At 40.6% G+C, this 118,688-nt stretch overlaps 2 protein-coding genes and 2 non-coding genes across 14 annotated transcripts; 2 read left to right on the top strand and 2 right to left on the bottom strand.

Annotated features, from left to right (window-relative positions):
- Positions 1-497: 497 nt before the first annotated feature.
- Positions 498-44,510, bottom strand: ERN1 (endoplasmic reticulum to nucleus signaling 1). 6 transcript variants are annotated; one of them, XM_068913381.1, is made up of 22 exons: positions 44,016-44,510; positions 31,124-31,235; positions 20,221-20,254; positions 19,164-19,236; positions 17,408-17,480; positions 16,260-16,382; positions 15,234-15,335; positions 12,826-13,087; positions 12,140-12,218; positions 10,876-11,038; positions 9,304-9,422; positions 8,783-8,974; positions 7,898-8,153; positions 6,880-6,970; positions 6,353-6,542; positions 5,697-5,796; positions 4,884-5,083; positions 4,376-4,523; positions 3,742-3,869; positions 3,014-3,137; positions 2,675-2,742; positions 498-2,373 (listed from the first exon to the last, which is right to left on the bottom strand). In XM_068913381.1, the coding sequence occupies exons 5-22, from the start codon at positions 17,409-17,411 to the stop codon at positions 2,167-2,169; spliced, it is 2,556 nt and encodes an 851-aa protein (XP_068769482.1). In that variant the 5' UTR covers positions 17,412-17,480; positions 19,164-19,236; positions 20,221-20,254; positions 31,124-31,235; positions 44,016-44,510; the 3' UTR covers positions 498-2,166. The 6 variants fall into 6 exon arrangements, with proteins under 6 accessions (XP_068769482.1, XP_068769481.1, XP_009677244.2 ...); XM_068913380.1 differs by lacking the exon at positions 44,016-44,510 and adding an exon at positions 42,473-42,624; XM_009678949.2 differs by lacking the exon at positions 44,016-44,510 and adding an exon at positions 37,216-37,233.
- Positions 44,511-44,725: 215 nt separating this feature from the next.
- On the top strand, positions 44,726-44,788 carry LOC138061661 (small nucleolar RNA SNORD104). Its single transcript, XR_011135600.1, has one exon. It is a non-coding gene; the product is annotated as a small nucleolar RNA SNORD104 (small nucleolar RNA).
- Positions 44,789-44,973: 185 nt separating this feature from the next.
- LOC138061662 (small nucleolar RNA SNORA50) lies at positions 44,974-45,110 on the top strand. Its single transcript, XR_011135601.1, has one exon. It is a non-coding gene; the product is annotated as a small nucleolar RNA SNORA50 (small nucleolar RNA).
- Positions 45,111-46,247: 1,137 nt separating this feature from the next.
- On the bottom strand, positions 46,248-117,863 carry TEX2 (testis expressed 2). Of its 6 annotated transcripts, none has more exons than XR_011135427.1 (13): positions 117,798-117,863; positions 111,271-111,430; positions 79,181-80,835; positions 71,023-71,223; positions 69,019-69,355; positions 67,346-67,593; positions 64,659-64,808; positions 63,144-63,243; positions 57,350-57,482; positions 51,362-51,455; positions 49,120-49,329; positions 48,766-48,886; positions 46,248-48,375 (listed from the first exon to the last, which is right to left on the bottom strand). XR_011135427.1 is itself a non-coding variant. In XM_068913349.1 (13 exons), exons 1-13 carry the CDS (start codon positions 117,846-117,848, stop codon positions 48,253-48,255), a joined length of 3,612 nt encoding a protein of 1,203 aa, XP_068769450.1. In that variant the 5' UTR covers positions 117,849-117,863; the 3' UTR covers positions 46,248-48,252. The 6 variants fall into 6 exon arrangements, 5 of the variants coding, with proteins under 5 accessions (XP_068769450.1, XP_068769452.1, XP_068769451.1 ...); XM_068913349.1 differs by having other exon boundaries at positions 51,362-51,484; XM_068913351.1 differs by lacking the exons at positions 111,271-111,430; positions 117,798-117,863 and adding an exon at positions 109,044-109,138 and having other exon boundaries at positions 51,362-51,484.
- Positions 117,864-118,688: the final 825 nt, after the last annotated feature.

Raw genomic sequence — 118,688 nt, 5'->3', positions numbered from 1 at the left:
TTGGGAAGTCGCCCTGCTGTTCTCTAGTACAGTAGGTCAGTGCGGCACAAACAGTAAAATTTTTTTGCCGTGTGCAATGACTGAAGCCCTGTTTGTCGTGCCTGTTCACCTAGCCTCAGCCACCAAGAAGTAGGAACTGTGTTAAGGCTAACAAAGTGAGGCTCCAGGGTCTCCAGCAAGGCTCTGTGTTTGCTTTACTGCTCTGCCTCCCTCCCTCCGCAGCAAGTGAGAGAAGTGCTGCATGAGCTCCGAGTTGGCTTTCTCCTCGCTGCTTGGCTGTCAGTTGCGGGCCAGCAAACACCCACACCGCACTGTTGCTTTACTAGTACAGACTACCTTTCAATAGCAGGAAGACAGGAGGCCCAACTTCAGCCTCTGCCACTTAGCTTCTGGAACCAGGACTGGAAAAGGAATGTTATTCCAGGCATGAAGGCAGTCAGGCTCGTTTCCTCAGGCACACATATTCACTTAAAGTAGACCTGGAGTCTAAGTCTGTGTTACTTGAGTACAAGTCTTTATTTAGTAGAATTATAAAAGAACTTTACATGAGAAGTATAAAAATATGAAATAGGCTTTGAATCTTTTTTCTTTTTTTTTAGGTAAAACTACCCTTTCTCTCCCCCCCCCTCCCCCCAAGCTTTAGAAACATGTAACTTGCGCAGTTTGGCATCTTATGTAAATATTTGCTCTCATACATTGTAAAACTAGGAAAAACATCCAGTAAAGTAGCTCCAGAAAAGTGGCCGTATGTACCCAATCATACATATAACTGTCAATAATTTACTAGTTTAAGACACAATGGCACAATCAGACAGCGTAACTCTCCCCACTTTGTAATCTCCCCGTTAACTGGCGTAGACAAATGTGTTCCATTGAAAGATGCAGTATCACTTTTCCAGTTGTTTGTTATAATATGATTAAATACAAACACAAAAGTGATTCAGAAACGTTTGCCATGCTTTATACTTGTACCATGTGGATTTAATACCACTTTGTAGTTAAAAATTAAATAAATATAAATATGTTAAATAAATATATTTTAAAAGAACACCTCCCACTTGTATCATATTAGAATTCAGCATTTTTTTAATGCCTCACACACTCTTAATGCTTTGTCACAGCTTTAGGGCCAATGAAAAGAAATACTGCATCTTTAAAAACATAAGCTTCCCTTGGACATAATTATCAACCCATACAAAACAGAAAATGAGGTTCTTTACAGCTTTAGCTCACCTGTTAAAAACACTGCCTATAATGTTACTGCTCTGTACATCTTTCATTATTTTCTGTTATTTAGTTTCTCTTTCCCATGACTCACCTTACCTTTAGATGTGCAACTGATAACCCTTCTTTAGTAGAAAGTAAGGAACACTTGCAGTAGATAAATCATTAGCCTCTCACAAGCAGCTAATAGCTGACATCAATGTATAAAAAGTTTCTTCTGTAGATCCAGTCTGTGATCTAATTCAAGTACTGTTCAAGCTCTTCTGTGAACACGAGTCAATAAGCCTTATTTTAAAAGTAAAGCTTTTAACTGATTTGATTTTTCTAGTCCATATTTTTTTTTAAGACCTTCATTGTATCTGCTCAAGTATGAGGGACTAATTTTCCAGGGTAGTTGTGATTAAAAAGAAATTATGTTCTCCTTACTAGTTTTTGATACTTAAAAATGATTCCCTTTACAATCACTGCAGTGTGCCTAATGCAGACTGTGGCAGGCAGTAGTGCAATGGCAGGGTCTGATTTGCTACAACCAAAAGGCTTCTTTTTTGCAGATCCCGGTCCCTAATAATTATATGACTTCAATCACTGTATTTTGATTCTGTGCAGTAAAATACATGAGTGAGTTATAAAAGCAACTACAGTATAGGGATACTGAATGATGGTTATATCCAGCTTTTGCACTCCGTTTTTCACTGTCTTAAAAACTCCCTTGGGATAACTCCATCTCTAGGGTTCATTGCTTTTCTGAAGTTGCCACTTGCTCCTTGGGCTCCTACCAGAGCCTGATCCAGCGCAGAGTACAAGGCACTTTTTTGGAAGCTTGGTTTCCTCAAAGAGAATTCAGCTCTTCGATGATCCCACGTCTCCCTGCTAAAGGTAGGCCTGTTTCACAGCCCTGTGCTTGGAATGTCAGTCCAAGAGGGACGCTTCATCCCCCTTTTCTCAAATGTTGTCTCCTGCAAGACTCGTCTCTGCAGAGTCCTGATTATAGTAATGCTGAAACAGTCTTTCTTGGCAGCATATTTGCATAGCTTTGTAGGTATGCAGGAGCAGGTGAGGGAAACGAACTGTAAAGTAACATACAAAATCCTCTGGGATGGAGCCCAGGGTCTCCTGCACTTCAGGAGGCAGTTCTCTGTAATGATGCTTCTGTAAAAGAAAAAGAGGGAAAAGCTCAATCACATGTTGTTTAAGGTCTCTCTCCTTTAAATAGATCTGTCTGAACAAGATGGATGAAGTTACTTTGTCCAGGAAAACGTAAGTCAATTGTCAAGCAGCTCAAAAACCTGAAACAGGAAAAGAGACTGGCAACAAGTGGAAGAAGATTACAGTGTGTATATTGCTTACTCAGCCTAAAGAGGAGGAAACGAGTGCAGTGGCTTAAGTTTGCTTGGTACATATCCAAAGTGTCTTTAATGAGAATTATATGTGCACAAACTAAGTCCTTTACCTTATTTCTCATTGCTCTCAGAAGATCTCGTACTGAGCCTCCTTTATATGATCTGAACTTTCGAAGATCTGGTTTTAAAAAAAAAAAAAAAAATTACAAGGTCTTTTTGTGTTTTGAGGCTATGCTTAAGTTGCTGGCCTCAAGAATAAGGTGTGCGCGCTCGTGTTCGTGTCTGTTTACGGATGTGTTTCAAAGAGATACTTTCAATTATATAAATAAATACTTTGCTGACAAGTAAAGATCATGTGCCGCAACGGAGATGACAATGTCTGTCCTGACAATGACATTCATGTCCCTGCAAACCAGGAAGACTGCTCTGACAGAATATAATCGCATTACCTGTCTGAAGAGGAACAGTGATGTGCTCTCTCCAGTCCATTTTCACCACATCTCTTCCTCCTCTTTCTAATTGCTTGACAATTGGACCATCTAATGATTCTTTCTCTATACGGTCACTAACATCCTGGAACAGACAGTCATATTACTTCCAAACTTTTCCTGACAGTTTAAAGTTGTTTCTGCTAGCCAATTAAGAGCATGTCTTAATACTGGAGGTATAATTCTACTTCATGACAACATACAATACACAGCTTTATGCTTGGGAGGGGGGGAGAGAGAGGCTTATGAGATGTTTCACCATCTACCAAAGTGTTTGTATCACAGCATAGAAGATAAGAAAGACAGGAACCAGCCCCAAGCCAGCGCCCACCACAAGTCAGGATTAGCTACACCCAGTCACTGCAGTGGTCTACCCTGTTCTTAGAAACCTGCCTGGCAGCACATCCTAGTGCATTGCTACCCTAACTAACTGCTACAGACCTTCCTCACTGCAATTTAAGTAAGTTGATAATGTTGTGTCTTAGCTTCATGAGACACGCATGATCTTTTGTAAGCCTGAGCCATTTTCTTAAAGATAGCACCTAGGTACTAAAACTTTGCTTCCTCACAGTAAGGTTTGGATTCTATTCTAGTTCCAACATCCACAATGCTAGGGGAGACTGAATTCAAGATGTGAAAAGTGTCTAGAGTCCTTAGAACTGAAAGAACTGAAAATGGTCAAGACAAACCTGAAAAAATTGGAGCTGTTTTTCTAAACTCCAAAAGAATGGGTGTTTTAGCACGCAGCTGGCAGACGGACGTTTCTGAGGGTCCATGTTTAGCATTTGCTCTATTAAATCACGAGCAACTATGTCTTCTGCAAGGAAAAGGGTGATAATTCATAGGCTGTACAGAAAGCTCATGTTTTGCATCTTTAGGAAATCATTATGGTCTCAACTACTTCCAATTTGATCCTGAATGCTTGGCCACACTAGCTCAAGTACCACCCTCATAAATACTCAGCGCCATCAACAGGAAGGCCATAGCGTTGAATTAGTGCAATTATTTAAAAAAAAAAAAAAATTCAAATTTCAGTGCTTTCCTACCCCTTATGTACATGAAATAACTCTACAGCAGTCAAACATGCAGGGCTCAAAATTTTGTATCACTTACTTAATTACATGCTTTGGGGCAGTAAGTTCAAGATCTTTAAGAGCTTCTAACTTTTCTGTGGGAGTGCCTATGTATAATAATATAACTGTCACCATTACCTGGGGGGGGGGGGGGTTGTCACTGTGGTTCATAGTTTTTCCTGCCATTTCTATTGCTTTTAACACGCACTGCAACAATGCAGAACTCTTGTAGCACTTTATGGTTTCTTACCATGTCTCTCTGCATTGAAAGCATCCAGGCTGTATGCACCAAGCAGAATGTTGGCTTGCCGTTGTAGAGATTTGCCAAAGGGATGGCTGCCTTCAGATACCACATAATAAAAGACGCAGCCAGCTGAAAAGATGTCCACAGTATACGTCTGCAAATAAATAGCCTTTCATAGCAATAACAACACTTTAAAAAAAAAAAAAAAACACAACTCCCCCCTGAAGAGTTTGGGCCATCATCACAAGGTGCGTATGTGTGTATCTGAGGGCAGAGGGAAACTTTCCAGAATCACCTGCTACTCATAAGTAATTGAAAGGAAAAAAAAAAAAGGCTATATTAAAAAAAACCATTGTGCTACTGTTAATTTAGTTGCAAGCCAGCATGAACGCACAGGCCTCCAACATTGTTATCTTTGCCTGTGACAATGTACCAGCCCCGCCCCCCCCCCCCCCCCCTTTGCCCTGCATTGTGCGTCCTTCTCCCAGGAGGAGCCTGCAAGATGGAGACTTACAGGGTTCTCTTTGCAGTCTTCACTCAGCATCTCTGGGGCAATCCACCCTTCAGTGCCTGGCACGCCTGACCGACGGCTGAAGCTGTGCCTGCCCACTGCCAGCTTCTTGCACAGGCCAAAGTCTGAAATCATAGCTTTGACTTTCCCATGGGCGTTTGGCATCGAGATGAGAATGTTATGGGGCTTCAGGTCCCTGTGGACTAGTACAAACACAGGTTTAGTCCCTCTAGGCAATCCCCATGATGCATATAAACCTTTAAGGTGTTTGCATTGTAATCTTTTCATAAGGCTGAACCACTTTTTTTTTTTGTTAAATCAAGGTCTTAACCACAACTCTCTTGCCTTTAGTAGAATAAGAGTATGCGATGAGCCTGCATCACCACTTGCTGCACCAAAAATGCCAAGCCCTGCACAAACAGTAATAGCCCTGCACAAACAGTAAAAGCCCTGCACAAACAGCTTTAATACTCTAGTGCAGCAGTTTTACAGGCAGAAGGTCACTGCCTCAAACAAGTGCTAGAAAAAAAACTACGGCTTGCTGCCAACCTGAGGTCTTAGCCACAAGGCTCTCCGCTACTCTGAAAACAGGGTATCATAGACCAGAATCATGAAGGGAAAGGGAAGGGATGTAGAAGGAAGGAATGGAGGGAGGGAGGAAAAAAAAGAGTGTGTGTGTTTTGTGAGGACAGAGGTGCTAGAATTCTCTATTCACAGATTAAATGAGCAAGCTCCAAGCACCAGCCCAGCTTATCGTCTTATAGTTAAGAAAACGTACCACTCTGCATCCTATACTGAAACAAGAGTTATTCGTACCAATACTGAGGGAGTGCAGGTAAGCAAGACCAGATGTTGTCTGTTGCAGGAGGGTGATGGGTTGTAAGCCATGGTGACTGAAGGCCTTCTGCTCAACATACTACAAATTACAACAGAAAGGCAGATGACAAAGTTACAACAGTGTTTATCATTAGCCCCCACAAAGTTAAGCAGCTTACCAAAAAAAAAAAAAAAAAAAGAAATTAAACTAGGAAAATTGCAGACAGTATAATGATAGCTGATTACATGCGTGCAAGAGCCATTTTGCTCTGAAAAGATCATCTCTACAACATCAATCAAAGGTAGCATTCTACATGTCACTGTGCCTCCAGAAGCAACAGTGTAGGAGGACTTCAAAGTCCTTCTGATGGTAGGAGAGGCAGGACGACTAGAACACAGTCCTTCATGAGAAGGAAAATGAAAGGACAGGAGCTTCTGTCCTTAGATCAGTACATGGTTGGGAGGATATTTCTAAAGGTCTGAACCACTGTTCAGACACCTACCACTGTTGTAGGAATACGTAACTGACACACAGGTGATGGCGAGACTACGACCATCTCCTGTGGCAGACACTTCAACAATTTAAGCTAAGAAAAATTAAAGGCCTTCCAGTGAGAAGACTCTCAGAGGTTCTTTAGGTTTAAGTGACTCATCACCTCCTGTAACGTGGCAGCACACAGCTCAATGGCTATGTACTGAAACTGCCGGTCCTTCTCCGTGCAGAAATAGCGGATCACGTTAGGATGCTCATCTGACTCTCGTAGCAGCTGCACTTCACGGTCTGCAAAACTGAAGCACTCAGGGAGAATTCTTTTTACTGCAACAGCTCGGTTGTCAAACGTCCCCCTGCAAACAAGAAACCACATAAAACCTTTTAGCTTCTCTCTATACAAAGCAGGTAAGCGAGTGACAACAGAAGGCGTTTTACAGAGGCATATTACAAAAGCGTTCCCACGCTGGAAACATATTTTGTCATTAAACCTTTATTTACTAAACATTTCCAAGGGAAAGATTTTTGCTAGTGAAGAAACACTGCAGGAAAATATTCCAGACACACTCAATATACTTCTTTAAAATTTCCATTTCTATTCACATTAAATAAGTATTTTTAAAAAAGAAACTCCTAATGCAAGTAAGATATAAACTGATCTATTTAAGGCTGAATGCATATATTGTCTTCTACCTGTAAACAATTGTTCCTTCAGCTCCATGTCCCAATACATCTTTTGGGTTAAACGATATCTTGCCAACCATCACTCTGTTTGTATCTTCACCTGAACAAAAAAACACGAAATAGGACTGTTTGAGGATGAGTAAAGCCAGCCTTTTGTGACTGCGCAGCCTTCTAAGCCGGGATGTAAAAAATCCTTCTGCTCACGTTTAAGTTCACAACGCATATGATCAAAACAAGCAAACATCTGCGTTTTGGTACTTATGCTGAACCAGCAAATACTTACTGGTGACCAAATAATCCAATATATTCAAACACATTCTGTACATAGCACCTGAGCTAACTCACGGTCTGGAAAGGTCATGCCTCAGACAGTACAAGAGACCAGTGGTGCTCAGCAGACAAACTCTTTCTAGTTTTACAGATGTTTCAGTGAATTTAGGAAATGCAAACTGACAGTTACGGAAAGTGGATTTACAAGCACACTAGAGGTCAGGCAGTACAGCAAACCAGGTTCCATAATTCTTAGTTCTTGATTCCAGTTAATGATAATACTTATTTTTATTCAAATGAATTCTTGGCCACTGGTGTCTGAACTTAGGCTGCCATTTTTATTTCCTATGTGCAGATGAACTTCACTACTCAGGAAAACCTTATACTAAATAAAGTTTAGCAGAAGAAGTAGGCCTGAGGTAGACGAGACTGTTGCTTATTATTGGGAGAAAAAAAAAAAAGTGGTGGAAAGTCACCTCTCCGTGGAATGGCTACAGATGATAAGAACATATCCCACAGGCAACATAAAATCCTCAGATGGCATTATCTGGATATCTTCTAAAGCAAATATTTCTGCTCTGCCAAAATCAGGACATGACACACCTGCAAAAGCTCAAACTAAACGAGCGTGATGGTCCTTTTTCAGCTTTGTGATCTATGTAGTATCATCAGTAAGTCTTAACGGGTGTGCTCCATTACCATACAGGTTGGAGAAATACAGTGAAACTCAAAATGAAAGACACTAGATCAACTCTACCTCCCTCTTCTTGCTCAGTGGAAAGACAGCTCCCAACATCAGATGTGGAAACGCTGGAATACGCAGAATGGTTTGATGCTCTGGGGGACAGATTTGGTGTGCTGGTAGCTGAGCTCTCTGTCCGTACACAGGAGGTGTCCAAGAAATCTGCTTCTGGCGATAGATCACTGGGGGCACTGAAGGGCAGCTGTTGTTGCTGCAAGAGCTGTATCTTCTCCTCCAGCTGATGCTGCCTCTGTTGCTGCTGATGTACACTCTGTGAGAGAGGAGAGAGGACCTCAGTTCCACATGTGAAAGCGTTTCTCAGTCATGTCACACAAGGAAATTTCTACATCTATTAGGGCAGATGCATCGAGAAGGTAGGGGAAAGTTTTCGTGTTACCATGCTAGCAGCTAAGTACTAAAGGAACTAAGGAACTAAAGGGGCGTTCACTCGCCCCTTGTGAACGCTCAGAGCAAAACTCAGAAATCACAGCAGTTGGTTAATATGGCAAAAGCTGACTGTTACTAGGTTGACTAAATGTTTTTACACCACAGAAGGATAAAAGTCAGATCCAAAAGTCAGAAAATCTGACAGAGGTTCAGGGGAGGAAGGGAGGAGAGAAGCCAATGGTATTATGAAAAAAGCATGAAAAGAGTAACATATAAAAACTAGAACTAGTGCAATGTACAAAAAGATCTCAAGAGTTGGCACATAAGCCAGAGAAATCACTGTCCTGTCAAATATACAGCCTCTGCTGCCCACTGCATGTCTGGCAATTATCAAGGAGGAATAAAAAGCCCTGTAGGGGGTTATTTCCTAACCCCTGGATCATTTCTAGGCTAAGCTGTCAAATGTTACTATCCCGGAACTCACAAGAACATCCAGCTATCAGTCAGCATTACCATTGGATACGTGATGATAAAAGCCACCCAGCCCACAAGCAGGAAAGTACTGAGAATGATTGTGGCCATGTCTTTCAACATAGAGTCTACAGGAGCTTCTGGCCGAGGGATAGGCCAAGCAGGTTTCTCCTCAATATCCTTTGGAACAGCCGGAGGCACTTCCGTTGAGGAACCTTCAACTATGTCAATAACCTAAGAGACAGAGAAAGATCTGTCAGTTCAATGTCTTCATGGATAACAGACAGTATATGCTAGCCTGTCTGTTAATTCATTTTTAAAAGTTTCTAATCCTACCACAGGCAAAGCTTTGCATGTGGAAGAAAAGCAGATTAAAGCCCTAGTTCTGAAATAAGGGATGATACATTATGATACCAGGGACACTACATGTCAAGTACATGAAAATATTGTCACAAAAACGTGAGGCAATTCCATGCAGCTTTTCTTCCAACTCCTTCCCCAATATTCCACTCTTCCTCCTTATTCTTCAGTTGTCTAGTAAGATGATCATCATCGTCACAAACCTCTTCAATAGTGGTCTTGTCAGAGTCAACTGGGATCACATTTTCAGGCCTTTTAGGTAAGTTGCTTGGGAATTTCTCCAGGATCTTTGTAGGGGCAGATAATGGTGTCTCATGGTGCCCTTTAAATAAAACATATTTGTTGAAATTAAAAAAAATTGTCCCTTTTTAGGAAAGTTATCCTTCATTTCAACATCTTTGCTGAAGAGCATACATCAAGTTGATTTAAAAAAAACTTGAGAACATCACAGTAGAAGAACTCAAACATTTTTTTCCTCTGTTGAGTCCCTACAGTCAAGAGACCTCCTTCACGGTATAGTGACCTCAAGCCTGAGCAACTCCGTGCTCAGTCACTGGCTGTGGATTTGGTTCCTGAGGTCTCTCGGACCATTTGAGGAACATCCACTGGAACGCTTCCTAGTCAGCTCACTTTCAAGTTAGTTTTGTTTTGTGATGTGGTCTTGTGTGAGGGCAAAGATCATGTTCCAGGGCCTAAATGGTTCTGCACAGAAGGGATTATGCTGCACCTGAAGGAAGCAAGCACTGATCCAAGACTTAGCTGCAATTGCTCCTCACACTCCTTCAGCTTGTGCCTGCTAAAGCGAGAGCAGGGAGGTGCTACTGACTCCCAGCTTTTGCAATTGGAGCAGACAGAGGAAGACTCCTGCTCCTGGACAGAGCAGGGCAGAAAAAGGAGGGGAGAGATTCAGGGCCAGGCTCATTGAGCACAGAGGGCAGAAGGCTGGGGATGAGTCAGAACTCTTTAACGAGAGCCTGCTTCGCTTACTGCGAGAGCTGGACAGTATAAAACAAACAAGGAAGGGACTAAGAGAGAGAAAGGCAGTAGTTAAAGCAGCTGAAAGTTGCATCCCTGCCTCAGAGATCATACAGCATATGATATATCACTTAATTATAACATTTAGATCACTTGAAACAACTCAACTGCAGATGGTTCTTCATTTTTGAAGAAAAATTGCAAATACTCTGAAAAAACAGTTCCTACATTTGGCGATTTGGGACATACAAAACGGGCTGACATTTTATTAATATTAGCATTAACATCTGTGCCTCAATGCCCCATTTTTGAAATGGGGAAAACATTACCCTCTGATCCATATGGCAAGAATTAAGGTAATACTAGGCACAATTAAATGTCCAACGGAAATAAAAAGAACCGGGATACAATACATACGATAAATAATAACCAAAATAATCTTTACCCCTCTCTGGATGAAGGAGCAAAATCCATATTAAAAACTTTCCATATATTGAGCAGAGCACTCTTCATCCTATGCAAGGGATAAAGCAAGGGGCCCTGGAAAAACCAATATGCGGTTGCCTACTTACGGACATTACTGTAATTCATATGCAAAAGGGGAGGAATTAATATTGCATGTATAACAATTACTAGAATTCAGTAATTGCTGAGCGCTTGACTTCAGGTAGTCGTTTCAGCTGCACTTTACAGCAGTTCAGAAACAGCTCTGAGGTGCAAACTGTAACTGGCTGTCCAGCAGATGGCAATGCGATACTGCAGGAGATGCGGACAAGGGCCAAGTAAGGGACCTTCGATACCTATTAAAAGCCAGTCGTTCCAATAGTTGAGTTTGTTCTTTTCTTTCAGTCTGCCTGAAACCTTTAAATCCGTACTGGGGGTGATAACACACTCGCCATTGTCTTCAATTGTGACTCCTTCTGTTTTCGGACCCTCTAGTAAGGGTATGGCACTGCCGCGGGGCTAGGAAGAGAGATTTATTGTTACAATTGATGAAGCAACTGTATATAATATTTAAAAAATCAAGTAAGTAAAAAACGTAGGTCAGAATGGATGGACAAGCAAAAATTATATACCGGCAGCAAAATGACCGAAAGTAAGCGCTGCTTCCATTACACCCTCAGCCACTGCTCAAACAACCTTGGACATTAGACCTATTTCCCGTCTAAGTTACATGTTGCCTAGGAGATGAGATTGCCCTCTCTGTTTTTTGGAAAAGTGAAACAGGATCTTCATTTCCTACCTGGAAAGCTACAGGGAGAGCAAAACAAAACTACGGCGCAGTCTCCTGTCTAGGGCAAGTTACTCCGATGAACACGATGGCAATTTTAACGTCATTAACCACAATGCACCAACAGTAGCACAAAGCAACCTCTGGTCCACTCCCGTTAAGCTCGCCTGGCACAATTCCTGATGAGCTACAATTATGTCTTTGCAGCATTTGAAAAGCTTCCTGAAATATGGTCATGCATTCTAAGGCTGTTAATTGTTTCAACCAATATTCAATTTGTCATGCATTTCTCAACAGCAATTTGCAATTTTAGAACAGATTTCGGTAGAGCTTCTACAGCCTTCAGTGTTTTATTTTTTCAGGATTCCTCTTCAGATATCAGATCAAACTTGTTTGAGTACAGGTCCAGCTTACAACGTAACATTGTGTCTTCCATTAGAAGACAGAATACGTAGAAAAGCATTTTATGTAGGAATGTATATCATGATTTAACAAACCAAGTCTCCAAATTCCACATGCAATCAAAATACTCCTGTTCTTGCTGCACTGTGGCCAGTTCTTAAAAAAATTAATTCATTATGTGATTATTGGACTTTAAAATAATTCTGTACACTTTGATAAAAGTACATTCCAGTTTCTTTCTACATCTCTCTCACTCAAAATAGACCTTTCTTTTGCTATTGCAAGGCTCTGTTTTTTTTTTTTAAATCTTGTGTATGTTTCTATTTTTTCCTTTTTTTTTTTTTTTTTTTTCTTTTTAACCTGGAAAAATACTAATTCTGTAAAGGGACTTTTCAGAAGGTGTCATTCAGTTCTTGCAGCTCCCTACTTACCACAACAGTTACTCCTTCATGCACCATTGACGGTGACGCGTACAAACTTGTGGAATATTTTCCTACATATAGAGTTGGTCTAGAAAAAAACAATACATGTTAGAGAGAAATAGTCAAATGGATGATTCACATTCTTAGCTAAAATCGAGGCAACATAATCCTTCAGAAATAATGCATGAGTTTCCAAAATCATCAATATTTATTTCTGGAAAAGACTAGATCTATAAATTCTTTTTAGGTACTGCTGTACTATCAAGTCATTCTTTTCAAATTTGAAGGCCTTGTTAATTGATTACTTAAGTCACAATTACTCATTTGACGTAACTCAATTCCTATTTCTGCATTATTCAGTAAGTGATATTTACCGAAATGCTATGCACCTAAATAAAATGTTCCACATTATAAAAAATACTCCTTTATTAATTCAACACAGAATACCTACTCATCTGAGAGAAGTTATGAATAAACACCTGCTAAGTCTCTGATTTTTTTGTCTCCTCCTTTAAACAGTAAAAGAACAAATATGACATACAATAAAGGCTAGAGAGCCAGGGCTGCTTTTATGTATTCTTTTTCACCATCTTGAAACTTGCAGAACAACCATTAAATGTATGAATACAAATAAGGTTTTAACATCAAAGCCCTGTCAAATAGATGGTGAGAACAACAGCAATATTCATGCTCACGTCAATTTGCTCTTGGTCTCCTTTTCCTTTGGGAAAGGGTATTTCCACTTGGTAATGTGTCCAACCTCCCCAGACATGAACGTCAAGTAGCGCAGAGTTTCTATCCCCACGTTTGTGTGTATTACTTTCCGTAATCCTTCACGTTGCCAGATGTAAAAAGCTACCACAGGAGAAGCATAATTCTGAATCCACAGTACGTCCCCAGACTCACTGTCTACGGTCACCACCAGCCCATCTCCGTTGGACACAAAGTGAGACATTTCTACAATATACAAATACACAGGAGATTATCTGGATGCTGTTTACGTGCAACTTTAATAATACGTATTAGCAGTTCAAGTCTTGTGTTAACTAAGCAGTCTATTACATCTTACATTGCCAAAAGGGTAGCTAATCAGTGACTCAGTTGTCAGCTAGACTGATAAAAATTCAGTTCTCTCACACCATCAGGAAGCGCGCTGCTGATCGGAAGCGCGTTCCATGCATTTAGCTCATCTCTTCAGCACCTAACAGCAAGGATTTGCAGACCTCACTGTTCTAAACCTGCGGATTAATTAACATATAAATCACGCCATCATCACAGGCTGAAAGGGGAGCCTTCATGGGTGACTGAGAAGTCCCTCGCAAAAGGCTGCAAGCTCATCCATATTTTGTTCAGCGTCCAGATGCAGGCAACTCGGTGTCTGCTGCAAGAGCTGTGAGCTGCAGAGCTGCTCTGGGCTCAGTGCTTACGAAAGCAAAGGTAAGCAGCCCACGCACGCTCCGTTTTGATTAACCTCACCTAGTGGCAATTCAAATGTAGAAGATAAGCTGAAGTGTTCAAGATATCAGGATAAAACCCAGTATGATGTGTATTTAGCGTTGATTATTCCAAACCCTGAGAGAAGGTAACGTTTGTTCTTGTTTTTTGAAAAAGGAGAGGAAAGTTCCAACAGTAAGAAAGGAAATGCAACTCTACTCTATAACATAGGTTTGTCTTACTGTAAGGGCATATTTTATCTGTGCAATAGTTCTGTCATGTGGCAAAATATCCACTATGAACCAGAATCAGAAGCTTTCTAGTTTTTTTTCTTTTTTTAATCTCATTGACCTGACATACAATTGTATTTTTAAACTTAAATTACATTTTTATAGGCACTAGATCTGGACTCAGCTGTAATGACCTAGCCCTGAAATTTAAGAATTAACTCTCAGGACTCCCCTTTCCACTTAAGAGCTTTAAATAAAAATGATCTGCAGTAATGCTGTTTATTCAGCACTTAAACCACAAGCAGTGAATGCTAGGGAGATTAGACCATCTTCTTTCTAACTAACAGGTTGCACCTCTATTTTAAATGCAAAATAACTCCATTTAATACAAGCATGAATAGTGTTTCCTTAACTAATATTACAAATTTTGATGTTAGTATGCATACATTTTTAGTATCATAACAGAAAGGCATGTTGGGATTCTCAGATGGGATACAGATCACTGTTGCTCACAATCACCAACACTCATATAATTTGCATTCTTTCTGCAGCACCCAGCTGGTAAGCGCGACTATTGCAAACATGATTTAAGCTTCTCAAACTCCCTCTGCAGGAGGGAGTTTTTGCTCCCCTTTTACAGACTTGGAAATTGAAACACTGAAAGACCTCCCAGATCACGCAGAGTATTTATGGTGAAGTCACAAAGCCACCCCTTACTTGAGAAGACAAGTTAAATGCATGGAACCTACAGAGCATTCAGATCTATGAAGACGCTCTAAGAATTAAGTGACTGAAAAAATTTCTTTTGTTGCCCCTTTCCCAAAACAAAATAAACAAAGAAAAGCCTCTTCTCCAAGTCTCTTCTTAGAGCGTCAGAGCAAATGAAACCTACTGTTTCCTATACTTCCAACCCCTCACAGGAATTCCAGTACTTCCTTATGAGCCAATTCCTGTAAATCCATATTCTGTTGTCCTCCCCCTTCCCTCCCCCCCCCCCCCGAATTGCCAGGACCCTTATTACACAGCTGGGAGATCCCTTCCTGGGTGGACTCAGAACTCTTGTCCCAGCAACACGTGTGCCAGCAGCCTGGAACCATGTGCAGACCAGGCCAAAAGCAGACAACTCTGGAGTCTTTCCAACAATTTTTTTCTGAGTGCACATAGTGCCTTAGGTTTGCCTCCTCTCCTGCCAGTCTTCGCTAAATTTCTAAGTGTCGTATCTTCAAGATCTGTACCTTCTTTGACTGAATTTAGCTGAATTTAGCCAACAGACTCAAGGTATTAAGGCAAGTGGAGGATAAAAAGCGACAGATCAAAAACTGCACAAAAATCAGAGAGACAGCCTGACCTATTAATTATAGAGAAAGTCAAAATATTTTTCTTGCATGCAAAATCTGTGACCAATGCATGAAAATTTAAGGCAGCAATTCAATTCTTACTGTATTTTACGTCTTCATCGGGCAGAGTAGCTGCATAATCAAAATAGGTGGCATTCCACCGCAGCTCCTTCTTCTTAGTGTCATACATTGTGATCGTGTACTCTGTTAAAAAATATACAGTCTGTGAAGCAAAAAAACCTATGAGAGAATAGAATCAATCGCCTCAAAGGTGAGACCCTCCTCAAAACACCACATACACTACTTAATGCTCATTGCATGTCATTTTCCCATGATAAACATTTTCCCATGTCATTTTCCCATCATGATAAACAAACTCCTCACAGATGTTAAAGGTGATACCCAATCCACTCATATACTGATCTACAGGAATCTCAGAACAAGAGAAGCCCAGCAGGTAGTTACTGGCCATGTTACCAGAAATATTGTTCTCATTGCACGACTTCTTCTGATGTACTCTATTTTATTTACGAGTTTCCGAACCCTGCACTTGGAAATTCAACGTATTGTGTTCTGTAACCGAGCTGGCACACTTAGCACTATTTAAGGAACACATTCATGTAGAGGTTAAAGACCAAGTCTATAAGACTCATTCTTTTTCACTAGTCAACATCTATATATAGGTTCCTGGCCTAATTTAATAGTTATTTCGAATATTGCATTTGTATTTTCCGTGAATACGTTGTATCTCCATTTTGCTTAACTGCTTTTATGACTATGTTACAGATGCAAACCTAGGCTCTCAGCTGCTAGTGGAATGCATCATTAAATAAAGATAATATAAATGCCACTTAGTCGACAACAAGAATAATGGACCGCGCCTACTCCCAGAGTTTAAAAAACAGTATCCTTCCACTGCTATGAAGAGTTAATAATTTTTCTGTGTACAGTCTAAAGTCATCATTTACAGAAGTTATTCAAAAAGTTAAGTAAATTTGAAAATTTGAACTGATCAAAGTCAACTGCTATGATCCTAAACTTAAAAAATAAAAAATAAAAACATTCATCCAACAACAAAAAAGTAAACAACAAGCTTTCTTCTAAGCTGCAGAAAAAAAAGCATATGACCTGTTCTCCCAAGATACAGGAGGGATGCTGATGGGCAAAGGCTTTCTGCAAATGAAGAAGTCAAGGTTTGCTGTTTCTCCCCAGTCATGAGGTCGATCACGTACCAAATATCCTGTTTTTTACCTGAAACCATCATTTAAGCAACATTACCATTCAGCTGGAAAATTGTATTTCCATCAAAGTTTCTGGTCTTTTTTTTCCTAAGTAAGCTCTTGAACTTAGCATGAATAAAGCATTTTTAATAAAACCATTGCTCACAATTGGCACTACTGGCCAATCCCAAATATTGACAAGAACAACTAAATACAGTATTTTGAATAAGTACTGTAGGATAAAGTATTTTTCCATACCAATAACAACTAATACACACAGAGAATTCTGAGTTTGAAAGATCTTGTGAGCTAGCAGAAGAGGCGACTGAGATGCTCCTGTCTTAGGACAGTAAGTGGAAAGAAATGATGAGGGGCTACACATTTCAAATTGATTAAGGATTGTAATCCTTACATCCAACTCAAGATTACCCATGAGCCACAGCCTTTAATGTTTGTTTGATTCTGAAATGTATGTGTTCATTTTGGAAGCTTCAGTTAGTCATCTGCATAGGAAACAGTACTAAATTCATCCCGATCCCTCAAACCTCTCTTGTTGTCACGAGTCATAACTGCCTCTCCTTCTCTCGTTCTCCTCACAACTCCAACTGACATTATGAATGAGTCAGGACAGCGAGACATAAATTTATCGTCTGTAGTACAAATGCACTGATTGTATCTCAAGGAATGGTGTGTGTCTAGCCCTGTTGCAACTGGAGTTCTAATTTAACGATAATTGCACTATAGGCAGTCAATGACATTTATAAGCATGAGAAGATTTTAATAGAAGTCACTTTTTGTTGAGAAAGAAATTAAAAAAAACATACAGGCTATTCACTGCTTAGAAAAGCTATTCTCTCCCACAGGAAAAGTAGTTGGCTTTTTATCTTCACACAGCAGTTCAGTTCTGTATTCATCAGATTCTCTGACATCAAAAAGCTTCATGAAAGACTACAACTAATACCTCAGAAAAACAGTATTTCCATGCCCTCTATCTGGGGCTCTCTACATACTCTAGTTGCAAAGCATTTTACAAGCTAAGATTAAATTTGAGCTTACCCATGTACAAGATACCATCTGAACTGCGACAGGGAGATGCCTGCACCAGCTCCGGGATAGTAAATGGAAGTTTCTGGTGGGGGGAGAAAAACAAAGGCTTATTTAAATTGGTGTGATAGTCTTTGCTTTTTTTCACATAAAAGGGTGGCCATAAAACTTCAGAAATATCCAGTGACAGTTTTTTATTATTTGTTTGTATTATTGCAGTGCCTGAGAACCCAAAATTTCAGGTCAAGACCCTGCTGTGCAAACACAGGACACACAAGTCTGTCTCAATGAGTTTATAACATGAGAAACGTGTGTGGAACGGAAGCGCTACTTGCAGCAGAGAGGTTTGGAGGCCAAGCTGCTTTGGTTTCATTTTACAGTCTGCCATCATCATTCATAAACTATCGAAGCTTCAACATGTCATGGTTTAATTGCCTCACCTGTAACAGGTATAAAATGTTCCTCCACAGGGCTGCACGGTAACTTCTGTAAAGGTCAGAGATCTTTACACAAATGAGATGACCGAGAGGGCGAGGCAGGCATCTCTGACTACGGAGTTCTTGAGACACGATCAAGCCTGTATCTCACCTACATACTGGGCGAATAGCCTTGCTAAGTTTTAGGAATTTTTTTTTTATCAGGATGAGGTCACAGGAGACTGAGGGACATGCTGCACCACAACTAAAGATCAGGCCTTTACTAAATTTAAGTAAATTCACTAAAAAGGCCCACTCTGGCCTAAAACTTTTATAATAGTGAATCTAACCAGAAATATTTTACTCTAATTCAAAAAGAGGGAGATTTTCAGGAGAAAGTAAAGTTGGTGATTCAAAGAGATTGCAACCTCCTGGATTCACCAAGGAAGAGAACTAATAATAATTTTGCAAATTATGATGGTGTACCTAGCTGTACTCGGGCAGGGGGAGGTGAAAGTGGTGAGTAAATACTAAAATATTTAACAATATTAAAGTTCTTAAAGGAAGTCACAGCAGCTGCCAGAGAAAAGAAACTTGTGGGAAGCCAAACATTTTATCTGAGTTTCATCACAAAATTTAAGAATAAAAGTCAAACATCAGCTAACATCTGTGGGTTACATGTATTGGTGACTATTTCGAAAAGGTTCAGCTCTTTTGTCTGCTTACTAAATCCTATAAAGACAGCTCCTAAAGGCGTCAGCACAGAATGTGTATTTACTATGTTTTTTCGCAGATAATATTAGAAAATTAAGTATTCGGGGCACAGGGACATATCTCATTTGTGTTATTCTGGCCACATCTTTCCCATCAGGTACTACAGAGATTATTCAGTATTTGTGTAATGCCACACAAGTGTTATTTGTCATCACCATTATTTTAACAAGTTGTGGAAAAACAGGAAAAGTGGACAAAACAAATATGTCTGTTGCTGATATTTTCCATCCAAAACCATTTCCTGATGGCCACAAGAAAGGTGGTAACTTTTCTCTCTAAAAGTATGTTTTCACTCTGCAAAGCTGCTAGCAACACAGCGGAAGGCACTGTCATTCCAAAAGCACGTTATCCTAACATGGGCACAGGTAACGGAGGCTGCTGTCTGGCTAGCGTGATCAAGTTTTTCCAAGGAACTGGTACGCTTCCAGCAAGCAACACAAAACCACAGCCAGCCTGCAGAACATCACAATACTGTCAAGAAAGCAGAAAGCTCCCTTGGGCACTTGTCCTTTGTGAGAGTCCGATTAAGACGCTTGTCTAAAAATTAGCAGAGGAGAGAATTTGCAAAGTATACTTACAGTCAAGCCTTCATTATTCTTGCCACCGAGCGTATACAAACTGCCATCATTTGGGTCTGGAAGAAATGCTGGCCTAGGATTTAAGCAGTTAAAATAGATGAAACAACAGCTGTGCTTCTCAGAGAACAGGAAAGCAAGTACTGTCCGTATTTGCCTTCTGAAGAAGGAGTTAATTTGATGTTAGCTTTTTCGCTTTGTACTATCCATTTTTTGAGGTTTCATTAAACTGTGATTCTAAAGAAAACTGATAAAATAAAAAAAGTCAGACCTGATGTCGCATGAGATTACTAAAACACTTAAAAAATCAAAGCTCCAAACGTGCTGAGCAATCAATCACTCGGGTGAAACTTTTAAAACAAGATATGTATGTTTTTAAAATGCTACAGAATTAAAAAAAAATAAAGAACAAAAAACAAAGAGCAGAAAGCAGAAGGAAAGTAAGGGACAATAAATAAAGTTGCCAGAATTCAGTAAATGCGAGAGGTAAAAGCAACCCCCACCCCAACAACATAATAACAAGAAGAACCACAAAAGAGAAAGGATTTTACCACTGACTTCAGAGGCAGAAAGCTAAAGCCCAACATTTGCTAGTTAAACGTGGGACCGCTCTGCTGGTGGAACTTCTCTGAAGTGATTGCTTGAGGGTTTCATTTGAAGATTCTGGTAGCGCTGGTAGTTGGAGTTTCCTACGCTTCCCTATGTATTTTTAGTCTTTTATTTAAAGAGAACAAGAAGTTAAAAATCCAGAGATCATTCCCTAGATGTCTCTATCATTTTCAAAGCTGTTCAGTTAGGTGATTCTGGCACACTTAGCATACGATCTCTAAATCTGAGCAAGGGCTCAAGAGAACACAATCTGCAGACAGGGTATTTCATGTGAGGGCTGCAAACAAAAGAATTACACATAGCTAATTATATCCTTTCAGTATCTGCTCTTTGAATCACCTTAAGTTGACTTGTGCCAACAGATTGCTAGTTTTGGTTTAAATTAAACCAAATTTCGAAGTGTCACTGAAAAGCAAACAAGCAGTAAGTGAGACAAAGGAAAAAGACTTACTCTTCCACATGTATTGGCACCTGGAGTACAGGATCTGCATAAACAGAACAAGGAAAAGTCATAGTACTGGCAATTCAATTCAGCAAAGGCTAATGCACTGAGTTTGGCAGAGCAGCGGCCTCAACAACCTCCTGTTTGGTCATGAAAGCTGGGTTTGTAAAAAGTGAAAAGCATGACGTTTCTGAGAAGTTTTAAGCCTTACACAGACCTGCCTTTGCTTAGTTTTAAGCAAAGACACGCTATTCCCCAGCTATCTACGGGAGGAGACTTGGAGAAGGTAGCAGTACTATCCTCCCTGTTATCCTTATTTCTCACTTGCACAGAGCACACAGAGTACGTGGGAAATGCCTGTATAGCTATACAGGCAATAGCTCAATTCAATAGCACAGCTTCCAATAGCTGCGTGCGATATCTGGGCGCTGGCTGCCCAGGAGAAGGCTGATCATAATTTGCAGCGACTGCTGTCACTGTACAGGCTTCAAAATCAATTTTATTTAAAAACATGCTACAGCTAATGGATGTTTGTAGAGACTGTAAGAACAGAGATAGGACAATATGCATCTTGATATTTTCATACAAGAGGGCCAACTTAGCGCTTTTTTAATCTGTATTTTTATCATCTTTTGCTACTTTGTATCTCTAATCAGGCAGGAAAGCAGTTGCCTCTTGGGCCACTTAATATTTAATTTCAAATGCAACATACAAACTGAAGGCCTGGTTCTATGCCTACTGAAATAAACGGGAAGACTGCCAATGATTTCAGAGCAAGACTCAGATCTAAGTCAGAAAAACTTAGTTCCACTTCCTATTCCAAGTGAAAACTTCTGTGATTAGCACATCACTGAAAAGAAAAAGGCATGTGTGCCAAGGACTATACAAAATTCTTTAAAAACTGATTTTTCACTTAAATGATCTCCTCAGCAAAATTTCTCCAAGCGTCCATACTGCATAAGAATCAAGAGATGTGGAAACCATCTCACAGTCTTTGGTATTCTGCATTATCAGAATCACAGCTTAGCTTTCATCAGCTAAAGGAAGTTACGAAATCAAAACTGATATGAAATCAATATAAATCCTCAAATATTAGAAGGTAAATTAAGAATAATAGTTTCATATTCACGTAACATGAATTGGCCTAGAAATGATTATTTGAAGCCTCAAAAAATCTTGAATCACAGGATTTTCATTAGTGGTGCCAAAAATACAAAAGTTCCTAGGTTTGTAAGACATACTCCAGATTTGCAAGATAAATATATCGGCTCATTTATAGGTGTACTGGGAGGAAGTAACTCAGAAGTTAAGAGAACACAAGACATTTTGCTTCCACAGAGAAAAAACAAGCATTTCACTAGAATAAATCTGAGCAAGAAAAGCAGATTAAAGATGACCAAGCAAACAAATACTGTTTTTTCACCAGTTCTCTCTCCACATAAACAACATGATGCAAGAGGAAGGAAATAAGAACAAGGACAATGATGTTGTGAGTCTCTGATTGGGAAACTGGCACAAATTCTGGGCAGCTTGGGTGTACTGCAAAATTTGTAGAGCCAAGCAAGACAAGAACAAGAAATTCATGGTTCTTTATACGCGTCTTACAAAGTCCATACCAGTCTGCAATACACTGTACCACACAAACTGCTTGGTTTAATGATAATGGCCTAGCAGCATCTCCTTCCATTTTTACTTCACAAATTTAAAAAAAAAAAAAAAAACCCTACCCAAACAGACCGGCGATCTCTAGCAGCAAGGCAGCGCAAAACAGCAGTCACAAGAAGATGCACAGGCAGTATGAGAGACAAAAAGAAAGCACAATATGAGGAATAACAATAGAGCTATATTTATTTTCATCCATTTCTTTTTACATAGTAAGTACGTTCAGAGCAGCTTTGTTCAAAAGATAACTATATATTTTTTTCTTTTTAGGCCTAGAAACAATGTTCTAGATATTTCATTTCCTCAGAGCTGTCAGGATAAACTACTCAAAAGCACATTAAGCTGCTGGGAACAACCCAATTAACCGGAGAGAGGGCAGTGCTCTTTTCCAGCGTTGAACACTTGCAGCGAGCAGACTTGTCAGCTTTCATGCTTGACCTATCCCTTCATCACTCTCTTTATTCACCACTGCACTGGCATCCCCTGCCTTGGCAAAACCAGCCTCGGACGCACGCTCCCTCTGCGTCAGAGCAAGTTCTGTCTATCGCAGCGACCCCGCGGCCCTGGGTAAGTCCTGTGTGCCAGCACTGGGCAGGGCCCAGGAAGAAACCCGCTGGACGGCACAGACCCCCCCCCACCTGCAGCCGCAGCCTTGGGGCCACTTCCTCTAATGAAATGACCAAAAAGAAGCAGCAGGAACAGCCAAATCATGTTATCTTCTACTTGGAGCCTTACACATAGGGCAGCAAAGAGTTGAGATGTCCGAAGGAGGCCACAAAGGTGACATAATTTAGCTGCTACTCTTAGTAGTCTTTGACACTGACATGTACTCACAGAAGACAGACCTTGAGCAAGTTTTCTCTAAATGATGAATTATCACCATTACCACTGTGCACTGATGTAAGATGGGGATGATACATAAGCGTAGAACTCCACGTTCTATCATAAACTCCATTTATCAAGAACCTAAGTGCACATCAAAAGGCTTTAAGAATAATCACTCTTCAAGGAAAGGAGCTAGGCAATTCATAGTTACGCATCTATCTCTACAGACCACACTGCTTAGTCAGACCTTTATTCCACCGAACTACATAAAGCAATTCATTTCCATTTGTGAAGAAACTGGCCTCAAGACATGTTGGGAGGAGGGGGGAAAAAAAAATTACAGTTGATCATACGGCAATTATTTCTCAGAGTTTGCTTCAAGTGTTTTGTGAGCTTTAGGACAGCTAATGTAACACAAGCAGTGACTTACAAAATCACCTCTCCATTATTAAAGAAATGCAAGAAAGGAAAAAAAGCACTTGAAGGCTTGAACTACTAAGAGCAAACAGGCATTCTCAAATAGAGTTTAAATACCCAAAGTATCCACGAGTCTAGGTGAAACAGGCTAAAGAAGCAAGAGACGTTAAAGACTGCAGGCTAAAGTTTATAGAATCATGAACGTCTCATGGAAAGGAAAATCTCCAAGTTCTGGCAAAGAGCAGCATCATACATCAGCAGAAAATGGCACCTGCCTCCGTTAAGGTAAGGTTTCATGCAAATGCTACAAGCGTTGCTAAAGGCAAAAGCCAAATACGCTTTACAAGTCTCTCCATGAACTGAGTACACGTAGAGTTTCTGGCGTGGTAAAAAAAAAAAAACTGCCAGCGGTGATTTGGATTATTGCTAGACAACAGCTGTCTTTATCCCTAGCACTTGAGCAACTGTGTCCATCTATTTATCTACAAACATCTCTTCCTCAAATGATTGTTAGTGATAACAAAGTTGCATAATTTGTTTTTTAAGTGGTAACTGAGTGCATGTAGCTTTTTTAAAGTATAATAATGCAGATTTTCTTAAAATCACTTTCTAGTCAGTCTAGGCAAGGCATAAGATAATTTCAAACTATGCTTATAAACTTCTAAATATATTTTTAACAGAAGGCCTGGCTGTTATCTGAATTAAATGGGTGTGGGAAGTTGTTATATGAAATCACAATGAAAAATTAGTACTGTCTGAATCAAGTTCCAAATTTTCTAATTGAACTGTTTACTGATATAATACAACAGGTATTCAGGACAGAATATGATTTCCTCAAACATACTAATTTTTTTTTTTTTTAGGAACGTGCAGGAAAACCTTAACAACTGCAGGAAATATCAAAAGATAAATCATGTTTTCTAGCAACTGATCCTGCTTTGTCCATGACATTTGCAGTAGAGTCTGGCTAGTAATGCTTCCCTATAACTCCTTCTCTGCCCCCAAAATAGAATGAATAAATGCACAGCATTTCTGGACTAATAGCTTGAATTCAACTCATTTTCTGAAAATGGTCAATCTACTTTTATATAAGCAAGTGCTCCACTCTGCTCACTGGCTGTCTCAAAGGTCTGAAAAGCGCACCATCATTTTATCAACCACCTAACACCATAAAAGAAAACACATGTATATGCAACATTTACTTGCATTAAGCTTTTTTCCCATAAGCCCATGTTTCTGAAAGCTCTTGGAAAAATGTCATAGCAACAACGTATTCTACACTATTAAACGATGCCACCAATCTTATGAAAGTAATGAGTGCCATTCTGCTATTACTGAGCTATTCAGGGAGCGCCTTGCAGAAGCATCATGACTGTGACAAAGTTCATACACTTCTTTTTGGTTAGTATCATGCCTTCAAAATCAAGAAAAACAGTGCTTTATCAGAAGTGAAAAATCCTGCTTTTACTTGTTTTGTCAGTAACTGAAATTTGATTTAGTAACAATGATAAAAAAAGAGGTAGATAGACCAGATTAAGATGTTGTTATGAAGCAGCAGGAAATGTTTGTGTTACTTACTGGTACAATAACCAAAACGCTGATGATAAAGATGGTTTCCTGCAACAATAAGTGTTGTATATGAGCTGTTAGAAAGCATTTAGTATCAAACATACAACTCTGATTCATTTCCAGGCCAGAGGCTATTCCTAACGAGTGAACACAAACTCACGGAAGAGTAGTGTTTCTAAAGTTAAAATTAATTCTTCTTTTAGTACTAATACAGTCCACCTGGAAAGACTAGCTGTGGAAAGCTACTTCTCTACGTTCTTAGCTACTGAGGTGAAGCAAATTTTCCAATGTTCCTAACACTTTCCTTATCTTGAACTAAGCTTGTAGCTCTGCAAAGATACTTTAAAGACAATGAACTCTTCTCATTCAGTTTCATGTGGTTTGGGACATACTCCAACTTTATTTCAAAGTTTGTTTTGAAATAAGAACTCACTCTGAGATAAAGAGAGAACCTCGTGAGTTTAATTCACTGTCGCCAGGTGTTACAATAGTCCTGAGATGTTTAAATGCAGACCAATAAAAGAATGTAGTAAGTCTTCTAAGAACAGAGGTCACCTTTTCTACCACAATGAGTCAACTGGAAAAGGTTCGTACAAAATTCAAAGGGCTGAGGACTTATCTTCTCTTTAACAGCTCAACACTCAAGTGTTAACATGCTGAGACTAGAATCACAAAATCCTGCTTTCAAGATTTCCCTGAACTGCATTTCCCTGTAATTAGGCAAATCATTTCAATAGGCTTGATCTGTTCCAATACCACCAACAATGATGATACCCAATTAACCAAGCAATAAATACTACATATTGGAACAAAAACTTTATAGAGAAAATGTCACCAGAAAAAAAAACCCAATGCGTAAATACATTTGCCTTTCTCTTAGGCTTCCATTCCCTGTATCAGAGAAAAAGCCAATTTCTTGAGATTTCCTATATAAAGTTTTTGGTATGATATCCTGTCCAAAAGCATTCTGATATCTAGATTAAGGAAACATAGCGATCAAGCTATGGAGTTATGGAGTTATGAAATTATGGAGTTTGGGGATCTGAGTGAGGAAGCAGGCCACCATCCTGTAAACATCTCCCGTTCTTGATGGAAGATTTAGTTTTCAATAGATACTTCCATGGGTTTCCTATTTATTTTTCCTGCAGTCTCCACTAGGACAGAGTATGGAAACTATTCCTATATAAAAATTCTATAGTTGAATATACATTAGCTTCCGTTTCTGATCTGGTAATATACATACGTGAACAAGTACATGTGTGTACAGGCACACACGCTATTAGTAAAAATATTGCCACTCATACTTTTCAACTGTTGCAAAGCAAATTAATACCCAACAAGCACAGGCAGTTCAGGGGCACCAGTAGAATAAAACTACCATTAAAAAGACTATTTGATGCATTTCCTTGTCATTGTAGGGCTTCAAAATCACTGATCTGCAAGAATTGAAGAGCTTCAATTTTTACAACTTAATAAAAAGATCTGTACAATAACTGTGACTGAAAAAGAATAAAAAGAACATGGATTCTAGATTCTAAAGATTTATTCTAGAACTCTAGGAGCTTATTCACAAGGTAGGAGTAGTTAGAAGTTTGTTAACATAGTGGATGTCCAGTAACTTAGTCAATTAATTGGGGTCAGTTACACTTCACTGAAATTAATATTTTGACCTGGCAGCAAGCAGATGTCCCAAAACAGCTTTGTTTGCATCACGGTCAGAAAATATCTGTGCCTGTATCATTTGCTTTTGACTGGGGAGAAGTATATGACACATTTTAGATTATTCTGAAATAATTCTAACCCGTATTTTGCACACATATATGCAACAAAGATACACAGGCAATTTTTGAAAATATAATCTTCATGCTAAATATAATCATTTTGCTCTTTGCATTTTCTCCCTACTTCACAAATATGTAAGATCTGCCCTTTGACCAAAGAAGTCCTTTTTAATGTACAAGACAGAGTTGCACATTTTCATCACTGTAATGCGCCTAACATACAAAAACAAGGACTGAAAAGGAGAAGTGGGAGATTCTGAAACAGCAAATGAACAAGTCCAGCTCATTCCACTGTGGCAACGAAAAAACAGTTTCCTGACCTGAGGCCCTACCATAAGAGTTGGGCTAACAGGCCAACTTAAAATCATGTCATCCTAGCCAACTGCTGCAACTACAAGTAAGTTTAGAGATACAAATCCACCATCCTCTGGAGCATGGAGTTCTATAGTCCTTTTGTTCTGAGTTCTTATTAGTTTACAGAAATACTTCTTCTTGGATGGGAATAATCGTTGTTATTGGAGAAGGATCTGTAGATCTCGGATTGGCCCTTTCACAAATGACATAGTGGACAGCGTTAATAGAGACAGTCCCGGTATCTTTATCTTATCATGACTGAAGTCATGAGTAAGGTAACAGAAATCAAAATATTTTAAATCAATTTATGTGGGCCATAGTTTTATCATTGTTACAGACAACTGAAGATCACAACACAATTTCTGCTGGCTGTAAATCTAGACCCAAATCTGCTAAATGTTCTTCTGGTAAATTACTTTGAAATAGTTCTTAGGGAAAAAGTTTTTGAGGAGGAGGTGAATGAAAAGAAAGATCACTTTGGACAGCACAGAAAGATACACAGGAATGACTGGTAGAAGAACAGAAACGCTCCACCTAAGATCACAGTTTGCAACACGCCATTCTTGAAGTTCAACATGCTGCTCATTAAATTAAGCTTTTGACTTAACCAAGAAGTACAGGATGACCTTTGCAAAGATGTGAGGGAACACGGCAGGCATAAAATCACATTCTTAAAAACTCCCACTGGTATCAGAATTGTACCTATGAAGGCTGACATTAAGGAAAATCCATTCTCCAGATTCAGTCTTGCCAGCTGGTTTCTGGTCACCATCTCTATCACTGTCAGGTTTCTGACCTGCAATAGCATGTAACAACAAGCCTAAAATGTTGTACCCCTGCACCTTTAAGAAAAGGAAGTGAGAAAAGTTCCATTTCCAGCTATTCTGGGGAGGAAGAGAGATCATCCCAGGTTATCTTACTGATTAGTCACATCAGATACTGTAAATGTAGATTCTGCTCACATGGAGGAAGACAAGTATGAAATAATACATTAAAAGGAAGAGAGCTGAATTTCTTTCAAGATGACTCAGATATTGCAGAACTCAGAACTGCACAGTGTCCTGTTTTTACTGCACTCTTAACCCCATTTAAATGCCAGCATCTACCCACATAACTCAAACAGCATTCAACAGCTGCGAAAAGACAGCTGTCAGCATTGAGGAGGCTCATTGAGTACCTTGCCAGTGGCAAGAGCACAAAACGAGGGAGCCCACCACACTGTCACTCAGAACTGACGACTCCTTTTATTGAGCAGGGACAGGGCTCAGAGAGAGGCTTATTTAGTCTCTGATCTTGAATGAGTGTCACAGCCTGGAGCCTTTCCATACTGTGGGTTTTTCTGGGGCCAGAGCAGGAGGAAAGGTCTCTCTCAGAAACAGCTTTGGGGGGGGGGGGGGGGGGAGCACGGGTTCTTTCTATTAACTTAACAACCATATTCCAGCTTTCCAAAGCCTAGGGAACGAGCAACATGAGTCACCTGGCGAGAACCCCGAGAACTGTCAGATATTACGACCCACGGAAGCCAACAGGAAATGAAGGTACAGAGCACCCTCAACAAATGGGCCCACGATCTCCCTGTATGTAACTGCAGGGAATGCAGTTTTATTTCTGAGCTACGGGAGAGTTCCATTACTAACTGCCCCAGGTTTTTTGCCTGTTTTACTGGGACAGAGGAACACAAGTATTCAGACGGCCTTTCTTGGCAGCACTACATGAAGGCAGGAAACCCAAACATATTATTGTGGTGATAACCACTGGCTCATTTACTCTGCATACCTAGAGATAAGTTTCAGTGCTAAATTAAAACAAATCATAAGTGACAAGATTTTCAGGTTTGTGTAAGTGCTGCCTGATAATGAACACTTCCTTGGTTTTTCTCCCAACTAAAACAAAACACGTATGAATTGCCCTTTGTTAAGCAGCCCTGGCCACTTAAGTGAACAATAAAACCTTCTCTCACTGATGAACCCCTTCGCAGCACTTCAGGTGACCTCCAGAACGTCTCAAATCACGTGAACTACAACATATGGTTTACTGTCTCATATTCAGAGTAAAATGGCACCTGCAAAAACACTGCAGCTTCCCACTGAATAATTTTCTGTAACAACACAAGCATAATATTGACAGACTGCAGAGAACAACTGTGTTTATACACTAATATTAGTATTGAATTCTGCACCATTAAATCTCTCCAGGGTTTTAACACAGCAAGATGGTAAGGACTTCATGGGCAATTAGCCTCCCAGGACTGTCACATCTTCACTTAGGATTTCCACCTACAGGGTGACCACCAACAAATAAAGTTTCACAAAAATAATTAAACCCCCTCAATTTCCAAATTCATTCTACAGCTTACATATATACAAGTCCTTGTTCAGCATACATTTAACTAAGTCAGCTCGTGAAGCTTCTTGTAACAATGACAACTATCATTGTAATGTTTTTTCATTGAGCTCCGTGTGTTTTTCTACACACGAATAAAATTAATGGGCTTTGCAAAAAGCAGCTGAACATACCTCATGTAGATAAGATGAAGAATAATACGTAGTTAGTGATACAGGAAAAAAAGAAGTCCTATAAAACTAGATTATCCAGTCTGGCAGTTCTAATGTACCAACAGTAGAGTTTTGCAACAATTTCTTTTTTAAACAAGAGAAGTTCCTTGTGCAACAGACTTTGACCAAGATCCTACCCAAGTGCCTCCATTTCTTCCCAAAGAAACCTCTTGCCACTCTAAGTCTGTTAGCAAATAAACGCCAGTTATGATACTGTGTTCGTATCCTTCTAGGATAGGGCTCTGTAGTGTATGTTCACGTCTGCTAAGAGACAAGCAAAAACTAGTGAAAACTTCTCTTAACATTGTTATAGTCTACATTGATAGTAAAGGAGGAGGCTGGCTTTTTTTATTTTTTTTTAAATTCAAGTCTGTTCAGGGAAAGGGGAGGTCTAAATTTAAAGAGGAGACAGAAAAGGGAGAAAATGTAACCATACTCATTAACCAGGATCCTTGCAAGGAAGTATTTGCTCGCCCTTTTTTACTCCATGAAGAGTAAAGGAGCTCTTTGCTTCTTTAACTTCTTGTCTGGTAGGATTTCATTCGAATGTGAACGGCCTCAGAAATAAGAACAACTGGTTTGTACTGCAAACATCAGATACACGCAGTCCATTTCCCACCAATTCAGTTCACCTACTAAACCGGTATCAGATTTAAAAATAGAGGACAGAATGATGCAATCACTGCTGACTCTATTCCATTTGACCTGCTTTCTAATATATTTCCAGAAGTGAAGAGAAAGTGCTGCGATCACATCCACTATAGGTAATCAGAGTCCCACTACAACAAATTTGTATTAAATGTCACATTTTTCACGAAGACAGAAAGAGCTATCTCTGCTGATGACTTACTAAAATTACAAAATCACCTCCAGTCACTGAACAACATTAAAATTCCCTACATAACTGTAGTTCTTTTATTTAAAAATCTGTGCCGTTCCTAGATATCTATCTTAGAAAAGACATGAGATTTGCACAATAATCACTGCACCAGTGAAGGAAGGGTATTCTAGAGATAAAATCAGGCTTCTGCAAACCCTTTGCCATCAGTTCCACCAGCTTAACACTCCCATTTGACATCCATCTGTTCTATGCATGTTTATATTGCATTCAGCCACAGAAAACGTGACACCTACTGAGCCAATCAAAAAAAAAAAAAAAAAATCTCAGGTAGTCACAGAATCACAGAATAGTTGGGGTTGGAAGGGATCTCTGGAGATCATCCGGTCCAACCTCCTGCTCAGGCAGGGTCACCTAGAGCAGGTTGCCCAGGACTACGTCCAGTCAGACACTGAATATCTCCAAAGATGGAGACTCCACAATTGCTCTGGGCAATCTGTTCCACTGCTCAACTACCCTCACAATAAAGTGTCTTCTTGTGTTCACACGGAGTAGTCGGAACCCTACCTGTAATAATCACCATCTGCAAAGAAAGCAACACAGCACCAAGGAAGTATTTAGAGAATTAGCTAAAGTAATTAATAAAATAATTACATATAAATCTACAGCTTAAATATTTGGGGGGGTGGGGGGGGGGGGGAGGAAATAATCAATCTGAAAAAAGACCAGCAAATGAAAAAATGAAGACAAACATGACTCCAGCAACACTGCAGTTAAATGCAGAGTCTGGAGCAAGAGCAAAAATAAGAAAAAAAAAGTATTTACCAGGTTCCACAACAGTTTAAACTATCAACTGATTTGGCAGCTATTAATGTGACTGTGTAGAGGACGTCAGGACATCTCCTACTCACCTTCTTTTAAAGTCCACTTGATTGCACCCGTCCTCTTGCTGACAGCATGCAAACTTCCGTCAAGAGTTGAAACAAACAGCAGTGTTTCTGGCACGGTTACTGAGCTGGTGCTCTGGAAAAGAAGAAAAAAAACATATACTGAATGTCATTACTTACTGCATATTTTGCTCATAACTGTCATACAGTCTAGAATATTATCCTTCATTTTAATGACACAGATTAGTCGACTTTCTTGTCCCTCTGAATTCAGTGAATTTTTTGCTGTGACCTTCCATGGAACTGCTTACTGCGCCCCTAGTTTCCCTAGAGGCAAACTGGGAGACGCTTTAAGTTAATAATCTATCTATGACTCAACCTCCACGTCCAATTTTATATCAAAGGCTTCTTGTACTCAAAGATTTAGAGACAGTGTCGATCTAGGAAAGAACTGATACAAAGATAGCCAGGGTAAGGAACTTAAAAGCAGCTCGGAGAACAAAAGTGCTCACAACAGAATCGCACTACTAACAAGTTAATAGGACATACTTCTGTCAAGGTTTAGTCCCTAAAAGATGAAAAGACATTGGCTGTGGAAAAGGTGGCTAAGCAACATGGAGAGGTGATCAATATTCTGTAGGGCTGACTGCAGCTGAGAGACAGGCTGGAGCTGTGAACTTGTAGACTCTCTCTGAGCAAGGACCAAATACTTTGGGTAGGAGCAGTTTAAAGATTAGAGAACATCCATATTCTTAGGGCTCTTAACTGTGGTATTTTATCCCATCTCTCTCACTACTGTATTTCTGCTGTAGATAATAACATTAACACTGTTTAAGAAGGTCCATATGCATTAATACACTCACAGACAGCTCCTAAAAGCAGTTAACTGCAGGATTCAAACCTCAGTTTGACACTCTAAACATGCTGCTGGTGGGGAAACCTCTCCGCGTCTTGTGTGCACGTACAGAGCTGTTTGCTACCTGCTGTTGTTTCTCTAGCACAAACAGCTTTTGACCCTGGCTATTGCAGAGCGTGTACTTCTATCAAAAGGGCATCATACAACAGCGAGGACTCAGAACTACGCAGCTATTGCTGGAACAGTGACGCTAAGTCCAAGGTGTTTCATCACACAAAGCAGAAAAAACACGTTAATTTAGTCTCTTTTCTCTTCCTGCCTAGTACAAGAAGATCCCATATGCCGTAGCACCCAACCATTTCCATTTACCAAATCTCAAATTATCACTCAGATAACTTCTCATTCGTAGACTGTATCTGCATTGCTCATCTGCTTGCCACCTGTCATGTTGAGAAAGTTTCACAGTTAAATATAACTTTTAACCTACCACAGTCGAAGAAACAAAAGTGTGTGCATTTTACATAATTAATAATGTCTTAAATGACTGATATTTTTTAAGGTAATTAACAGTTATGTCAGATTATTGCAAAGCAAAACATAAAATTGATAAATTAAAAAGCACGGATATAGGAGTAATTGCTTCTTTGGAAAACCATATGATTTCAGTACTTCTCTACTCTAGCATTTGACTCTTTCAGCTAATATATAAAGCTAAAATAAAAATATAATACAGTAATAATTAGGCAACTTATAGCTACAATCTACAAATAGGATATACATTTCTTTCCAACCATAACAAATATAGCTATAGCAGACAACTCCAAAAGACACAGTGCAGATAAAATACAAGTACAAATCAATGATACATAAATCATAGATCACAAAGAAACACTGGAGGTGCAGAAAAAAGGAAATATATCTTAATGCATAAATACAACTTTTAGTATTCAGCATAGCTAAATGACGTGTGCTAATGTTCATACGGAAGACATGCACACTCAAACAAAATATTTACAGCCAAATCAGGAAACAAACTTTGCAATGTTTGTTCAAATAGGAACAATGAATAAAAGTTCTTCCGGTGCTGGTCTGTAACATATGCAGCTAGAGATGTCACTAAGCAGAACAGAACGTAGAGGTTTCTTTCCAGCCTAACGACCTGATCTGTACGTAAGAACAAAGAGAAGCTGTATTTTAGAGTTATAACTTCTCATTCATTTGTTAATTCATTATTACTTCCACTAAAGCAAACGACCATAGCTACCATACCTAAGTAATTCTTAAAAATTTTGCCCCCAGGTCTTTTTGTACATAAACTCCCAAAGCAGCTTAGGTTGGTGCAGTTGACTGATAACCATTTAGTCCAGCTTCCCTCTCCCTTAAGTAGGCTTTTAACAGGCCAGACCCACTGATCCTGCAACTAGAAGAGGGAGACACAACCCACACTCCATTTTCACATCCATTTGGAGCTAAAAGCCATCTAATTACAAGGCTCAATTTGCCTTCCCTTAAAGATTTACTTTTTAAATCTGCCCTTGCCTAGCTGCCTGCATAACATTATCCATGAACAAAAACAAGAAAGGAAGGTCGGGGCTGCATTCTAGACATCATTATAGCTTCTTTCCTAGCTTCTTTCCAAATATAGAATCGCTTCCTGTAAAAAAGTGTAATAATATAAGAATTACAGCAACTAATCTGCTGACCCGGGACACTAATGAGCAGACACTAATGAGCGTCACTGCTCCTCGCTTCTAAATGTTATCTCAAGTCAGACTGTCAAATCCTCTCTCTTCTATTGTAGATGTGGAACAAGGAATTAGAGTGCTGCTAATACGGAGTTAGGATATGTTGTGAGTGAGCTACGTACGATGCGGCCCCTAAAAGACACTGGTTCAAGGAATAACAGGAGCCTGAAAAAAGCTGCATCCGAGCAGGTTCCACTCCCTTCGGCATGTCAAGCTGCTCTTGAGCCCAGGAAGTTACCAGAGTTAAAGACTGAACGACCTCTTCATTTGTAAGCTATTCAAGTATGAAAAGATATCTCAGTTCAACAGAAGACGAGCAAGAGAAACGACTATTAGGAAATCCTCCATATCGTTGACCATTTTCCCCATAGAGCTATTTCTATTGTGGGTGACTCCAGTAATATATGCTGATCATAATTTTATTTCCAGACTTCAAAATTCTTCTGACAACATTACTGTTACAGTGCAGATTAATTCTGATGTCTTCCTATGCCCCTCAGAGTTTGTCATTCATAAATTAAGGACATCAAATCTTAGCATAAACATCCCTGGCTTTCTCATTTACTTTAATATTCAACCAATAATTGGGATTAACAGAACAGGAAAGCATGTATTTGTTTTTCTTTTCCCTTGAATCACATTCTCCTCTTCCCCACCCACATAAACTTACACAAAATTTCAGTTAACTTCTGCTACTCGTTTTCAATAGGACTCACAGCTTGAGGTCTAACTGACAACATTCATCCTTAAAAAATAAAAAAAAAGCACAGCCACATACTATCCAAGAGATGTTCACGGAGTCATTACTAATCCTTCTAGTAATTCAGGTAATTAACAAAGAGACAAAATTTCAAAATTAAGTGGAAACAGTGCTGGGATGCAAACAAGAAGCAACGGACTGTGATCAAAATTAATTTCAAATCAACCTTTGTGCAATAGTATTTTGCACTCATATATTAATTTTCATCTGAAGATCCTAACACATCTTATGAAAACAACTCTTTTTAACATGGATTCATGATAGCTAAGGGATTTCCACCTCCTTTATATACAAACGATTTAAGCTAATGTAGACTTAAGGCACAAAAATAATCACTTTTTTATGTAAGAAGTAAGATTTAATTTTTTTTTAATATTACCTAAAAAGATTTGTAATAAATAAAATAACTTGATAGCTTCAGTTGTATAGAGTTGTCTGCAGGGCTCTGGACTTACAAGATAACAACAGAGCATAAACTAAAGACACTGAATAAATAGTCCAGCTCTGAATTATCAACTACATGCACAAATAAACTCTGCCCGCCCATCAGGGTAGCTGCATTTAATTAACCATCATCCTCAATTGCCAGATGTTATCCAACATCCTACAGCAGGCAGCTTTTTAAAGTTCATACTACGTATCTGTGCAAGTTCAAAGAATAAATCCCATTGACCCGTAACATTTTGAACAACTTCTTATAAGTAGTTTTTAACTCAGGCTTTTGTCAAATACATTTCAGCTTCCTCATACTGAACAGATGTTTATTTGTACTGCTGCTCTGCTCACAAAAACATAAAATACGTAAGTCCTATTCCAGAGAATTTTTTTCTTTTTGCATCAGCTTCATGATGGCAGAAAACATTTTTTAGGCATATGTAAGGTATGTTACACATCACAGGGAACACAGCGAACAACTGCTTCTTCATGAAGACGTTTATCTACCTTAAACCTGCTGTAGGATCAAGAACATTTTTAAAGGATTGGGATGATATTCTACTTGTTCGTTTTTGTATCCAAAAAGATACAAAAGCATTTCACCACAAAAACAGCCATTATCTAAACGGATCGTTTTAGTTAATGAATACAATGAAACTGTATCTACAGTAAACCCAGCAAGCTGAGCAAGAACACACAGCTGTTAAAGACGGGATATGAAATTATTGAAGTTGCTGAAAACTGCAGGTAGGAAATTTGATATCCAGAATGTAATCACTAGTGTTGAAATTCAGATGCAAACAAAATGCAGCATACAGCAAACGCAGTGCATCTTCCCTCAGGCTGCACACAGATTAACATTGTTCTTCTAAACTACCCTTTATTCTCTGTATAAACTTGTCTTTGTCTTATAGAATCAGTATATCCTCCACAAAGCATTTTCACTTCCTGTCTTCTTTTGAGAAGTGAATAAAGCATGTATCATCTTCACAAAAAATACATTTTTTGCAGGAAATCACTTTAGAGTTCACGAAAAAAAACAGGAATGACAAATTGTAAAGCTAATAATGAATTAAAGGATCCTTCAGAATAGAAGGGAAAACCAGTGCTCATAAGAAGGCGCCCCAGCTAATGAAACCCTTCACTTCAGAGATCACAGAGAACCAGAACTGGACCAAAGACAAAAATGTAATTTTTTTTTTGCATAATCTTCCCTTCAGTGTAACAAAGGCAGAGCAGCAAGCCAGCATGACAGCCAGGAAGATACCCAGCAAAGGCCACAAACGATACTGCAATGCATTTCTACTTCAAACATTCAAAGGCTGAAATACATAGAAATGAGGAGTTTAAATGTGCATTAGCTGATAGCCCAGCTGTTCGTAAAACAGAACAAAGAGCTCTCTCAAAGCTGGTGTTGTAACCACAGCTTCTAACTTTTCAGGATACCGTGGCTGCAGTAAAACAGACCTTAAATACCGTTCACTAGACTCCAACCATGCAGAGGTAGTGGTCCTCATAAAACTTCTCAGGGTTTTACTGAGAAGACCTCACATTAAAATATCACGCAAGATATTTTGCAATATTCAGCTGTTTCACCCTCTTCTACCGGCTTGCACCAACACTTACCACAGAAAGCTTCTAGGTGCAGAAAACGTGATACCACTGCACGTAGACATTTCTAAATTCTGAGCTAGTTAATACAGCTTTTCTGTGGCTTTTTTACAGGTAAAGGCAACAACTAGTTGGAAAGAAAAACAAATTTATCAGATACATAAACTGAACCAAACCCTAGTATCTTATTACGCTTTGCCCAAGACTCAAAACAGCTAGACACAGAACAGCTTCTGAGAGACTTGCATAAGGGAGGATACTGAAATGTCTTTCTACAAATGTAGCCATTCATTCCATATATTACAATAAAATTTTCTAGTTATATTCCTGGAAAAAGCACAGGTACACCACAAAATTAAAACCGATCATTTAAATTAGAGTTTCTCTGTGACTGATGCAAAATATCAACTATTTAGATCAATGTTCATTGCCTCCAGCATCTAGCATGTACTAGAAATGCAATTCCTTACTTATGAGGGATACCTCAAAATCAAATTATCTGCAAAATCATCAAGATATTTAATAATGTATGTGTCTTAGAAACTGTTGCATCTTCACATTAAGAAGAAAGAATGACAGATTCCAAGTAATTCACTTACCTACATAAAATACAAGTTTATATGTATTATAACAGAAGACAGTTGAACTAGAGAACTCACGCTTTTTAGATGCACAATACGTAACGCCTAATTCTGCAACAACTTCTCACCATTTGGACATTTTGCTAACTGCAATTTAAATCCTCACAGCTTCTTCGTTAATTCCAAGAGGAAGATGGCAGGATATGAATCAGCAGAGCAAAAAGAAGAACTGAATTTAGCAAACAGAGAAAATGAGACAGAGAGAAAACCTGTTCTAGCATGATAGTCCTTACTAATGAAAAATTTCCACCTCAATGGTAATGTTATATGAAGGACTCATAACATTTTGGTATTATTTGAGGACTGCTTTAGAATGACAGTTTTTATAACTTAATTCAAAACATCAATGTCTTAATGTGCTTCGAGCACTCATTGAACTAAACTTTAACAACTGCTCTAGTGTGAATCGCTAATCATCTGCAACAGCCTAAAATTTGGAACTAAACAGAAGGGCATTTCATAAATACTAGTTAACTCTAGCGTAAGAAACTTCCCCTCGCTCCCGGCCTAATATAGCTTTAGATAAAATGATTTTTTAAGAACAAAAGTAACAAAATGACTCAAAACTATTTTGAATGACCCACAAAGACACAGCGAACAGAAGAAGCTGTATAACAAGCTTTGGTACATTTGTATGTATCTGTGAAACAGTTCAGTGGCAAAGACAATACCATCTTCATTCACAGCAACGTTTGAAAATGTTGTAAAGGTTAGCAGACCAATGCTCTGTTTTGTTTTATTGTTTGAGAAGACAACAGAGCTCTACAGGAACAGTTTCTTCGATCAGTTTAGCCACCTAAGGACAGTACTTTTGAAATGCAGGTCACCAAGTATGCACAAATTCCACTGAAGTCAGTGGAAACAGCAGATTGAAAGAAAATCAGGTCACTTAGTACCTTGAGGTTATCATTCTGCAACCTAGAAATATGTTATGCTACGAGGAGGATACCACAAAGGGTTCTTAGAGTATGAATAAAGAAGAGGAAAACATTTCATTTTGGCAGTGGGCACATGACAGTTTATTGCTAAATCTGAGAACTGCTACTACTTCAACAGAAACAGCTTAGCACTCATTAATAAACAAATTACAGTGCCATGGGTCACCAGTAAATCATGATCTCTTTTCTGGGTCCTAAATAGGAATATATATGCCCCAAACTTAATTTCTAAGGTTTGATGGAAGAAGGAGGATGGACTAACTAACTGCTAACTGTAATTTAAATCCTCACAACTTCTTCATTAATGACTTGCTTATCAAACAAAAAATTTGACAGGATATATAATCACTCAAGGAATAAATCCTACCGTCCTCACTCCATAATTAGCTCCAAAGAAATTCTGTAAGTTTGCATTTAGGCGAATTCCAGAAAAAGTACTAGAAACCAGTTAAAGCATCAGCAACACCAGATGCTTCCCTCCATAAAAGAAAAGGCCTATACCTTACAGGTATACTACTGGAACCACAATCTATAAGCCTGTAAGGAGGCAAAGCAACATATTTGTAAATATTAGTGCATGCTGCAAGCAATTGCAATATTCATCACAGATAGCCTACGATTCATTACACTGATTTTGTCAGCTACCCTCTAATGACATTGCCAGGCTGCAGCCTAAGACTCACTAAGCATAGTAAAACCATGCCACAAAGAAACTCTGTAAAATTCAGGAAACTACTGGGTGAAGTGTTTCAGTATAACTAATAATGATGTTAATATATGAAAGAGAGCTGGCAAGAACAAAAATTATATCTTATTCAGAAAGTGAAATTAAATCTACAGATCTTTTGATCTTAAACTAAATTCCGGCATTTGTCAGGTATTTCTCATCAACACTGTATCCCAATTCTAGCGACTCTTCATCGACATGCCCATTAGTGCTACAATAGGAAGATTTGAAAACCACAGTCCACTCCAACTGTCCTCCGACTTTGACCCAACTTTGAGTGGTGTTGAACACCATAAACTCCCAACTAAGTTTTCAGGCTGGGATCTGTCCGTGGCATCAAAACTTGTTTCAGTATTGACAAGAACAGAAGCAATGAAAAAGAGTAGAAGGACAAGAGCAGAAGAGTGACTTTACACTCCAGGACAGAGCTGTCCATGATAATTTTAGCTATGTGAGACATGTCTGTATTTCTCCAAAAATAACAACAAATCTAACCAAGTAACTACTCTATTGGGGCACCCAGCAGAGCTGCAACTCAGAACACACTGATGTTAATTAACATAGCTCTTGAAGATGCCCTCATTAAAATTTTATGCTGTCTCACCTGCATTTTCATGCTAGTCAGTATAACTGGCCAAACATCTCATGCTGAGATAACACATTTGAAGAAACGACATCTGGGTTTGGCTGGGCTTTTCCCATGTCAAGAACAGCTGGCACGTGCTGCCTGCAGACACGATATTGCAGAGCACTGAAACCACTTCCACAGGCCACAGGAGGGAATAGACTGATGCTCTAAATGCCAATTTTATCCCAGAGAGGTTGCTATTTTTGAATTGTACTGACTCCATGTAAAAGGGAAGCAGGCACAACTTGGGATGTCTAGCTGCAACACTACCCTTGAGGAAAGAATAAAAGTAACTTTCTGTTATTCTTATTCCATGGCTGACAAAAACAAGTTTTATTTCTTTCTGCTGTAAATTAGTAACATAAGATATTTATAATGACTGCTTGTTTACTAATAGTTCTATTGCATTTCTTATTGCTGTAACTAAGTCGTCGCCCTTTTTTAACATGTTCCCATATGTTGCTAGGGCAATTCCAAGAGCTGTACGCTGTGTTACCTAAATAATAAGGGGCAACATTTCACCACAGGAGGAAAAGACAGGAAAGGAAGTCCTTTTATGAATATTTAATATAAACTATAGGAACAAAATACTAAAGTTAGGATATAAAGTAACAAAGGGTACACTTATCTGACAAAGAAAATACACAGCAGCAGATCATCGCCAGTACTATGAGAAGAAATCTGTAGAAAACACAATTTGTACTAATAACTGGATAGCTTTAAATAATCTCATGTTTTTCATATTACCTCAATACTGAGAACTGTATGCCAGGCAGTCTTTTTCATGGGTACTTATTACTCAAGTGACGTTAATAGTTCCAAATAAGCTTTCTTGCTCAAATGCATTAATTACAAGTGAGATGACTGACTGGGTCTAAGTTCAAAGAAATAAAAAAATATTTATGAACAGGGATTGAAGCATGGAACAGGATTCAAGTTGGAAGCCAGGGTGAGGACTATAGCTGGCAGGGCAAAAAGACTAGGTTAAGAGCTGAGAAAAGAAACAGAGAAACAGGGAACCCAACATCAGATAATGAGCTGAGGCAGATAGCAGAGGGTAGGAGACCAGTGCTCATAAGCTGTGGAAAAAAGAAGAGGGGAGAGAAGTCCAGGGAAAAACAAGAGTACCGAATTCTACCAGGTCCCAAGTCTAGGTTTTTGTGATTCTGCAAGAAGAAATTATACCTAATTTAGTAATGATCTGTTGATCTATAATTTACTGTTTGCATTTTTAAATACTTCTTAGTATTTTTATCATTATTTTTAAAACATCACAGGTTGCAAATCACCGTTTTCCTTGCAAAATCTGAGCCCTAAATCTAACAGGGCTCTGAACAGAACTCAGTACAACCTCACTGTCCAGACTAAGTCAAAAAACAGCAATGTAAATGAAAAGCTCTGTATCTTCTCTGAAAAACCATACAGTTTTATTCTTACCTAAAACTCAGTACAACTTCAGCTATTAAGTAATCATAAATGGTGGAAAGCAAATGGATGTTCTTTTTCTGAACTACCAGTATGGTAATCTAAAACATCAGCACTCCATCATAAAGATTTTAAGGCAATTTTTTTGACAGTTGCTTGCAATTTCTTTCCTTTCCTAATCAAGTAACAACAGTGAGTATGTTGCACAGCTTCACTGTGAAATGTGTTTACTTTTAAAAGGGGAGCGGAGCTATTATATTCTAGATGAAAAACAAAGCCTCCAGCTTTGCTTAACCTGAACGATAACCCCATACATTACACTAGCATTTTCGGACGGACAATCCATTATACCTGCTTAAATAGCATAGCCTAAAACCTTCCTCTGCTACACTCCTGAGTGTAATGGAAACAGTATATATATAATGGAAACAGTAAATACCAGGTGGCCTTTTTCATTACCTCCTCAACCTGAGGATGTACAAAGGGACAGCATCTTTTTCACAAGAGAATTTTTAAAGACTAAATTTTCCATCTCAGTTCACATACACTAGAGAGTGCTGATTTGAAAAAATACTCTTTAAAATTATTTTCTCCATACCAAAAGATATCAGCCACATAAAGCCAGTTTAGAAGAAGAAAATCTGTTCAGCATTAAATTTGCTTTGGTCTGGTTTCACCGTTCCCCCTGCTTTTACTGCCCCACGCAATACCATATGGCCAACCCGGTTATTTCTTAAGAGGACTTGTAGTGCAGCGACTTGTGTACTTTGTCATTCACCTTTGAATTCAGCACTGTAGTTTCTTCTGGATACCAACGAACCAACCACAGTCACATTTAATGCACACTGCTATCCTTGTTCTGGAAACAGAACGATTAAAATGCCCCAAAGATGGATACAGCAACCTTCCCAGGTCACGTAACTAATCATTTCTATCTGGATATCAACACGTATATTACGCTGGGATTTTTTTTTTTCCAGAAAGAAAACTAAGCCCCCCACTTACAAGGTCACAGCATAAGAGTCTACCAGGTAAAGACAGATGATGGCATACAGGAACAAAAGTGAAGGAACTGAGCAAAGATCTTCTAGTGCCTCTCACTAGTTCCTAGATCCAGCTACACAAGTTTCTGCATGCTACTTTGATCAACAACCTTACGGAAAATGGCCTTTTTTTATTCTGAAAATTATTGCATATTCTTAAATAGAAAACGTCCGGGTAGGGCGTTATGTGCGACAAGACGAGCAGCGCAGACACGGGCGCACACAGCTGCCCAGGCGGATCAGACACGGAAGACCGTCACCCATGCGGGGACAGGCGGGTGCCAGCAGTCCACGACAGTCAAACGGCCCAATTTACGGGCTCCGCCATGGCTGCGGCGGCCGCCCCCCGCAGACCGAGCCCGGAGCCCCCTGGGGCGCTTCTCCTGCCGTGTGCCCGCGGAGTGGGGCAGGCGGGCCCGGGCCTCCGCCGGCCCTCGCCGGCCGGGAGCCCCGCCGCGCTGCCCCCCGCCGCGGGCGGACCGGGCCCCCCTTGTGCCTGCGCTGCCTGTCCCCGTCCCCGCCCGCCGCGCCGGGCCCGGCTCGGCCCGGCCGCGCCTCGCTTACCGCGGGCCTCGGCGAGAGCAGCAGCAGCAGCGCGCCCAGGCTGAGCAGGCGGCGGCGGAGCGGCTCCATGGCTGCGGCCCGAGGGGGCTCGGCGGGCGCCGGGCCGGCTCCCCCCGCGCCTTCGCTGCCTGCCGGGCGCGGCGTGTCCGGCTCCCCCCGCGCGGCGGGGCGGGGCGGGGCCGAGCCGAGCCGAGCCGAGCCGAGCCGCCCGGGCCGAGCCGAGCCGAGCCGAGCCGCCCGGGCTGGGCCGAGCCGAGCCGAGCCGCCCGGCCCGGCCGCGACGTCAGCCCGGTGCGGGGCGGGCGGGCGGTCCGGCTGCGCGCAGGTAGGTCCGGGCCGAGCGCCCTCGCCGCTCCTGGGCTTGTTTTCCTGCCAAATCCTCTGCCTTTCTGCTGCCCATGGGGATAAAAGTCCTGCCAACACTGCCAGACTCAGCCTAAAGACCTTGACATTTTCAACCGGGGGTGGGGGGGAAGCGGGGGGGCAACGCCAGCTCGCTGGATCCTGCTGTCTTTTTAAACAGCCAGAGGGCAAATTCAGGCTTAGTAAATAGCCCCCCTCTATCCTACCCCCCCCCCCCGCCACCCCGTATAATTTCCATATCTATTGACTTTCCACTTTTAGAGCAGGTACAGACATTGTCAAAACAGGAGCTGTGCCAAAGTCACTGTGACCCTGTTGCACCTAGCTATGCTTTAATTGCAATATGAAAAAAAAGCACATGCTTCCCTGAACCGTAAACCAGGTCCAAGCTTCTCTGAACACATAAAAATAGGCAAAGAAATACTGAACAAAATGGAAGAAGTTCAGGAAAAGAGCACATTTACACTGCTTGGCAAAGACCTGGCTTTCAGGTGCCTATTTATATAACAAAGCTACTTTGTCCTTGTTACACATTGTTTACTGTTCAATACCGATATCCTTAATGGAGCTGCAAAGCACACTGAGTTCTGAGCATGTAATATGTAAATAAGAGATCAGCTCTGGCAGCTCCCTCTTTAATAAGCACGCCTTCGATTATAAGGGCAGGAGGCATAATTACGAACTAACCAGCAAACTTGAATACCTAAATCCTCCCACAGCTACAAACCACACTGAGATCTCAGTTCTCCCGAAACTGGTATCTACCAGTTTCTTTATGGTAGTCCTGGATTTTTAAACATTCAGAGCACCTCAGAAAAAGGCAGACCAACACGCACAGCAAACACACCTGATTATCTACCGCATGCGTTTGTACAGACAGTTCTCATAGCCATGTACCCGACGACAGTTAATGCAGGCTGTTGTGACTGTGTAAGAAGCACATGTGCGCATTTTATAAGATCTAGGGCCCCGACTGAGAATTTACTGCTTAGATTTTGCTCTGCTGCCTTCAGCCGCACCAGGGAGCGTTTCTGGACGCTGCACGTACCAAGAGATGGCAGCATTTCACTTCCAAGTGGCCCGCACCTTCCTGAGGAAAGAACATGAAAAGGTTGAACACGTAACTGCCATCCCCTGTTCAAATTTGAATATTGGCTGGCTAGCATTTAGGCATTATTACCTCTTCAGGTAGAATTTTATCGGCTTTACGCTGACTTTCGTATTACGTTCCGCTAAGAGAACTTCTTCGGTAGCACTGCGTGTGTCGCTACCAAAACTACGGAGCTATTTAAAGCCCAAATCCCTCGCAACGGCCTCGCAGGAGGTAGGATCAAGGTCTGGAAGGCAGGGACGGAAGCAGCACGAGGCCGCGGGGTGAGGGAGGCGGGGGTTAGTGCCCATCCCGGGGCACCTCTCCTCAGAAGACAGGGCACCATTTGCTGAGCAAGGCAGCTGTTTGCTCTGAGGAGGGCCTAGGCTTTCACGTTTTTTTTTATATTGAGCAGGCGGTACTAACAACAACAGCGCGACTATTAAAGAAAAGAATACCGTTCTCTCCGAACGTTACTAAAAGGCGGATAAAGGCACCCAACCACGCCAGGGGAGGCCCGGCTGACAGGGCTCTGCCACAGCGCTGCCCCCTCCCGCCGCCGCCATGTCGCGCCCACCTCCTCGGCCGCCCTGTGTGGAGCACCCCTCCCCCCCCCGCGCGCAGCCACGCCCAGCAGCACCACGTGCCCTCGGAGTTGATCGCCTATTGGGCGAGGCGGGGCGCGAGGCGGCGGCCGCGGTATAAAGCGGGGCGGGGGGGGAACGGTCGGCCTTTCTGTCAGCGCGGCGGGCGGAGGTGAGCACGGGCAAAGGCGGCGGGTGGGCGGGCTGGGCCGGGCAGCGCTGATGCCTCTTGACACGTGTTAGACTGCTGACACGCATGAAGCAAACTCACCCCTGAGCGCCCGGGCCGCTCCGGCCCTGCGGGGTGGCTGCGGCATGCGGCGTCTATAACCCTCCCTTCCCCCCTGTGTCTTACAGGCCGTGAGGCGACCGGCGGCGGGGAGCGGCCGCGTGAATAAAGCTGTGTGCGCATCGCAAACGTGTCCGGCTGCTTTTTGTGTGTTGTGTTTGTTTTTTTTTCTTCCTCGCACTGCCTTTGACCCAGCGGGGCGTCCCGCCCGCGGCGCCGCTGGCCAAGCTGCAGTGCCAGAGCGAAGCGCTTGTTCATAACTGGGGCTGCTCGGCCCCATCCGGGTGGCGCTTTTAAAAGCAAGTTACAGCTCGTCTCGGCACAAAATGGCGCCCGGTGGCGCAGGAACCGGGCGCGGAGACGGTGCCCGCCTCGGAGAGAAACTGGGCCGTGAGAGCCGAGATACGAGGGTAATACTAGGACGAAAGGGGATGTGGGTTGCTGAGGCTAGTAACGCGTCGCTGCCTGCTGTATAGGAATATGCAGCATGACTTAAACGAGCCTAGACCCCGGCATTTGTCCTGCTGTAGTAGGGCTCAATTCGTAAAGAGGACTTAATAAGGAGTAATGGTTGACGTCCAGGAATTGATACCTTCTGGCACCGGATTTAACTACTTGGCTTCCCTGCTTACTGGGTGAAGGGGATGTTTTAAGCAGGAGAAGCACACTCTGGTGTAGTCAGGTATTGGGGCATGTTGGAGGAAGCAGTGAAAGTATCTCGAGTTTGAACACAGGGATTTTAATCACAGGTATGTAAAGGGCTTCCACCTTCCCACTCACAGCTGTTCTAATAATGGTTCCTGATGTCCTGCAGGCAGGGGGATTATAAAATAATGACATCCCCAGGAACACTGATGAAAACATTGAACGTGAGCAAGTGGCAGCTGAGTCTACAAAGATTAAGATGAGAGAGGCTTTAACCGAAGGTAGTTCTGGATGTAGCGCATGCCACCTCTGTTCCAGGATCCTTTGGTTTTCAGGGTTCTTGGAGGCTTAAAATACATGCATTTTTAATGGATGTTCTTTCTGTTAATAGTAATTGCTCCAGTGAACAGCTGGTTCAGCAACAGATAGTGTGGTGCAGACAAAGGCATATCTTAGGCTATGTAGAGTCAAGCAGAAGCATGTGGGTGAGCAGCCAGTAAGTAGTGAAGTGTTCCTTTTACGTAATGTTTTGTGTATTATAGGGGAAAAGACTGTCAAGATGCACTGAACTTCTGTCTACTGTTGTAGACTAGAACTGTTTGATCTAAAGCCTTTACCTTCAAAACTAGAGCAGTCTCAAAATCTCCTAACCCTAAAATTGGGACCATAACCATGTGGTACAACTTGAGTACAACAAAAATGAAGATCTGAAAAACTCATACAGTAAGTCATGTTAGTAAGTGGCTTTTCTAAGGAAGCTTTGGAAATGACTTGCGGAAGAACAAAATTTAAATTGAGTTTGAATAATTGTTTCACAGGGGATAAATTTTATTTAATAAAACAAAGCAAGCAGATTGTAGTTAACCCACAGTTTATGAAGTGCAATATGACAATCTTGTGAAATAAGTCTAAATCTGTTTACACATTAGTGCATCTAGTCCTTTGACTTTAGTTATTGCACATAGAAATTAAATCATATAAAAGACCTGCGTACAAGACATGCAGACTTCATGAAAGGCAAATAATGCCTACATAATCAGAGCAAAATCCAGAATATACACAGCCTGGAATGGTCAAGGAGGAGTTCAGGTAACAAATATAACCTACTAATATTTCAATTAAAGGTAACCAAAATAGGTGTTCAAATATAGAATTAATTTTAAATATATTAAATGCTAGTTTTCTTTTATGTTTCAGGCAAGGTGCTGTTTAAAAAACCTTCAATATAATAGCTTCATTTAGAGATGGTAAATCATCAAGTTACACATGGAAATTTTGATTTACATCAAATGTGACAACACAACATAGAAAAATTCTTAAAAATTACTTTTAAAAAGAAAAACAAACCATGTTATAAAAGGAGAGCCAAAACTCACCTTCTCTGTAAACTAAAACATTTTCTGACATCCATGAACAGTTGGCAACTCTGAGCATCAGAAAAGTGTTATACATGTTAAATAGTGGATATGTAGTGTTCAAATCTTAAATTTAATGCATACGCTTAGTCTTGGATCATCATACCAGATAGAAATAAAAGGCAGTTTCCCCCTCCCCCTTTCGTTTTGGCCGTTAGTTAGCAGGAACAGTCTTTAATTATATCACAACCAGCTTATGATCAGCTTGAATAACTGCAAACGCTTGAATTCCTATTTCACAAACTCCAAGAAACCAACGCATAGGGGTCAAGATCTTTCAGTTACAGCTCTATCGTCACAAACGGCAAGTGATCTGAAGTCAGTGCAGTTGCATGGCTGTAACAGATGAGAGTTTGGTCCCCATGCTTTGCATGTAAACACAGTGCAATGGAAAAGACTCACAGCAACAAACTCTCCTATATATATATATATATATAAAAAAAAAAAAAACTTGGTGTGTTTCCTTGTAGCAAGAGGCTCTATACACAGTAGGGTAACTAAGTACTTCTGGTCATGTGCAGTATTAGACATTTTGTGTGTGCTCATGTCTTTAAACATTCAGAATTAATCATGAACCATGGTGATTGTACCTCACTATAAGGCGGCTTATTATAGTTTGGTCTCATGGCTTTACCAACTTTTGTCTCCTCAGTCAAAGATTCTGACAGTTCCCACCTTCACTGATAGTTGTGTGTATGTTTTATGGCTACTTGCTTCCCAAAAAAAGCACAAGTTCCATATGAAAAAAGTAATATGTATATACCACATTGAATCACAATATTACCTATACATCCAATTTACATTCTTTTCTCCTGAAAGCATTTCATATTTCGATCGCTTGACACAAGCTATTGACTGCAGAAGTGAAAGAACATAAAACAGTTCATTCTACACCTCCAACTGCCTGAGAAAGAAAAAAATATTCTTCCAGTTTTATAAATTCATTCCTTACTTAGGATTTTTTCCATTTGGCATGCAGTTCCTTTGCTGCCAAACAACCTTTCAAGGCTATAATGCACATTAACAAGGTATGAAAACATGAGCTGAACAAAGTTTGTGTCATCAAGCTCCTTGATCTATTACAGTTAGATTTTTCCTTCCCCCCCACCCCCCTCCACCAACTGAAGAATAGGTCATTTTAGCCTCCAAGTTAAAATCCTGACAGCAGCAAAATAAATCAACTGCTAAATGGAATGAAACTTCATCTACCTGAAGTACACAGGAACAATAACCAGGCAAGTGAGCACAAAGGTATGGTTATAGGCAGTCCGGGGCTTGGGGGGAGGGGGTGGAGGAAAAAAGGTGGCACAAGTTAAGGATGAGAACTACAGCACAGTTTATAAAACCATGAGAATAAATTTTATAATACTGTAAACTGCAAGAGTCTTCACATGTCATGGTTGATCAGGGGCCTCCATGGTCAGATCTTTAGGAGGGCATGTAGAGGAGCGGGGATCCATAGCTGAGTGCATTAAAGGAATATAAACATCATCCATGTTTGGCATGACAAAGATTTTCTGTGAAAAAGATGAGAGTTAAATCAAGTTACATTTCATATGCCACTCCAAAACTTCAGGTTTCTGATTTGTTCAATTAAACGCAACGAACTTGCGGATCACTTATTCTTTCCCTGAGTTCAGTACTGAACAGTATTGAAGCTTCAGTGTTCACTAACTACAGCCATTTAGTTGCGTTACAGCTGTAGCTGAAGCTCAGAAATACTAAGGTCTCTGCACGTTTCATTAACCTGAAATAGCACTACAGGAAACACCTACTTTTCTTCCTCTGCTGGTGTCTTTCTCAGCTCCTACCCACATACAAGTGGTTTTGATTTTGAGAAATAGTCCCTAAAAACTCTAAACCAAAACTATCATTAATGAAATGAAAATGTTATTAAAGAAACATACCTGAAACTCTTGTTCCAGTTTCTTCTCTATCCAGTCAGTTACATGAACCAGAGTCACTTCTCTCTCGCCAAGCTTTGGCCGAGCTTTTAGCTCCAGGTAGGGAGGTTTTCGAAAGCCGTACCTTAAGAGAGCACACAGGAAGGGCTTTACTATGAACGCTCCAACCAAGCATGTACTTGAATGTGTTAACTGTGAATGTTCTCTTAATAGTGGCTCCTGCCTAATGTATAACTACTTTGCATTGCACTGCTTCCAAAGCCCATTTCAGTTGCATTTTACCCTTTTTCTTGGTTGCAATGCCCTAGGTAGCACACAGCTGAAAGGCTCCACAGTTGTGCAGTAAGTTCCTCTTACCATACTCTGTCAGTAGGTGGAGGTGGAATGTTAATTGCTAGTGTTCCTCTGCACTCCTGTACTTCGACTGTTAGCAGCAATGGGGTATTGGAGACCTCTTCAATTTTCTTCTTAATAAACTCGGTCTCTGTTGCTTTCTGAAAGTATTTCGACTTCGTAATTTTATCCACAATTCTCATGATCTTACTTGTCCGATGTCCTCCGACATACCTGTAGTTACAGAAGAGGAAAAAGTATATCAAGGTAATTTTCTTAAACCTACTGTTCGCTAAGTCTCCAAGGTTTTCCTATGAAATCATTACAGTTCTTGATATAAAAATCTGTACACTAAACACAGGTGCATATCGACACGTCCAAGCGGTGTCTACCCACGCCTGCACACAGCAGCAGCACTGTCAGCTACGAGCGTCTGGCAGCAATTCGGTCTGAACACTCCTCCTTCCCAGATGGCACTGGAAACACTTTTTTTTTAAATCGCAAATGCACTTATGTGATTCAAGAGTAAGCTGGCAGGAGAAGTGCCAACTTGTCTATTACCATTTAAGCAAAATTGTCAAGAGACAGATGCACTGAGACATATGCACATATCTTCAGCACAGAAGGCCCAGCCATCATGTCCAATCTATTTAAGTGTCTAATAACAAGATTTTCATTTTGTTTTAAGGTGCTGCTGCATTTACAATGAGTGGGAAGGTGTTGGAAAAGAGGAGGAAGGTGATTTTGGTAGTGGATGGAATGACATCCCAGAAATGGGTAACTATGCCACTATTTTCCTGGCAATAGCGTCAGACGGTGCCCCAGCTTTTAAAGCAGATACTTTTAAGGACTGAGTATGCCTCTTCTCATACCTATCATATTTAGGAAATATACCCTATAAGAATAGCATATTTGGTATTTCCGCACACTATATATGCCGGATTGTGGCTTTTGATGTTATGTAGCAGAGATGGCCTTGCTAAAGAAATGACATTTTCCTCTCCTGACAAAATTCAGGGTTATACAGCCTTTTAGAGACCCTTCTGTCTAGTCACCAGAGAAGACAACAAACTCTTCAGCTTTTATAAAACAGGTGCATTAATTTCAACTTTTGGATTTATGCTAGCTGTATCTCATCAGGACCTACAGTGGTAGCAATGCAGGTTTTTGAAAGGCACAAGAAAATATTTTACTTAAAAACTCTTTGTTCTCTCTCTTTGTCCTCTTGATATGTTTTTAAAAGAAAAGAATCTATTTAAATAATTCCAACAATTCATCACATAGTCTTCTAAAGGTTTTAGGAGCAAAACTCCAAGGAAGCCCCTTGGAACATTTTGAATGTGTCATGGGGCCTTTCACTGATTCACTGTAAAATCACTGAGGTGTGTTCAGACCTAGGAAACGCTGTGGTTGGCTGACACATTTCAGGCTTACTCTAGATCTCTCACTGCACAGCATAATCTCAATCAGCTGTAAAAAGAAAAGGCCAGAGAACAGCAGCCAAAATAAGGAATGACGTGGCAAAACTGACTTTTAAGAAATTTCCTTTAGAATTCTCCTTGTGCGGCATCAGAGGGCAGTGTTACATAGCCGAGATGCTCAAAGCCCTTCAAGAGAAAAAACAACACTAAGCAAGAAAGCCAGGCTTGAATAATAGATGTTTGACATTTCCTTAAAGAAAAGAATGCACTGGAAATAAGGGATCAGCAGGATCAGTCAGTACATGTACCCACTGTGCATAAACAGGGTGGTTCACTAGTCCAAAGATAAGGTTAGAAATGTTTATGTCATCCTGAAATCTTGCACCTTGTCTAACATTGGTGTGTTTCAGTATTAAGAACAGCAGTCTAAACACTGCGTTTCACGTTCACACACAAAATTGCGTTCTTGGCTCTGCTACCGAGCAAGACATGCTGGGGAAATTCTCCATAGGTTCTGTGGCCCAAAGATTTAGCTCCCTCCGTAACCCAATAGTGAAGGGATTAGGAGGTGTTAAATGCAGCACTATGCGGTTCACTCTGCAGAAAGCGCTGTACAGAGCTTTCTTTTGTTCTGTGGTGCATTGCTTGGTTGCTGCTCTTTGTTCCAAAAGTAGCTGAGATTTGTTTGCTTCGTTGCTTTGAACATACTCACACTCTGACACCCTGCGTCACAATGAACATCATAGGGCTGGACCAGGATATCGGTTATACTAGTAAGTCTGGAAATGGCAAAAAAAAAAAAGGGGGGGGGGGAATTAACAATAAACACTACATAGACATCTTACCCTTCTGCTCCTGGAGTCAGCTGCTTCTCTCCTGCCAACTCAGGAGCATCATCCTCTTCTGAAGACCCAGCGCTGGAGGATTCCTCATCACTGTCTGCAAGACAATACACCCTTGGCCTGAAACTGAAAGAATGCAATTTCCAGGTCAAATATAACATTCTTAAATAGCTATTCACCATGCACAGCTTTTTGGCTGCCATTACATGTATTTCTACTTGAGATTCTGAAGTGTCCCCTCCCTTCTCATAAGCTCTCAATCTTAGAGAATAAAACAGAAGACATGCTGAAGCCCGAGTCAGTAGCAGCTAGCTTTAAAACAGAACGTTGTTTTTTTCCTGCGGAATGGAGTCCTTCATGAATGCTCTACATGCCATCAAACTGAATGGGAAAATGGCTTGAAACACGTTTGAAAGCATCTCTGTTGCTGCTCGTAGCTTTACAAGCAATTTGAGCAAGACCTAGGCTGGACAGGTTTTTCATTTTAAAAACTTTGACAAAGCTGATTTTTTAAATGGAAAGGTGAGAACTACAACTCTGTCGTGTACTAAATGCCAACCTAAGCCTCCATTAATGTTTGCGTGAGAGAAAAGTGAACACGTTTAATGTAAACACAGCCAAGATCAAAATCCCCAGACTTCTAACTAGTATAATTATTTGAAACTGATATATTTCGGATCCACTTTGCACAAATCGTGTACATCTACACTGTCAAAAGAGCATACTCTCAATGAGGGATTGCTAACCAGAGTCTGGTTAAGCAACAAGCAATGAAGGCAAGGCGATGTAGGTTTTGAATTGACATTGTCAACTATATTAATCCCAGAATCCTTCCGAGATGCTGACTGAGGTCCTACCCCATGTACTCTATCTTCACAGCACTTGTAGCCCAAGCTAATAAACTCCGCTTGGTCCTCTCACACCCATGCACAATTTTTGCGGCATGGACACACCGCAAGCAATAACAACACAGGCAAAGTACGAGAGAAACAGATCCTTATGGTCTGTCTGAAAAGGAAACGCACCACACTCATAACTGCCATAGCTACGTTGTCTCAAACTAGCAATTCACACTGCTGTAACTGTGGTGGCCTGTCATTACTTAACACACATAACATTTCATGTAGAAAAAGGGGGGAGTTTCATTAAGAGAAGTCTGCTATCACCCCGGGAAGTAACATTTCTTAGACATCGTGTTGCGATCCTTTTGTCCCATACTAGTTTGCAATATCTCCCTTCACTGTCTTTGCTGGAAATACTCCTTTTCCCTACCAAAATGATAGGGAAATTGTCCCTCAGGTTTGTGAAGTTTTAAGCTCCTCTGACACAGTGACCGATGTTCGTAGTATTTAAGTTACTTTTTTTGCTGAAGGGAGCCCAAGATAAAGATCAGGCAAACAGTGTCACGGGGGGAGTAGGGGACAAGAGGAATAATGAGAATAAAACCAAACAAGCACTGCTCTCAAAGAGAATACAATATATTACCTGCTAGCAACTAATTCCTAGATTTCAGCTTTAGAAAACGTATGTACATAAGCACAGAAAAAAAACGTTCAAATCTTTTTCAACAGATCAAATTTACCAAAGTGTATTCGCTGTGTCTTTCCCTATTAACACACCTGTACCTAATGCAATAACCTGAAACAGTTACCCAAGCTTCAGAAGCTCGGTCTTGGCCATGGGGACTCTACCCAGGCCTGTAATACTCTGCTGCTTGCCCAGAACACACGGTTTATGGTGTGCAGGTGTGTGCGTTCTTGGAGATTTATTTGAAGCGTTTAATAACATCACACAGGGCATGGATTGAGGCTACTGTCTGCTCTTCCGTACGCAGAGCAAACTGTTAGTTCCTGCGTGAAGTCCTAATTTAAGAGGACAGTTCAAGTACAAGTCACCAATGCACAGCACTCTTTCCTAACTGCCCAAACAAGGGCAATAATCCCACAACCTCTCTACACTGAAGAATTTGCTTCTCAAGCTATGAAATCAGAGACTCGTAACCTCTTCTTCCTATCCGGAAATGTAGTTCGTAACTGCAGAAGAGTGAAACAGCACTTCAACCGGACCCACCTCCCCAAGGAGGAGGGGGGGGGGGGGGGGGGAAGTCATATCACTGACCCAAATAGCAGTGCTGGAGCTAATTTCTCTAGTAAAGAGACGTTCACGTTTTTAGGCCAGATTCAAACTACACATTTTCTACCCAGGTGTAACCTCACTTCACTTTCACAGAGGATGCTGTGACACAAAGGAAGCACACTCGGTGCATTTCTAAGGCCGTGTCACTTTATTGCAAAAAAAAAAAAAAAAAAAAAATCAGTTTTGTCTAAGTAATAGGACCCTCTAAAGTGATTCCACAAGCATGAATCTACTGGCTGGGACCACAAGATCTCCTTGCATTAAACCACGCAACAATAAATAAGCTTTAGTAAGATTTCAGTGGATCTCTGCACACAATGGATGGTTTATATGACACAAACATTGGCAGAAAAACACTTTGGAGCTGCAGTATTGTTCCTGAGCTCACTGCACAATATTTTATGAATTACCATTTGTCAGTTTGTTTTTACACAGTACAAAACAGCAGAAAGGGCTGAGGGGGTAAGACACTGCCGTACATTGCTAACTTTGGGTTAGCTTGCCTGCATTTGCCTGATCTCTGGTATGTTGAGACCTGCTACTGAATCTATTTTTATAAAATCAGCTACTGAATAGTTCTCCTCCCCTGGTTTCTTCGGGAGGATTGCATTTTCCTGCGAGCGCATGCAAGACAGACAATAATCAAAACGTATTCCAGCACACTTCAGTTCTATTTTAAACAGTAATACAGCAGCAACAATAAGATGGACTGCAATACCGCACCATCTGTCACACTTTACATTGACAATATACAAGCACAGTTAAAAAGCAGTGCTGTTTCCCCTGCCCTCTTCTTTCTGGATGAGGTAGATGCCTTTCTTCTAGCTATATGAAATACATGAGTTTGGGGTTATTGCATTTTAAGAGCCAATTTTGCTCTAGGCTCTTTAACGTAGAAATGAGCACAAGCAATCAAAATCTACTGTATGACTTTTTTTTAAATCATTATTATTTTAAGACATCAATGAACAGTATCTGCATGGTTTACAAAGACAATATGCTTTTGGACTCAAGTACATGCAGAACAGTTCTATATTTGTCAAAGCAATTGATAATTAGAAAAGCCATTAAAATGAATGGAGTGTGTCGATGCAAATCAAATTTTTCTATACTTCTCAGGTAGAACCTTTTAAGTTTTATATGATATCTATTGTACTCAAGAAAAAAAATCAAAACTAACAACAATAAAAAACCTCAAGCAAACTGGAATATATTAGGCTGCTCTTCTGGCAAAACCTGACATATGATACCCAGCCCTGAGCGCTCAGAACATAAGAGCCACGTGCAGGGAGCAATACAGTTTCAGCTAGTGGTTATACTTTCAAATAATTGGTTGCCTAGTTACAGGCATTAACATTTGCTTTGCTGAGGGCCTGCGGCTGAGCTAGAAATCAGGCTGATTTTTAAATATGAAATCAATGTGTTCACTAATTATTGTTGAGGTCCTCCTTGCACTGGAGAAATATAAACTACACAAAGGAAACTCTGTAGGGATGGGGGAAGAGAGAAACAAGAACTCCATTTGTATGGACTTTTCATTCTCTATCCTCCATGTTTTGGTGGACAAGATTACAGGGAATTCTTGAAAAAGCTTCTTTAATACTTAGGATCACAGCTACTCATGATATTGATGTAAATTCAGAAATACTTATTTCAATCAGTGCCAGTGAGAAGAGAACCTAGGCTACTGATTTTAAAGTCTCTGAAATTCTACCCATCCATCAGATCATTTACATCTATTTCCTTTTCACAATTGCATTATAATGTAGTGCTGTTATAATAATTACTTCAAAATACTTCAAAATAAACGGTCAGAGCTGTGACATGAGTATGCAAAATCTAGTGTTTTAATATTGAAAGACCACATTTCATTCATGTCTAAGCAAGAAATCAGACTTTTTCAGAAATCAGAATACTTTCTTATTTGTTGGCAGTGGAGATACGCTACATCGGGGACCAGGGATTCAGGGATTGCAGATTTCTCAGTAGCTATTTTGACATTCTGCTTTCTGCTGGAAAGGAAAATAGTTGTTTTGAAACACAAAAATTCTAGGACCCCCATGATTACTCAGTGTGGGCCTTGGCTGCAGGATGACTAACTCAGGGCATGTTTGATTTAGAGATGGTTCTTGGCTCTTGAGGATGCTGGGATGGTTCTGCCTCAGGTTGAGGTTGCAAAGCTCTAGGGGGTTTTGCAACAGCAGCTGAGGAGGTACGTGATCTCGGCCTCTTTCGGCTGCCCACAAGGATCTGCTTCCTCTTCTGATCGGCAGTGCAAGAAAAACCACTGAATGGTTTCATGCAGCACAAACGGAATCAGCGCTCCACAGCTATCGGGATGAGTATTTGACAAATACCACTCAGTAGGTTAATACAAGTCCACAAACTGATGAAATTCAAACAATATTATAAAAATGAGAGGGAAACGGCACAAATACGAATTAGGTAAGTTACAGTATGTGTGCTGGGTGTTGTCTGATTAGTTCACCTATGAGACTTCATTTAGACACAGCAGCTAAACAGAAGTGGAATATGAGGAAAACTGGAGTCTAAAGAAGGGGTGTGATTATTCCCATGATGCAATAAAGCTATTAAGAAAGTCTTTGCATAACAGTTATAGCCTATTTACTTTCCATAATTGTTTACTATTACATAGTTTACGATAGTAGATATTCTTTGATACAAGTCAGAAAAAAACCCTATAAAAAGTAACAGGTTGTTGACAGTCTCAATCTCACATTGCTTGGATGCAGTAAAATATAAGAAACGCTTGTTTCGCATTTGGCATGTAATGCCAGAGAGATTCCGTTTTAGTCCATCACTGCTAATGTGTTAAATCAGACTGCCTATAACAGAAACGTAGTGCATACAGATGTCAGTACACAAGAAACAAATTTCAGTTCTGCCAGAGATTCGCCCCTGCCTCAGTTCATCGCTTTAAAAAGTGAGTTATGAATTAATAATGTGAGAAAATAAACTACAACTTCTGGAAAAAAGTTACATTCACTGCATTATAGTCAAGTAATAACCAATCCTAAATAACCAAGTGTACTTGAATGGCTGGTTAACACAGATAAATGTCACAGAGAGAACGGCTGAAATACATTCCAGTAGGAATGGATTTGCATGTCAATGAAGTTACACTAGGATATATGCCACTCAATGCTTATAGTACCAAAAATAACACCCTCATCAAATTAAAATGAAAATAATGAACATATATGTATATGTAATGATAATACTTTCGTGGAAATTGCATCTCTCTAATAGTAATTTCCTGTGGAGAATATACATTAATACAGAAATTGTTAGATAAGTAATAGCTAAAAGCATTTTGATCAAAATATTCACTTTTAAAAAAATCTATGTTATAATTTAAAGGTCTCCATGCATCAAAAACTGTTACATTTTTGTAATTTAGTTTCATGTCTTCCAATTCAGAGATAGCTTTTTTTTCCTGAAAAATTCTGTTCTACTTAGAGAAGTTTCATGCTTCATCTACAATGTAACCTGCTGTAGAAGATACCTGCATGTAATATATGTCTCCAATATTCGGTCCTACTTGTGAGGACCTCAATTCCAGTGGAAGGCAAAACTATGTTTTAATCACCCAACGTTTAAACATCCTACTAAAATATGTATGAAATAAGACTGTACTATAAAAGCCATTTTTTAAAGACAACTATCAATGGCATAATCAAACATTACTTACAGTTGCAGAGAAAGGCCACTCACATGCAGGTACTCCAACACCTTTCAATCTGTCACAGAGCCAGAGCTACATATGCACATGGAAATTTTAGCTTTCCCCCACTATCAAAGCTCTTGTTCAGCTGTACCACTGCAATCTCTTACCCTTCTTTGCCAATCTCTCCAACTTTCAGTGCTTCACCAAGAGGCTCTTTACCCAGTTTGGTCAAGTTCATTTTGGTCTCCAAGGTCATTAGAAAAGACCCATTGTAGGACATTTCCAAATCAATCCAAAGTCCTAGAATTAATGATAAACATGTGATGTCAGTTTAAAAAAAAAAAGTCACAATCATTTTATTTTAATACCAAGACAAAAACCTATTTAAAAAAAAATCTGTACATCACCTTTAAAAAAAAAAGTGGGGGGGGGAACACCTACCTTTTCATTAATTATTGTGTTAACTTACTAAAAGTCAAAAGCTTACCGAAGCAAAGTTTTCTGTTCCTATTAAACTTATAAAACAAAGTTCAGTGCTGGGAAATGAATTAAAGGCAGGGTAAAAGGCAGATCAGCCTAGTACAGTTAATGCTATAAAAAAAAAAATTTGATTTGTGCACACCACAACCGCTTGAGACCTGAATCAAGACAAAGCAGATAGACAATCAGACGATTCACTTAAACTATTCAAAACACTGCTCCAAGCCGAACTGTAATGGGGACAATCCTCTATATTACTTTTATTGTCCAAATGGAGCAAAACTTGCAATCCCCGAACAAGATCCCTTTTCCACACCACAACCCGTAGTCCATTTCTGCTTTCAGCCATATCTCATTGAAGAAATATGAAATGCTCACTCAGTTACTCAGCTATAGGCATTCTTCTGCTTATGACTCATAAGAAACAGGGTCATTACTGAGAACAATTCTAGGTGTGTAGTGCTTAAGTTACATTTTAAATCTCATTGTCTAGCCAGGCTACTCACTTATCACAATCACCAAAAGAATTGTCTGGGGAATGATTACAAGATTAGGTCCAGCCTCTTCAATGCAACCAGCAACCCCACTGAGTAAAAAAAAAAAAAAAAAAAGCTACAGGGTACTTGTGAACAGAGATTAGAAATATCCTGATGCCACTAAACACAGATGACATATCTTCCTTTCCCAGACGCTGCAGCTGCACGCAGTACGCCCTACCAGTCTCTGGCACACCAGTGAGACGGTGCAACCACGCGAGCCTTCGTATTTATGTGGGAGCAAGTAATGGCACCTACTCCTCAGTTCTCATTGATCTAGAAAAGATACCGTTTTTCAATTAAAGAACAATAGTTTTCGTTTCTGCAAGAGCTTATCAGAAAAATGCCACTGTCCCCGGTTCTACCTGTTTGAATCCACAGGAAGACTCAGCTCCCGAAGAGCTGACACAGTCATTGACACAGTCCATCCACTGGAAAGAGCACTGAGGGCCAGCTGCTTTTTTTTTACTACCCCTAATTATTCTTTTCGTCATCCAGGCTATAATGCTGTACCAAACCAAAACACAAGAACTCAAACAGGAGCTTACATGGATTTTTGTTTTCTCTCTGTAGAGCAATTAAGTAATATTAAGATCATCAGAAACAAGAAAACAGCTAAACAGACCTTTTAGAGGGCCAGTGAGTCAGCACGCTTCAAATTTCAGTGCTATTTTAACAACAGATCGAATTAAGCAAAGGAAACCATTAAAACCAGATTACTGAGAGAGGATATTCTTTCTGGCCAGGAAACGTTCATACACTTTTTCGGGGGCGGGGGGGGGGAGAACCGGGCAGATGGCACAGTTTATTCCGTTATCTGGTTCCCGAGCCTTGACAGAAGCACAGCAAACACTAGAGCATATGCTGTCACCCAAACAGAACTGTATTAACAGAAATAGGATTTTTTTCTTTTTGTAAATATTGTCTGTTAGCATCTTTACTGACTTATAGTAACCATAGAATCAATTTTCTTTTTCTTGTAATCAAGCACTGATAGAAAAGTATGTAGGCTTACTGGTGAAAAAAGCACAAGAGTTCTTCACACCCAGCAACTGGCCATATTTTCATGCCTCACAAAAGGCGAGCTGAGGCGACTGATGGTCTCAACAGGTTCTAAAAAAATCCTAAAAGCTTTCATTCTGGATATTAGCCTGCAGTTTTTCTTTTAAGAAATTTTTATTTTGGGTGCGAGTGACTCATAGGCCAATTTACAAGCAAGTGAATTCATTCTTTTGAAAACAAACGTTTCCATGCATCATATCCTTATTTATACATATTCTTCTAAGAACAGCAGCAAAATACATTATTTGAGTGAATATTCACTGCAAGCTCCTAAAACCACTCAGATACTAAGAGTTTACACGTAATTCCATTCATAGCGTCAAATGACAAGGATTACCAACTCTGCCATAAACGTTTGCTTGTCACAAGGACCTGAAAGAGTTAATTGTTCTCGCTGGCGCTGTCAGTAATCAAGAAGTGAAGGAAAACGTTCAGCAATCTCCTAAATCCCATCTCATGACTTAGAACTGCAGTCCTCAGTTATAACTGACGTTATTAGAACAGAAGCAAAGGAATTCAAAACATGTTTAAGTCTGTTTGACTCAGATAACCTTCTACAAAAAACTTAATCCAGATAAAACTCAATACGCTAAGGAAGTTGATACAGTTTTGTTCCTTTTCAGTTCAGCCAGGTGGCTATACCAGATACGTATTTATTTATTTGATACTGTGCAAGCATTTTGGGAAAGTCCCAGGGAGTTTTATTCCCGTCGTACGCTGCATGTACGTACAACAGCTTCACCTTGCAGTTTGTGGCAAGGCATCGTCTTGACTGTTCTCTCACAGATTAACCTGGGGAAGCCAGGGTTTACAAACCCACTGTCTTCTGTGCAAAATACAGGATCTAAATCTGTCATTTACCTTTACTACAGCCCTTTGCATCTCTGGCCGGGATGATACAGAGCCAATTCACCGTCAGATGCGCAAACTGAAACATAGTTTGTGTCCGATTCCTCCTTTGACTAACCTGAAGTAATATTAGACCATGTATTTCTAAAGTGAAAACGTAGATCACAAACAAATAGCGCTTTTCCTCTTCACTGAGGGGACAGATGCAGTAACAATGCTTTGGATATCACACAAACGTCACAAATAGATATATGCTGTCCAGATACGATAAGTTTTTGTATATTTTATATTTTTCGCCTACAAATATGGATTAGAAGAATTTAGCAATTCGTTTTATTTCAAAGATGTTGTGAACGACTATTTCAAAAGAGCACTCAGAACCACTGCTACCATAACAAGCTGCAGCAACAATCAAGGGAGCTTTGCTGCAAATCAGTTTAAGATTACTGTAATCAAGTTCACCGCTGCTTTGATGCGACAGCAGTACTTTGACTGCAGAAAGCTGCTGCAGCAGAAACGACTGCTTCGGATGCTAGTTCAACTGGATACAATCTCTCATATTAAAGAGGAGCGCAGGGAGAAATGCAGCTCCCCCATACACACCTACTGTATGGCTTTCCTCAGTAGCACTTGGTAGTCAGTAACTGAAAGTGACTCTGACAAGGGCTCCAAGTTCGAGGATTTCCTCGAGCAGGCAAAAGACGTTACTCAAACATTTCCATCTTCCTCTGCCTTACCTGTTTTGGTTCAATACTCCCGCAACACGGCACTACGCAAAGGGAAACCCTCTGACAACGGATTCTAAAGCGTAAGTTTGTTTAAAAAGAAACTATCAAAACACTTGGCATTTCATGTTGTTTTCAGCAAACAGGAATAATAAATTCCTACAAGTGGCGAAGCCGTTTTGTAACCAAGAACACTGGAGGATGTCGCAGGCAACACTGAGAACCTGCTGGCCCATACGGGAAGAAGCATCTTACAAGAGCGAGCAATATATTCTAGTTCCCTCAATACCGATTGCTTAGTCCATCTGTCGAAGTTCTATTTCTCTCAAAAGAGAGTTTTTGTTCCTGTGACAACAAAACAATTTGCTTTTTTCTGTCAAGCTTTGCTTATAAAGCTCACTGAAAAAATACTTTTAAGAAGTTGAGAGAGAGCAAAGTAGTCAGTGTTTCACAGATAAGGCTTTTCCCCAAAGAGCTGCAAATCTCAGGTGAGATAGGGCAAACACTAGCATTTGGATACAACAGGCATCAAAAGAGACGTTAAATAACGCTATGTCCATGAGAATTTTAATGATTCCCAGAAGTCTGTTTTGTCCACACTTGTAATACAAGGGAAAAGTTCGAGCTTCTCCAGCTTTTAGTCGGTGATTTGAGAATCACAACATTTTCAGTGTTACTGATGAAGGGTATTTAATTCCTTCTAAATCTTGTGCACCTGGTATTTTTGCAAAGGCCTGATGATTGTTCCTCAGAGCTAGAGAACAGCAGTGTAAGAGTGGCAGACAAATGAGTCTTGTATCAAAATTACACTTAAATAAAACTGGAAAAGGCCATCTATATAACCAAACTATATACTAGGTACAAAGATGAAATCTGAGTTGCTTCTAAGCAGAAACTGCCTAGTTAGCTAATATTGTGTACAGCTGAATTTATCACGAATTCTGGGGAACCACCGTGACCTGACCTTTAAGAACAATGAGAGGAACTAATATGTTGAAGAGCTCTTTTCATGTTCTCTCTTATTGTTATAAACACACTACTGAGATATGTGCTATTTGCTGAGGTTTTGGCCCTTTGCAGGTCCGTAATTTAGAGCCTGTCCAGTGTCTCCAACATAGTTAAGTACTGTAAATGCATTAAATTCATACTGACTCACTGACAGCTCATCGGTTAATGAACACCATCTGGAAATGACTTTATTTTGATATCTTCATATAAAAGTTGGAAGAGCGGACATAAAACCAAAATAAGTTGTTTGCCTTGTAAGCCATAGCATCACAACAGGTCCTCCAAGGGCGTATTTCCCTTTAGACCAATTAGAACCTTCTCCACCTTGAGCCAAGTAATTCTCTTGCAGATCAACTACATTTTCTGGCCCAGTGTTGCAATATGGTAAGCAACTACAGGAGTGAAGGGAGTGAGAAGAGACAAGTTAAAAAAATCCTTAATAAACTCATCAACATTTTCACATGAAAAGCTGCTCTAATTACCTCTCTTAGAGAATAAGATGGTATCTACCAATCCTCAGCATGTAAAAGCACAAATACTTTTGAAGCTAAAAGTGTTATCTCAGGCTATATATGGACCTAAAAAGACTACTTTTTAAAATGAGAATCTTATTCTTTAGTAGACTGATAAAGATTGTTTTTTGTGAAAGTCCTTAAGTGATCAGAATAACCTCAAATATATTGCTATGACAAAAATGTAAGATAAAAAAACAAGAAAAAAGCAAATAGTCTTTTCATTCATATGTAGCAGTAAGAAAGTCATTTAGCTTTAAAAAAAAAAATCATACTTGATACTGAGAACACAAAGTGATGCTGTATTTTAAAGCTTCTTTTCAAAGCAACATTGCATTTTTGTTTTCTGGTTCGTTAGGATTGCATTTTTCTGAATCACTGTTTTCAGAGCAGGACAACTCCTCTCAAAGACCGTCAAATCTTTTCTGCTATGGTGCAGAACCAATTCTCTCTTGATGAGACTTGCATTGCTCTCTGCAGTGCATGACAGATGCACCCATGCATCTGCTCCTGTGTTGTATGCATGTATTAGTCTACTTCTGTAACTGCTTACATATTCAAACGGAAAGAGACAATCATATTTCTCTGACTTCTATAGGTTCTATAAAATTACGATTACACCAAGCCTAATATTGCTGTTATTGAAAACAGAACACTCAGTATCTCCTCAAAATGAGCTCCTCTTAAGAGCTCTTGTTAAGCGTACACTTCCAGATCAAAATTCTGCTCTGCAGGATATGAAGGCACGCGCTGGCAAAAATAAAGAAGGAAATTATTAAATTATTTTACCTTTGTGATCAACAGAAGGTTTGAAGGCTTGAAGGATCTTCGGCACTGCTATCCCCATATCAAGTTCAGTCAGGGTCAGTTCATTCATGAAGTACGGCAGCTAAAGAACAGAACGTTAAAAAAAACAAACCCGTGTTATGGAACTAAACATCACTGTTTCCTGAGTTGGAAAGGCCATTAAACTTAAAGATTGGATTGAGCTGAAAAGTTAACAGTGAAAGAACACAAATACGATTACATGAATTTCTTCAAATTCTAGGATTTCACATTTGTCAGTTTCAAAATAATATTTTAAGAGAGAGATTTATTATCTGAACTTGGAGCCAAAATGTTTTTCATCTACATTTAGGTTCAGATGCCATCATTGACTCTGAGTGAAATCTCTGGTATGCTTTTTAGTCAAAGCATATAAACAGCTAAATAACAAAGCGTAAATCCTATTTTACTGTGAATAAAAATTAAAGATTTTGTTTTTGAAGTTCAGTCACATATTTTATAGTGGCAGTTACATCAAAATCTTAGCTATTTTTATCTTTGGTAAATTCTAACCATAGCACATTAGCCTTAAAATCTGTTTCATAATTTTAGTATTACAAAAGTCACACTTTTCTGTGCCTGTATTTGCTGTAGAACTTCTATCAATTAGAAACACTTATCTACTGTGAACAGATAGGGCTTTAACCTATCAGAAATACACCCGGTCCCCCATTCCCTGTCTTTCCATTGAACTATTTCTAATGAGATGTTTGAATACCCTGCTGTCATGATTGTGGGAATAGCCAGAGCAGAATTAGGTTACTGCTTATTTCCCCAAAGCACAAGCAACACTGTCTCACAGCTGGTGGTGGCAGCTACATTTCGCAGCTTGTCAGCAAGACTATTTCTTCTTTTGCCTTTAGGAAGAGGTAAACTCCTCCCCAAACATCAGGGGCTGAAGCGGCCTGTGATTAACTGCTGCTGTTGAGACGGCTACAGAATGCAAGGGGAAGACCCAGAAGTCATCCAAAAGCATCGTTTCTCCTTCATCCTTTGCACTTACGCAGTGGATGCACAATTGTATCCCTACACCCATCAGACAGCTGTTGCATTGACAGTCACTCGCACCGACCTTTCCTGCAGCCAGTGTATATTGAAAGTTGCAGGAGGTGTACGAGCACCTTCACCTCCTTCTCCTTACAGGCAATCTAACACTTACAACAGCAGATTTCGTTTTGCTGAAGTTCTGAATCTGCATTTAGTTTCTATTCACAGTTCTAACGTGCGTGTGTGCGGGGAAAGTAGAAGCACTGTAGGTCTGTAACGCCCGCTATGGACATCTGCGTCAGGGAGCTTTAATACTTTATAAGCAGCTCTATTTATTCCTAAGTAAATACAGTAACACTTCTACTTTTCACACAGGAACTTGACAGGCACAAACAGTTCATTCCAAATTGTGTTTTTTTCTAGTTTCTAATCTCAAAGACTGTTTGTTTTCTTCTCTCAGGAATAAGAAGTGCAAGTCCCTAGAATAGTTACCTTTATTTTACTGAGTTTCATTTGGATCTTCTTGGACACTAGATCAGACCAATACTTTTCTCCTAAAAAATCCCAAAATATTCTTCCAAGGAAAGCATTCACCCAGGCCTCCTGTTCTTCTTCTTCAGCTGCTACATGGGCATCTGGTAGCTGAAAACAGAGCAGGTTACTCCGCTGTGGACATGCTGTAAACTTAGGTCAGACAAAGCCTCATCCGCACTGGGAAGTTCAATGGCTGGCTACAAAAAGTAAACATTCAGCACAGAAAGCAGCTTTAAAAATCACGTCAACTGGCCTGACACAAGCTTGTTTGTTATCCTCCTGACATGCAACAGAATGAATAAAACTATACAGATACAGATTCACCTCAAGCAATGACATGAGGGAATCATAAGTATTTCAACCTCTGGCAGAAAAAGCTGGTAAGACCAGAGCGGAGATAAGCCTACTCCACTTACAAACGTGGAGTGTCTAACACAGATACTCTCCTGTCTCAACAGCCTGGAAGAACGGCTAATCTATTTCTTTTGGCTTATCAGAAAAATAGGAGAGCAAGACTCAGCCTTACATCCTTAAATCCAGTTCACAAACAGAAAGATAATCACAGTACAGGGAAACACACTTCTTCCTGGTGTCTGTATACTGGATTCAGAAAACCATACTGTTCCTTCTGCTACATCAAAGGTTCTGTTTACAGTCCAAGAGGATTATGTCTTAGTTCATTTGAGGACCATCTCAAAACACTCAGCGTTATACACTGGGATGTTGCATCATCAGTTACAGACATAAAAGCAAAGCCAGCTGAAATGATCTGGGATGCGTACGTGCTACCGTGACACCAGGAAGTCTGAAGGAAAAACAACATGAAAGAAAACATATTTAACATCTTGGCTGCCTGTAACGAAAGGAGAGCTACCCTTTCGTTATTACGGGTAGAAAGTCTAAAGCCAGCAGAAAAGCAGTGCTTTCTGAGAGGAATCGGGGAGATGCTACCATTGCACTAAGAATGCTGAAGAGCATTTCTGGGCAATGACTGCTCTTAATGGCTGCAGCCTCACGCAGGCAGAAATTGCTGGGTGCGTAGCTTCTGCTGGGACACCAGTTTCCTGCCAGCACTGCTGATGTATTTATAGAACAATGTCTGGCACGTGCCGGGTTCAGCAGTGAATTCCTCACTGCTTCGGGGGTTGTCAGGGGCGAGAATCCCTTTTCCTGGGGTAGGGTGAGCCACGTTAATTCACATGCTGTACTGTGGCCTCCCGCACCTTTTCCGCAAGTTGTATGAAAGTCTGGTAATAAAGATGCATGACATGAATTATAATTTTTAAATGACCCAATGATCATACTTTATATTAAGATTCTATTTATTAAGACTGATTCATCAATGTTTCAACAAGCAGTTATGCAGTCTAAGAGCTCAAAAAATTAGTTAATGCTATTGACAGTGCTATTATGCTGCTATGTACTACACAAGATGTCAGCCATTCAGTATCTCTTCTAAAAGACATTTATAAAATGGAAACTACATGTATGAAGTATGACCAATCCATCCATGCCCCAGCTCTTAAGTAAAGACTTCATCCAAATAAATTGTAGTCCTATACAAGAGCCAATTCCATTTCTGTCCCTCAATCAGCCCAAAGAGCAGGGACACTACAATAAAAGTTGCCCCACTGCTGTCAAAGCTACAGTTCTGCAGAAGACATACTGAGGGGGAATTCCTGACCCTGCTCATGGCAACAGGGCTGGGACATCACCTTTGAAGAAAGAACTGAAGAGGTTGAGCACTTTCTGAAACACGGAACAGAAAATTAGTTCTCAGTTCCAAGACAAAATGCCCTGCTTCGCGCAGCCTAGAGGAGAAAGAACCGCGGATGCTCTTGGAGCGCATGAGCCAAGCCAAATGTGGGGATAAAGCGGAGTTTATAATGGAGTATCCACACTGAAAAACTGCTAAAACCAGGATCTAACTTACACTTTCGTCACAGGATAACTCTATCCCAACCACATGTGGGGATAGGGGACAGTGTTCAGATGTAGTCGGGAACAGACCTTAGAAGGTCTTGCAACTCCCCAGAAGGAGCAGAAAACGAAGATCAACTACTGTGTACTAAAATGGCACTTAAATTGTTTCAGCAAGCCAAAGACCTCAAAAATACGCTTTTAGTTCAATCTATTTTGGAATATACACAGAGAAACTTATCAGCTTTTTACTCTTATTAGTAAACTATTGGGAAATGATTTTTCTTTTTTTTTTCTTTTTTTTTTTTTTTTTTAAATCTTAAGCATTAGCTGTAAAGATGTAATTTCTAGCTCTTTTGGGACTACTGTTAAGATGTAATTTCTAGCTCTTTTGGGACTAATGCTTTCCAGGATAGACCTGTGTATTCCTAATGAAGAAAATGTATATACACTTTGCCTTTAGCTGTATAATCTCTTAAAGATATGGCATTGGATAAGCAAGAAAAAACACAAGTATTCTTGGGAGATAAAAAAAATCAAACATGAAAAGCTTGCATGTTACAGTAAAAAGAAATTGTGGTCAAAGAAGGGCAAAAGGCAAGTGTAGTTAAAACAAACAAACAACTTTATTCCCCCCCCCCCCATATAACTAATTTTTAAAGAAGCCGTTAACAAGATAAAACATACCAGCACCAACGCATATTTTGGTGGAGGGGAAGTATTACCTTTTTCATAGCTGTAGGGCTGCTCTCTGCACTGAGGACTGGACTACTTGAAGGGCTTTTCTTTTCATGTGGAATGCACTTCGCCATATAAACATTGTAGTCAAGAAGCATCTTCTGTCGCACGTTGCCAGCCAGCTCCTTGTGCTTAGGCTGGGATGTGATTTCTTCTGCACTTCCCTTGCTGCTGCTCCGGCTGTGTGTAAGAGCTCCAGATTGACTATCAGTTCTATTATGCGTTGGCAAGATCCCTAAAATCAAAAAGAATAATAACTGTTAAGCAGAAAAGGAATCTGGCAGTCAAAGAGCAAAGCATATGATCAAACACTTAAAGGAACAAAATCAGCTTGCAGCAATAATTTATTCTGAAAATAAACCATTCAAAGTACCGTTTCCCATTTTTTAGACTACAGCAAATTACCATGTTTAGGTGGTCTCAAACCCAAATTAGTCAACATTTGGCATGATTCAGTGTTCAGCAGGATGTGTGACTGAAAACAAACTCAGTTGACCAGTAACACATTTACATGTGGACACTCATAAATACAATATAGGCCAGAATTCCCAACAACTGTCCTGGGGAATGGCTAAGTCAAGTCTGGTGACTAGAACATACCTATAACTCAATTTTAAAAAGTTTAATTGTAGCTTGTTCGGATTAAAGAGACTGTCAAAAGGGTGTAACTATTAGAATTCTAATTACCCAGTAATTTTTCATTTGCATTTCAAGAAGTTATGCTCCAGAAATAACGATGTTAACAAGTTTTTAAAAAGCTTCTCAGAGAACAGATAAGAAAAGAAAAGTATGAGTCATTCAGGAACCAGGAGATTTAAAATTTAGCAAAGAATAGTTTTAAATTAATTTTTCAAACATTTGATTGATGTTGTAGACCATCTGACATGTGTTTGCTGGTTTAAATGTGCATTAGGATAAGATTTTGTATTTAAACACTAAAATGCGTTTTCTTGTGACATTAACCCATGCAAAAGCTCTTAATTTATCTCAACAGGAAACTGGAGCAGAAGGAAGGACGGAGGAGGGGAGAGGGGAGTAAGAGTCGAACACTGACATCAGCTCTAACAGCACAGGAGAAAAAAGACAGAACAAATCATCCTTATGAAAGTTACAGGAGTTATTACAGTCATTTAAAAATCATGTATTCACGTAAAATAGGCTCAAACAACTATTCACCAAGAACAGCCGAGTGTTTTGCTAGGTTAGCGAGTTGATCTGGTTTACCAATCAGAGGGTACCTGATTAGACACAAGGGTAGAGGAAGATCAGGAGAGAGGTTTGACAGGATTTGACAGCAGTGAGTTATTGACAGATCAGGCTAGCTTTATCTAGCTACACTTTAAAGATAAAGATAATCCTATATAATTGTTTGCTTTTTTGGCAGGGCTAGTTTTATGCCACATTAGGAAGTTAACTGCTTTTCCACATAGTCAAGCAAGTTCCAGAGCTGGCAGAAGAAAGCAGGTGGCATTTTGGCCATGAGAGGGAAGGGCTGGGGGGGGAAGAAGGGCCAAGACAAGGAACAGGAGGGCCCCTTTGGTATTACACAGCTGTTAGGATCAGTACAGCTTCACAGTTGCGGTAACTACCACTGTGAAAACATAACTTCAGTTTGTTTCTTTTAATAGACACTATTACTAGAGTACAAAACATTGAATACCTGGCTTAATTCCACATAAACTGGACGGCTTCTTTGCTTCGGACTTCAGCTTGGATGCTAGAAGGAACCTCCTGAACCATTCCTCCTTCTCCCTACCTGTCCTTCCAAAGAGATAAAGCACTTGATCCTTCTGGCTAGTGTACTTTGCCCCATCCTGAACTTTCTTGGATTCTTCATTGTTCAAGTCCACTTTTTCTGCAGATAACTTTTCTTCTGCATTCTCTTTATCAGTCTGGGCCTTAGCCATGAAGTCATCCTGTCTAGCAAGTTCAATGCAAATAGGGTACTTCTTATTCCAAATTCGTTTTCGTGCCAGACTCTTGGGAACCAGGGAAATCTAAGTGATAAAGGAAAGGGTTAAATTAACTTATTTTCCAATTATAATTTCCATCACTCTATATTCATATGGAGAACACGAATGCAAGAGATAGAAATCCTATGCAGGATTCAGTGGGTTTAATCGATTTAACTCATAGCTGGTTGATGTCTAATCCACTGCAATTACCAGCTCTTTGGTTTCATAAATTCTCCAGAAAACAAGGTGAACCACAGCCTTAGAAATTTAAACAAGGATCACTCAAGTAGCTTAGCCTTCTACAGTCATGCGTGCTAGAAACTCTGTTTTCATTTCGGACACTTTATTCTCACAGCTATGCAGGAAGAGAGAAAAACCAAGAACCTTATTTCTTTGATCAGTAGGAAAGTAATGAAAGTTCAAGTTGAGTTTTAAAACTCATTACTTCTCAGGCCCACCTCATAAATTGAGTGTTTGAAGCTGGCAACAGTCAGGTCAAACAACTGTGCAAGAATCAAGGAATAAAAGTGACTTGCTCATAACGACATTTTAAGTTCAGTATATTCAGAGAGAACTGAGACAATGCAAGTGATGAGAAGAGTGGTAAGAGGTAAAAATTTTAATCTCAGGGCTGAACCTACCAATGTTTTGCAAAAACTGTAGGCAAATACCTTGGAGAACAGCCATCATTGGCTGATTACGCGCAGAGCACTTGGCACTTTATTTGGGGGAGGGGAAAAAAAAGTACCAGAAAATTTTCTGAGACGCCATGGGGAACAACAGTCAGTCAAGCGCTCTTGTAGCATGTGATAGCTTTCTTGTCTCCATTACGGGAAAACAAATCTGTGAAAGGCAGGAATCTCTAAGTTTCTGCCTCATCTTTTTCACCATCCTCCTTTAACGGAGAGCAGAGCTGACGGCAAGCTCCTTCCCCACACTGATTCAGGGAAAGGAAGGGAGGTTTTCCTCACTGTCTTTGCCCTTCTGTCCCTCTAACTTCCACAGTCGACTTGTGGGAGGAAACTGTGCTTAACCGTACCACCAAGGCCCTCTACTGATGTACTGCATTAGAAAACTCACTCTTACAATTATGAAATATTAATGTAATACTTAATATAATGCCAATGGAATCAACTTTACACTACAACTCCCCAGAGATTTGCGGGAGTCAATAACACGTATGGAAACTGTTCCAGGATTATTCTAGATGTGCTCTTCCAACTGCAAAAATCCTCTTCTCCTCCCCTAGACGGTGGGTACCACAGCGAGCGTTGTCTGTTCCAGCCACCTCACTCTCCTCTTCTACTTCCATGCACAATGCACGTTCCCACTCCAACAGTGAAATGCAAAGGTTGTCTCAACTGCCTCGGGATAGAAACACCAACCAAGAACTATGCACGTCCATGTAAGCTTCAAAACAAGCAGCCATACAATAATCTAATGTATGAAGAACAATAAACTTCCCACGCGTTAACTTCTGCTTTGAGTAGTCTGAGGAAAATCATGCTTTTCCATTATTGTGTAAATATGTAGAATTTTTTTTTTTTTTAAATCTTCTCAATTCTCCTCCTCAGCACAATCTTTTGCAAGTTAATCATGGAAACAATTTTGTTTACATAATGACAGCACATGAAACCAGAAGAACGAAAAAACTTAAAAGATTCAAAGTCTTTCTTGTTAGAATCACAGATATAAGTAAAACACTTTACCTTGCTCTCCATAAGTTCATAAATTTTCTGGCTGACATATGTGACTTCCGGCTTTGGCTCATTGTAAATAGCCCTTCTAGAAATATTTTTATTGGGTTTTGAAAGTCTTAAGGTGCTTCCTTCAAGTCGCACATAGACAGAGTGAGTCAAAGTAGCATGGTACGTTTCTGGATCATAATTATAAATTTCATTCATCCATCCCTAGAGAAGAAAACACTGGTTAACAGGCTCTTAAACTGCTAGAAAACCAAGTACAGTATGCACGTGAAAGGTTTACATCGTTACCTAAGCTTTTGCCAAACTCATGTCATTGTTGCACAGACAAATGCAACAAAGTAGTAAAGGCCCTGAACGAGAGCACCCAACCAACAGGGCACGAGGTGAGGACTGTGTCCCAAGCACAACGTTTGGTTTCCTAGGGGACATCGTTTCCTATCAGCAGCGCAGCGCTCTCAGCTCGCCCTCAGGAAACTCCGCAAGCTAGGAGCGGCCACCAGCTGGCCGGCGAGGGCACGCTGCCGAGCGGGCGGCCCGTCCGCTGGAATCGCCAACCATCACGGATCGGGTAGAAGGCCACAACGGAGTTTGCTTTAACGCACCATCACTGTTCAACAGCGTTCAAAGTATTGTGCCACTGCTCAGCTGCAAAGCACAAGTCGTACGAGTGGATTACACGTCATTACCTAGAGACTCGTGCAGGAAGAAAAACAGAAAACAAACCAACCCTGCTGCAACGAGCCTGTAGGTAGGTAACTCATTCCAGCCGCGGGGGTGACGTTATTTCTCTTCTCTAACACCTGACTGCAGAAAGCGCAAGAAGATAAACAGGGCAGAAGAGAAGCCAGAATATTCATTCATGGAGGACAAGTTTTCCTTCTCTTAATCTGCCAAATGAGGTACTTTATTAATGATTTCTACCTGCACTTCAAGACCTTAATCCTACATACTCAATATCCATTAATGTCAGAGTGAAGGAAATAGCCTGGTCCTTCTGAAGACAGATTTAAATAGCATTTAAATGCTATTCAAATGCTCTAGTATTCCCCCAAAAAGTTACAACTACCATATACAAAGCATCTCAGATATTACTGCAGCATTTTAACTTAAATTTAAGTTTCCACCCCCACACAAAAATGTAGAATTTATTTTATTGCTCGTTTACCTCAGTGCCATATAATTTCTCAAAGCAGGCTGCATATACTTTCTTAGATGCCATAGCAACAGCGGTTATCTGTTTTGCTCACTCCAAGACCTAGCTCCATTTTCACTATAAACCGTAAAAAACTAGGTAAATTAGTATTCTTTTTATGTTCCGTAAAGACTAAGTCACTCATCTTCGCTCAACTCCAAAGCAGGCTGCTTCTTTATTTATAGAAATACCAGTGCCAATACCTGCTCTTTGAAGAAGCTTTTTGTTTGGGTTTGTTTTTGTTTTTTTTTTGCTTACGCTGGGTATATACAACTATCACATAGGAAATACAATGCAAGAGGAAGGGTTTTCTATAAACCATCAAGGTTCTGCACTGCAGGGTTGATGTTTGCTTGAGCATATTCTATTTCCATCCTAGAAATTATTAAGCCAAGACATCTCTGAGCAGTCAGCAATTAATTTTCAGCCAGGAACTCCAGCTGGACTCACTGAAGCACAAGGACATCATGCGACTTGCCTAAAGCTGCTGCAAGCTATTCACCCTGCACAGAACTAGAATATCCATACGGCCCACAGACCTCAGAAGAGACTCCCACCTGCCCTCCAGATCAGATCTCAGGGCTATTTCCAGCTCTGACGCTGAAGTCTGAAGGCCTGCAGCTAGGGCAAACGTATGGACTGAAATTTGCTGCCTCAGAAGCATATTGCCTTCTCCTGCAACAAAGTGCAGTTGAAGACCACACAAGCTGGCACAAGAGAAAGAAATACTTAGAAAGCAGCTCCTCACAGGGCTCTTAGCCACATGAGCCCTGTTTATGACTTTAATAAGCAAAAAAGTTATTTTCAGTATGAGGATGGGAAGCCTCCTTGCATGCAGGGTACCTGAGAAGGAAGGATATGGTGTACTTGAAGTTTCTTTAATATCCTGGTTGAGATGGAACCAGCAAGAACTTTCTGACAGCAGCGTTCAGGCCAAGCAAAGGACACGTACCAATGAAGCAACGTATGATTTATGCATCTCTCTCTTGACTGCCACAGTCCCATGCTAAGAAGTGAAAATCCTATGCTTCAAGGATGGAAAGCTGAGAGTTAAGACGACATCATCACCTTCAGACGCAGATCAGATGCACAAACATAGCTACTGAGAAAGCCTAGCAAAAAGATTATTATTCAAGTCCTTCGTTGTCACATTTTGATTTTATCCTCCAAAACATACAGAGGTGCCATAGCCACATCTGCGACAGAAAGAAACGAGGCATGGCCTACAGGACGTGACTTAAACAAGTTCAGTCAATCTCTAGTAGCACAGGGGACTCGATTCACCTGGTGGGCCATCCACCTTTCCTATCTAGTTCCTATTACTGTGCCAATAGCAGTCTTTCTGCAAGAACAATGCTGTACGGGACCTGCACAGACAGAACGTATTTGCTGATAGTCCCAGACCGAAGATTTCCTTATACTACATAATTAAACAATAGAAGGGAGACACTGCTGAGGATGGTCACAATTTTCCCAGCTGTCACAAGACAGACTGAATATAAAGGGTAACTAATAAATCATAAACCAGATTCTTCCTCAGTTTGCACAGGCCTGCTTCTGTCTCAGCATTAGCAAGTGCTGGACCATCTCACCTGCTTTTCTGATCTCTACCATGCGATCAGGCTTTCCATTTCAAATAAATGGATTAGTTCTATAATCTGCCAAACACTTTTTTTTTTTTTAAACCCTGTACTGCAGGCTCCCCTGCTCATTACCCAGAACAAGCACAAGTGCAAACACATGCTCCTTCTCCCAGCACAACCTCCATTCACGAGGGACAGAAGAACCCCTCCGAGTTGTTTAACAACGATTTCTGGCTGCCTAGGCTACTAACGCTCAAAGTGTAGAACAGGCAGAAATTAAACACAGTTACTGCCTAAAATAGCAGCCTACACAGCAATTTCCACACGAGGAAGAGATTAGCTGCTTCATGTACTTGAGGGTTAGCCCAAAAAACAAAGATACAGAAAGTTAAATTCAAATAATCGGTTTTATTCAGGTAGTATCTAGCCAGTCAGTACTATAACGCTCCTTGTAAATAAATTTTGAGAGTCCTAATTTCTAAGGATGCAGTTTCCTGTTTGCACTCAACTTTTCAAGTTATTTTTTAACACAGAGAAACACTGCATGGCTCAGAGGTAGCGGTTAATACTTTATCAAACAATCATGCTTCACTATTAATGAATCTGGAAAACCTGTGCCAGCTGCAGGAATTTTTCCCATATACCTAACAGTGCTAAGGAAGTAAAAAATACTTTCTGCCTTCCCATTTCAGCAATTTTCATTTTTGTACAACAGACTGTTTGTTTAGCATGACAGCATTTCTGAGAAGGTTATCCAAGAAGTTTCAAAATCCCTTCTCACATTTTAAGAACAATTTTAAAAGAAATCTCTCCTCCCCTCTCTACAGAAAGAAATGGAAACAAGAGATTCACAAGCTACGGTAACCGCTTTGCAGTGCCTCTAAACAGAGAAGTTATTTGAAACAGCAGTTCTCTCACCATAATCTGCTAGCAACAGATATGTTTTCCCAAACTACCGAAACAACAAAGGGTTTCCTTGTGTAGGAGAGGAGAGACTGTATGACTGGGTTTTTTGGTACTAGCGAAGTTGTTAAAATAAGAAATTTAATAATTCAGGGAGGACAATGACCATAGTCATATGCTACTGTGCAGCTGCTTGCTATTTGCACTGATCCTGTGATCTCCTTTAAAGGTCAGCAGTTTCTCTGAATTCACAGCTATTAGGAGGATGTCTGACTATCAGTCTAGTAATTACCCTAAAAAGCATTCGATTAGAATATTGGGCCAAATGGCTTTTATAGCAAAGGTCATAGATACTATTTAAAAAAACAACAAAAAAAGTCTAACTGGCAGGACCTGGCCAGCTTGTTTAGATAGCAGAGACTGAGCCTTGGCTTTCAAAGTGCACTATGTCATCCCAGTCTCAGCAGTGCTATCAGCTATCCGAATCCTCCAGGGACACCCGGGTCTGTGCGACACAAGCACTCACGCAGAACGGCTTTAAAGGGCCTACAATGTCTTACTTTTCTTCTTTCCCAACTCTGGGCTGCAAATTTTTATTTGCATTACACTTCGACAGAATAATTCACACGAGTAAAGAATTGCACAGCTGGGCCCTGCAGAGGGTCAGCCTCTTCAAGGTTATTCAGTTCGGGTGTCAGGTATGTTATACCTTAGCATGGGAGGGGAGATGGGGGGGATTCCAAAAGGGAGTCTAGCACTCAGACTCAGAGGGCTAAGACAACACACTAGCTCTGCAGAGAAAAACAATAAAATAAAAGCAGTATTTCTATATTACCAAACACACAGATGAAAGCATCAGCCAGACAGCTTTCACACTGCAGGCCCGGAGCTGGGGTGTAACCGCCTCCAACATTTCTTAGGGACAGGGACAGGCAGGTTAGGAGCCATTCGCACTAAGCGATGCCAGTAAGCTCCAGCGCCAGAATTCTGAAACTCTCGCTAGACTGTAGATCACACAAACCTAGGAGTATCCCTCATTACCCCTATTATTTTAAAATACTTCAATAGTATTTTGCTTGGTAAGGGGGGAAAAGTATATAGCGTGCTATATAAATGCATTTTTAAGATTATATTGTAGACCATATTCAAAAAGACAAAAAGGGCAGAACGTTCACTGACGTGGAATCTAAAGACTTGTGTAAGACCAAAAACACAAATTTTTTTTTTTTAAAGAAAATACCATCGCCTTAAATCAAAAATACATTTGTCTGCCAGAGGCCACTATCAAACATGAAATCCCTTGAGCGATATTCAGGAAGAACCGTCTCTTTCTGTACAGCTAAGGTTCAGAAAGCTTCGCTTCTCCAGCGGGCACTGCCAACATTGTGCACATTTCTGCTAGTAAGTGTGTTTTGTAATGGAAAGGGTAGATTAATCATTTCCATTTTAGCTGTTACTTAAAGCTTATGCATCAGCCAACAGAACAAGAGAACACACACTCAGGAAGGCCAATAAGGAATTTAGAAAAGCCTAACGCATTGAAGAAGGGAAAACAAATAAAAAGAGAAAGAAACCTGCTGTAGGCATTAAAGAAGAAAAAAAACTCTGAGCAGACCAAAAAAAGGAAGAGGAAGCTAGAGAAATAAAGACTGCAAGGGAGCAAGAGGGTAACAACGCACTGAAGATGTACTTTTTTTTTTTAAACAGTATCAAAGATATCTGAGTGAAATAACGAAGTGTAAGAGGCATAGAAATTGAAAAAAAAATGTAGTTTGATTCAAATTAATAGAAGCACAGACTAGCCAGCACAGAAGTGTTCTGTTCTTTCATGTTGCAAAGGAACAGTTCTGGGGAAAACAATGTTCGTGTTCAGGTGTTTTGGCAACCGCTGAGCAGAATTTTCCACTAGTTCTTGAAATTCAAGGGAAACACAAACTTCTCAATATTTATACAGGAGAGAACACACACGTGCTTGACAGCAGTTTGGCAGAATTCCAGCTTCTAAAGCCCTATAAAATTGTCTTTCTTTTAGCATTTATCATCATTGCATAGAATCAGTTCAGGCCAAAACGCAAGACAAACGAGCTCTGAAGGGAGCATCTTTATGCAAGAGTTAAGTTTTATTTTCCTATATTCATGTTAGTTTTGTTACAGATTAAGTCTTTATCTCATTCTGCAGAGGATCTGAACTGTCCAGTGCTCATTTTGACAGAGGCAAATGGAAAATATTCATATGAGGGTGGAATAACAACTTGCACGCTGCTAAATCTTATTACATTATGTTCTACTTCAATATGGGCACTACACTGGGTTTTAAACTCCCGAAGCATCAAAAAGGCCTTTTATTAGTATATTAAAAGACAATTACTTTATGTGTTAATAAGCCTAAGAAATACTTATCAGGCCACACAAAACAAATCTGCGTTCATACAGAATCCTCTGCAGTTATTTCTTGCCTTCAACCATTCTCTTAGAATATATCTTCTGGATAAAAGCATTAAAATATGGTTTAAAGGAATAACAGCTAACATCTCGAAGAGCCAGCTTAACATCAGCCAGCAACGAGCATCAGGGACTTTTCAGCTTCAGAGCATCAATGCAAATATTTATGAAGGGACTCAGAGTCCAATTGACAAGGACAGAACTGAAAGTTTGTCAAGATGTTTACGTACAAGCAGCAGGTAAATCAAACGGACAGGCAGGATTGTTGAGCCCACGTTCCCTACAGCCAGTGAAGACCGCCACTCGTGCCATTCAAGAACAGGGAACGCCAAGGTAGCACATGGGCTGGGCATGCAACTGCTGCCTGTGCTCAGCAAAGTTGCCAATTTTGCACCCCATTCCTCTACAAGGAGAGATTCACAAATGCTCCGATGAACAAACATAACAAGAGACCACCTATTTGCTTGTGCAATGTGAACTACACGTTGCACAGTTGCAATGAGAACTTATATTTCAGTTATAAGAGTGGAAATCAAAAACTATGTGCAAGCGTGCATGCTGGCATACATGCTATATACAGTGGCACACACAGATAGGACCACTGGAAGTCAGTAAGCAGTCTTTCTGAAATTGAAAAGAGTTTTCAAAAACAGTTTTTACCCCTTACGCTCTCTGGGGGCCATGGCATTAAATAGCAGTCTCAGCCACCTAGACCTGGGTACTTAAACCATGTTCTACTCCTCCATGTTTTCTTAACCATACCAAAAGCGGACAAAGTACAGCAGCTTGCCACTGCATCTGCCAAGATGCATCTCAGGAAAAAGATCAATTATAAGACCTTCTATGTTTCATTCCTTTGCAGGAGTCACTGCAGATCTCTTTTGTGATGTGGCAAAATGCCTTTCATCGCTGAAGTTAACACAACTGTGCGTGCTGGTTTGTGGATTTTAAGTTTGTCTGACAGAAGTTGTCTGACAATTCTTTAACTCATGAGTTTTTCTGCCAGTGTCTTTAAACTTTAAATTTTTTCATTAACAGAACAGACTCACGTTCTGCTAAGAAAAAAAAAAAAAACAACAAAATTAAATGGTACCAAGTGCAAGTTGTGTCACTATCATTCTGAGATGCTTCTGTTCACATAAGAAACTAGTAGCTGCTTTACTACAAAGCTCTACAATAGGGAAAATACTATTTTAATTTGTCAGAGACAAAGAACAAGTGAGTCGGGACAGGGTAGGGAAGAAGCACAAAGCTACTGAAGTAACTGAAGTGCTCTGCTCATGTGGGTCACGACTGGACAGACAGCAGCATGCTAGGTATACCAAGCTACAGCAGCTCGCAGTATCTGAACAAGAAGTGGAGCTAGGGGAAGAGTGAAGAGGAGGGAGGAGACATTTTGTAAGAGCTTGATTTAAAAACCAGCTCTCAGGCACGCATTTTAGTGAACTGTAATCCAGATTATACCACACGCCATTCAAAATGTCAGCGCACAGAACCACAGACATCATAACCGGTGAGTATGTCCTTTCTCATCACTCACTCCTCCTCCCATCCTCATTAGGTAATGCTTGAGAATAATCTGTACGCTCTCTAACTCTATGCTTTACTTGAACACAGTGCTTTTGAAGCTTCTTGATTTAACAGACGAGACAAATCACTGTCTAGGTGGTAGAACACCCCAGAACAGAACACACCTCCCAAGAGGCAGCTTCAAGCACAAGTGTTATTCCACACACTAAACTCTGACACCACTCGCTTTCAGTAATTCAGCAGGATCACTTCAAATCTATCAGCAAAACCATTTGCCCGTTCCTTTTTTAAGCAGTTATTCTGTTTTTCCTTGAATCTGTAAGGGAGTTGAAGTCTTATATAGTCTTGGACACCAAATCATTTCTCTCCCCGCCAAAGCCTCTAAAAAAAGGCTCTATAACAATACTCTAATTACAAACACTGGTAACTCAGCTGATTTGCACCTTCGGAGCAAGTCCTCTGCCCAGAACAACACAGACAGACAAGCACACACAAAATGCCATGACCTCACCTTCAGTATTTCAGGTTCTTCGATGTCTAGAGCTCCTGTATTCCATTGCTTTCTCAAACTTTTATGCAATCTGAGATATTCAGGAGTACTTGGAGTAAGAAGCCAAATCACACAGATAGCTATCATAAATCCAAGGGCAATTCCAAATAAGAGTCCACTTAAGTAGCCAGGGAGAGGGATAATAAAATAAGCATAGACTAACAGCGTTAAGAAGTACAAAGTTTTCACTGGTATTTTAGGCTGTTGCACATATAGATTATTTTCTTCTTCACTACTGAGCATAGTACCATCTTCCTCGGTCATCTCCGGATGAAGCAAAGTTTCAGGAGGTTTATCAGTTTTGCTTTCATCCTCTAACAAGCAAAAGTCTTCAGAATAAAGTTCACAAAACTCCTCATCCTCTTTGCTTGCTAGTGCAGACAAGGAACATTTTTCAAGTACTAGTGAAGTTTTCATATTCATGTCCTTTGTGCTTGCAGGCTGAGAGCTTTTGGTCTCAGTCTCTTTTGCATGTTCCTCAGCTGTTTTTGACTGATCATTCTTATTCAGGTTAGAGTCACTTCCACAGTAGTCCCCCTCAGAATCACATTCTTCTTCCTTAATGCTGTAGTTGTTATTGCTTTCCAAATGGCCATTCAAACTGGAAAGGTTTGAGAGTTCTGAAGCACTTGAAGATAAGGCTTTGGGCCTGTGGCTACTACTTTCGTCACCCATTATCTTACTGAGCAGCTGAAAAGGCTCATAGATCACTTCAGAAAGGCGTCTTTTAGTATCTTCAATTTTAGCCTCCATCTCAGGTACTTTAAAAAAGGAACGAGTGTCAGAAGGAGATGTTAACGGGGATGAAGGGGCAGTTTTAGAATCACCACCCGTAGCTCGAGGTTGAGTGAACTGTTTGAAGAGATGCAAGTTCAGTTTTGAGTCTGGGGGTCTGTAAGACACAGCTTCAGATTCTTGTTTAGAAGTGTCTGTAGACAGAGATTTCACTAAGGTTTTCATTAAGTGTCTGTGTCTCATCGGTGGGGTGGGCTCTTTTGGTTCCACATCTGTTGAGAGGGACTTGACTAAACTCTTAAAAGGCTTTGAGCTGGAAACTGTGGATGATGCACTAGAGCAGACAACTGATCTGGAAGGGGACGAGGATGGGGAAGACAACAGGCTGGCTTTCTGTTCCGCAGGTGCTGATGCACCTGATAAGCTAACTACATGACATGAATGTGATGAGGGAGACAGGACTAGTGGCACTGCACTGAATACTTGGGATATGGAAGGAGAATCCAAAGGCTTTACAGCGTCTGCAGTTGGCAGAACTACAGGTGATGAGGACAGCAGTGATGTGGCATTGGCCACGTTAAGCGAGGTAGCTGGACCAGAAATATCATGGCCACTATGCTCAAAGCAGAGGTCTTCCTTGGCTTCAAGTGCTGTTACAATGCTTTGGTCATCTAGTTCCTCATCAAGAATCTCCTTAAACTCCTCTTCCTCCTCTTCTTCCTCCTTCCCAAATGCAGAGAAACGAATAGTAATGGTTTCTCGGGAGACAGATCGTTGGACCTGTACTTTTGGCGCTGACGGCTTTGAGGACATTTCACCAGTTTTGTCTGCATGGCTACTGTTCTGACTTGTCATTGCAGGTCCCAGAGATGAGTCAGAATCTGTGGGGAAAACGCAGATCCAAGTTAAACTCATTTTTCACCCCCGCCAAACATCCTTATTTTCAAGTTTTAAGACAAATACCAGAGATGGGTTATATGCAACAGGTCTGTCGGTTGAAGGAAATAAAATACTCTGGACACTTTTCATCTCGTTTGATTTAAAACTGTCTAGTCAAATCAGGGACTGTTTTAAAAAAAGACCGCATTTTAGTTAGTACCCCCTTCACATCTATTTTACTCTCCCTCATTATTAGTATCTCTGAATGAAAGAAGGGATTCAAAGAAAGACAAAGGGAAAAAATTGTTCAGAACGATGAGGAAACAAGGACTGGAATGGAGAGCATTACCAGACCCTCTCAGATGATCTTGAAGAAAGAATCTGACATGATTTTAGGTAGAAAGAAAATATAAGCAGAAGATCATCATGCCCAAAATTGTAACAGGTTACTGTTTGCCAGCTAATATATTTCCATACAGCACAAAAAGGCAACATTAGAAGTGCTGCACTGTTAAAATTACCTTCAAGTGTTCTGAAATCATAGATCATCCCTGATGTGCCTCTTTTCTGTTTTCCCTAACAGCTGCACTTCTTACTGAGTTCCAGAACCCCCATCCCACCCCGGGACATGGAAATTCTTCACTCCTAACTCTCACTTGCTTCTACATATGTTAGATCCTACTTTTTTTTCTTTGTTTGTTTTGAGCAAAGCTTGCAAACTCAAAGCAAGGACAAAAACATGTAAAAGTTTCCAGGTAGAATTCATCGTTCCATGCTTTACAAACTATGGACAAATGATCAGGATACACAACAGTCCAATAACTGCAGGCAAGTTAAGGCATAATTGGACAGAACTTTATTCTGCAAGTTACCTTGTAAACACCGAGAATTCCAAGACTAGACACCCTTTACAAATATATTTTAGCAGAACCCCTAGTGCAATAAGATGAAGTAGCTCCAAACACCACAATAATGGGCAGCATCAAACCAATAGTTGTCAAAAAAAAACAGGAATCAGTCTGGACTTGTGTCCAAATAGGGCACATTTGAGATATATGGCAGACTATATATATATATACACTCAGACAAAGAATTCACTGCTGCTAGCAGTTTTGCTATAAGAACGTGCAAGGACACTTCAGCAGAGGCAATAGTTCTTCTCATTGACATAGCAATAGTACTTTTTCAACATACTGAGCTCTTCAGTTCAGCGCACACGGGATGCTAGGATAAATATGCTAAAATATCTGCCTTTTATGGTCGTTTTCAAACATTTCATTGACCCATGAAAGTGGACTCTCGATATAGTTCCATGGAGAGGAAATATTACACATATTCAAACCAAGGCACTAGTGGCCATTCTCAAAGATGGATCAGGAATTACAAGACAAGCTCTGCCTTTCTGGCTGTGAGGCAGCACTTTATCTTCACTGTCAAGACAGCAAGTTTACCACTTCAGTAACTGAATTATTTTTCAGGAGCTGTTAAAACGCTATAATCAAACCGTCTAACAGAATTAATGAGAGGCCTTTGTTGACATTTAAAAAACAGTTCAGAAGAACGATTATGTGGTGATGAAGAAACACGTACTTCACAAACAGTTGTGGTATCAAAGATGGTATTATGCAGAAAGCCAATGCCACCTGCTTGTCATCATTTTCCTACTTAAAGGTTGTAGACCCTCTTACTTGCTAGTGGAATTCGTCATGTAAGCATTTTTTAAACCTGCGCCAGTAAAGGAGCTGGGTTAAACATTTTAAAATAGCAGATTTTTGCTACCCAGCTCATCCAGTATAATTGGATCAAAAGAGACCATCTGTCCACAACTTCCTACTCAGTATGGTTGTCCATTTTGTGGCTTCTAAATTATTGACTAGCTTATTCCTTGCTTCTTCTAGCATTCACATGCTTTTCAATAGTTGTTCAGAAGGAGTTGGATTCTATTCTGCTTCAAGCAAAGTCTCCGGAAATTTTAGTTCCACTTTTCAGTTCAGTTTTACGGCAAACCTCAGGGAGCCAGTTTGGGCTCAAACAACCAAAACAAGTTTTCAGAGCCTAGCCACATTTTCCTCCACTTCCCACCCGAGCAGCTTGTCACAAAAATGGTCGAGACGAAATACAAATGCTACACTGCTCGCTTTTCAGATCAATTTGTCAAGAAAATAGCAATTTGATTGTTAATGTATCATTCAACTAACAGCAATCAGCACATACAAAGGTATTGTCTAGGAACAAGCCTAAGCTATGCTGCAAGAGCAGCATTCTGAAAACACTCCCAGCTCTATCCAAAGTGACCTGTTTTCCCAGGACACCCTTTTACACAAACAAGCTGAAAGTTAATTTCCAAAGGGCTCTACGCTGCTTCAGAAAACAAGACCAAGATCAAATACTATTTCAACTGAATATCCATCTCTTGGTCCTCCCTGCCCGTTCTCCCTGCGCAGACCTATTTCCCTTCCATTGTACCATCCCTAGAGTTCACCAGACTTTTCCACGTAGGATTAAAAGCTCAGAATATACCCTTGCAGTCAGATCCCACACAAGAGCATGGTTGAAGTCTTTATGACAGTTCAGTGATTTGAGTTGTTTGCCTAGAACGCAATCAAATTCATTGACTTTTTTCTCTAGGAAAGATTTTTCTAACATGTGCTCCCTCCTAACAGCTAATGCACTGAATATACTGAAGCGTTTTTGAATAGGCTAGAAGAGACTGAAAACATCCAGTTACTCTATTCTGCATTAATTACTAGCTCAGCCAGAAAGACTGTGCATAAACGTGCATATGACTTGACCCGGTACATCAGCTACCCCACTTGGAGCAGGAAGGCCAGGCTTTCAGTCTTTGTTCCAGTTAGTATCAACTGTATTATACACATGCACGCAGGCAAATCAGAAGATAGCGAAGGCAGTATGATCTTCATCTTTCTCCCAAAATGAAGCCAGAGGTTTGATACAGAGATCTAATCCAAGACTCTGAATTCTGATCAGAGGCAGGCAGCTCCTTCCTAGCTAAAACAAGGCACATAAATCTCAGAGATAAGTTCTATTTAATGCGCCCTCTTCTACTTGAAGTACCATACAGCCATGTGAAGCGACTTCTTGCTCTGCACCACGGCCTTTGCAGATTCCTTCTTCGGCAACTAATTCCTCCCCACACCCACTCCCAAGTTTAGCACCTAACAAAAGACAGGGACTCCAAAAGAAAGCAAAGCACACCGAAATAAGGCGTTGCAACGCTGAGCATTTTAGTGCCTAACCTTAAATGGATGAAGCCTAAATGACTGAAGCAAAACTGACTAGATGAAAGAAAGTTGGACTTAATACTTGCAGTTGTCGAAGGATTTTCACCGTCAAAGATGCTAGTGGAATTTCCTGCCTCATATGTTATCAGAGACCTTCAAAACTACTTGGGAAGGCTTTCAAAACTCAAGCAATAGTAACTTTAACTTTGTCAGCTTCAACATGGCAAACTCTGGAATGAAAGAGACTGAAATGTAGCAAGACAGATCTCAAATTGCGACCACGTTATCTTGTTCTATTGCACTTCTCTGCGAGACATTTCTGACCACCTTTCCAAGCTAAAAGTCATCCTAAACTGCCAATAAATGGAATCTTTTTATACTAAAAAAAATACTGTGCAACAACCCAGGCAATCTTTTGTTAAGGTATACTTTCAGAAGGCACAGTAAATACTTTTTGGTCTTCACTCTTCTATATTACTAGCATTAGGCTCTTCTCTGCTCTAAAATACCAGTTTTTCTCCTTAAAGGCAGGGACAGTTCTATTTGCTCTATAGAATATTATTCTTATAAATAGATAATTATATCTATTATCTGTTTATAAGAATAGAATGAGCCACTATCAGGGAGAAAGCTTTTTTTTTTTTTTTTTTTTTTTAAATCTATTCCAGCTGCAGAAACATCCATATACCAGGCAGCTTCAATTCCTGATGGGACAAGTGCTCAAATTCTGCTATTTACCCCGGCCAGCAGGTTAGAAGCTACACGTTTCTGCCTCAGGATCAGACCTGTTTTTAACTTTCACTGTGGCACTGTTTTCTTCTGTCCTCCCAAAAGCCCCTCTGACATCTCAAAGGAGAGTGAAGAGTAACTAAGTGAAGAACGTCACTGCCATTGATGGAGCTGTACCTCTAGTCCACTTAGGACTTCTTAAATTGTTAGCTTTCCTGCCACTTCTGTGGGTCAAGTAGTTATTTCCCTAAAAGGTATGAACTCTCAGTTATTCAGAAGTTTAGATATGGATTAGTCAGTCAGACGTATACACAATTTGGCGAGTGCTGTGGTTGGTGAGACACTTGGTCTCTCACTTTCCTGGTGGAACAGCACACTCAGAGCCATCAGCACAGAGAATCCGTTGGCATGGTTACACGTCACAGTTCAGACAGCAGATTTCCCAAATTCGTCAGCCAAGCGCACCAAAATTTATTGGGGGGGGGGGGGGGAAATACTAGCAGAAAGATATGTATCCAATTCTATATCCTTTTCCCTAACGCTGGACCATCAGCTATCACACATCTGTACTCTAACGTTCTGCGCCAACTGTGAAAGTACAGGAGCACCAAGCCAAACTTTGAAGGGCAGGGAGGGGGGAAGAAACACACACAGACACCCCCCTCCCCAGGTGTTCCTGGTCATTCAGCCATTTACAATACTAAGGGGGGGGGGTGGAGAGAGAATACGCAAGAGCTGTGCTTCCTCTGGCTTAGCAATGATGCTACTGAAAGGGCTGAGCCCATTCTGCGCTCATCTTGGATCAATAATCCAGCAACGCAGGAGATCAGTATTTACTACTACTATCCCTCAACAAATAACATTTCTGATTTGTTACTTTTGATCAGTCAGAAATCCACAAATTTGATTAGATCTTCAGCATACTATATTTACTCGGCACAGTTAATTATCTTGCATTTAAACAGCAGTTGCCAATACATGCAGTGCTAATTACCTGAAACAGATAAAGTTTTCTTGCACACACCAAACATACTGGAAAAGAGTCTGCTACTTAGCAAATAAGCAAGATTTTTTTTATACCATGATTAACTAGTTATCACATAAAGGAAGGAAATTCTTGATTAGTCAATATTTCCCTACCCTTAAATAGGTTACCGTACCACGAATTGTAAAAGCACACTCTCAAATCAGCACTATCTACAGAGCAGCAGCAGGAAGTTAATATAACCCAACTGTGCTTTGGCATCCTCCGCACATGACTTACAGGGTAACTAGTATCCAGCGCCCTCAACGCTTGCTCCAAACAGCACTGCTGTTGTGGGAACCGGTTGTCAGGAACAATCATTTCCATTTAGGCAAATGTACAGTTTTAACCTTGTTTGATTTTGCTAGTACTTTCTAAATCAACTCTGCTCATAGGGCAGTTCTGCTACAAGGCAATTCATGCTTTTCCCACACACAGCTGTTGAAAGGTAAGGGTACATCTGGTACCAAGTTTTCAGACAATTGCTACATGAAGAGCAAAAAAACAAAAAACAAAAAACAAACAGCCTGCGATACAGGAGCAACATCACCACCTTATCTGCTCGAGAGGATACGTGTGCTCTGGTGAACATTACACATTTCATAACATTTTTGAATATCAATTGGATTTACAACAGTAGTTCTCTCTACATTACCCCCAAGCTTTAAGCAAATCTAACTCCTCTCAACACGCTAGATGTCAAAGAGTAATTTCTCCCCACAAACAGAGGATAGGAAAGATTTTCTCCTGCTCTGGGCAGGGCCATTTTTCCAACCTACTCCTGAGCACATTTCTCTCTTTAATTTCAAAGGAATCGTTTTCTTCAGAGTAGATGTTTTAGAAACTTTTCCAGAGAGAATGCAACAGTAACATCCCTCATCTCTTCCTCCGCTGCTACACTACTAACATTTCTTCTACTAGGAGTTGGGTTTTGATAACGAACGTGTTTTACCAGGTTCTTGACCCATACGGTTCTTCTCTTAAATCCTTCTAATACCTTCACCTCCTCATTTGTCCTTGCTCATTGCTTCTACTCTCTTTGCTATTCCTCCCTTGCGACTTGGGCCCTTCTCCTTCCAGCCGTTTCAACCGCCGTCCCCCTCCCCAGGGAACCAACATTCTTTCCCTCTTTTTCGAAGGGGTACAATTCCAAACTGTCCAGCTGCAGATTATATCAATGCCTGCAGAAATATATACTTTCACTGACCCTTCTTTTTAAAGCCACGCTTTCCCATCTTCCCTGGTTGCCTTCTTAGTTTTTCTTGTTGTTGTTGATTCTAAAAAATGTAAGATATCACTTTTACTTATGTAACAGATAGGCTGAAAAATAATCTCTGATCCTCAGGCTTGAAATGATTCAAAACTTCCCATGGAGGGTGGGGGGGGGGGGTTGTTGATAAGAAAATAAATTCCCTTCCTCCATAAGCTTGAGCTTTGGATGCTTTTGCAGGGTGAAATGAGAGCACTGTGCAACTAACCGTTACCACCACTGCCATTTCCAGTTCTTATTTTAAGGACAAGCACCTCTATTATCCACATAACTTAAAAATCTCACCTATAGGCATTACTTCTGAAGTTCTGCAACAATGGGCAACAGTACACCAGGTGAACAGTGCATGCACACTGCCATTCGTTCCTGGGAGTAGAAAACATTTCTCTAGTCCTCTCCTACCAAGCTATGATACAGCACAACACGGTAGCTGAAGCTGTGTTTTCACCCCAGATGACAACACATCTTCAGGACACCATGATTCACTATTTGATGAGCAGGGACACCCAGAAAGCAACCAGATGTTGGGCAGTGCTCGGTCAAGTTAGGCTACAACGCCTTTTAAGAGTGCTGCTACAGGAACGCGTGCCCTTACCTTCACCAAGAACGACTAACTGTGATTCCTACTAACAAGAGGAGGGGTTTGTATTTGTGTCTCACCTCCATCTCTCACAGCTCAAACTGCTGATATTGCACATGTCCCAGAAAGGGCTCACAAGAATTCACTCTGACAATTCCCGAAGACAGGAAAAGCATCAAGGTCATACTTTTCACTTTGAAGTTATTTTTTTGATGGGAGGGGAGGGGCAGGTATAGAGATATTCAAGCACCCAAGCAATCTGTGCTTTTGCCTAAAAGCACAAACAGCCTTCTCCAAAACTGATAAACTCCCATTCTTTTCCCCTTCTGGGGGGGAACTACCTAGTTTATCGCACTGGGAAAGCACACAGTTCACCAGCAGAAGTCTATCAGCTTGCTTTATGCATATACAGAGGACATATAAGTCATTCTCTCATTTTCCAGACGGTAAGTATTTCAGGACTCAAGAATTCAAGCTTACGCTTCACAAAAGCATGCTGTTTTTTCAGGATCTGAGAAGGGGAAGATATTTATGGTGCTACTAGGTATCTAAATGGCTTGTTTACCTTTTCTTATCTATTTGTAAATTGATCCTCGTGCCTGACACATCCAGGATGCATGGCTGCATATGCCCATTCTGGTAACAAAGAGACCAACAATTTGTAAAGCAGAAGCCATGCAACTAAAGGCAAATCATTTAAAGCTACAACTCTTCCAGTAAGGCACAAAAAAGCACGATGCACAGTGTAGGGAGACGAGAACTCAAAGGAAGAAAGTTCTTGCAGTATTTTTACTAGTATGTGACTCCTGGCTATGGTAATTGAATTTTACACTACAATTCTTTTCTGAGTAGTATCAGTTTTGCATTACTAATGAGAAAGGCTAAATTTTGATCTAGAGCAGACATTTTTCACTGCGGCTAACAGCTATCGGAGGTAGGGAGCCTATGCATCCACAGAAAGCAGGAAAAGACTCACAAAGCAGACTACATCCAAAAGAACGCTAGAGAGTTGGACCTTCACTGATGACTAGAAAGACATCAGCAGTTAGAAAGAGAACTGACAAAATAACACTGAATTACTAAATTTTCTGCTATCCTAGTTAAGCATCTGATTTTACACACACACAAAACAAATATCATACAATTCCAGAAATTGCTCTCTTCACTCTACTCAATGCAATTCAATGTGCAGTGGTCAGAATACAAAGATACCTTAGTTCTATATTCTATTTTTAAATCAAAGTAGATGCAAGCTTGCTCTGTGCTAATAGCAAGCAAGAAAAAAGGCCACAGGACAGATTTTTATTGCATGCAGAGATCAGTTTCATTAGTTTTGCTATTTACTCATTTCAAAATTTCCATTTGTCTAGAATACATGAGACACTATTTTATGACATTCATCAAGGCAGAACAATCAATAACATTCACAATAAGTCTGCTTTTATCCTGTGCACAAACCAAAGTGGATAATTTCCTTGCAACTATGATGTTCAACTGAGCATTTGCTCCCTCTCACGGTTCACAACCTCATCTTTCACAGCCCGCACTCGGACTTGTTCTTTGACTCTATAAGACAAACTTTGATGCACCTCAAGACTAGTAATAAGAACACTTTAAGCAATTCACTTGTACAAATATCTTCTACTTACCATACATTTAGTCTTTCCATCAGCACAGCACAGATTTTGCAGGTTATGTGGAGGCCCTCATTATGAGGACAGTTACCTGCTTGCTGGTGCTTAGAGATTAATGGTCAGAGAGAGCACAGTCACAGAAAAGTCAGGTAAGACTAGAAAGCTTTGGAAGCAGAAAGTGGTGTCTCAGGACTTACGGTCTTGTCCTAAAGAGAGTTACCACAAGTCTACAACTAAGTCAGGGGAAAGTCTGGGAAGGGGAAAAAGAGAAACCTGGCTTCAGTCCTAGTGAGCCAACAATCCACTTTCACGCAGTTCACCCGCTGGGGCTACTTTCTGCATTACTCAGTCAAATCTAGCGAGGGGAGGGGTATATTATTCGAGATCTGGCCTTAGTAACTCCCTTCCTGTAAAGGAAAAATAAAGTATGCCTTCAAAAATTCTTTGAAAAGTGATTGGGCCCCTTTGTCTTGCAAGCATGCTTCAGATCACTGTGGGTCCTTTCAGGAATGAAACAGTGACATCATCAGTAATTTCATTTATCCTTGCCCTACTTTAATCTGGAAACCTCACTTCTCAGAGAGATGAGTGTAAACTGAGTCCATTTGGGAAATTAATGAGGTATCAGAAAGAAAATCAAGTTAAATTCAAACAAAACAGGAAAATCAAGTTAACATGAAAAAAAAGTTTCAAAAAGTGATCAGCCTTTTAGATCGTGACAAGGACTAGGATTATTTTAAGAGCTACATAAAAATTCCTTATATTTTAATCCCAGCTTGAGTACCTAGTATTTTAAAGTTTTATCATTTTAAAGCCTATAGCTAGAAAATAATATCCAACTCTCATCTAGTTCTTGAGAACGAGTTGAGATTTACTTCTGTTTGCATACGCTTTCAGGGCTTACACGAGTTAAGATAATGCTCAAATATTTACATGAGTGAAACTAAACTTTTTTTTTTTTTTTAAATAAGCCTTCATACTTAAAAGAAACCGAAGCGACTGTTTTAAACAATTGTCTTATGTTCATAGACAAAGCAAAGCTATACCTGTACATTAACTATTCAGAAATTGATTCAACAAGCAACGCACAAAGCAGTAAACAAAGAACCAACTTAAAAGAACAGGACAAAGTTGCCTATGCCAAGCTTATTTTGTCTACCCATGCAAGGTTCAATTTAGCCACGTTTAATAACTAAGCAAGGAGAATGTAGTAGAGCAATTCAATGTTTTTCATAATCGTTTAGTTGCAGAAATGGAACAGATGGGGAACTAAATTCAGACATATTGCAACAGGCCAATCATTCCAGTCATATTACTACTAGTTACTGCAACATCTATTCCAGGGGGGGAAAGAGTATGTTGCATTAATAAAACACTTTCTGAAAGTCTGTTAAAAGGTTAAAAATGCAGCAGATTATTTTCCCTGCTCATTGCTGTTAACTGCAGATCAGAAGAAAAGGTGTTTTCCACAAAAACAGAAATTTCCTAATGCTGCGTAAAGAAAGCGTCTTGCATGTTATTATTAAAAAGCATTTTAATACTTTCCCCTACACCTGTCAGTTGCATCGGAAGAACAAGCCCCAAGCGCTGCCCAGGAAGCCACCAGATTATTCAGAATGCCATAACTGGACTTCAGGCAAAGCACCACCACTGTTCAAAGGGAAAGATATTTCTAACTGGTTAAATCTTTGCTTTCACTGATAATCCTTTTGAGCCATCAGTCTTTCAACGGGCATCCCTCCGTTCAGCAAGCTGCCATCTCCTAGGTGGGGAAAAAATATGTTCTTTAAGACTGATGAGGTTCATTATTATGCATCTGAATTACTCCAAGGTCATTTCCAACTGTCAAATTGAAGTCAGATAAGTAATTCACACCCTAAAACGTATTCTCCATTTGGGTAGGAAGGAGAAGCAGTGCATTCGTTTAAGACTATCTTTGCAACTTCTACTAGGTGCGACAGCAGATCTTACACTGACATAGCTGGGACCGCTCTAGCGCTTTCCAACACCATTCCTAAACCATGCTAGAAGCGTAGGAGAAGCAAACAGCACTCAAAACAGGTTTTGCATCCACTTGGCTTACAGGAGGGCTGGTCAGATCCTTAACTGTGCAGAAAAAAGTCCGTTATAAAAAAGAAATTTTTAAAGCTCCTTTACATGGAAACTAGTTAGTGAAAACTCAGCTGTATCGCACACCCAGTTCAGTAGCACTTCGGGTAATTCATTATTTAGGAACGAAAGCTCTTCTAGGATATCACCTACTGAGGTTGTGTTTTCCTGCTGTGAAAATTAATGAGGTTTTATTTATTATGTAAGAAAGAAGATCAGATAAGCGGACATGAACGAGGCCAAAGTACTCACACAACTTCATGCGTGTTCTTAGTTTCAGTTTTAGATTTTAGAGAAAGTAATGTGTTACAGTGTCAGCTTAAACTTGTAAAGCCATACAGACTTTCCTACTTAAGAAAACCCTGCATGAGCTGTAGTGTTCACGTTAAACCAGCATAAACAGAAATCCATGAAACGCAGGTATGTTCTGTAGCACTTTCCTCTATGAGAGAGAAAACAAAGCATCAGAGATGTAGCTGAAACAAAATGCCGAGTCTCATTCCTCAGCTATTGCCACATTTTTAAACTTTCGAAATCAGTTAAGTCAAGTGTAGCCCGAGCTGTAGCACATACCCAGCTCTTACTTAAGAGGATGAGAGGGCAAGTTCTGGGTACATGCATGTAAGTATCAGAGAAGAGTGAGCCAGAAGTCTTCAGTAGCAAAAGTATAAGCACAATTTCAGCCGAATCAGTACTCTCCAAGTCAATCAGCTGGCAACAGTGGCTTTGAAAGTGAAGTTTTGTCACAGCCCCAGCCCATCTATTTCGTTTAAGTCTTAAGGCCGCAAAACTATCCAACAAACTTGTTTCTTAAATAAACAAAACCAGAAGGCCTAATTTTCACACTCACTTTTGCTGGGGAGGGGAGGGGAGGGGATTTTGTCATTACAAACGTGTCCATCTACAATCTGCCATGCATCTCTTCCTTCCATTGAGAGGCAAGGGAGGGCTGCTGCTGGTATCCCATCACTTGATACTATCTTTATGCTCTTTTAAGATAAATAGCACACAGCTCTCAAGCAGACAAAATTCCTTCCGTTGAGTTAAGAGCGAGAAGTCTTTGTTTTAGGTCCTTTAAAACAAAGCACAAATATTAGCAATCCTAGCAGTTATAGCCTCGATTTAAGCAGCGCTTTAAATCATCAGACATTTAAGTCTCCAATAATCTTAGAACTACTTCGCCACAAAAATAGTCTAGAAAACCAGCTCAAATGTGTTTGTCCAGAATAATCTCACTGAAGGAGCGATCACAGCTAAGGAAACGTTACGGGTCACGTACATTTCATCTCACTCAATGCATTTATTGCATAAAAGGCAAAACAGGATACAAAAAACCCATCAAATTTCACCATCTTTCCTGTCACCATTGAAAAGTCTAATTATCACAAATTAAATTCCTCTGGAATCTCCCCTCAGTTAATGTATTCCATGGTTAACATTTATTATTCCTTTTACAACCACTAGTCATTACTTTTAAATGAACTACCTAGAAAGTGCTGGTAATTACAACCACATGATAGCCTCGTCACGTCTCTGTCAGGGATCCGCTTACCCTGCCTGAAGAGAATACTTTAAATCTCACTTTCCAACAGCAGCGAGAAAGCAGTTCTGCTTCACCTCTCAAGTTTACGTAACTAGATTTGAGATGCAAAAAAAACCAAAGAAACAGGAAAAAAAAACCCTGTTAAACAGTTGCGTAGAAAATATGGAGTCAGAGATAAGACAGACAGGCTTACAAGAAGCATAGAAATGAAGAATTGTATATCAATTAAACAATATTAGATGACTACAGTCCAACGTATTCCACAAAAGTCAACACTAAGATCACAGCAAACACTTTACACAGCCAAAATAGATGGTGCCACTCACTGTAACACACACACACGCACACACGCAGATCTTCCATAGCACTTACCCCTACATACCCCTTAATCAAGTTACCACAACTAAACTAGCTCCAGCAGAATATCTCTGTCAGGAGTTTTCCGAGCTTCATAAAAGGAGGATTATATTTTTGTGCAAATATTTTGAAGGTAAGAAGAATCCAAGTTAAATAACCAGCATTTACATATGTTCAACAATACCTAAAAAAACTTGCTTAGGACCTTTCGTTTAAAATATCAATGAAAACAGTTTTAACGAGAACCATCAACCTATCACCAAAGAGACAAAAAAGAGGGGCTGCTTACTGAAGTGTAAGACGAAAAGGTCAAATAAAATTGCAATGACAAACAAGGAGACTTTGAAAACATGCTAGTAATTTTGAAGACTGGTGCTACTAATAAGGTCCTTAATACGTACTCGTAAGTCCAATGCTTCCAAAACACTCAAAAAAAACCCAACCTGATTAACATTAGCTAAGTTAACCTGTGCTATATTACATTTACATCTGCATTTTCTCCAAGGACCTAAGGAAAGGTCAGCTACCACATTCATTCCTCTGCCTTCACCAATAAGAGATTAATTATTCCCCTTCCATGACGTATCACTTACACCCAAACCTTCATAAAGCTACAGGGCATTAATTCACACACACGCGCAGTAAAAAACTATTCAAAGTCCCAGAAAATTTTAACTTCTTCTGTTTTCCTAATAATGCTTTTTAAACACTGAAAGAAGAGTGAAGCAACATTTACATGAAATATAAACATTTCCCCTAAAAGGAAGGAAAAAAGTTAAATCAAAATTTAAAACAAAACATGCAGTAACTCACAGAAGAACAGTAAACACTGGGCAGAGAAGAGTCACTTCACTTTGCCACATATTGCAACACCTATTCTTTCTAGAACAAGAACACAGAGAAACCCGGAACGTTTGGAGCTTTCTGCAAACAGAGGCACCTGCAGCTGCAGGACAGCAGTGACTCCCAGACCCCCGTCCCAAAGGGCACGCTGGCACAACGAGGTCTGCGTTCTGCTGCCATTTCAGAAGCAAGCCATCATCCCAAAAGGACTCAGTTTGAGCAAAACATCAACACTGCAGTTGGAGTTCATCGTTAATTCCCAAGATGCATCAGCATTAGATTAAAAACAGAGGGTGCAGCAAACCCGCCAAAGCGTGAGACAGAAAACTAGCTAGGAAAAAATGCCTCCAGTAGTTCGGGCGGTGCTTCCGAGCCGCAGCTGGCAGCTGAAGGCTCTCAACAGGAAGGTAAGGAGGACTTTTGCAATTTGACAGATCTGATGACATGGCTAGACAGACCTTGCCATCATATTAATAGAGCACTTTTCAATTGTGATAGGTCAATTCTAACTTTTCATCGGCATTTACGAAGAAATAAGCTTATCCACAAGAAGCTAAACACAAATGAACAGCACCCATCAGTAACTTGAATTCTAGCTCCCCACGTGAAATGTAGTTATGAAAGATCATTAAAAAAATGGAATCTACAGATTTGCAAAATGTATCTCCAAGCTACCTAAGGAGATGATTTTTTTCCTGTGCCTTTTCAATGATGCCTCAAAACTTCACATTTTATATGTACAAACTTCATGCTAATTTCATGTTTTGCAGAGGCAGGACTAGTGATTTGAGGCTTTAAGTGATAAGACAACATAGTACATAGTTACGGTTTCTTTATTTCTCAGAGATGTTCTCAAAATTAGAGGTGGGTTCTTCTTTGGATTTGTAACTAAGCTAACAGGGCTAAAGCATTTACGTATGAAATAGTTATACGTTTGTACGAGGCATACATTCCTAGGCAGCAAAGTAATAGCTCTTCAAAAAAAGAGCTACAGAACCATGATGGATCAATAATACTACTTGTACATATTTTATTATCCAAGCATAATCTAGAAAGTCACCATGGTAGAGCAGGAAAGAGGAGGGAAGAAAAAAATCTCTTTCCACCGAGCCTCTCACAGACCAAGTCAAAACAACTGCAGTACCTCCCCAACATCACATGCACTAGATAAGCGCTCTTCTCTACCAGCCACATTCTCACAACTTCATGAAGACAACCGTCAGCAGCAATTTTTGCCATCCTTCATTGCCACGCATCTGTGAACGTGTCTTTGCACGGGCACTGGGAATGGATTTCGGCTAAAAGAAATGTCTGTGTTGCAGTCTTCAGAAAGGTTACTCACTTTCACTGATGCCTGCCAAATAAGCTTACCAAGGTACCCTCAGCCAAAAGCAGCGCACTATCGCCAGCTCCGCCGGGACAGCTTGGTGACTCACATGGCCTTTGCAACTGTTCTAGAGCTTGTGAGAACTTCAAGAAACACACAACTCTACAGGAACACTGATGACTTCGCAGGCCTAGGACTTTGGCATGCCCCAGGCACAACACAGTCATTAGCTGAGGAATATCTGGTTTCTGATCTTTCTCATCCTGCAGCTTTGGTGGGGTGTTTTTTTGTTTCTGTGGGGTTTTTTTTGTTTTTTGGGTTTTTTTTAAACTTTTGGAGCGCAGATCTCTAGGCAGTTGGCAAAAAAACCAAAGTAAGAACAACCTATTAAAGGCAAGGCTACTTTCAGCAAGCTTAAATCTTCTATGGGAAAGAAGGGGGCTGCATCTACCTTAGAAAAGTTTTATACAACTGAAAAGGTAGTCACACATAACTGCAAAGGCAGTTGCATGCAACACATGAAAGTTAATTAACCTAATCTGCTTGGAAATGCATAGCAAACTACACCTATTAAAATAGGAGACTACAGTTAGAGGGACTATTTATTACATTAGCTTACTTCTTTCCATCTCATCTACCCAAGGAAAGCAAAAAGTGCCTTTGATAAATGCAAAACATGCATTTCAGATAGGGTGGAACAGGAGTTTTCCAAAGTTCTTGAAAGCATCATCCCTGAAGGTCCAAAGGGCAGAAAAGCTTAGGAAAAGGTCAATAAACAGGACTTCTTAACACACAAGTCTTTTGAGGGTTGCAATCAAGAAAAGCACTAGGACAAAAGTAATTCAATCCAAAAGCCAGACTCTTCTGCAAGATCTTTTTAAACTATTCCTAGCACTTACATATTTCAGTTTAGAGAGATAGTCTTGTAAATAGCTCTATGCCACTCATTTTTTGAGTAAGCTTGCCTTTTATTAAATTCATACAGGAGCCACTTAGTGAAGAAAGGCTTTTCCAGCATTTCACCCTGGGAACTGCAAAGACAAGAAACATATATCAGCACCACATGACCAAAAAAGGTTTCATGGTCTGACTTTGGAAGGCAACGGCTTATGAACTGGATATCCAGAATTCTTTGGAGGACCTGAGCAGATTATTGTGTTATTTTGAGTTTCCAGATTACAAGGAAGGCAAGAAAGATTTTGTTTAACTTATCTCATTGAAGTAATGAGAAGATTAGTATTCACACAGTGCTTTAAACAACTAAGACCACACAGAATCGCTAACTTACTAAAAGTGAAGGGAAAAAAAAAAAAAAACACCAAACCTAAGAACCAAGTCAAACTAGTTCCAGAATCACAGAGCTCATCTCATTCAGGCAACAAGCGTGCAGTGTACTAATAAAAGTTTCTATGCTTTAAACTCCTCTAACTTCTAATTCATAGAAAAATCCATAGACAGTTAACAAAACGTAAAGTCAACTCTAAAGGAACCTTGTACTAAGAACAGCAGGAAAATAAAGTGTCAAACTCCACGCATAATTGGCAAATACCAGACATCTCTCCCTGCTTAAGGCAATGTTCCTTTCATTTCATTCGGATTTACGTTCAACTCAAACACCTAGAAACTAAAATACTAGAGTTCAGCAGCACTGCAGCTTTCCAACTAGAAGACAGAGTGCAGAGCAATGAGGATAGGAGAACATCCAAGATAGCAACATTTTTCCAAGACTATTTAAAAAAAAATGAAATGGAATCTACATGTCTTTAACAACTTGAATTTCTCCCATGCAGAAGACAAAGCTTTTGCTTATTAAAAAAAAAAAAAAATCACCGAATTATAGTCAAATCTTCATGAGAACAGATAACAACAAGAGGCTCAGTTGAGACCATGAGGACAGGTATCCCAGGCCTTCTCAGTTTCCCAGTTGCAACTATTAGGACACGAGGTATCTTGTTTTTATGTCATCTTGTTAAAAAGCTTCTAGAGTCATGCAAGTACTGTATGTTTCCGTATTGTCTCTCTCTAAGATTAACTTTGGACTTTAAGCGTTTTATGATTAATAAATACTGCTCTCCTCTCTTGAGGGGAACAAAGATAAAGAACTCAAACGCACAGGGCTGAAGCAACCTTAAAATTTCTAGTCATTCTACTTCTAGTCTCAAATATTTTACGAAATCCATAGAAGTATTAAGCATCTATATGGCAAAAGCATCCGCATTTATGTTTGCATTTAAATACAACCGTTTTCCTGTTTTTCATATCATATAACTCTAAATGTGTCAAGGTGTCTTAATTGACAGAGGCTAGCAAGAATCTTTCCTGGACTTCCTTCTCTAGGAGATGAAAGACATCACTGCCAAAGACAGGACACGAAAATAGCCAAGCCACTAGCCTGATCTGCATTCCCTCCATTTCTTGCATCAGGCACAGAACGGAGCAATAGTTAATAGAACAATTTAATTTATTAAGGTCTGTGGCTTTTTTGAAGTGATTGGGGTAACTCCTATTTCCAAAAGCTGTGACATATTTTAATTGCAACATATCAGAGGTCAATTGCAGATCGCCTGACCTTAACAGCTGCTGTACAGGCTTGATTCTTACTGAAACCAGCGGAGTCAGAAAACGACGAGCACCTCCCACAGCAGTTTTTTTTTAAATCCTCATTGCTAAGAAACTATGGTAGGTAGGTACATGCAAGAAAAACAACTTTACTAGCAATTTGAATTAACAGGATCAGATTACAGAAGAACAGATACAAAGACGTCACATTTCTCATAAGGAAAAAAAAAGACCAGTATCCCGTGATGCTGCAAACTGAGATCCTCACGTACCTCAAAGCCTTTTGCTCATACCCCTAAGTGACACGAATACTGGAGGATCCTTCCTACTCTGTTTTTCTCTCTCAGAGTGTGCATACTGGTAACACACCTGGAAAGACAATTTGTCATGTGAAGATTCTCAAAAAATTAACTGAAATAAGACTAGGAAGAATAAGAACAGTTTCTCCTCTCCTTTTCTTTCAGCAACACTGATCTAGCCCAACCTGGGTCCTCCACAGGACCATAAATCAGGCCAAGAACTTAAAATAAAAACACAAAGCTCCCTGAAAAGTTTAAGTCAGTTAACAGTTTTCTGGAGTTTTCAACGCTCTTCGAACAGTATTCTCACTGCTTCTGGTGAAAAGTAGTTTCCAATGATCAATAACGCAGGAAGCAAAACAGACAGCCATTCCTCATTCTCTCTCTCTCTCAGCTCAGAAGGCAGTTATTTGTTCCTATATGGTATAATTCACTATTATAACACGTAGACATAGACATAGGTCCTTATCTTAGTGGGAAAGCAGACCTCAGGTAGACTAGGCTGACGGGAGAATATCTGTAAATGAAATCATTCCTCTCAGGCCTCTTTGTTACAGAGAGGCACATTCTGAATTCTGATCAGCTACGTATGAAGCTCTAAAACATGCAGGCAGATTTCACTTTTGCAAATGTGAATCAACATAATTATCTCCAGGAATCCATATCTGACAATCCCATAGGCTGAAAATGAAAAGGTCAGAAGGTGGGTGCCTTGTGGCAATACATACTCCGATTCCCTGGTTGTCCGTTGAATTCATAGTGCAGTATGAATAAATTAAAGAAAAAATTAAGTTGTTAACCAATTTTTGTAGAGAACCCCAGCTCTACTTTAAACTCAGCTAGTACACGAGCAGACTTTTCACTTTCACCCTCCTTTGCAGTTATTTCCTGGTAAAAAACGGCCAAAGTCTTCCCTTTTGCATTTCACGACTTTTGCTGTTCAGTAACCAGATACTATCGCTGCCACATCTGCCTAGCAAAAGCTGCAAACGCCTTCATCACTGTAAAAGTTTCTACTATTGCAGACAGAAATAACGTTTATGTATTCTCAACTACTCAATAACTACTTGATAACTACTTGCACTCCACTGTATGTGGGTTACATTTTGTGCATGTACAGAAAGTGTCACTAAAGTAGCTTTAAGGAAATGAATTTTAGGTCCTCGAATTTAAGGTCTTGATTTGCTAGGAGATAGGAGAATAGCAAAAGCTACAAGATGGATTCAAAAGGGCAACGGGAAAAAAACTGTCTTTGAGCCATATCCTGCCTTGTTCAATTACAGTATTAAGCAGACAATTCTAATTGCACACACGGCCACGTTTTCATATACGTGCTTAATAAATCTACCGTACACTCATTTATCAAATAGAGCCGATCAGTTATACAAGCGCTAAACTATATACACTGTTAACAAGTCAGTGAGTACATATGTGCTCACTTCCTCATTCATTACTATCCATCAGGGGTGTAGTCATTAAGCAAGGCCTGTAATTGCTGAGACACGTCAGGTCAGAGAAGCCAAGCATGTGGGGCAGCTACAGTTGTCTTCCAGGATAAGGTGACACATCAGTGATGACCAGCACCTGAGGAACCCCTCCCATCTCTAAGGAGCCGCCTCTGACATACCACATATAATTAAGAGCTTAAAAGAAACAAGATTTGGGGGGGCTTTTGGGGAGGAAAATTGGAAAAGGAAAAATACTACAAGTGGAAGCCTAGCCACAGGTTGGAAATCTTTTCACCTCACATTCATCACCGCTCAGGGAGACAAGCTCATTTCCATTAAACCATGGAACAATCTGTATACCACCTACAAGAGTTCTCCTGAACTCCACGAAGGAGTTAGAAGTGTGATCATAACTGACAATGTCCTCACAGCAGCTTTAACAGTATGAGATTTGGATGGATCACACAGATCAGCACAGTAAGTTTTTAGCTACAGGTATCAGAGAAGGAGGTCTGAAAAGCCACTGTTCACACTGTATTCATTCTGTGACTAGGAAGACACTGGCAGAACAGTCAACTCGTAACAGTTTTAATTGGTAGATACACTGCTTAGGGCATCTGGATGATGGCCATCCAAAAAGCAGGTTTAAAAATTAAATACTGGGAAAGCAAAGTAGTAAAACAACATTCAAGGTGCAGCGGCAATTTATTCATTTTTATAATCTTTATCGCAATGTCTGAGATTGACGGAAGTAATAACAAGTATCTAGATAGAATTATGTAAGTTTGGCTATTAAAAACAAAGCTGAAAAGTTGTCCCAACTCATCAGAAGAGAAAGGGTTTCTAATCTCCATTCTTTACGCACAGAGTTGCCACTCCACACCTCAAAGCTGCGTGACAAAACAGAGGTCCCTACAACCAAATACCACTTACGCTCTTAAGCACAACATACCTCCAAAGTGAATCATTCAGAGTCCATGCACTTCTCTAGGAGCATTGGGCATGAATCTTCAGGTGGCCTGTAACCTCTGGACAGTGCTAAGGCACCTTGGAGAACTAGGCCTGTTATCACAGAAGGAATGACTCGTTGGAATTACAAACCTGGAACTAGTTTGCGTGCACAGCTGGTCCTTTCTCCACCCACGTCTCTTGTTATTCACTAAAAATAACGCATAAACGTAGTAATAGCAATGTGATTCTTTTTTCATAAGGATATAATAGTATTGCAAGAGTTTTTACGTATTCACTCAGAAGGTTTATTAGAGACCTGGCAAAGCCTTTATTAACTAGCATATTTTGGAGTTGACAGACATTTCGGATTAATCTCCCCCTATTTCTTCTCCCTTTTCACAATTCATTTGTGTAATATTTCAAGCCAAGTTGAAAAGGAAGAAGTGTGAAAATGATTAGACATAAAGGAACTATTACTGAGAAGGTCTTACAAATATAAGCCTTATCAGACTTAACAGCAGTTACAAACAAGAAAGGGAACATATGGATCATTTCATTTACCACCAAAACACATTTATCTATGCATTCAACCCCAAACGTTACACAAGAGTATTGGGACAGAAAGCGAAGCCCCTCCGGGCAACAGAAATGACAGATGTCTTAAGCAAGCAGAATGGAATTACCCAGCTTGGAAGGCAGCCAGGGCATAGAAATCTTCACCTTGCATTTGCCACTTTTGGGCAGGGAGGCGGGAGTTGTGTGGGAATTCAGTTGCAAGATTATTGTTTTCAGCCTCAACTAGAGGATACATTCTGAAACCTGCAGAATCACAGGCAGGTTTGTCATATTCAGAAGGTTCAAAAGAGAAGATAATACAACATGCTGCAATTGCAAGCCTAGAGATAGAGACAAACCTGGATAGCAACTTTCACTGTGCCTGCTTTTAATATCACATGTTAATCAGTATTTCCTAATCAAACTACCCTAATCACAGCAGCGTGAGTATAACTATCTCCCTCCCTCCCAAAGAAGTCGTCGTCTTCTCTTTGGGCTCATAAAACAGACGTTTTTGCTTCCTCAATCTTAGTCACAACTTCCAGCAAAACAAAATTATTTTTGCAGCTATTTAATTTCAGATCGTAACTTCATTACAGCTCATGACAGGTTGCCGTTACGTGCTTCAGTACCTTACAATCCACTTTGAAATCGCCAGTGCTAGAGGGGAGAGCAGCTTGGTTTGAGTTTTAAAATTGAAGTTCAAAATATAAGCACAAGTATAAGTTAAATCACATGAAATTCAGAGTAAGATCTAGAGTCTTACTGCTCTCGGTCCTCTGCATCAACCACTGAAACCCAATATACAAGTTTTTGGCGCTCAAACAGATCCTTTAGAAGAGGAAACCAATTCCAGAACGTGCATTTGCATACTGTTAGAGAGATCCTCTTTTAAGCTTGACCATCCCATCTTCTCACAGCTTCAGGTCTGTAATGGTTATACGACAGCTTTGCATAGCTTGCTTGCCAGGGTACAACCCAGCACTGGCAGGAGAGGTGGCCCAGAGCACCCAATGCTTTCACCATCACTAAGGGGTGTTCTTTTGCAGTGTTCCTATCATCCAACACCAGTGGGGTCAGAGAGCATAACAGTTTCCAAACCACAGAGGCACTACGTAATGAATGTTAAAGCCCAGATCATACAACTATTCATTTGTACTATCCTTCTGGCCTTTAGGAAAACACCATGATGTTTTATTGATCTTCTGTTATCATTTGACTTCCATCATCTCTTGTCTTCTGGAGCACTAACTTAACCACTGAGCAACGTATTGATTTGGACTTGGCACAGCAGAATAACGTGCCTTGCTCTTTGGAAAGGACAGAGTTAATATAAAGAGGAGAGCAAGACAATGAACAGAGAGCTGGAAAATATGAGTGCAAGAAAGCAAGATGACAAGAGAAGCTACCCTTTTTCACCATGATATTCTCATATCTCTTCAAAGACACTAATGATCTGCCTAATCAGGGACAGTAGTTCTGTGTACCTGGAACATAAAGCAGACTGGTAAATAATCTGATGCCGCAGAACTCCTCTCTTTGTGGAGGGCAAAGTGGGGGAGAAAAACACATGCAAAATTTACACTGCTTATTGCACAAAGATGTTTCAGCCACTCTAACCCACTTCCTTGCCAAAACTTGCTCCTCTGCTTCCCATCTCCGAGAACTTCTGGGGGGGCAGGACGGGCTTTGGCTAACAGCGGAAGTTTTCAAGTAACTCATCTCAGAAGCCCTAATTGAGCAATTTCAACACTCGTGTTTTATTTTCTAGATACTGGTCATCAAGGACTTCCATTAAAGAAGAATCACAATACAGCTGTTAGGCTGTACAGTCAGGCCTTAAAAGAGATACCTCCATAGCACCGGAGATCCAAAAATAATTCATTACCCTAACAGCCTTGCTCCACAGCAGGACACTCCAGAGAAGGCAGATAACACAGGAACAACAACGCAGGCAAATGTCACATCACAGAACGGATCTGTTTGGAAGTTCTATGCTTGCCAAAGGGAGGATTTTTTTTGCTCTGTAAGCATGCTCAAAACCTCATGAAACTAAGTTAACACGCAAGATTATTCCAATAAAGGACTCGCACAAAAGAACCCAAATATCACCTTAAAAGAGTTACAATTTAATTTGCCAACAAAGTAAATCCTTTTGGACCTATGCTAAGCAAACCTTGGCCCAAATCCAAACTGCTCCATTCACCTCCAGTCCTTCTGAAAAACGATACACAAGTGCTAAGTCTTCAGGTAGTTAAATCTCAATCCTCACAACACTCTTAAGTGAACAGGCGCAGAGGCTAATGCCTTTTGGTGAAGTTCAATGTTCAGAGACCACTTCCTAACCTCCGTGTTTTCTTGCCTCAGGACAGAATGGGACCTTGATCAATAATTATTAACTTTCTGCCTTCAAACTTTTGGGCTTGCCACATTAACAGAAGCTTTAAAAAGTTAAACAGTCCAAGAACAGATCACTCACAATTCTGATGTGAACATCGGGTAATATATTTTTATGACACTATAATCAGGATTCTGTCCCACACATGTAGAAAAGAACTTGTTGTAGCACGAAAAACACCCAAACCTTTGCTTTATGGATCTGAACCATTTACAGCACTCCTCTACAATAATAAAGTGAGTAGTATATAAAAAAAAGGGGTCAGCAATTAACAGCTTTACACATACCATAGTAGTACGCACCAATGCACTGAAAGAACAAGCAAAAAATGGGAGATACTAACTGACAATCTTAAAGTTTTCACTATTCACTGTGGAACACTTGAAGGCCTCTTACGTCTTGCTCTTAAGAGTAGAGAGATCTCTGAGGGACAGACAATGCAGTACTTTGCACTTCTGCCTTTGCTGAGTTAAATATTATTTTTCCTCAGGCTATGTATGATTGTGCTACTCAGTAGAATTTCAAGAAATTGTTCCCAGATTGCACATACATTGAAGTTTGCTGTTCCCATTGCAGTCTGTAATTAAAAAAAAAAAAAAATTGGGAGTACAAGCCCGTTTCCATCTCCCATGTCCTCTTCCAGTCAGCCTAATGAAGACGTCACCTCCCCCACAGACCTGAGGGAGCTGCACTAGAGCGCTCTGAGCTTCATGCACCAGAGGCATGAAGCAACAACAGAAAAACAGAAGTGGACATAATACCAAGCTGGACACAATAGTCTGTGGTCCAGCTAAGTTTCACCAGTTTCCCAGAAATACAATATCATTTATCCAGGCAAGAATTAGCATATTTGAGACAGCAAAAGACACCAATGAAAGGATCCCCCGCACGAAGAAACCTAGTGGCCTGGCAGATCTAGAGTCTATGCCTTGTATCCTACTGATTAAGTCTCAGTAGAGTTCTCCAGAGGTCCTCTTACCAACAAAATAAAAAAGTAAAAACAAATAAATCAATCCTTATTAACCTAGCTAGCTAGGCACTCTCATTTCTTCCTCCTCCTCCTGCATATCCCTTCCTTCCCCCAACACTAACACTTAATTCAACAGCATAGCAGGTTGTTTGCTTATTCCTCACAATGTGGACCCACCTTCCACCAGGAAAAAATAACACAGGATCTTCATGCTTTCACTTCAGGATAGTTTGAGAATTATGAAGGTGCACCACACCCCTTGCTTCATCAGTTTGCTGCAAACTTTTCTCCCACCACCAAGTAATTTATTCTCCCAAAGAGCATCAAAGGAATCATATATGGCATATAAACTGACAAATCTCCATCACAAAATAAAAAGGAGGGGAAGATGGAACTTAGCTAATTAAACATCCTGTTCTCACATCCTGTTTTAGAGTATACCAGAGAGCATATATTTGGTAGACAGAACCAAACACACAGCATTTTCTACCTTCAAAGTCTTTTGCTAAAAATCAAAACTGAAAGCCCCTACAAGATCTTTATTTACAGAACGTATACTCCTCTTGAAGGGCTGATTAACACTGCTTCTGTAGATTCACAGAAGGCACGCCCCAATAGATAGCTAGAGACACAAACAGCCAATCAAGGCCTCATGCACACATAACGGCCTACTGCTCACTAATGACCAAACACTTCAACAGAAGTGGTTCACATCAACATCAAATTTTCTTACAAAGTCTTCATTTGCGCTAAATCATGTTGAGAATGTGGTAATTTTCACATAAAAAAAAAGAGAATATTGCAGCGCATTTCTCAACAGACACAGAACTTTGCTGAGCTACACAAAGCTATGAGCTGTAGCCATAAGAGCTGCAGATACTGTCACAGGGCAAGAGAAGAGACTATTCAGCGGTAGTTAGCCTTCAGATCAACTTAGCTTAGTAAAACTCAAGAAGAGGTTCAGGCAGCTGAAAGGTACTAATAATCAAAAAGGAACTTGGAATCTAAGTTTTTTCTGCACACAAAAAGTAGCGAAGGACAGAATCAGAATGCAGTAATCAAGTCAATAATTTAGTAGCTCTATTGATTTCTACTCTCCATCAAATTCTCTTTAAGTCTCTTTGTCATTACACCTTTAAAAACGCTTAATAGTTATATCATTAATATGCTGAAATCTCTGCCTGTTCATATTGTCTTACTGTTTCCTTCATCTACAGTCATCTGTTGTCTCTTGTTAAGCTCTTTAGAAATCATCTCTTCTGATCATTATACAGCAACTTGGGAAAATCAAGACCGATTCATGAATAGGGTTCCTAGATGCCTCGTGCCAGTGCAAGTGAATGGATGGTTTCTCCAGGAACATAAGTTTAAAATACAATAAACACCCTGTTTGCTAATTACCTGAAATTTTGAAATCTGACAGAGATGTTGCCCTATAAGTACCTTAAGAGTTTAATTTATGCTTGTCATTTCTTCTCTACAACACTACTGCAGAATCATATTTACAATGGAGGAGGCCTCTAGAGCTTGTCTGACCAAACCTCTTGCTCAGAACAGGGCCAACTTCTAACCCTATATCAAGGGGAAGACATCTGGAATAAGGTCAACTGCATATAGCGTTGCAAGTCCCATTTTGACCTTCGGAGATCTTGGGCCAAGCATCAATATAAAAATGAGATGCCTTTGCATGGAGGCTTCTCTCTGGATAGGTCTCTCACTGTCTAGCAGGCACAAGGCCAGCACTGCCTCACTTAACTCCTTCACTTGCCTCTTAAGTGCTGCATCTTTCACCGGCGCTGACATATGGTACTCTCTCTATATTTAATTGTTCTGTGATCCCTCACCTCAAAATCACCACATCTTTTCTAGAGTCCTAAGATAACTCTCCCTTACACTACTAGAATGAGAAAAGTCCCCTTTATGGGCACACATAGCATGTTAATGCATTCCCAAAGTTGATTTCTACATCGGATACAGTATGTCTCTTTAATATTAAGTACACACTCATGAAGACTCACAGTATTAACTCTTTATTTCTCTCATCTTTAGGCCAATTTTTTTTTTTCTAACATATGTTGTCATCCAAATGTTTGATTTAGGACATGATGCTTCCGTTCAAGGATAAATGTTTCAGAGCACCATTGAATTAACATAACTAGCTACTGTGGACAGCTAATATCACAATTTCCAGCTTACCGGTGGAAAATAATAAAGATGTAGATATTTGAGCGACTTCCCCAAGCTCCAAGAATCTGTAAAGAACAGAATTTCCTGACCCTTTATTCTTCTGAAACCTGCAATTTACATTAATAAACCAAGTTTTACCTCTCCAACTCCTGTGCAGCTATTCCCAGCTCCACTAGCGACACTTCAAGCGCTCAGCACCAGACCTTACTTATATAATGGGCCCCACTAGGCTAAAGCCTGATCCTCGATGCTGCACAGGACAGGGGAACACTAGCACAGAAAACATGCCTCCATACATGTTCACTGCCATGCTCAAAGCAGGTCATCTGTACATCTTACGCAACATACTGTCAGTGGCCTTCCAGGCACACTGCAAGAGATTTCTTTATTCAGATTTCATCTAACAGACTGGGTTGAGTTAGCAAAGAAAGGTGAGATTAGAGCAGCACAACCCTTTAATTTATCAACTAATAGGCTGTTTGGGTATAAAAACGCATCTTCATTCCTCCAGCTATGTGGTTTTAACGTATTCCCATTACATTACCCTTTTACTAGATAAGTTTTGACTATCTCCCATTATTTGTTTACACACCTACTGCAACAGAGAAGTTCTTAGCATTACACGTTCTGCCTAGGTTTCCTACTCCACATTCTTTGTTCTGTGATATAGTTGTCGTGAAGTTATTTAGGGACAACTAAGCATTTGCTATTAATGTTTGAAACTACTAAATGACATCACCACCCAATCTAGAAGGAGTATGCAATAAATAAATGTACTTTACTGGGCTGTGTCCTCTTTCAAGATTTGACTTTGGATTTCACTAATAGATTTTCTTTTCTGAAATGAAAGAGAGGTCATTTAAAGAAGTTCTTCACACAGACCAAAAGTGAAGTTCACAAAAAAAAAGTACTCAACTTACCAACACAGTTCACCGGGAATATCATACAACACCCAAAGAGAGGTCTTTGATATAGTATAAGATTCCTTTGAGTGCAGAAGAATCTTTTCAGTCTTCTGCTCAGGAGATCACCTCACCCAACCCTACTCTGAAACTGCAGCACCTACATGGAGTATTAATAACATGCCACATACAACAGAGCAGTTTGGTGGACCAGGTTTGAAGCCAATCAGAACAGTGACCTCTCACACACTATTAAAAAAAAAAAGTCAGAGTCTTTAAAAGCCAATTCTAACATAAAAAACGCTAGCTTACTTTCTCTTGCTTAAGTGCCTTTACCTCTGATTTAGCACATTTTCAATTCTGATAAAATTGATATGAGGTACTCACACAGACTGAATTTTATTCAGAGATTAAGAATATAGACTTATTTTAAAATTCCAAGTAAAGCTACATCATCTTGCATAAGACGTGCCCCTGAGGTTGTGAGGCTGCCTTGTTTTTCCTGAATTATACAGGCAAGAACACCTTGAAAGAGGAGTTGCGTGAACAGAGGAGTATGACAAAGCATCTTAACAGAAGATAATCTTACAGCACCGAAGTCTTACAGTAATTTATTTTACAGTTGAGATATGAAAATTACAAACAGAAGTTTAAATTAAGCTCAGTTGCGTACCCAACTCCCTTGAATTATGAACTATTGCGGGAGCTCCTTAACGCGTTTGCTGACAGATAGGCACCACGGAGAAGTTTGAGCTCAGACCTTTAGAAGGAACTTCTACGAGACAGTAAACAGATTCAGACACTGAACTGCAATAGCGAGGTAAACTACAATGATACAGCGAGCTACGAGAGAACCAGAAACTAAAAAGCTGACGCCGAGGACAGGAAAGAAAAGGAAATGATTTGAGGTGGGGGAAGAAAAAATTAAAAAAAAAAAAAAAATCTCTCTGCTTTGATACTAAGGGTAAATTGAAGACTCCCCTCCCCCGAGTTCCAGCAAGAATAAACATTACAGCTGGCTGCTGATTTTTAAGATACCGCTTCTCCTGGAGCAGCGCCCCTGCCTAACTGCACGCCCCGCTCCAGCCCAATTTTTATCTCGGTCACCCCGGTGCGAGCGGCAGCGTCTGTCTCCGGCCCGGCCGCGACAACAAGGGCGCGGAGCCCCCGCCGCTCCCCGGGCCCGGCCCGGCCCCGCGCACCGGGCCGAGCCGGGCAGATGCGTCCCTTCCCCGCCGCCCGGCTCCCGCTGCCGCGGCGCGGACCCGCCCGGCCTCGCTCACCTCTCTGCGGCTCATGGCACTGCCCGGCACGGCGGCGGCGGCGGCGGCGGCAGCAGCGGCGTCCCCTGGCCCGCGCCGCCAGCGCCGCGCCGGGCGGCGGCAGGGGGAGGAGAAGCGGCGGGGCCGCCCGGCGCCGCCAATCCGGGCCCGGCGGTGGGCTGGGCCGAGCCGGGCCGGGCCGGGTCGGGTCGGGCCGGGCCTGGCCGAGCCGCCGCAGCGCCGGGCCGAGGGGCGGGGCGGGCCGCGGCCTGGCCGGGCCCGGCGGCGGCGGCGCGGGGGGCTCTGCGGGCCGTCTCGCCGGGAGCCTCCCCCAAAGTTTCTGTCAGGTGGCGCAAGCGGTGACGCAAACAACCCCCCCCCCCCGCTCCCCTCGGCGGCGAGGAAATAGTAACGGACCGGCGGCAGAGGCTGTGAAAGCGGGGGGACGGGGCAGGCAGGAGGGGCGGCCCGCCGGGGAGGGCGCCACCGGCCGCACGGCTCTGCCTGCTCGTTCCTGTTGCGCCTTTCTTGGTTGGCCAAGTTCATAAGCAGCCATTTCTTGGAGAAAGCTGGGGTGGCTGTGGTGTTTCGTTTTGGTACGAGCTACGTACATCCCGCTTTTGCAGCTACACGTTTACAGCTGTGCTCTCTGGCCAAGCCATTTCTTAGGAACAGCTCCTGCCTACAGGAAATACACCAGCTGGCGAACCAAAGATGATGGTTTGATAGCAAATCATTATACAAATGGCCAAAAATTCTGTTGCCCAAAGAGGTCAGCAGTTACCCTAGCACACATACCGTGCCAGAGGTCGATGTGCCTACGCTTTGTATTTCCCAATTCGCGTTAGACTGAGAAAGGAAAATTTACCAGAATTTGCTAAAAGGTTTTTGATCCAATAAATAGCCTCATGCGACAGTATATTACAGCCTTACCACTACTTTTACCCTTTACTTCAGTGCTCTTGCTTTTGAAAACAGTTAATAAGGAGATTACAACATCCACGCTGGGTCAGATTGACATTAGCCCAAGTTACCCAGGTTTCTTTAGCTACCCCATAGATTAATTTGGCCCTGTGAATTCTCCTCACTTCGCTTCTCCTCACTTTAACAACTTCAGCTCAAGTAAAATCATGAAGAATCCTAAGAGACCTTTCTGAATCTCTTTATTCCGTAGCAGTATTCAAATTTGTGGTACTTTATGAGGTGACGATGCAAAAGTTAATTTTTTTACTAGCCAAAAATTAGCGGGATATGCAAGCCAAATTCAAATTGCTCCACATTAGCTCATGCAAGGAGTTAAATATAAAATATTAATTTCCAAGTATTTTAGTGTCTTTATTATATCTGCAAATGTATCTCAATCAATGTTGGGGTCCTATCATACTAGGCATTATGTATTTGGTATGTAGTAGGGTTTGCAGTCTAATTCAAAAGTAGATGCAGATAGCAGTCCTACTGTTTTTTCAGTACACATCATGGACAATTCAGTGCTTATGAAAATGAATCCAGAGCCCTGGAATCACTGCCAGGCCTCTCCGGTTTCTTCAAGGTTCTTAGCAGCTCTTTTTAAAAGCAGGTTTCCTGCAGGTAACCGTAAAATCAGAAGTAACTGAGGGTGGTCAGCACCCAGTAAAATTTGCTCCAGTGCAGAAAGGACTGAGCTCACCAAATGAAGGGTCAGATCTTTCAAGGCGCTGAATGCCAAGCAGTGCACTGAGCACTCTCAAGTCCTCCCGAGTTTAAGGTACCTAACAAAAGACCGCATTCCCTGATCGTTGCATCATCTTTATTTATTATCTAGTCATTTTTTTAATTTAAAAAGACAACGTTATATTTTCAACCTATGTAAAAAGTGTGTTCAGTCATCTAGGATATGTTTCTTTTCATAGCTCTCGCAGTACATAGGCAGACCTTTGTATCGTTACACAAAGCTGATGTTAGTGTTTCCAAAGTCTGAAGATAAGATAATGGTTCTTGTTTTCTTAATAACAGGTTTCTTCCGCAGGAATATAGTCTGTGCCTGACACGGTAACTGATTGTGTTCAGTTGTCTTAAACTATAAGCAGCTCACTAGCAGTTCCAAAGCTTTTCTGCCCACTATTTGCAACACGCAGCCTAAAAGGCCTGACCTCAGGAGAACAATTTTTCCACTTCAAGTTAGAGGCTTCTATAGAGTGATGCATGCTGAGCAAAGGCTGGAGCCAGCCACTAGGAAATACTAGACACAAGCAGTGTGTAACCAGGCTACCTGGGCTCCACACAGTGTGTGGCCTCTGGGGAATCTTCTTCCAAAGGCAAGTCCCAACCAGACGGAAGAGGGAAAAAGGAAGAATCTTCTGAATTTCTGAATTATTCAATGCTGTGAGAGAGAGTAAATCCTTTTTTGGATAATTTATCTTCCATCCATCCTACAAAAAGACAAGAGAATAAAGTCATGCTTATTTATTTTTAATATTTCAGTATTCTACATATAAATACGCAATCATTCTGAGAAACGGCAGGCCTGCAGGTTCTAGAAATAGATCTAAGTCAGTAGTCAGGAGCTGCTTTTGAAAAAAAATGACTTTAATCGTTCGGAATATGTGAGGAAGACATCTAAATGCCTCTTAAAAGCAGTGCTTGAGAGGGCTGTAAAATAAGAAGTCGTATTTCTCTCCCAGAGCTACGGTGAGACTCAATTCATTTCTTTCTGTAATGCCCCTATCAGAATTTCGCAGCTCAGGACAGTTTAAAGCTCATACTTTTGTGAAAAGAGAACGTTACATGAGATCTGGGTTTCCATATGTCTTTCACAAGTCTCTCATTGCCTTCCATGAGATCTCCTGGGGAAGACCTGAGAACTTCAGGACAGGCCAAGAAGCTTTAAAATGAATGAGGCAGCAGCTGTGCCCAAATGTGGCAATCCTGGCATGCATAGCTCTGTGTGTGTGTGTGAGAACAGCTTAACTGGATGTTTTTTGTCTTCTGCATCATGCTCTTGTTATCTGTACAATATTAAACACAATGGAAAGAGGCTTAGCACTGACAAAACAAGCAACACCCCCCTGCCTACTCTGTGTGTACGCCAACCCAACATGCGCTTGCAAGGCCACAAGGCTTCCTAGTGGGCTGCAGCTGGTTCCGACTATGGGTGAGGAGGAGAGAATGAGTTTCCTGAATAATACACTCCTTCCACAGTGTATGCATTACAATCTTCTGCTGGGCCATCGAACACAAATGATAGCGTTCTCAGCACCTCCCATTTCTCTCCCTGCCCATGGCTTCACTGTTGTTCTTGGACCTGAACTCTGTCTCCTCCTCTGCCAGGCTCTCTAGTTGCAAATCTGCCCATCTTGCCCTCCAGCATATCTCTGCTCCCCACCCACTAATCCCTGCTCCTGAGCACATACCCAGTGCTGCTGTCTGCCTTCTTGCTGGCATGGAGGATCGCAGCCAGGTCATATCCTTCTCAAAGGACTTCCCCAGCTAGCTCCCTGAGCCTAACTCTACTCTGCTTTTACAATCCCTCGGGACCTGCAGAGGCTCTAGACTCCTGATGCTTTCTATGCTAAAGCACGTTCCTCTGCTTTCTTGTGTTGCTGCTTCATTTTTAAAGCTGAACTGACAATAGATCCTCTCCTCCTTGTTTGTCCTTGTGATCACCTTCTTTCCCTCTCTCATTATTTTTATTTATTTATTAAAGGTTTCTAGCTTGCCAAGTATCTCTGGAGAAACAGCTCTGTACTACTCACACCAAATCCTTGCACACAGAGAAGACTCATTTCCTTGTTATAAAAATACAAGCTGGAGCCCTCCAGAGCCAGTGGAAGTTCTAACGTCCACCTAACTCCTTGCAGCTTTGGGCTGGTGTGTTGGGAAGAGGGCAACAGCGCAGGCCTCTCATGGCTGCCAGGAGATCACGTCAATTCACAGAACAGGTGAAAACAATCTCAGGGCTTGTGCAAGCCCTGCCATGGCACTGGAAAATCCCTGCCCCATCCCCCAGAAGGCAGGAGTGCGAGCTCAAATTGCACAGCCAAGGTGACACCCAGAGGCAGACCTCTTCCGGGGGAAGGTGCTTTACAGTGCAGCCTAGGACAAACAGTTTGAGCTCTGTGAATTAGCACTGGTGCCTCTCAGGCCTGCAAAACCTTCTTGATGCTTCTCACAGCTGGTGCTTGCCTACCTGTGGTGCCATCCCTCTCTGGTGAAGAGGTGAGCCCATGTGCTGTGCAGCATAGCCATGTGCAGGCTGCCAAAGTCACGTAAAGGTTGCGAGAACTGCTCTCTGGATTTCAGTGTACCTGGCAATTGGACAGAACTCTGAAAGGCTGAAATTTGATCTGCACATAACAGAGAAGTCAATACCCCTCCCTCTGCAGAGACCTTTGTGAGTTAGAATATATGCTGGCTGAGCTTTGGAGTACTTCAGAGCGCAACTGTGATAAAAGACAAAGCTGGGGGAAGGCATGGGGGATACAGTGACACTCTTCTACATGTTGTCTGCACAGGCATTATATGAGAAATCCTCGACAGTACCATCAGATGCTATAGTTTTCTATTAATTAGTAAAAGCAAAGCACAAATGACCTGACCTTTTAGCTGTCAAATCATTCACCTATTTTAAAACTACAAGTAAATTTAGTGTGCCTGATATAGAACAGCTGAAACTACAGGTTTAAACCAGGCAAATACACTACAGCCTTCCACATACACAACTATACCACAGGAACATTAACTCCAGCCAGCAGTAGCTTTCTGCTCTTGCCTGGGCAGACACTTAGATTCTACACTCATGCACTTAATATAAATCAAGTAAATTGAATTTCTTGGAGACTAGAAATAACAGCAATCTTCAGACCCAGAACTTGGAACCAACTTGTCCAACACTGAGGAGGAACTAGGTCCATAATGCTTAAGGGGACGCAGCAGAAAGTATGGTCAGGTCATCTATGACAATTTTATTGACTTGTCTTCACAGGGAAAGTCAGAAAAATTAATCCAAATTAATCACAAGTGTGATTTGAAAGTGGTAAGTGAAGTTATATTACAGTCCTGCATGGATGCTGTTACTGAGAATTAAAGTGGCCTTCATTTGATTCAGCTTTCTTCAGTTTCAGAGTGAAACACACTAAATCAAATTAATGCCACTTAATTCTGAATAAGAATATCTGCATAGGAGCTTAATAGAATTTAACTAATCTATTTTGAAAGATAATTCAGGTGAGGTTTCCTGAGTGTCCCCTTCGAGGAAAGACTCATATCAATAGACTTAATGGGAACTGTTCCTGGATCATGCTGGCGTGAGTTCAAAGCATCATCACTAACCAAAAAATAGTCATGTCTCACTTAGATTTCTTTGTTTTGAGAGCATTAACATCTATTTGAGAATTGAGCATATATCTGGTAACATCTAATCAGGAACTGCAGCACTAAGTTAATTCTTAGTCACAAATGAGGGATAAAACACTGAAGAGACTGGCTTGTCCAGCTGAGATTGAGGACTGGCATAGATGGACCCCTGGGCAGGCCATTTCCTATGTTCTGCAGATGTAAACAACATGCATCATTTTCATAAGGCTGATGTCATTTTGGCTGTTGTGCAGACCTAGATGGTATAATTTCAAACCTGAATGCTGGTAGAACCTTTATTTGCGTGACTTTTGCCAGGGTGCCAGGAACTACAGTCTCTGCAACAGTAATTAGTAACCTTTAACTGAGCAGTAGTGTTACGATGGTCCATATCCACACAGTATAGAACAATCCTGAATGTCTATGCCAGTCAGTCCAGCAGTTCAGAAAAAAAAAGTGGGGGGGGGGGAAATAAGACTTAGGTCTTATTTTAAGTGGAGTAAGTCACACACTGAGCTTCACCCAGAAGACTAGGCTTAAACAATTGCAAATTCTAAAAATCTTGTGGAATAAGGTGTCCATCTTTTAAGTTTTGAGAAGATTAAACAATTAAAATGTCTTGTCAGAACTCAGAGAAGGCATCAAGACTTGATTTCAATTTCTCTTTAATTGCGCTGTTATCCATCTGCTCAATAATGGTGTTTCTGCAGCCCACTTGTGATCTACAGCACTATGGTTTGGAGACCCTCACCTTCAAAACACTCTAAGATAGTGAGGAAGCTGTTTGAAAGCCCAAGACCAACTGTACTGCCAAATGAGCCTCTCCAGTTGGAGGAGAACATGAAGGTGCTCTTATGCCCAGGTACAAACAAGAGCACAGCTTTGAAAGCAAACACAGGACTGACATTTTCCCATGTTAAATGACTGCCTGTAACAGAGTAGTCACTACTTGCCAGTTCACTCAAAATAATCATGGCCAAGATGCGGTCTTTCCCTTCTCCCCCTACAACCAAACACCAGCGACAGCTCCATGCTGGCCCTCATCTCTAGCAGATTTGGACCCAATCTCAGGAACTAAATATTCTGAACGCCTCCAGAACTGGATTTTTGTTCCAGACTTTGCATTCTCTTTTTTTCCAACAATATTATCTGTACATCACTTTGGGATGAAAACCTCAGCACAGGCCCATATTAAATAATACCTATTTTATGCAGTGAATGGAGGCAGGCACCTCCAAAGAGCGGTTCAGAACAGGACTCTCAGTGACCGTACTAGAGAGAAGAGCAGACTTTCAGTCTCGACATCGAAGGTAGATGTCTACTATGGGGCAGTGGGATTACCCCACTCAGCTTCACTTTGTAATTTCAGTGACCTGGTGCATATCTTGGTCTCCAAACCCGCCCAGCTGCCCCGCCTTCTGCTCAGCTTCTACATCCACCTTACCCTGCTACCCTATGCAAACAGGTTCACACAATGCAGGGCAACATCTGGCTCCATATGACCTTCTTTTTGTCAGGAATAGAAACTGTTCCCTGTTGTTCAAGAGTGAGTCATGTTTTGTTCAGAACCTCATTAGAACTTTCAATTAAACACTGCTCAGTAATCTATCCAATCAGAATCCCTGAGTCAAAATTTCAAGTGCTGATACCTAACGTAACATATTTTTCACATTAATCCAGTGATACATACTAAGGAATCTGAAAAGTACATGCACAGTCTGCTCTGGGAACCCCCCTCCCCCCAAACAGTCGTATCTTAACCCTTTAGACCATCAAATCCAGAGTCCAAGCTATATTAAAACCTTTCCGATTTGAGTGAGACACACTCACTATTCCGTGCCACCTTATATTGCATATAGACAGAGAATTAATCTTGATATTCAAAGCCTTCCAAAACTCTCATATTTTAAAATAGCAAAATGCATTTCTTTTGAAGTACGGGCTTGCTACAGCTATTTAGGAACCTCTTACCGAACTCAGATGGATCTTGAACTTCCCCTGGGGATGGTTTAGGTGTCAGTGTTCATTCATTAACAGATTGGAAACTGTCCAGGACAATATTGCAAGAGAATTGCCTGTCTTAAACAGGACTTCTTGTGCACTTCTCTACAAATAAATTCAAGATTAAATATGATAAGTTGGACAAGGAATGGGGAGAAATTCAGCCCAGTATTAGCAAGGCATACTGCTTACTAGTTAACAAGCTGTTTCTCTCTAGTGGCAAAAGGAGCATAAAGTAAAAACTTACTTGAGCAGTGACAATCTTATCTAGCCCTCATTCCACACATCTTCCTGCTCCTTGTCACTGACAGCAAGCGTGCAAAGGTCGTAGTCTTCAACTCAAAGCAAAGACAGATACTGAGTATCTAATTCTAATGCCACCAACACACAGGTTTCAGGCATAACCTCACTGACCCCAGAACATTTAACTATTGCCTTTTGTTGGCAACCAGCGTAAGAAACTAACAAGCTCTCTTCCCGAACCAGGCAGCTGGAACAGGAAGACCTCCCCTACGAAAGAAGGCAAGAGGGCAAAAGTGGAGAAGAAGCTAATGCACTCACTGTTTGTCCTGGCTGCGTTGACAGGCTTTGCAGAAGCGGGGCGGGGGCAGTGCGGGGAGTTGCTGTGTGCTCCTGCAGCCTTCTCTCAAAACCAGGCCCGAACCGGATAAACCCCACTAAAAAGCTGGTGGAAAGACTGCTTCTGGATAAAGTGCTGGCTGAAAGGATTGAAATTGCTTACAAAGAAACTGTCTCCTATTGTGTGATTCCTCCCTTGTTCAAGGTAACAGGATTTTGTGCTTTCTTTATGAAAAAAAAAAAAAGACTGCATCAAAGTACCTGAGCGATCAATTTTGCCTGCTATTAGAAACAATCCACCGGGCCTAAAACCATCTAAGTGCTTTGGTCAAAGACAGGGAATAAAAGCTCCACTTATTTCCTCATGGAAAGGCAACAGCTTCATCCCTTTGACTGCAACTGCACAGAGCTTGAAAAGTCAAGGATGCGTGAGGCATGATTGCTTTTATTTATGAAGTGCAGAAGAGGGGACATGGGCTGTGGATTTGACGACTCCTGACCCTCCTTTCACTGACATAAGTACAAAGTAGATGTAAAACAGTTACCAAGTCAAACTAGTGACTTTGCACTGGTGAAAATGACTCCAGAAGACACAGCAATTAGGAGAATCAGTTGATATGCGTATACAGCCTTGTCCATGATTCTATGCAGTGAAGAAAACACAGATGTGACCTTTGTGAGTCACTCAGTGCACTAATTAGTGTGTCAGAGATAATAACCATTAAACATGAAAATCTGACCTATATCTACTACCAAAGAGGAAAAGGCAGCCATTTACTTAAGTTTCTATTATACTATTAAGGATTATGAGGTGAAAAACTAGACCATAATGCAGAAAACTTGTAATTAAAAAGCATCAGTTACCGTTTTCTCCTTGTAGGGGACATTAATCAGGTCTGCTTTCCACAGTCCCATTCAGTATACAGATAGACATGTAGGATTGTGTGATTCATCCTCAAACAATCAAAAAGAAATCAAGTCAGTGGGAGAAGATCACCTTCAGCAAAAAAAAAAAATATAATAAAGAGCGAACGAAATAAAGATAATTAAAAAAAAAAACGTTCAGCATTTTTTGTTTGACAAAGCTCAGGTGCGTGTCAGGGTTCTCTTCAAATAAAGCAGCCTTGCCTCCCTCCAGCAATGGCTAAACTGGATTTAAGCAGTGTACACAATGTTCTGAGGTTTGGGGCCTGAGCCAGCTAATACTGTAAGTCATGCTGAACATACCATCCTTCTGTAGAGATCAACTAGTCCCCGAGGTCCCTGGGAGAAACATGAGTCTCTCTTCTTAAGTCTGCATATTTCCCCTCTCTGCTCCCTTAAGGTCTCTGACTTCCAGCCAAGGGGGCAGATTGTCTAGAGATTGTTACAGGCTCAGCACCCACAGGCAGAACCAGCTTTTCAAGAGTGCTTGGTGCCCGTCTCATGCTGTAAGTGCATTTAGATCCGTTCTTCCAAAAAGCTCCAGCCCCGAGGAATACCCTGAGTTGGGGCTCAGCTCTGTTCACTGAATCCATCTGAAAATTGCAGCCAGGGAGGCAGTTCACTCGTGTGCTCTCCTTTGCCTGTATGCAGGCATTTCCAGGAGCTCAGGGCAGCGCAAAACGCTTCTGTTCTCATCTGGAGGCAGAGCACCCTCTGCTCAAGTGGCAATGGCCACATGTGGTGAGAGATAGGGGAGCATCAGGCACAGCAGGTCCAACTTGCTTGTGAGAAATATTATCGTTAATGGCCAAAGCAACCAGAGCAATTCAG

The sequence above is a fragment of the Struthio camelus genome, chromosome 19 (genome assembly GCF_040807025.1).
Source record: "Struthio camelus isolate bStrCam1 chromosome 19, bStrCam1.hap1, whole genome shotgun sequence".
NCBI lineage: Eukaryota > Metazoa > Chordata > Aves > Struthioniformes > Struthionidae > Struthio > Struthio camelus.
The sequence above is the reverse complement of the archived record's forward strand: the minus strand, read 5'-3'. Positions and strand labels throughout refer to the sequence as shown.

Excerpts from the sequence above, each read along its gene's own strand:
- ERN1 (XM_068913380.1), bottom strand. The coding sequence starts at position 42,541 with ATGGAGCCGCTCCGCCGCCGCCTGCTCAGCCTGGGCGCGCTGCTGCTG. Across the intron at positions 11,039-12,139 it reads ATGAAGGAGTAACTGTTGTG|CCCCGCGGCAGTGCCATACC; the intron begins GTAAGTAGGGAG and ends CTCTCTTCCTAG. Across the intron at positions 8,975-9,303 it reads ACAAGACCACTATTGAAGAG|GTTATTGACATAGTTGAAGG; the intron begins GTTTGTGACGAT and ends TCTGTCTCTTAG.
- TEX2 (XM_068913349.1), bottom strand. The coding sequence starts at position 117,848 with ATGGGACTGTGGAAAGCAGACCTGATTAATGTCCCCTACAAGGAGAAA. Across the intron at positions 111,431-117,797 it reads TCCCCTACAAGGAGAAAACG|GATGGATGGAAGATAAATTA; the intron begins GTAACTGATGCT and ends GTCTTTTTGTAG. Across the intron at positions 48,376-48,765 it reads AACTGGAACAAGAGTTTCAG|AAAATCTTTGTCATGCCAAA; the intron begins GTATGTTTCTTT and ends TCTTTTTCACAG.